Source organism: Hibiscus syriacus, unplaced genomic scaffold (assembly GCF_006381635.1).
Source record: "Hibiscus syriacus cultivar Baekdansim isolate YM2019G1 unplaced genomic scaffold, ASM638163v2 tig00110481_pilon, whole genome shotgun sequence".
Lineage (NCBI taxonomy): Eukaryota > Viridiplantae > Streptophyta > Magnoliopsida > Malvales > Malvaceae > Hibiscus > Hibiscus syriacus.
In genome coordinates, this window is record NW_024062757.1 from 795896 (window position 1) to 909660 (window position 113765).

At 34.8% G+C, this 113765-nt stretch overlaps 9 protein-coding genes and 6 pseudogenes across 16 annotated transcripts; 12 read left to right on the forward strand and 3 right to left on the reverse strand.

Moving 5' to 3' along the window:
• Nucleotides 1-15442: 15442 nt before the first annotated feature.
• On the forward strand, nt 15443-24068 carry LOC120128586 (annotated as a pseudogene).
• Nucleotides 24069-25496: 1428 nt separating this feature from the next.
• On the forward strand, nt 25497-32898 carry LOC120128587 (DNA (cytosine-5)-methyltransferase CMT2-like). The gene is given in 25 exon segments (XM_039146258.1): nt 25497-26173; nt 26581-26615; nt 26703-26776; nt 26779-26807; nt 27011-27127; nt 27212-27319; nt 27492-27585; nt 27754-27950; nt 28049-28114; nt 28216-28522; nt 28525-28580; nt 28755-28813; nt 28881-28947; nt 29049-29115; nt 29118-29348; nt 29351-29373; nt 29493-29561; nt 29654-29740; nt 29824-29911; nt 31386-31505; nt 31579-31682; nt 32056-32099; nt 32202-32271; nt 32353-32456; nt 32703-32898. Coding segments are annotated over 25 exon segments (2973 nt in total). The 5' UTR covers nt 25497-25594; the 3' UTR covers nt 32881-32898.
• Nucleotides 32899-34202: 1304 nt separating this feature from the next.
• On the forward strand, nt 34203-37153 carry LOC120128474 (annotated as a pseudogene).
• Nucleotides 37154-41824: 4671 nt separating this feature from the next.
• LOC120128538 lies at nt 41825-44120 on the forward strand (annotated as a pseudogene).
• Nucleotides 44121-44525: 405 nt separating this feature from the next.
• LOC120128497 lies at nt 44526-44927 on the forward strand (annotated as a pseudogene).
• A 2203-nt stretch (nt 44928-47130) lies between these two features.
• On the forward strand, nt 47131-49500 carry LOC120128498 (26S proteasome non-ATPase regulatory subunit 13 homolog A-like). Its single transcript, XM_039146177.1, has 8 exons — nt 47131-47223; nt 47375-47455; nt 48428-48624; nt 48721-48820; nt 48910-49008; nt 49128-49167; nt 49253-49374; nt 49444-49500. The coding sequence occupies exons 1-8, from the start codon at nt 47131-47133 to the stop codon at nt 49498-49500; spliced, it is 789 nt and encodes a 262-aa protein (XP_039002108.1).
• A 1421-nt stretch (nt 49501-50921) lies between these two features.
• LOC120128584 (26S proteasome non-ATPase regulatory subunit 13 homolog B) lies at nt 50922-55039 on the forward strand. Its single transcript, XM_039146255.1, has 7 exons — nt 50922-51225; nt 51307; nt 51970-52416; nt 53046-53126; nt 53898-54094; nt 54191-54290; nt 54575-55039. The coding sequence occupies exons 1-7, from the start codon at nt 51077-51079 to the stop codon at nt 54758-54760; spliced, it is 1161 nt and encodes a 386-aa protein (XP_039002186.1). The 5' UTR covers nt 50922-51076; the 3' UTR covers nt 54761-55039.
• An 847-nt stretch (nt 55040-55886) lies between these two features.
• LOC120128583 lies at nt 55887-60116 on the reverse strand (annotated as a pseudogene).
• A 1974-nt stretch (nt 60117-62090) lies between these two features.
• Nucleotides 62091-64305, forward strand: LOC120128575 (pentatricopeptide repeat-containing protein At1g31920-like). The gene has a single exon (XM_039146247.1). It carries the CDS (start codon nt 62393-62395, stop codon nt 64208-64210), a length of 1818 nt encoding a protein of 605 aa, XP_039002178.1. The 5' UTR covers nt 62091-62392; the 3' UTR covers nt 64211-64305.
• A 461-nt stretch (nt 64306-64766) lies between these two features.
• LOC120128580 (signal recognition particle receptor subunit beta-like) lies at nt 64767-66022 on the reverse strand. The gene is made up of 5 exons (XM_039146253.1): nt 66008-66022; nt 65753-65839; nt 65424-65572; nt 65180-65311; nt 64767-64973 (listed from the first exon to the last, which is right to left on the reverse strand). Exons 2-5 carry the CDS (start codon nt 65798-65800, stop codon nt 64784-64786), a joined length of 519 nt encoding a protein of 172 aa, XP_039002184.1. The 5' UTR covers nt 65801-65839; nt 66008-66022; the 3' UTR covers nt 64767-64783.
• Nucleotides 66023-72531: 6509 nt separating this feature from the next.
• On the forward strand, nt 72532-76854 carry LOC120128577 (bZIP transcription factor 16-like). Its single transcript, XM_039146248.1, is given in 14 exon segments — nt 72532-72784; nt 73270-73380; nt 73481-73537; nt 73634-73708; nt 73880-73969; nt 74065-74124; nt 74233-74293; nt 74296-74398; nt 74880-74934; nt 75688-75730; nt 75822-76084; nt 76346-76423; nt 76518-76643; nt 76738-76854. Coding segments are annotated over 13 exon segments (1182 nt in total). The 5' UTR covers nt 72532-72784; nt 73270-73314; the 3' UTR covers nt 76843-76854.
• A 2176-nt stretch (nt 76855-79030) lies between these two features.
• LOC120128499 (probable xyloglucan endotransglucosylase/hydrolase protein 30) lies at nt 79031-84442 on the forward strand. The gene is made up of 5 exons (XM_039146178.1): nt 79031-79048; nt 81218-81401; nt 81496-81596; nt 81729-81937; nt 83890-84442. The coding sequence occupies exons 1-5, from the start codon at nt 79031-79033 to the stop codon at nt 84413-84415; spliced, it is 1038 nt and encodes a 345-aa protein (XP_039002109.1). The 3' UTR covers nt 84416-84442.
• A 2813-nt stretch (nt 84443-87255) lies between these two features.
• Nucleotides 87256-93460, reverse strand: LOC120128576 (annotated as a pseudogene).
• A 2554-nt stretch (nt 93461-96014) lies between these two features.
• Nucleotides 96015-98950, forward strand: LOC120128579 (uncharacterized protein At1g32220, chloroplastic-like). 2 transcript variants are annotated; one of them, XM_039146252.1, is made up of 7 exons: nt 96015-96161; nt 96512-96614; nt 96707-96795; nt 96940-96995; nt 97408-97554; nt 97650-97775; nt 98629-98950. In XM_039146252.1, the coding sequence occupies exons 1-7, from the start codon at nt 96058-96060 to the stop codon at nt 98904-98906; spliced, it is 903 nt and encodes a 300-aa protein (XP_039002183.1). In that variant the 5' UTR covers nt 96015-96057; the 3' UTR covers nt 98907-98950. The 2 variants fall into 2 exon arrangements, with proteins under 2 accessions (XP_039002183.1, XP_039002182.1); XM_039146251.1 differs by having other exon boundaries at nt 96018-96161; nt 97477-97554.
• A 2742-nt stretch (nt 98951-101692) lies between these two features.
• LOC120128573 (inactive poly [ADP-ribose] polymerase RCD1-like) lies at nt 101693-107589 on the forward strand. 7 transcript variants are annotated; one of them, XM_039146242.1, is made up of 9 exons: nt 101693-102737; nt 103640-103787; nt 103929-103977; nt 104050-105199; nt 105893-106134; nt 106520-106584; nt 106693-106869; nt 106965-107032; nt 107178-107589. In XM_039146242.1, exons 3-9 carry the CDS (start codon nt 103953-103955, stop codon nt 107227-107229), a joined length of 1779 nt encoding a protein of 592 aa, XP_039002173.1. In that variant the 5' UTR covers nt 101693-102737; nt 103640-103787; nt 103929-103952; the 3' UTR covers nt 107230-107589. The 7 variants fall into 7 exon arrangements, with proteins under 7 accessions (XP_039002173.1, XP_039002170.1, XP_039002172.1 ...); XM_039146239.1 differs by having other exon boundaries at nt 101697-102737; nt 106481-106584; XM_039146241.1 differs by having other exon boundaries at nt 101698-102737; nt 104034-105199; nt 106481-106584.
• Nucleotides 107590-113765: the final 6176 nt, after the last annotated feature.

Below are 113765 nucleotides of genomic sequence, written 5' to 3' on the forward strand. Positions count from 1 at the left end.
TAAATTTTCTCTCTTAGTAAAAGATTTGCAGCAGTCCGGAGACGTAAGCACAATTGGTTGAACTCCATTATTAATTTCGGGTATTATTTTTCCGCTTTTATTTCGTATTCTCACTAATCTAACTATAGGGAAATTACTTGTACTTGGTTTATTTCCCAACAACTGGTATCAGAGCTTTTGGGTTGTGAATTTTGTCAATTTTTTACGAGGTTACTATTCGGGTTACTATTCACGTGAATAGTGAATTTCGGTCGGCGATACGAGTTTGTCAACGGAGGTGTTCTAATACACGGCGGTTCGCAAAAATTGTCAGAAACGTTCTAAACGAAGCCAGATTCGAGTGGGAGCGACGGCTGCAGACGAAGGGAATGTGAAAATTGAAAAGTTCGATGGTGCGGACTTTGGATTTTGGAATATGCAAATTGAAGATTTTCTATACCAGAAAAATCTATATCAACCCCTCCCAGGAAAACAACCAGAGGGCATAAAGAATGAAGACTGGGCTCTTCTCGACAGACAAGCCCTCGAGTTATCCGACTGACGTTATCCCGTAATGTTGCTTTCAACATAGCAAAAGAAAAGACCACGACGGGTCTTATGACGGCTCTCTCCAATATGTATGAGAAGCCATCGGCCTCAAACAAAGTTCATTTGATGAGGTGATTATTCAATTTGCGAATGACGGAAGGGGCATCGGTGGCACAACACCTAAATGAACTCAACACAATCACAACCCAGTTGAGTTCAGTGGAAATTGAATTTGATGATGAAGTTCGAGCTTTAATTCTCTTATCATCTTTGGCAGACAGTTGGAATGCTACTGTTACAGCAGTCAACAGTTCGTCGGGAAACAGCAAATTAAAATTCGACGATGTTCAGGATCTGGTACTGAGCGAAGAAATTCGACGGAGAGAATCGGGTGAAGCATCAACCTCCTCAGCCTTGCACACGGAGTCCAGAGGGAGAACTTCAGAAAGAAATTCAAATCGTGGCAGATCGAAATCCAGAAGGGGAAAATCAAGAACAGAAAATAAAGATTTTACCTGTTATAATTGTGGCAAGAAGGGCCACTTCAAAAGAGATTGTCGAGCACCGAAGAAGAAAAATACTGGCGCACAGGAATCTGTCAACATGACGGAAGAGACAGGTGATGCCATGATTTTAAGCGTCAACAGTCCGATTGAATTATGGATTTTGGATTCAGATGCATCTTTCCACTCCACGCCATGCCAAGAAATCATGGAGAACTATGTCAGTGGTGATTTGGGAAGGTTCATCTTGCTGATGATGAAACCTTGAAGATCGTCAGAAAAGGAGACATCCGACTAAAGCTGCCAAACCAGACCACCTGGAAGCTGACAGGAGTGAGACATATTCCTGGTCTCAAAAGAAATTTGATTTCTGTAGGACAGCTTGATGGAGAAGGATACAGTACAACCTTTTCAGGTTGTGAATTGAAGATTACCAAAGGAGCACTCGTCATTGCTCGTGGTAAGAAGACTGGTACTCTCTATGTAACCTCAAATTTAGAGAATATCATTGCAGTAGCAGATGTTGATGGAAAATCAAACCTATGGCACCAAAGGCTTGGCCATATGAGCGAGAAATGGATGAAGACACTTTTGTCAAAGGGGAAGCTGCCGGATCTAAAGAATGTAGATGTCGGACTATGCGAGGATTGCATCTTTGGCAAACAAAAGAAAGTCAGCTTTACAAAGATTGGTAAGACACCCAAGGCTGAAAAGTTGGAGTTAGTTCATACTGATGTATGGGGACCATCTCCAGTTCCATCTCTTGCAGGCTCATTATAATATGTCACCTTCATCGATGATTCTACAAGGAAGGTGTGGGTTTATTTTTGAAGAAAAAATAAGTCTTTGATACCTTCAGAAAATGGAAGGCCATGGTGGAAAATGAGAATGGTATGAAAGTCAAGCGGTTGAGGTCTGACAATGGAGGAGAGTACAGAAATAGGAGATTCAAAGATTTTTACGCAAACAATGGGATCAAGATGGAGACAACAGATCCCATGAAACCACAGCAGAATGACGTAACAGAGCGTATGAACAGAACTCTGAATGAACGTGCCAGAAGCATGAGGATACATGCCGGATTGCCCAAATTTCTATGGGCTGAAGCTATTAACACTGCAGCTTACCTGATCAACCGTGGGCCCTCAGTTCCTTTGGATGGCAGAATACCAGAGGAAGTTTGGAGCAAGAAAGAAATAAACCTTTCACACTTAAGAGTGTTTGGTTGTATTTCTTATGCACACATAGACTCTGCTGAAATAAGTAAACTTGATGCTAAGTCCAACAAATGTGCCTTTGTTGGTTACGGCGGTGATGAGTTTGGTTACCGGTTTTGGGACTATGAAAATCGGAAGATCATTAGAAGCAGAGATGTCATTTTCAATGAGAATATGATGTAAAAAGACAGGTCAACTGTAGAATCAAGCAGCTCCAATACCAAAGCTGAAACAAAGGAATTTGCTGAGTTTGAGGAGATTTCTGGAAATGATGTTCAGATCAGTTCTGAAGCAGTTCAAGAAGAACCAGGCACACCGGAACTAAGACGCTCCTCCAGAATTCCTAAACCAACCCAACGGTATTCTTCTTCTTTGCACTACTTGTTGCTGACTGACAATGGTGAACCAAAGTGCTATGATAAAGCAATGCAAGTGGAGGATTCAGTCAAGTGGGAGTCTTCCATGAAAGATGAGATGGACTCGCTTTTGTCAAATCAGACGTGAGAATTAGCTGAATTACCACCAGGCAAGAAAGCGCTTCACAACAAGTGGATTTATAGGATCAAAGAAGAGCACGATGGGAGCAAACGCTACAAAGCGAGATTGGTTGTCAAAGGTTTTCAACAAAAAGAATGTATTGACTACAATGAAATTTTCTCTCCAGTCGTGAAACTGTCTACAATCAGACTGGTGTTGAAAATTGTAGCTGCAGAGAATTTATATCTTGAGCAGTTAAATGTAAAGACAGCTTTCCTTCATGGTGATTTGGAGGAAGAAATCTATATGAGGCAGCCAAAAGGCTTCATAGAGGCAGACAAGAAAAACCTGGTATGCAGGTTGAAGAAGAGCTTGTATGGTTTAAAACAACTCCTAGACAGTGGTACAAGAAGTCGATAGTTTCATGAGTAGCGTGGTTTTACCAGATGCCAAGCAGATCATTGTTGCTACATCAAGAGGTTCGACAATAGCTTCATTATTTTATTGTTGTACGTTGATGACATGCTCGTTGCAGGCTCAGACATGCAAGAGATTATAAACTTGAAGCAAAAATTGTCAAAGCAGTTTGCTATGAAGGATCTGGGCGCTGCAAAGCAGATTCTTGGGATGAGGATCAAGAGAGACACAAAGTTAGGGACTTTGATATTATCACAGGCTGAGTACATCAACAAAGTACTCTCCAGGTTCAACATGCAAGATGCTAAACCAGTAAGTACACCTTTAGGTGTTCATTTCAGACGCTCCAAAGAACAGTCACCAAAGACGGAGGAAGAACGTGCACACATGGTGAAGGTGTCGTACGCCTCAGCGATTGGAAGTCTGATGTATGCCATGGTTTGTACCAGACCAAATATTGCTCAAGCAGTGGGAGCTGTTAGCAGGTACATGAATAATCCGGGCAAGGTACACTTAGAAGCAGTCAAATGGATCCTCAGATATCTACGGGGTACCACAAACAAAGCACTTTGTTTCAAAGGTGGAGATACGATACTGACAAGCTATGTAGATGCTGACTTAGCCGGAAATGTTGACATCAGAAGGAGCACTACAGGGTATGTCTATACTCTAAGAGGAACCGTAATGAGTTGGGTTTCTCAACTACAGAAGATAGTTGCTCTCTCCACAACTGAAGCAGAATATTACGCTGTTACGGAAGCTAGCAATGAGATGGTTTGGCTCCAAAGTTTCTTGGAAGAGTTAGGCAAGAAACAAGAAAACAATGTCTTGTATTACGACAGTCAAAGTGCTATATCTAGCAAAGAATCCGTCTTTTCATTCCAGGAAAAAGCACATACAATTGCGATATCATTTATCCGGTCTCTCCTGGAAGATGAGATTTTGAAACTTGAAAAGATCATGGAGCTCAAATCTGGCAGATATGCTGACAAAGACGGTGACTACAGACAAACTGAAGTTGTGTTCAACTTCAGTTGGCATGCTAGAGTAACAAGACTAGAAAAGCTGTTGCATTGATCGAGGTGTAAAGACAGATTAAAATCAGTCTTCAAGTGGTAGATTGTTGAAAGTATTAAAATGGTTTTCAAGTTTGGTAACCAACTTTGAAAAAATGGTTTTCAAAGTTTGGTAAATGTTTCTTTGAAAATGGTTTTTCAAAGTTTGGTAAATGTTCTTTGAAAAATATTTTTCAAAGTTGGTAGATGTTTGTTGAAAATGATAATGGGAATCACAATTAATCCCTAGGTTTTAGGGTATTACAAGATTAAGTCCTTAAGTTTCAACTATAAATACCTAGCTCATTTAGCTTCAAACCATCCCAAAAATCATTTCTTTCTCCATACTAGAGAGTTTTTTGTGAGTAGTGAGTGTTTGTAAACACCTGTAAATTTTCTCTCTTAGTAAAAGATCTGCAGCAGTCCGGAGACGTAAGCACAATTGGCTGAACTCCGTTATCAATTTCGGGTATTATTTTTCCGCTTTTTTCGTATTCTCACTATCTGACTATAGGGAAATTACTGTACTTGGTTTATTTCCCAACAGATGGCTCTATGCATGTTCCGTTTGGAGACGATCATGGAGTAGCTGATCAGACCAAACATCTTGTTGTCTAAAAGTGTTTTATAGTTCTTTAGATTTTGTTGCCATGTCTTTATGTTTTTCTGGTGTTAATCCTCGTTGGCCCTCACAGGAGTTGGGAGTTGGCTGCAATCCTAATATTTTACTGTTGTGCAAGGAATTTGATGTCTTGGTATGGATGGTTGGGTGTTCTAGTCTTTTAAGGGGGGGGTTTAATGGCTACTTCAGGTTCTAGGAGTTTGTTGTTTGTTTCTGTTGTGTTGTTTCCTTCTTATTAGATCGGATGTACTCTTTTTCTTCATTTAGGATTAGAGATGTTTTTAACGAGGTATTCTTCTTTAGTGTATTATCAATTATCAATCAAATCAAATATTGCTGAGAAAAAAAAATAACAAATAAGACATGATTTTTCAAAGAGATAGATCGAAGGGGCAGCATATGGGAATAGTCGTTCTTAAAAATTTCAAATTTTTATATTTAGTTATTTTTTTATAATTTTTATTTAAAATTTTTTTGTCATCTTCATGGAATGTATCATTTTGATGTGTCTAAATAGCTCAAGGCTTGCTGAGATAATCTTAGACAATTTAATTTGTACTGATCTCGATTTTTAACTCACCACCCATGAGAAATTTATTTATACTTTTTATTTTGGTTCTATAGTATATTAAGTTTATTGTTTTAAGAATTAAAAAAGAGGTTAAATTTATGATTGAAAAAAGAGGTTAAATCATGATAAACTAAAATAATTCCAACATTAACAGCAACATTCAACTTAAATATCACTTCAATTCAACTATTTTATTCACTTAAGTAGAGATTTTTATTTGATATATTATTAGTAAAAATAATCTCAAAATAATGATATATTATGTTTTTATTTTTCAATTTTTATTTAAATTTAAATCCATATATTATACTTAACATTGTTTGTAAATTTTCTTTAAACATATCAAATAATAGTTATTAATAATTCACACAAAATAAAATATAAATAGTAACTTTACATTGATTATTGAATAATTATTTAATACATCAACATTTATAGAATTCTTTTTTAGTTTAGGTTTATACATTATTATAAATAACGCGTTGTGTACTTGACTTCTGGATAAAGAGTGGAAGCTTCTTCCGCTCCATAGCCGATTTCAAAATTGGTAATACATCCCTCATAACCGTTAATTACTGTCTATATATATAATCCATGGTCCTTCGGCAAGGACCTTCATATAGTCGACCTCGTTTAGAAACGAGCAAGAAAGTACCCGTTCTCAAGATCCATAAGGGTAAAGGGTTTAGTAGGCTTCTGTTGACGAAAACGGGTAAAGAAAACGAAAGAACACGAGAATTTTACGAGGTTCGGCAAGGCTTACGTCCTCAGTGCCTAGCGACGCTAGAATTTTATTCAATAATTTTTTAGGTCTAGGTTACATCTCTATTTATAATAGAAAACCCTGGTACATAATTACAAAATCAACCCTGTACCGTACCGCGGGGGCTACGCCCCCGCACCCCCAACCCACATAATTTGTAACCCCACAACGAGACTTTCTTTGTAAGGACAATTGATGTTCGCTCACTCCGCTCCATCTCCTATCCTCTTTACTGGTATATTTATGAGCCATACCTAACAAATCTCCACCTTGGCGAATATCCTGCCCCTTGGAAACTTCAATGTGGGTTGGGTTACCTTGCTTCTTTAACAACTCGAAACATTCAACAAGTCCAAGCAATGCTTGAACTTATCTGTCGTAACTGGCTTGGTGAACATATCAGCGGCATTCTCATCAATATGTACCTTCTGAAACAAAACCTCTCCAGATGCAACCAACTCTCTGATCTTGTGGAACCTTACATCAATATGTTTAGTTCTAGCACGATACACCTGATTCTTAGCCAAGTGAATAGCACTTTGATTATCACAAAGCAACTGAACTCCACCTTGTTGAACACCCAACTCCTTCACTAAACCAGTAAGCCATAAAGCTTCTTTTGCAGCTTCAGCCGCTGCCATGTATTCAGCTTCAGTTGTAGATAGTGCCACGACAGATTGAACAGTAGACTTCCAGCAAATAGGCCATCCACCAAGAGTAAACACATACCCTTTCGTAGATCTTCTATTATCCAAGTCACCTGCATAATCTGAATCCACATATCCTACAATCAAAGGATTATCCCGCTGACTCCCAAAAAATTCCATGTCCCACAGTACCCTTTAAGTACCGAAAGATCCACTTGACTGCATCCCATGTTGCTTACCAGGTTTAGACATGTACTTACAAACTTGACTAACAGCATGAGCTAAATCAGACGAGTACATACCATCGCATACATCAAGCAGCCAACAGCATTAGAATACGGAACCTTTGCCATATTTTCAGCTTCCTTATCTGTCTTAGGGCACTGTTCTGATGAGAGCTTAAAGTGATTCGCCAATGGAGTGCTAACTGGTTTCGCGCTGCTCATCGCAAACCTTTCTAGCATTTTCTCAACATAACCCCGTTGAGATAGCCGCAGTTTCCTTGAGTCTCTGTCCCTGCAAATTTCCATTCCAAGAATTTTCTTTGCAGCACCTAAATCTTTCATATCAAATTCCTGACTCAATAAAGTTTTCAAACCGATAACATCATCCATGTTCTTCGCAGCAATCAACATATCATCAACATACAGTAATAGAAAAATAAAGAACCATCATCAAGGCTCTTAACATAGACACAACAATCATACTCACATCGGTTGTAGCCATCTTGATCATATAGGAGTCAAACCGTTTATACCACTGTCTCGGAGACTGTTTTAACCCGTACAAAGATTTCTTCAATCTACAAACTAAATGCTCGTTTCCAGGTTTAGTGAAACCTTCAGGTTGCCGCATGTAGATCTGCTCCTCTAAATCACCATGCAAAAAAGCAGTTTTAACATCCATCTGCTCTAAATGCAAATCCCAACTAGCCACCAATGCAAGTACTGCTCGGATTGAAGTGTGCCTGACCACAGGAGAAAAGATTTCATCATAATCAACTCCTTTCTGCTGTGAAAAACCCTTCGCTACCAAACGAGCCTTGAACTTCTCCCCCTCTTTTTCTGTTACTGGTTTCTTCTTATACACCCATTTGCAACCAATCGGCTTCTTACCCTCAGGAAGGGGAACTAACTCCCATGTGCGATTGTGATTCAAAGACTCCATCTCCTCAACCATGGCTGCCATCCACTTGTCGTTTTCCTGACTAGTAACGACATCATGAAAAGTAACTGGATCATCACTGCTAACAGTAAGTGCAAAAGATACCAAGTCTTCAAAACCCAATCTGTTCGGAGGCTTTATATTCGTCCGTCTCACCCTGTCTCTGGCGAGACTATAATCCTGCAAATCCGTAGTGGAACCACCAGAAGTCGTTGAGAAGTTTCTGGTTCCTCAACTGGAAACTGCTCGAAATCTACCACTGTCGTGTCTTGCTTCTGCTGCAACATAGACTGTTCATAAAAACGACATCTCTACTAATCACAACTTTCTTCGCAACTGGATCCCAGAACTTGAATCCTTTGACACCTTTCTTGTAACCCAGAAAAATGCACTCCTTCGATTTTGCATCAAGTTTGGATCTCTCATCAGCAGGTACATGCCATAAGCAGGACAACCAAAATCCGTAAGTTATCAAAACTAACATCATGACCAGTCCATACCTCTTCTGCAACTTTCCCAGCCAGCGATGCCCTTGGCGATCTGTTGATAAGGTAACACGCCATGTTAACAGCCTCAGCCCAGAAGTGTTTGGGAAGCCCCGCATTCAACCGCAAACATCTGGCTCTTCATTCAACGACCTGTTCATCGTTCCGCAACACCATTCTGTTGTGGTGTCTTGCGCACTAAAATGCCTCTGAATCCCATGCTCCTTACAGAATTGTAGGAACTGTGAATCTGTGTACTCCGTACCATTGTCAGACCACAAACACTTGATTTTTCGTCCTGTTTGGTTTTCTACCTCAGCTTTCCACAGCTTGAACTTCTCAAAAACTTCAGATTTCTGTTTCAAAAATACACCCAAACTTTCTGTGAAAATCATCAATAAAAGTAACATAGTACCTAGATCCACCCAAAGACGATGTCGTGGAAGGCCCCCATACATCAGAATGCACATATCAAGAATCCCTTGAGTTTGTGTGCTTCGCAGTCTTGAAACGGACTTTAGTCTGTTTACCAGAACACAATACTTGCAAAAATCGAGCTTACAGCTTTTGACACCATGCAACAAGTTTCTCTTGTGTAATTATGCCATACCACGTTCACTAAGATGAGCAAGGCGCATATGCCACAATTTTGTCGTATCATCACAGGACTCAACAGAGTGAACTCCACCTGCAACGGTACTCCCTAACATCTGTAGATATTCCCTGCAGTCATCTTGCTTTCATCACAGTCAATGCTCCTTTAACAATCCGAATGGTTTCCCTATCCTCGTCAGCCTTAGGATAAAACCATTCTTGTGCAAAGTGCCCAAGGAAATCAAATTCTTCTTCAAGTCTGGGATATGTCGAACACCACTCAACGTCCGAACGGAGCCATCGTGCATCTTAATTCTGACATCACCAATACCAACAATATTGCAACATCGATCATCACCCAAATAAACCGAACCAGAATTAACCGGCCTGTATGTCGAAAACCATTCCCTATTTGGCGTGATGTGATAAGAACATCCAGAATCAAGAATCCAAGCATCCGTCAATTGTGTCGTTGAATAGAAAGCATATCACCCTCACTGCAATCAGAAGTATCATCCTCGACCACGTTCACAGACTTGGATGAGCCATCACGCTTCTCATCAGTCTGCTTTTTCAACTTCGGACAGTCTCGCTTCATATGTCCCGCCTCCTTGCACTTGTAACAGTGAATCGTCTTCTTATCCCTGGATTTGGATCTGGAATTCCGCTTCCCGGACCCTGCCTTCTCTGGCTTCTGTCCACGATCTCGATTACCCTTAACATATAAGCTATCGGCTTTTTCCCCTGCATTCTGCTTCCGCTGGTTGTGAGCCACAAGGCTGCAGTAATCTCCTCAACGTTGATAGTCTCTTTCCCATATGTAAGAGTAGTCACCATGTGTTCGTAAGAGGAAGGCAACGAACACAACAGAATCATCGCTCTGTCTTCATCCTCAATTTTCACATCAAGCCGAGCCAGATCAGAAACGATTTGATTGAAGACATTCACGTGTTGCGCCAAATCGTGATCGTCCTGCATCTTCAGCCCATACAGCCGCTGCTTCAGATACAGTTTTGTCGTTAAGGATTTGGACATAAACTGACTTTCCAACTTCCTCTAAATTTCGTCTGGAGACGATAGATGCATGACGTGATACATGACCTCGTCCGCCAAGCATAATCGTATGGTTCCTGCCGCTCGCTGCTGCAATTCTTCCCAATCTTCCTCATCCATCGACGCCGGCTTTATAGGTCGCAAAGCCTTCAAGATCCCTTGCTGCGCCAATAGATCCTTCACCCTCGTTTGCCATAATCCGAAGTTACCCTGACCATCGAATTTCGCGACTTCGAATTTTGCTCCTGACATCTGATACCAATTGTTGACGAAAACGGGTAAAGAAAACGAAAGAACACGAGAATTTTACGAGGTTCGGCAATGTGCTTACGTCCTCGGGTGCCTAGGCGACGCTAGAATTTTATTCAATAATTTTTTAGGTCTAGGTTACATCTCTATTTATAATAGAAAACCCTGGTACATAATTACAAAATCAACCCTGTACCGTACCGCGGGGGCGTCGCCCCCGCACCCCCAACCCACATAATTTGTAACCCCACAACGAGACTTTCTTTGTAAGAACAGTTGATGTTCGCTTCGCTCACTCCGCTCCATCTCCTGTCCTCTTTACTGGTATATTTATGAGCCATACCTAACAGCTTACATAACGCGTAAGTTCTACTGGTAAAGCATTAAGGCCGAAGAAGCGGCCAAGCAATTTGAGAACCATCGTTCTTGCCATGGTAGCTTCCATCCGCTTATATGCCCGATCTGAAAACTAGGTTGAAGGCAGACCAAAACGAGTTCCTGGGATGATATCCTTGTCGTCAAGATCAAAGGATTCAGGCCCTTGCTGTTCCACGTTCGACCCGGAGGGGTTCCCATCAGTAGGACCAGAGAGAATGGCCGCATAAGAAGGATGAGGACTCTCCTGCTCATCAATGACCATTTGGGAAGGTTGGGAAGGATCTGGATCTTGATCCTTAAACCTGACTTTCTTAGTGACGTCGGACTTCGGCTGGAGAGGAGAAGGATCATTCATCGAGAGAATTTGACATGATATTTTAATTACTAATCAAGTTGCAATACGTGATGTCATATTAATATTTGATACTTAAATTTCACACGCATATAAAGGCTGTATAAGAAGACTGTTTAACTATGTATTTATTTATTCATGCATTGTATTTTATCTTTATTTTAAATTTTTTAATTGCCAGAAGTATTTTACGGAAGCTGCTCTCAACCTGAAGTTTAGGATAGTTTGCTACTCTACCTTCCCTTATCTCATTTCATATCAGAATAGGATTTTGTTGTTGTTGTATAAGTTTACCAAATTCATAGGAAAAGGACAAAAAGGTAGATGTTCAATTTTCAAATGTAATAAAAATAATTTTAGTTGGAATTCTTGAGCTAAAGTTTTGAACTTGAAGTTCCCGCCCATACTTTAAAATTATTAAATTCAATATTTAATTGTAATCTCTTTATTATATTTGAATTCAAATTTGTTTTTTATTTTAGTATAATTATTTACTGAAAATAATTAACACTATTAATTATTCCAAATTTCCAATTAGAGTATCACATACTTTATTTTACCAGGAAAAACATCTATTATTTTTTTATTAATATGAGTAAATACAAGATAATATATGTTTAAAGTCAATCTTTTGACATTGAACGCTCACACTCTTAATATTTTTTTGCTCAAACTCGAAACCTAAAAAAATAACAAAAATTCTTTGACCATGGAGGACACTTGGTTCGTGAAAAAAAGAAGAAAAATCTCCTTTACTTGTATATGATGCTTTTTAATGTTGTAATTGTATTATTTTAAATTTAATTCATATTTTTACTGATATGATTATAATATTAAATGAAATAATTATTTGATTATTGATAATAAAAAAAAAAAATTGATTTCTTTGAAGTAGTCATATACATTTTCTCGTTTATTTTATTATTTTCTTAATATTATAAATACACATGACAAAAACTTAAATTTATTTGTGATATTCTTTACTTTATCATCAATATGTTAATGATTATTGGAATAAAATATTTAAATTATAAATAATATATTAAACAAATAGATTAAATTAGGTTGAATAATATGAATTAAATATTTTATATGACTTTATAACATTTTTTTTAATAATAGAATAATTTTTTAAATTTTTTTTTATTAATCTAGGATAAGTACAAAATAATATCCGATAATTTTCAACCTTTCGACATTTAAAGCTCCTACCCCTGGATCTATGGTGCTTGAATTGGATCCTCAAAAATCACAATAATTCATTTTCTACATAGGCCACTTGGTTTCGTACTCCTTACACATAAATTTTAAACATATTGTTTTAAATAAATTTATAATATCTTCTAATAGCAATAACATTATCAACTCATCATTTATGATATTTGAACATATTGTTTTAAAGATTAAATTTTAAATGGAACATGTTCATGTTTTCAATGAAAAAAAAGTATCATAGTTTGTTTGATAGGAGTGAGTATTTGATAGAATTGAGTTGTGTTAAAAAATTTAAGTTTAGTCAAGTTGATAAATAATATTTTATAATTTAAATTTTATTTAATTTTTTTCAAATCGAGTTGTTTAAATTTATTTGTAAACATTTATAATATTGTGATACTATTTGATTTAAATTTTATACGGTTTTCTATAATCATAAAAGATATGCATCGATTTTTTTCATATACAATATACAAATATCAAGCAGAGTTGAGTAATTATTAAAACTTCAAGTTATTTGAGTTCTATTTTATAACTCGACTTCAATTTAATTTGTTTTGAATAAAATTTATAAAATTATAAATCGAGTCAAGTTGAGTTAATTTTTAACGTTCAATCGAACAAAAAGTTAACTTTTTTAATCCAGTTTAATTTAACTTATACGAAAATGTTTAAGAGACGACAATCCAATCTAAGACTAAGAAACGATAGAGAATGGATGCAATAAAAATTATTATAAAAAAAACATAACATTTTTTATCGGCCATCAACCGAAAATATTATAAAGAAAATATATAACTAAAAAATATTAAAAAATTAACATTTTAAATTATATCTAACTGAAAATAATATATCTTTTTATAAATTTTTTATTAGTCTATTTTTTTATCATTATTTAACATTAAATTACATTGTCGTACAACAGAATTTTGACTCACCTTATTCTCAACATCAAACCATCATGGTTGTACGCTCTTTGATAGGATAACTCATCTACCAAACGCACGCCCCCAAGGACATAATTATAAATGAGCATTTGATTAAGTTGAGTCGAGTAATAAATTTTTAAGTTATTCGAGTTGACGATTCTTATTTTATAACTCGGAGTGGATTTGAAATTTTTTCGAGTCGAATCAAATACAATTCTCCGGTTTCTATTTAAATTTAATTATAAATATTTACAATATTATGATATTATTTAATTTAAATTTAAATGGTGTTTTATAATTGTATACAATACATATATACCAACGATTGTTGGTACAAGAGATTTAGGAATTCAAGGTTATAAGGTTAAGTTCGAATCCTGTCATCATCACTCTCGGTGAGTAATCTAGACTAGGGAGCTACTTGACCTAATTTTTTTATTAAATTAAAATAATTATAAAATAATATATATTTTAAATATTCAATTTAATATTTACCACTCAAATCGAAAAGAGAAAATCGCCTCAGTGACCAAAAATACCTTAAAATATACGATTTTAACCAACTTTTTTTGGATTTGCCAAAATGACCAATAAAATCGCAACGCGATATCAAAATCGCAACGCGATTTAGAAAATCGCAACGTTAAAAAGAAAATCGCAACGGTCAAAAGAAAATCGCAACGCGAGCTTCCAAGTTCGCAACGCGATTTAGAAGAAAATCGCAATGCGATTGATAGAATCGCAATGCGATTGATAGAATCGCAATGCGATTGATAGAATCGCAATGCGATTTATATAATCGCAATGCGATTGAGAGAGTCGCAACGCGATTGACGTTGAAAATAAAAAAAACATTTGTTTGTCTAAAAAGATAGTATCCGCGCGGACGTGTCGAAGACACGTCTTACCACGACCACGACCACGACCACGACCACGACCCGACCCGAGACGAGACGACGGCGGCGGCGGCGCGCGAGAGTCCCCCTTGTTCTCTTTCACTCAACAAGGAATTGCAAAATACAAGCCTTAAATATAATTCCCAATAGTGTTTCCAATACTATGTGGGATTGAGCATTACCAACACTTGTTCCCAATATCATTATTCTTCATAAGTTATCATCCATTACAATATGAATTATCGATAATAAATTAATTCATTTTAATAAGTATTTAAAATTATAACTTGATAAATACATGAAATAATTCTATTATTAAATAAAAAATATATTTTTTATATTAAAATTATTGAGATAGATATTTACTATAAAAGTAAAAGATTTTTTTTTCACGTACAACCTCTATGTGAATTAGTTTCACAATAAGGTATCGGTTATGCATTGGATTCTTTCGTATTAGATGGTCTTTAATAAGATCATCATCATCATTCTTTTGTTCAACAATACCATATATTAATGAGGTATATTGGTTCATTAACACGACTAATTCATATTGTAATGGATGATAACTTATGAAGAATAATGATATTTGGAACAAGTGTTGGTAATGCTCAATCCCACATAGTATTGGAAATACTATTGGGAATGGTATTTAAGGCTTGTATTTTGCACTTCCTTGTTGAGTGAAATAGGACAAGGGAAACTCTCGCGCGCCGCCGCCGCCGCCGTCTCGTCTCGGGTCGGGTCGGGTCGTGGTCGTGGTCGTGGTCGTGGTCGTGGTCGTGGTCGTGGTAATACGTGTCTTCGACACGTCCGCGCGGATACTATCTTTTTAGAGAAAATTCTTAAGAAACAAATCGCGTTGCGATTCTCTCAGTCGCATCGCGATTTTCTTCTAAATCGCGTTGCGACTCTCTCAATCGCATTGCGATTATATAAATCGCATTGCGATTCTATCAATCGCATTGCGATTTTCTTCTAAATCGCGTTGCGAACTTGGAAGCTCGCGTTGCGATTTTCTTTTGACCGTTGCGATTTTCTTTTTAACGTTGCGATTTTCTAAATCGCGTTGCGATTTTGATATCGCGTTGCAATTTTATTGGTCATTTTGGCAAATCCAAAAAAAGTTGGTTAAAATCGTATATTTTAAGGTATTTTTTGTCACTGAGGCGATTTTCTCAATCGAAAAAATCAATTTTTTCAATTAATCAAATTTTACTCGTTCATACGTAACATATTCAAACGCAACACCGTCATTTTTATTTATGTCAATAAAAGAAAGATAAATAAGAAATACTCATGCAACGAACGTTTTTTATTTAACTGGTGGAGATCGAGTAGAGTGAGGTAGTGAAGTCTGATTATCTGCTTACCGATGCAGCGGCCTTCCACAGTTCCGCTAACGCGCCACCTCTATTCCAGCCACGTTTGAGATTTTTGATTTTCTGTTTGGTTTCAAATCTTCTTTTATCTTTGGAATCATCGAAATTACATCTGCTTTTGTTTCTACATGTATGGAGAAGCCAACAGGAAATTCCGAGGATGAATCCAGATCTCCGTCTCTTGCTTTGGTCAAAACAATCGGAGACGATAATGTTGAGCAGCCAGCGCCTCTGGATATTTGTCTCCCGGAAGAAATCGCCGCCGCTTCCTCAGCCGGTAACAGGCTTCTTCCGAGGAGATCCGCTAGGCTGTTTCACCTCTCACCGGGTCGGAATTTGTTTTCGAGGAAGTCCGAGATAGTAATGGCGCTCCGGAGCTTCCATATAAGGTCGCCGCGAAGTTCAGCGTTGGTCGTGCGGGAGACCGCAAACGAGGGGACCAATGTGAGTTACAAAACCAAAATTAAGGAAAATACAACTGTGGATTTTAAGAGCAATGGAAGGTCGCTCAGATTTCATCTCATTTCAGCTGCGTCTGAAAATGAAAAAGTTCTCTCTCCCCCCGCGAAGGTAGACCAGTGCCCTTTTTTCTCTCTTTTATTTAAAAATACTAATTTTCCATTCCGATTTTCGATTACCAATTTCATTAAGTTTTTTTTCTTCATTACGAATTTGTGAAATGAGAAAATTATTTATAAATTGATTGATGGTTTCTATTTTTGAACCGATATTAATAAAAAAAGAGGTTTTCTAAATTTATGGAAAAATTAAAAATTAAAAATATAAATTGATGTATATATTAATTTAATGTAATGCAAATTTAATAACACATTATTATTGTTACTCTATTATTACTATTATAGAAAATGTAAATACATAAAACATCATACAATATTTTCAAAACATACATTTTTTATTTTCCATTTTCACTCAAGTCTGTGTCTGTGGTGTTTAGTACCATTAATAACACAGAGATTTGTAAAAAGAAATTTGAAGTTCTTAAATTTGTATAACAAGAAAATTAATTATTCTCTACTTTGTTAGTAGTTTAGCCTAAAAATAACATTTTCTTCAATTCCGTTGACCATTTCCCGAGTAAAGCTGGGTTTTCAAAAAACTGTTAAAACATTGGTTGTCAATTAAGGTAAGTTTGGGGTTCTGCCAGCGTTGTTTGTCTATTGGGATTATGCCTTGCTTGGTTGAGTTTGGTAAACTGGCGCTAGACAAGTAGACATATTTTTTGAGAAGACTGCCTCAGCTTTCAATAAATTGAGGTTTTGATTGTAGTTGTTTTTGGGTCAACGGAATTGTTGAATGTGGGTCTAGTTCTATCCAAATTTTATGTCTTCTTAATTCTTTTAATAAATGGCTATGATTATCTGCTTCTATTTTCATCTGTTTTTTTTACAAGTGAAAGATGAAAGCCTTTTTAGTGGTATACTGGTATGTAACATATCTGTTTCATTTGTGTGGATTCGTGTTCTTGGGTTATGCAGAATCAAAGTTCCAAAAGTCGAAGCTTCAAGTTAAAGTGAGTAGGAATTGATATTTTCTTTCACTATTGCATTTTCATGACATTGCCGGCATGGTTAATCTTGCTCTACTTTTTGTGTTCCTAAGATCTTGTTTTTCCTGGCGTCATTGTTAATACAATCTTGCATGCTATTTCTTTTTTCTGCGGCAGTGGAAAGGAAGAGGCTAAAACCATGAATGTTGACAGAGTCAATGGAATGAGTTTGAGAAGATCTCCTAGATTAACTTCAGCCCCACCTGAAACCAAGGGTCGCTCTTCAAAAGCTATCTTTAAATCCTCTGAAAAAGGTTATTACTCTGAAACAAGATCTTCTGGAGCTGTTCTTTCAAAGCAAAATGACTCAAACTTTTCTGCTAAAAAGCAAATGAGAAAGTCTCCTAGATTTATGTCAGAGACTGAATATCACGGAGATAATAGGTCTTTGAGAAAATTTCAAGATCTTAACCCAAGACTTCCGATTGAAACACAATTAGGAAGAACTCTGAAAATTCGTCAGGCTACTAAAAATGGTTGCCGTGATAACTCTATTAGAAGATTGGATATGGATGAAATGGGCATTTCCGTAGAGAAACTCTTGGAAGTTTCTCCCAGTTTCGTGCAGCTTGCAGAAAATGATGGGAATGATGTATCTTTTGGAGAACATAGAAGGGAAATGTCTAATGAAAAGCAGAAGAAGACACCTTCCTCATGTTCTAAATTATTGGCCGGAGGTGATAGCGCTGAAGTGAACTCGTCTTCCAATAGATTATCCAATTCATGTGATGAACAGCCTTCTAAGAAATTTAAGATCTCATCAGCAGAATCAGATAGGGTAACCTCAAATGAAAAGTTCTCAAAGAAGGACAAGGGCTCGTCTCTTTCAGGAAAGAAGAAGAGTAAACCCAAACCTGATCCCATATTTATAGGCAATCCAATCCCTGATGATGAAGCTCAAGAAAGGTGGCGGTGGCGTTATGAAATGAAGGTGATTGATTTTCTTTGATTGGGCTGATTGAAGCAGGCAAGCAGCGACCACAAGTTTTTACTTTATTTTGTCTATCTGTGTTCTTTTTGTCCATTCTTTTCCGATTGCTTCTGATGTTGCTTGACACCCCTTTATCCCTTTATTTTGTTTGAATGTTAACCGGCTCGCATTATAACATCTTTTAGCATTCAGCATTGATACAATAGTAAGTTACTATTCATCTGGCTTTTACTCTATGGAGTTTAGACATTATTGTGTGTAGTTCAGTGCTATATTGTTCATATTTCATAAGCAGTTACTTTTACAGAGAATGGTCTGCGGGATGAGCTGGAAATAATAGTAAATCGAGCCCACATTGCATTTTAGTTATTTCAATGCTGATTACCAATATTTTGTACTTTGCAGAATAAAAAATCCTTTTATGGAGTAAGTAGCCTTTTTTGGTGGCTCCCTCTTTTGGTGGCTTTCGATATCCTGATTTAGGATTGACCTCAAATTTGCTATTAACCTTTTTGTTTTCATAGTTCTTTCTTGTCCTTCTAATCATTGTTCATATTGCGATAGTTATGAGGATGATGAAGACAGGATAATTTGGAACGTGGAATGCCATTACACTCAAGCTGAAATTGATGGATGTTCCATAAATCTTGGGGATTGTGTTTATGTTGAGGTAAATGCGATCAACCCATGGTGTGCTTTACAATCTGTGTATATACCTTTAGCTTCTCTTCTAATCATTTTTGCTGGTCTGCCTATGGCTCTTCTAAATATCAATAATCCTACAATTGAAACAAGCACATTCTCATGAGATAAGGAATTTTTTCAGGGTGAAGAAGCAAAACACCACATTGGCAGGATATTAGAATTTTTTAAAACAACAGATGGAGAAAATTATTTTAGAGTTAAATGGTTTTATAGAGCTGAAGATACAGTAAGTACAGACATTTAGATTTATTTTATGTCACGCAGTATTTGTTATCCTGACCTTTGATGCTTCTGTTTTGTGTTTGATGCAAAGGTTATGAAACAAGAGACTGCTTTTCATGATGAAAGATGTCTATTTTATTCGACTGTAATGAATGATAATCCCATAGATTGCATTATTTCAAAAGTTAGTGTTACACAAATCACCTAAGGTATGCTTCTTGTGTTCTAAAGACACTTTTGTCTTTTTCTCTTTTATGAATAGCTTTATGCTTCTTGTGTTAAGTCACAACTGTTTATGAATAGCTTTTAGAAATTTTCTTTAACAATTTTCTACTTCATTTTATCATTCTCACAAATATATTGTTGGAAATTTTGGATTTATTTATTTATTGTTCTTCTATAACTTGTTGCAGTTAGGTCTAAAATATAATCATCTTCCCCAATCTGACTTCTATTTTGACATGGAATATTGTGTGGATTATTCAACGTTCTGCACCTTGCCAACCGGTAAGCTTCTTCTTGTGCTTGTAATGGAGTTAACTGCTGTATTAGCTCTATATTTGTTCCCTGAGAGAGGTGAGGGATGGTGACCCTGGAAACATAACCTGGCAAGTGAAACTGGTGATAAATGATTATCACAGTGTTAATATATCCGCCTTTACATATACCCAGATAATACTTTCAAGAGCTTCAGTTCCTCAATCTGCGACAACGAAGTTTTCCCCACAACTCCTGCCTTTTCAGCAAATATTCCTAGTTTTGGAACTTACAAGGCAGAACTCACATTACTAGATCTTTACTCTGGCTGTGGTGGAATGTCAACTGGTTTATGCCTCGGTGCAAAATCGTCTTGCATTGATCTAGTGACGGTACTTTCATCCAATCAATGATAAACTGTTATTTCATGATTCATTCAACAATAAAATTATCACACTATGTATCTTCTTACATTCTGTACTTTAGAAATGGGCAATTGACAGTGATAAGTCGGCTTGCAAAAGCTTGAAGTTAAATCATCCAAGGACACATGTGTGTATCGCTACCCTATATTTTTTACTACTTCCATTTGGCATACCCCAAAACCTTAAAGAGATAGATAATACTATTTTTTTTTCATTTATATAGGTCAGGAATGAAGCTGCCGATGATTTTCTTCGACTATTGAAGGAATGGGAAAAGCTTTGCAAACGATATGTAGTTGACAATGTAGAAAAAACGTATCCTTCAAGATCCAGAACCTCTGAAGAAGTCGCAGATAATGACAGTCCTTCAAAAGATGCCGATTCTTCTGATGAACTCGAAGTATCTGGCCTCGTTGATATTTGTTATGGTGATCCCTGCAACACAGGAAACCGTGGTCTAAAGTTTAAGGTGGTCTATTTCATCTATACGATGTGATGCTAGTTCCTTTCATGCCTTTAGTGAGTTTTTTTTTGTGTGTCAATCTATTCTACTGTTATTCATAGTCATCTTTTTTTTTGTTTCATGTTATCGTTTGGTGAAGATGGTTTTTGATCATAGCTCTTTTGTTAGGTCCGCTGGAAGGGTTATGGTGAAAGTGATGATACCTGGGAACCAGTTAAAGGCTTAAGGTAAAATAATTGCTGCTGTTATCCTTTATTGAATTAGATTATTATTTTACTTACTCATTCAAATCTCTCAGCAATTGTCAAGAATGTATTCAGGAATTTGTGATAAAAGGATTCAGGTCCAAAATCTTACCCCTTTGTGTAAGTTTTCTTTAATCAAATGTGCTGGTGGATGTTTAAGCTGAGGTTTCTCGTGACATTTTTATGAATGGCTCCTCTTTAACGAGTTAATGTAATCAGGGGGATGTTGATGTTATTTGTGGTGGCCCTCCATGCCAAGGGATAAGCGGCTATAATCGCTATAGAAATGTTGATTCTCCACTGGATGATGAAAGAAATCGTCAAATAGTGGTCTTCATGGACATAGTGGAATACCTAAAACCTAAGTTTGTTTTAATGGAAAACGTGGTTGATATTCTGAGATTTGACAAGGCTTCTCTTGGAAGATATGCTTTAAGTCGGTTGGTACATATGAAATATCAAGCACGGCTTGGAATAATTGCAGCTGGTTGTTATGGTCTTCCTCAATTTCGATTGCGTGTTTTTTTGTGGGGTGCACATCCTAGTGAGGTTAGTTTTCTAATTTGTATGCATAAAATCGAAATTCAGCACTCCTCGACTGTCACTGATTGTGATGTAGTGCTATCACCATGTGAATTTGATGATTTTGGTCTTGCTGGGGGCCTAATTGCACGTGGTTTACTCTTTCCATTTTTTTTTTGTTTGGGGGGTGGGTGTTGTAATTGGTGTCTGCAGATGCTTCCACCGTTTCCACTACCTACTCATGATGTTATTATCAGATATTGGCCTCCTCCCGAGTTTGAGGTTGGTATTTTCTTTTTCTCTTCTCTCCTTAGAATGCTTTAACCGGCGGTGTTCCATCCTGATAATTCTGTTTATCTTACTTGTGCAGCGCAATACAGTTGCTTATTCTGAAGGCCAACCCCGTCAACTAGAAGACGCTCTTCTTCTCCGTGATGCCATTTCTGATCTCCCACCTGTAGTTATCATATATTTGTTTTACTGATTCATCCTCCTCCGAATCAGCTGTATCCTGCTCTTTTTAATTAGTTAACTGCTTTTCAGGTTGCAAACGATGAAGTTCGCGAAGAAATGAAATATGAAAAGCCTCCTGAAACTGACTTTCAAAGATATATACGATCAAGCAAATATGGTAAATTTTTTGTGGTGGATCCACAACTTCTATTTTATTCTGTTAGTTACTATTTTATTGATGGTGCTTACCCTGAAATTTTATTTTTGCCCATCCCATTCAAAAAATTTATGTTGTTAACATATGTGTGTCCACCAGCAAAATTATTTACGAATCTACCACTGGTCACAGAAGAGAGAGAGCATAGCATAGGCCCTTTGTATTTTTTTCCTCTAATTTTGTCTTCCATTTACATTTTATCCTTTTTCCTGCCTTTGCAGCGATGACTGGTTCTGCATTGGATATTGCCACAAGAACAAAGGACTGTCTGTATGACCATCGGCCTATTGAGTTATTTGAGGATGATTATACTAGAGTTTCTCTGATTCCAAAGAGAAAGGTTTTATAACTCCAATCGACATTGCCACCATTTGCCCTTCTGATATTTTTCTAATTTAGAAGTAATTATGTAGGGGGCAAATTTTCGAGACCTCCTGGTTTAATTGTTGGAGCAGACAATGTGGTTCGAAGGGATCCAACACAGGAAAAGCAGCTTTTACCATCTGGAAAACCATTGGTGAGTTTCTTCTTTTCCCACGAGAGCAACATTACACCCTCTTCTTATATCAGTGCATACTTGTTTGAGTTTGTGCCTTAATGGCTGTGCACTTGAGTGAAGCTGAAAACTGCTGCATACTGTGACTGCATCGTAACATTGAGGCATTTTCGTTTTTCATCTTTCATTATCTCTTTAATCGGAATGCACTGAAATGAATCTAGTGCAGAAAGGAAAACAATGACAATGCATTTTCTCTACACTGAAATTAATTGCTGATGTTAGTTCTCTTTCAATTTTAGGTACCTGAATACGTCTTTACCTATGAACAAGGAAAAGCTAAAAGGTTAGAATTTTTTTTTCAGCAGCCTTTCTGATTTCAACCACCTCCTCATCCTCTATGATAAAAAGAGGTAAAAATAAGGGAACTAATGGTATCAATATGAGCAGACCATTTGCAAGATTATGGTGGGATGAGACTGTGCCAACTCTTTTAACTTATCCTTACTGTCACAGCCAGGTTTGATTCTGCACTAGTTTTTTTTTTTTTTGGAAAATTACACATTTACTAGTCCTTTGGATTTGCTTGTGAGTTTTTGGACTTGTATAGGCAATATTACATCCGGAGCAAGACGGGTTCTCACAATCCGGGAATATGGAAGATTACAAGGTTTTCCTGATTATTATAAATTCTGCGGGACAATTAAAGAGAGGTATGATACTTTTGTTCTAAATATTATTTGTAGGTGCTGAAATCTGAATAGATTAGCTGTAATGATCTCCTTTTAAGAATCGGTAGATTATATAGTCACACAACTATCACTTTGGTTCTTTTTGGTCACTCAACTATTTATTTTTTAAAAATCATCACTAACATTATGTTCTGGTTTCATTTTGGTCACTCACCGTTACAAAATTAACAAGATATTTTTTCCAAAGATGACATGGCATTACCTTTTGGTGACACATGAGCATCACCGTTAATTTTTTAAGGGTGAGTGACCAAAATGAAATCAAAACGTAACGTTAGTGATGATTTGGAAAACAAATTGTTGGGTGACCAAAACAGAACTAAAGTGGTAGTTGAGTGACTAAATACATAGTTTACCCTTTAAGTCTATATCATCTGCATGTCCCTAAGCCTTATTGAACAGAGAAAAGATGTGCAGTGTATTTCCTTGATCTAGCATCCTAATTTTGCATGTTAGTGCTGTTCTCGGGGATTTGTGCTTTTTCGCTTGTCTTTAGATTTAGAGCAAATCACATAGCTTTGATATCTTTCTGGTTTCTGCATATTGAAAAATGCAGTCGCTCATTGTGTCGGAATATGACACATAAAAGCAATGAAATTACCTACATTGTGATTAAGCAAGTTGAGGGAATGCAATCTTATTTCTCTCTTTGTTTCTGAATTTTATAGGTACTGTCAAATTGGGAATGCAGTTGCCGTTCCGGTTGCTCGAGCATTGGGATATACAATGGGGATGGCGTTTCAGAAACTGAGCGGAAACGAAGCATTGATGATACTCCCTCCTAAGTTTTCCCTTTCCACCAATATGCAGTTAGCAAAATCATTGTCCCAGAAAAGTGATGAATGCGTCGAGTTGAACTAAATTAAAATCTTAAAATTTATGTGCATGTATCTCATCACATAAAACCATGCCAAATTGGGAAACAAAATCCCCCTTCCATTCGTTATTTGTATCTCTGACCTAAAATTATTGTCAAATTGGGAAACCCCTGGCATTAGTTATTTGTATTTCTGACATAAAATTGTCTTGCAGGCTCATATGCTTGCTTCTCAAACGTATTTAAGTGGGTTCATTAAACGGAGATTAGAGGGTATTTAAACATGCAATTTGGTTGCTTAAATATGTTGCTGTGTTGTTCATGGTGGCTTGGCTTGTTTTGTGATGCTTGTTAATGAAAAAAAGGTGCACATTTATGTGTGAAAGTAGTCTTTGTAGTAAATGAATTATTGTTAATTTTTAAGGTTTCATTCAAATACCATGAGGATGCGTTTGGTTCACGGAATGTAAGATTACCAGTGGGAATAAAAAAATTACTAGGGAATAAGATTACTGGAAATGTTGTATTTTGAGTTTGGTTGGTTTAGCAGGAATATAAGATTATTGTGTTTGGTTAAAGGAATAAAAGATTATTGGAATGTATATTTGACCAAATTATATTTATTATATATTTGTAATATTACAAAAAATTAAATTCATAATATTAAAATAAAAAATAAAAAATATAAAAAAAGGTTTAATGAAAGGGTAAATTTTTTTTAATCCCTGAACTTCATATAAAATTTTAATTATAGATTTTTTTTTGTAAATCTAAAATAATTTAAGGATAAATTTGTAATTTAACCTTCGTAGAATTTTTATTATTCAATGACAGAAAAATGATATTTTTGAAAAAAAAAAAATTAAGGGCATTTTAGTCCAAAACGCTGATAATGTTATAATACCTAAAGGAAGGGAGGTAATGACATTCCCGATAATATACTCCAAAAAATCTACTATTGATAATAAAACATTACCGGGAATGAGATTCACGGCCAACCAAACATGGGAATGTGGGATTCTCATGGGAATCCCACAATCCTTGAACCAAACACCCCCTGAATGTAGGATGAGAGCCCTTAATATTATAGAGTACGATTGATTATATTAATTGTATATTAAAATAAAAATGTTATATTATATTTATTTTAAAAATTGTTAATATATATATAAATATTTTATAATTCAATAATATTATTTTATGGAATTAATAAATAAAATTAATTTATTAATAATATTAAAAATAATAATATAATATCTTTTATTATTATAATATAATTAAATATATAATAATAATATATTATTATATTATTAAAATTATTAATCAATATATTTTTATTAAAATAGTGTCAAACTAATATATTAATATTAAATATATAAAATAATATTATTTTGAGTATTTATGCTTTGAAATAGAGAGTTAAAATAATGATTTATTACAAAAAAAAAATTAAATTGTATATCATTGTTCAAAAAATACGAAAAGATCATGTTGATCAAGAAATTGAATTAGATTAATTATTTATTTTTCATTCAAATATTAAAAAATAAAAAAAATGTTTTTAAAAAATCAATTACAATGAATGAATAGGCTTTAAATGTTAGTCCCAAATACTAAATTTATTGAACTTTATTAATTTAGTCGAGAGAATAACACGTCATTTAATGGTTCACAGTTGGTCTTGAGAGAATAAGCATTTCCCCATTTGGGCGGGAATTTCAAGTTCAAGAATTCAGATCTTGGTCTTTTTCCTTAGTCACAATTGGGGAGCAGCCAGTGCCTCTAGATATTTTCCTCCCAAAAGAATGGCTGCCGGCGCCGATGATAACAAGCTCCTACCGAGAAGATCATCCCCTAGGCTCCTTCAGCTCTCACCAGCTCCTAATGTGTCGTCGAGGAAATCCGATGGAAAAACGGTGCGTGGGAACTGCCTGAGAAGGTCCCCGAGAATTAAAGTGTTGGTCGTGCCGGAGAGCGAAGATGTGCGGCCCGTTGCGAGTTCAGAGACCGAAGGTTTTAGAAAGAAAATTAGGGGAAATGGTTCGAGTGATAAATCTTTCAGAGAACAGAGAAAGGAGATGTCTACCGAAAAGCATTTGAAAATACCTTCCTCGGGTACTAAATCATTGGCAGGAGATGATAGTGCTGAAGTGAACTCTTATTCCATTGGATTATCCAATTCATGTGATGAACAGCCTTCCAAGAAATTTAAGATCTCATCAGCAGAATCAGACGTGGGAACCTTAGATGAAAAGTTCTCAAAGAAAAACGTTTCGTTTCTTTCAGGAAATAAGAAGGGACACAACACTGATCCCATATTTATAGGCAACCCAATCCCTGATGACGAAGCTCAACAAAGGTGGCGGTGGCGTTATGAATTGAAGGTGATTGTTATGAACTAAATTTGCAAATGCTGTTTTCTAAATTCATGGGGATTGGAACACTGACCATAAACTTCCGCTTTACTGTGCCTATCTGTTTTCTTTCTCTCCATTTTTTATCTGTTGTTTCCAATGTCGCTTGATATCCCTTTTATTTTGCTGTTTTTGCAACCAATGTTCATGTCTTGAGAGTTGGATATTTTGGCATGTTTAACTAAATTTGGCTTTGCTTAAACACCATAAGGTCTTTTAGTGTTAATCATTGATGGGATATTTAGATTGCTGCTTTAGTGCTCGTAAGCAGTTAGTTTCAGAGAATGGTTCGGGGGTGAGCGGGAAATAATAGTAAATTGAGCCCACTTCGCATTTTAGTTTTTCAAGGCTGATTGGAAATATCTTGTACCCTGCAGAATAAAAAATCTAACAGGAAACGCGTTTCATTGAAGTAAGCAACCTTCTATGAGCTTTCTCAGTTTAGTTTTCCAATTTAGCATTGTTCTTAAATTTATTATCCCTGTTCCTATTGTGATAGCGATGATGATGATGAAGACAATATAGTTTGGAATGTGGAGTGTCATTACGCTCAAGCTGAAATTGATGGATGTACTATAATGTAGGAGATTGTGTTTATATTAAGGTAAATGCAATCAACCCATGGTGTGATTTAAAATTTGTGTATATAGCTTTAGCTTCTCTTAATTCATGTTAAGCAAATCCAGTTTATTTGGTCTCTCTTCTAATCCTTTTTCGCTTGTCTGCCTATGGGCTATGGCCCTTCTAAATTTCAATAACCTGGCAATTAAAGCAATCAAATTCTCATGGGACAACGAATTTTTGCAGGGTGAAGAAGCAAAACATCACATTGGCAGGATATTAGAATTTTTTAAAACAACAGATGGAGAAAATTATTTTAGAGTCCAGTGGTTTTATAGAGCTGAAGATACAGTAAGTACAGAGATTTAGATATATTTTAGATCATGCAGTATTGTTATCCTGACCCTTGATGCTTCTGTTTTGTGTTTGACGCAAAGGTTATGAAACAAGACTGCTTTTCATGACGAAAGACGTCTATTTTATTCGACTGTAATGAATGACAATCCCTTAGATTGCATTATTTCAAAAGTTAGTGTTACACTAATATCACCTAAGGTATGCTTCTTGTGTTCTAAAATCACTTGACCTTTTTTTTACTATTTCAACTGTTTATGAATAGCTTTTAGAAATTTTCTTTAACAATTTCTATTTCATTTGATCATTCTCACAACTATGTGGTTGGGAATTTTGGATTTATTTATTTTTGTTCTTCTATAACTTGTTGCAGATAGATTTTAAATCTAATTCTCTTTCCCAATCCGATTTCTATTTTGACATGGAATATTGTGTGGATTATTCAACATTCCGCACCTTGCCAACTGGTAAGCTTCTTGTTTTGCATGTAATGGAGTTTAACTGCTGTATTAATTCTATTTGTTCCCTGAGAGAGGTGAGGGATGGTGACCCTGGAATCATAACCTGGTAAGTAAACGGGGTGATAAATGATTATCATAGTGCTAATATATCTGCCTTTATACATATATATTCAGATGATTCTTTCAAGAGCTTCAGTTCCTCAAACTGCTACAAGGAAGTTTTCCCTACAAGTCCTTCCTTTTCGGCAAATATTCCTAGTTTTGGAACTTACAAGGCAGAACTCACATTACTAGATCTTTACTCTGGCTGTGGTGGAATGTCAACTGGTTTATGCCTCGGTGCAAAAGCATCTTGCATTGATCTAGTGACGGTACTTTCATCCAATCAATGATAAACTATTATTTCGTGATTCATTCAATAATAAAATTATCATACTATGTTACATGTATCTTACATTTTGTATTGTAGAAATGGTCAGTTGACAGTGACAAGTCAGCATGTGAAAGCTTGAAATTAAATCATCCAGGGACACATGTGAGTATTGCTACCTTATATTTTACAACTTACATTTGGCATGCCCCAAAACCTTTAAGAGGTATAATACTATTTATTATTATTATTTTTCATTTATATAGGTTAGGAATGAAGCTGCTGATGATTTTCTTCAACTACTAAAGGAATGGGAAAAGCTTTGCAAACTGTATGTAGTTGAAAATGTAGAAAAAACATATCCATCAAGATCTGAAACCTCCAAAGCAGTCGGGAATAATGCCAGTCCTGCAAAAGATGATGATACTTCTGATGAACTTGAAAATGATGATACTTCTGATGAACTTGAAAATGATGATACTTCTGATGAATTCGAAGATGATGATGATGAAACCTATGGTGAGGTTGAAGATAGCATTACTGATACTTCTGTTGAACTCGAAGTTTCCAGTCTTGTGATATTTGTTATGGCGATCCCTGCAACACAGGCAACCATGGCCTAAAGTTTAAGGTGGTCTATTTCATCTATACGATGTGATGGTAGCTCCTTTCGTGCCTTGAGTGATTTTTTGTTTGTAATATAGTTGATCTTTTTTGTGTCAATCTATTCTACTGTTATTCATAGTCATTTTTTGTTTTATGTCATAGTTTGGTGAAGATGGCTTATGATATAGCTCTTTGTTAGGTCCGCTGGAAGGGTTATGGTGAAAGTGATGATACCTGGGAACCAATTGAAGGCTTAAGGTAAAAATAATTGCTGCATTATTCCTTTATTGAATTAGGTTATTATTTACTTATTCAAATCTCTCAGCAATTGTCAAGAATGTATTCAGGAATTTGTGATAAAAGGATTCAAGTCCAAACTCTTACCCCTTTGTGTAAGTTTTCTTTCATCAAATGTGTTGGTGGGTGTTTAAGCTGAGGTTTCTTGGGATATTTTCTTATCAATGGCTCCTCTTTAATGAGATAATGTAATCAGGGAGATGTTGATGTTATTTGTGGTGGCCCTCCATGCCAAGGGATAAGCGGCTATAATCGCCATAGAAATGTTCTCCACTGGACGATGAAAGAAACCGTCAAATTGTGGTATTCATGGACATAGTGGAATACTTGAAACCTAGGTTTGTTTTAATGGAAAATGTGGTTGATATTCTGAGATTTGACAAGGGTTCTCTTGGAAGATATGCTTTAAGTCGGTTGGTACATATGAAATACCAAGCAAGGCTTGGAATAATTGCTGCTGGTTGTTATGGTCTTCCTCAATTTCGGTTGCGTGTTTTTTGTGGGGTGCACATCCTAGTGAGGTTAATTTTCCAGTTCTTTGCATAAAATTATGTTACTCTCTCTAACCTTGAAGTACTGGTATCAACTTTAGTCTCTAATTCTGGGTATTGTGTGTTGTGTGGTAATTTGATGTCTACAGAAGCTTCCACAATTTCCACTTCCTACTCATGATGTTATTCTCAGATATGGTGCTCCTCCAGAGTTTGAGGTTACTATTTCGTTTCTTTTTCTTCTTCTTCCTTCGAATGCTTTAACCAGAAATGTTCCATCCGTATAATTCTATTTGCCTCACTTGTGCAGCGCAATACAGTTGCTTATGTTGAAGGCCAACCCCGTCAACTAGAAGACGCTCTTGTTCTCCGCGATGCCATATCTGATCTCCCACCTGTAGTTATCATATTTTATTATACTGATTTAACCACTTGATTCAGCAGTGCTCTGTTTTCTTTAATTAGTTTACTGCTTTGCAGGTTGCAAATGATGAAGCCCGCGAAAAAATGACATATGAAAAGCCTTCTGAAACCGACTTTCAAAGATATATAAGATCAAGTAAATATGGTATTTTTTTCTTTCTTTTTTTCTTTTTAAATTAACCTGTGAATCATTTCAGATTTCGACAACTAATTGGTGTTCTAAAACCGGCTTCTCTTTTTTTTCCGTCTATATATCTTAGTATTTAGTGTCAGTTTTCTAACGTAAAAAAAAAACTGTCATGTATAGGGTTCTTAAATGATTTATGCCTTGTAATACCCCTCCTATGGAAGTTCCAGATCTATAAATGTATTTTTTTTTGTTCAAAGTGAAAAATGTCTTTGGATGGATTCTTTTTAGGGTTCAGGGTGTATGAAACCCTCCAACTTAAAAAAATCAATTAAGTTTTTGAATATTTTTGCACTTAATTAAACTCTAGAATTAGAAAATTGAATCAATTGAACTGAAAAGTTGAAGTCTCAACGTTTTTCTTCTTGTCTGATATATTATTGTCACAAGACATTTGCAAAATTTTTAAGAAAAAATCTAAAACAATTATTAAAATTCTAAAAAGTAAAAGGTAAAGTAAAAAAACGATCCTCTGAATATAGGTTAAACTTTTGTTAAGTCTTCCGACTATTAAAAGTTATAAAATGATCTCCCAACTATATGTCATTCTTTTGTTAAGTCCCCTAACTATTAAAAGTTATATAATAATCACCCGATTATTTATATATTTCAAATGTGTCCTTTTTAAAAAAAAAAATTGATTGTAGTTTGAGTTGGACGTGAATCTGTTGACTGGGATATGATAAAATATGATCCCAAAATTTCAAAAGACTATCATATCCCAATTAGTATGTTAATAATCAGTTTAGACTACAATCAATTTTTTAATGTAAAAAGACAAGTTTGAAACATATGAATAGTCGGGAGACTATTTTGTAACTTTTAATAGTCGAGGTACTTAACAAAATAACATCTTATAGTTGAGAGACTATTTTGTTATTTTTAATAGTCGGGATTCAACAAAGTAACACCTTATAATTGGGGACCATTTGTGTACCTTACCCAAAAATAAATAAAGTTTTGGGAATACCACACGGAAATAACGTGACACAAGTACTTAGTTGTTCCCTTTTATTTGGTCTGGGGAGATGTAAACTCCCGTCAACTTTTAGGCAAAGTAGTCCAATGTTGTACGATCAACAACTGCTGGTCAGTAAGTTTGCCGTCTCTGCTTGTTAAAGTTAAAAATAGCAGTTCAATTTTCGGTTGTGAAACAATGACCGTCAGTGGGCATTGAGTTGGTCAGCATATCAAATGCCGATTGAAGTAAGCATGGCCGTAGGGTTGAGCATATCTAGTAAACCAGCACTACTTCTGTTTAAAATGTTGCTCCTGTTTTTCCTCTGGGTGAACCTAAGAATATTAGTCACATCGGCTATTTGTTGTATGAGTTTCAAAGAAGAGAGGGAGCATAGAGCCAAGCATAGACCCTTTGTATTGTTTCCTCTAATTTTGTCTTATTTGTATTTCCCACTTTTTCCTGGCTTTGCAGAGATGACCGGTTCTGCATTAGATGGTGCTACAAGAATAATGAACCTGTTGTATGACCATCGGCCTTATCCGCTATCTGAGGATGATTATATTAGAGTCTGTCTTATTCCACAGAGAAAGGTTTTGATTTCCAATTGACATTGCCACTTTTGTCCTCTCTCGTATTTTTTCCTTCTAATTTTGGAAGTGTTTTAGGGGGCAATTTTCGAGACTCCCTGGTGTAATAGTTGGAACTGACAATGTGGCCCAGAGGGATCCAACTCAGGAAAAGCAGCTTTTACCATCGGGTAGACCATTGGTGAGTTTCTTATTTTTCCACCAGAAGAAAAGTGCTTGCACTTCTTATTTGTGTACGGGATATTCCTATGTAATTGCATGCTTGTTTGTGTTTGTGCCTGGATGGCATGTTTATCTTTGTTCTTTGTTAGCATCTCAACATGTGAGGATCTTTCTTTAACGGCGTTTCTTTTTCCTCTTTCATTTTCCTTTGAAACTTGATGAAACAACAGTTGTTTTCAGGTTATATCTCTTGAATAAGGAGGCACTGAAATGATTGTAGTGCAGAAAGGGAATGAAACGAGAATGCATTTTGTCTATACTGTGAGATGCCATGTCTAAATGGAAAAATTGAATAATTGATTGCTGATGTTAATTCTCTTTCATTTGTTTAGGTACCAGATTATGTCCTTACCTATAAACAAGGGAAGTCTAAAAGGTGAGTTTTTTGGCAGCCTTTCTGATTTCAACAGCTTCCTCTTCCTCCAAAATTAAAAAGAGGAAAAAAAAGAATGAACTAATCTTATCAACATATGTGCAGACCATTTGCAAGATTATGGTGGGATGAGACCGTGCCGACTGTTATAACTTCTTTTTACTGTCACAGCCAGGTTTTACTTTGCACTAGTTTGTGGTTAGATTCAACATTCACCAGTTCTTTGGATTTGTTTCTGAGTTTTGGATTTGTGTAGGCAACATTACATCCGGAGCAAGATCGGGTTCTCACAGTCCGGGAATGGGCAAGACTGCAAGGTTTTCCTGATTATTATAGATTCTGTGGGACAATTAGAGAGAGGTATGACTTATAAAAGCAAGTAACTTGCAAACCTTAAGCCAGTTTTACATTTTTTTTATTAATTTAGGATAAATACAAGGTAGTATCCGTTCTTATTCTCAATCATTTGACATAGAACGCTCACATCCTTAATATTTTTAATATTTGTATGTGTACCCGAAACTTCAAAGAATAATAATAATTTTTTTACCATTGAGATCGCTTGTTTTGTGCTTTACATATACAAATTTTTGGGTTTGTTTGTAGGTATTGTCAAATTGGGAATGCAGTTGCTGTTCCAGTTGCTCGAGCATTGGGATATACAATGGGTATGGCATTTCAGAAACTTAGCGGGAATGAACCATTGATGATCCTCCCTCCTAAGTTCCCTCTTTCCACCAATACCCAGCTAGCAAAATCATTTTCCCAAACTACTGATGATTGAATTGAATTGGAGTCTTACTTTATATGCATGCATTGCACCCCTTCCATTCATTATTAGTATCTCTTGCATAAAATCATTTCTAATGATCATATCATGGTTATAAATTATTTCTGATCTTTATGCAAGTGTAATACCTTTATGTGATTGAGCCTACGTGTCTAATAATTCTAATTTAGAAGTGACCTCTCTATATATTGTCTTTCTATTAAGTAGAGAGGTATTACATTTTAAAACAGATGTCGGGATTCAACTCTGCACAATGTAGGATAAGTATTTTGTTAAGTGTAATATTTTTATTCGTATCTTTGACATAAAATTATTTCTGATATCATATCATGACCTAACATAAATTATTTCTAATTTCTTGTAAGTGTAATATTTTTATGTGATCGAGTTTACACGTCCAATAATCCTAATCTAGAATTGACCTCTTTATATATTGTTTTTTATTAAATAAAGATATTATATTTCAAGTTAAATATCGGAATTTAAATTTGCACAAGATAAAATAAAATGAGTATTTTTGGTTACTCGGTTAATTAAATGATTTGGCTCAAAAACTAGTTTTCTCTCCACGTTATTATAAGGTGTTGTTTCTTTAAAGTTTGATGGAAACAGTTAAAAAAAATAAATTTAATCCTACTTTGATAACTTATCTTCACATTTAAAAGTTGAACGATATTATCACATAATAGAAAAATGAAATGAAGTTTTGAGGTTTATTTAAAAATAATTTAAGTTTTTTCTTAAAAATTATATTTTTATTTTAAATAAAAAGTTTTAAAATTACCAAAACGCGACAAGTGTTACGTAGCAGGGTTTTTAACGATAATTAATGTCCGGACACCTAAAATGGTAACAGAGAAAATATTTTTTAAGATATAATTTGAATACTTATTTTTGTATTAAGCCTAATAGGAAAAGGAAGGCTTTCTAAAGAAAATAAAATGACTAACCACATATTTTAACTAACGTTTTAACTAAATTCACATTTTATTTAAAGTTGAGGTCAGAATTAAAAATTATTTATTTTTATTAGCATTTTTTTTAACATGAGAATTAACGGTTCAGTGATCATAATATAACAAATCGATAATGTGAACAAAATATTACCTTTGAAACTTAAGTGATCAATGTAAGAAGAAACTCAAACAAAGTGACCTTCACGATAGTTTACCTAATAATTTTATAAAATTCACTGGGTAGAATTTGGTATCTGCATTTCCTTGGAAAAGAAATTGCTACATAAACGCCTCGAATTCAAAGTTAAAATCTTACTAGGGTTTTAGCATCTATCTTACTTCCCATTTTGTGCAGAGCTTTCGAGACGAAAAATGATGGCAGCTAGATTCTTGATTTCGAGGAATGCATCTAAACCCTCAGTCAAATTCTTCTACCATGTCTCCTTCAGTCTCACTTCCTCACCTCCATCACTCTGAAATCTCTTCCTCTAAATTCAAGAGGCTTTTCCTCGGAACCTCCCGCCTTTGCCTCCGATAACCGTGTCCCCGCTACCGTCATCACCGGTTTTCTCGGTTCTGGAAAGGTCTCTAATCTATTTTACAACTGATTGCTTAGCTTCATTTCCAGTTTCTATTTTTTCTTCTTTTTAATGATGTTATTTTTTCCTGATTTCAGACTACTCTCTTAAATCATATTTTAACTGCTCAACATGGCAAAAGAATCGCTGTTATCGAAAATGAGGTACTCGGGAGCTATTATTTTAGATTTGCATGCTGCTAGGTTATGTTTCATTTTTTTCGGTTGAATTTTGTAGAATTCGTTGTTGAGGAGTTTTTCTTTTTCAATATGCATCTGTCCTGAGAAAAGGAAATAAAGAGGAGAGAGGAGAATCATTGCTGCTGATTTTGTGAAGGCAATTTCAGTCATGAATTTGATTAATTGTAATGCAGTTTGGTGAAGTTGATATGATGGATCATTGGTTGCTAGTCATTCCTCTGCATCTGAAGAAGACATTGTCATGGTCAACAATGGTTGCATTTGTTGTACGGTGCGGGGAGATCTAGTTAAAATGCTATTGGAGCTGGTTCAGAAGAAAAAAGACAAATTTGACCATATTGTTATAGAAACTACAGGTAACACCAGCCGCGGGTTCTTAGTTAGGTTTTACAAGGTCGAGTTACTTAGTTTTTGACATATGTCTGCACAAGTTGTTGGCGTGGGCGACCTGATTCAATGCATCCAATAACCTGATCGAAGTTTTAAGTTGTGAAACTGTTATTGCAGGCCTTGCTAAGCCAGCTCCTGTTATCGAAACTTTTGTTCTGATGAACTGGTTCACGGTATGTGAAACTGGATGGGGTTGTTACTTTAGTTGACTCAAAGCATTCTATGAAGCACTTGAATGAAGTTAAACCAAGATTTGTTGTGAACGAGGCAGTTGAGCAGGTTGCTTATGCTGATCGCATAATTTTGAACAAGGTGAACTTTGATTTCTATGTTTTCAATTGATATGGCCTTCTATGTGAATCTTGATTTTCTGCTGTAGTCGTATTGAAAGTACGGGATGAAATATTTAAGATACTAATAGCTCTACTATTTATGTTGTTTACTTGTTTAAATTGTTATGCAGATAGATTTGGTCACTGAGGATGACTTGGAGAAACTGACTAATAAAATCAAGGTACCGATTTCCTATTTCCGTTACTATGAATTTCGTTCTTGGTTTGTAAATTAAGGAAAGTATTAGCACCACGTTTTTCTTTTCTCTGATGTGTTTTATGTTTTTATTAGCACTATGCTAAAATTGGGTTTGTTAAAACTTCTGATTTTATGATTTCCAGCATATTAATAGCATGGCACAAATCAAGAGAGCAAAATTTGGAGTTGTTGACATGGACTTTGTTTTGGGGGTTGGAGGATATGATCTTGACAGGTCACTTATGTTTTACTAGTTGACCATTTGAAAACAACTTTTTTTTTTTGCAATTATTTCTTCTGGCATATTCAAATATATCTTCACCATCTTACTTGCTTCACTTGTGTATCTAATACCTTTTTTGAAAGTTCAAAATCCTTCATTTTGCAGAATTGACACTGAAGTTAATGTAGATGATTCTCACTGTGGCAACCATCAACATGACACACATGGTGGTATGTTGCCTTTTTTTCTATTTCTTTCCTTTGTTCCTGTGTTTTTTACCGTTTGTACTTAATAAAAGATTAAGAACAATGGGCTGGAATATTGATGATATTGTGGAATTTCATTCTTGTGGTTAACTTTGTCCTATGTGCGAAATTATCTGTTCTTCTGCCGTGAAGTTGTGTCTATGGTATCTTGAAATTTATTCTTTAATTTTGTTTTAATCGTTTTTATTTTATTTTATTTTGGACATTATAGGACACAACAAGGAGCATCATCATGATCATGTGCATGATTCTGCTGTATCTAGTGTTAGCATTGTATATGAGGGAACCCTTGATCTTGATGAGGTAAGAAGTACTTTCTAAAGCTGTAGCTTTTCAGTTTTCCCAGCATGAAGTGGTGAAATTACTTCTAATGTCACAATTTGTAAGTGAATTAGGATTTGGAGGGAGGATGCAATATGCCTGGTAAAATCGGATGTGTTGTTCTGTAATGTTGCAAACTTAGGGCCTGCTGATTGATGTGGTCTATGCTCGTAGATTTTATAGCTGAAAAATTGAAATATTGAGGAAATACAAACAGATATAACCATCATTCTTATACCGGAAAATAAAATTGCATCAATCGATGAAATAAGTTCATCTGAACGTGGATGAAGCAGGTTGATGATTGGCTTGAAAGATTGATCGAAGAGAAAGGGGAGGACCTATATAGAATGAAAGGAGTATTGTGTGTGAGTGGTTTGGATCAGCGTTATGTTCTTCAGGTGCCTATCATTCACCGACGCTTCTAATTACCGTTTGTTCTTTTCATGTCCTCTGAAACTGTGGCTACGATTGTAGGGGGTGCACTCGATGTTGGATGGCTGCCCTGGGAAGACATGGGAACCTGATGAGAAGAGAACAAACAAGCTTGTATTCATAGGGAGAAATTTGGATGAAACTGCCCTTAGAAAAGGTTTCAGAGGCTGTCTTGTTTGATATAAAGCAAAAAATGACCAAACACCGGTTTCCTAGTATTAGTTTTGTTTTGATCGAAATGTAATTAATCTCCACTTTCTTTTATCGTTAGGGCGTGTGGTTCCCAGAAAATATCATTAGAAGGGAATTTTTTTTCCCGAAATTGTTTTTTCATATTTTGTTAGCAGGAAAGACCATTATTAGATAACTTATTACAGACTAACATTTTTTAAGTTAAAAAGGGAATGCCATTCCCTCTTAATTCTTAGGTATTATAGAATTTTTGCTATTTTGGATAATAATACATTTTGAAATAATTGAGAAAAGATCTTTCTCAATTCTTATTATTTATATTTTATTTAAAATTATAAATATATTAATAAATTTTCTTAAAAATTATAATTATCATAAGTTTTATTTATAAAATTACACATTAGATATAAAAAAATAAAAAAATTTAGGATAATTTAATAAAAATCAATTCTAATTTTAAGTTATAAAAGTAAAAGATAATTATTCTTATACATTGAAAATTATATATTTGTTTACTCAACACCACAACATTAAATTTTGGGTAAATTATGTAAATAATCCCTTTTGTTTTTATCTAACCGATTTTGGTTACTAATTTAAAAATAAAGATACATGATCCCTAACGTTATTGATCCTTTCGATTTTAGTCTTTAACATTATCAATCCGTTCGATTTTAGTCCTACAATCATTAACTCTCATTTGATTTCAGTCCCTCAGATATGTCACATATTTGTTAAGGGTTAACATCAGAGGGACTTAAACCATACGAACCGATATTAATGATCATTACTCTTAATTTAAATTGGTGACCAAATTCGGACATACCCTATGTAACACCCCCAACTCGAATCGAGTTGTCACATTGACTTTTCAAAACTTTTACTTTTTCCAAAAGAATAAAATTACTAACTTTTATTAATCCAAAATCCATAATTTACACAAATATTTAATTTAAAGAGTTTCAAAACTTATCAGAGCTTATACAATTCAAATCTTTTAACTACATGCCAACTAGATTTTATACAATAAATACATATTATTCATTTCTCTTCTGATCTGACATTCGGTAAGGAGAAACTAACTTGTCTTGCACCTCAACAATCATAAGCTTGTCAGAACCTGCGTGTCAAACCCTCACACGCTAAGTCATAGACTTAGTGAGACAGTAAATACATATAACTAAAAAATACATGTACACATCATAACATACAACATTACACGGGTATACATACTTAACCATCATTAACATGCTTATCATCACATAATTTATTATCCCTAATTCTTGTCTATCATATGAGCACATACTTGCCCTAAACATATAACATAAACTCTTATTAACCACAATACTTGAATCATTACTGTTATCAGATCATACATAATCACATATCATTTCATATCCAATACACATATGCACTTATTATTATCATTATGAACTTATTATTATATACATTATATAGCAAATATATCATTTCACCACGAAACACATATTATCATAACAAGTTATTTATTATCTTTAAAGCCTATGTATACTGTTGAGAACTTAAAGTATGTGAGTACATAGAGGTTGTGCACAATGCTGTCACCACAACTCGTATAAATCCCACTAGGGGTGCGTAGAAATTTATCCCGAATGACCACTATGTCCTGAAGGACCACATAGAACACATATGTCCTGAAGGACCACATAGAACACATATGTCCCGAAAGACCACATAGAACCCTCGACTCTTGGCATGCCAACTATACCCTAGCTCTCATAACACATAACATGGACATATTATTATGTTATCACACTTTCACATATTCATATCATATGCACATATAAGCTCATGGCTTCTTATCACATATATCGTGTAATACTCACTTGGAGTTTCATATCTCCTTATCTCATATATTATATCACAAGTTCTTGTATTTATATAACATGTCATCATGTAGCTCATGTCACATGTTCATATGATTTCATATTCACATATCACTTTGCTTGTTTCTTGTTCATATATCTTCTCATATACATATATATAACTATATTACATATGCATGTAATCTTATGACTTATTATCAAGTAGCTCAGGTAATATTCTTGTATTGTTTCATAGATCATTATCATATAACACATATCATATAAATGCATATCACATAATATGTAATGCAAGCAAAACACATTCACATAGTACATAATCCTAATCATGCTTTGATTCATACTATTATATATTCATATAAATCTCATACATGTAATACATACTCATGCAACCTAATATATGAATTAGACTTATCACAAGTCTTAATTCCGTATCATAACTTATTCTTATCATCATGCACTCACCTGTCTCAATGGACACTACCAAGCTCTTGTTCCATTTTGCGAATCTTACTTTGACGACTTATCATAATTTTGCTTCTGATCGATATCTACACAATCATGTATACACATCAGCATTCAAAATACTATGATTCGATCCTTAATTTCTTAAACTAAAAGAAAGATTTATTTCCATTTTCCTTTTTAAGTGTATCGGTACATCCCTTCACTGGTGTATCGGTACACAAATTACATTTGAAGTTTTCCTGTTCAAGGGGGTATCAGTACACTCCTTAATGTATCGATACACTTTGAATGTCTTCCCAGATTTTACTCTTGATGTATCGGTACCTATTGAATGTGTACCGATACACACCAGCCCAAAAAACAATTTTAAGCACGAAAATTCTTTCTTTTCAACTTCAACACTTCATGTTCCATCCCCTTTCATATACAAAACTCAAATATACATACTTAAGCCCATTTGTACTCATTTATCACATCTTAAATATAAAAATCCTATACTCTACATGGACTTAAAGAATCATACCAATTTTCCACTTGTTCAAAATTCAATTATAATACTTTAAACTTCTTAATCCCTTTTTATAACAAGTCAAATTCATAATTGAAACTTAAAAAACCTCTTCATTTAAACAATTCATCTCTTTATCCCTTTTCTAATTTCCTTTCTAAATATTTCTTCTTGATGTTTAAAGCTTATATAAACTTTCCTTAAGCTTATATAACACCCAAATATTAAAATCCAACTTAAAAATGAAAGAAAAACCAACTTGAAAGGTAATTTACCTTAGCATGGAGCTTCACGGGGAAGAGGGGAAGAGGGGAAGAGGGAAAGAAGAGAAGAGAAAGCTTATAAACTTTTCCTTTATTTCTTTCTTTCTCTTAATCCCATATGTAAAGTCTTATTAAAAGATATTTCAAGCTCCTTTATGCTAAAAGACCTTTATGCCCATTTATTTTTCTATCTTTGAAAATAAATCATACATAAAAATTTCTCTAAATAAGTCCTTAAACTTTTCAATTTATCAAAATTAAACTACTAAATTTTCAATCTTTATACTTTAGTCACTGACCTGAAGTTTGGGATGTTACACCCTAAAGAAAAGAGACCATTCACTTAGTTTACCCTTAATTTTTGTATTATATTATATTTTATATAAATAAATATCATATTTATAAAAATTATTTAAAAATATAAATTTCATATTTATATTCTAAATAATTTTTTTTATCAAAAATTAAATTTTACGGAGATTAAAATGTTACTATAAACTTTTATTTAAATATTTATGATTTAATATTAAAATTTAATATATTCAAATAAAAATACTATAAAAATAAATAAATAGCGTATTATTAGAAAGACAATATCATTGAAAAAAATAATTTAAATTATAGGTGAGATGAAGGAAGAAATTTAAAAGAAAATAACAATCTAAGACCGATAATGTTGTTAATGATAAAAAAAAATCAAGAGATGAGCACAGCAAAAAACAACTTTTAATTATTTGCAATTCAATCTATGGATCAAAAGGACAGGACCTAAAGGGTTAGATTCACTGGACAGCTTATTTCACGGGCACTTGTTAAAAAAATATATATATATTCTACACTCACCCCCAACTCCCAGTGTCCCGACACGTGTTCTATCCTCATGTGGGCCGACCAGCCACGCCTCATGAAATGACGTTTAAACCCTCTCCCGGGGCCCGCCACGTGACCCTTCCCGTATTCCATATCCATTCCTCTTGTTGGCCTCGGAATATTCCACGCTGGCACTTGCGTGTCACCTCAATAATGTATTTATCCATATCATTTTTACTATGGTGAATATTTATATATTTTCTACGTGTAAACGATGAGTAATTATTTAAAAGTTATTTTAAAATATGTGACTCTCATTCATTAAGATTACATATGATATTATGAGATGAGTCCATAAAATAATTTATCTCTTTCTCATAAAGAAGCGGAAAATTATTAGATGGGATTGGTCCGACTCATCAAATTATATGTGATTTTAATTAATAATATTTTTTCATCTCATTTTTTAAGGTGAATCTTCACATTTTTCTTATATGTTATTAAATAATTGATAATTATCTAAAACTAATTTTAAAATTGATGAATACGATTCATTAACACCATATTTAACGTGATAAGTCGAGACTATGAAATAATTTATCGAAAACGTCAGCATCTTCCTTTCTCTCTCCCTCACCGTTGGGTCACCAAAACCCAGAAGATCTAACGGTTCAATCCATGATGCAGACGTACACCGGAGAATTCAATATTATATATATATATATATATATATGTGTTTTGTTGTGATTGCAATCATGTTTGTTTGCTCTAAGATTCGTCGCCGAGCTTTCCTCTGCATGTTCTTCCTTTTTCAAAAATAGATATAAAATTCACCGCCCACTTCTCATTATTATATAAATGAAGTTAAAACAACAAAAAAGTTGACATTTTGGTGTTCATGTTCTTCTTATTATCCTTCTGTTGACATTTTTTGGCTTGGATATTCATCACAACTTCAGTTTAAGGAGAGAATTAATTGAAGTGGTTTTGTTTGGTTTGATGAAATGGAGAGATTAAGCTACGGTGGTGCTTGCGGCGGCGGCGGGAGCTATGGTTATGAAAACGGGGTGGTGATAACTCGAGACCCCAAGCCCAGGCTGAGATGGACGGCTGATCTTCACGACCGATTCGTCGATGCCGTAACCATACTCGGTGGTCCTAACAGTTAGTCTTTCTGTTTCTTCCTTTTTTTAAATGGTTAATTGTGTTTAAAAAAGCAATTAATCTTAATAATATAGCAATCAACAGGGTATAAAACTAGTCTTTAAACGAACCCAACATTCAGCAAATCATTCGTAAACCGTTCGACGGAAAGTTCGTTTATGGTCAGTTATTTATTAAACGAACGAATATGAATAATATTTGATGTTCGTTTAATTAAATGAATGAATATGAATAAGAGACTCCTTTGTTCATTTAAGTTTGTGAATGTTAGATAATTTGTTTGTTTATGTTCGTTTAAGTTTTCTAGACTCGTTTAAAATATAGAGACTTACTAATTTTAACCTTAAACTCATTAAATTTTTTAAACTCAAATAAAAAGTACTCAAACTAATTAAAGAAAATATAAATCCTAAAATTATTTGAAAAAATATTTCTCAAATATAAACCCAATTAATTTTATATTCGTTCGTTTATGTTTGTTTATATTCATTTTTGTTTGTATTCTTTACGTTGTTTATTGTATTCGTTTATTATTTAAACGAACGAACATAAACGAACATGAACAAACTAAATTTCTTAAAAAATGAACACAACAATAATTTTAGTTAGTTTAGTTGTTCGTGTTCGTTTGTTTAGTTAAAGTTAACAAACAAACATAAACATATATTCATTCGGCTCATTTGAACTATGTAAAACAATGTCATTCATAAATTAATTACCAGCATAATTTCAGGAAATTATCCCGGAAAGGTTGGAATCATTTATCGTAATCAAGTCTGGATAAAGAACAGTTGCATTTTGCTCTATCATCTTGCTTGCGTTAATAGTTGGTTTCTGAGCTTTAACACTATTTTCCTATTTCAACTTACGTATGTGGTTAGATATTATGTTATTACGAAGGTTTTAAATTCGAAGACGATATGTAGAGGTGTATATGTTTATTTTCAAATGGTTAAGAGTATTTCAACCATATATTATCTCGTATTCAACCTAGTTTAATAAAAAAATGTAAGCATAGTGCAATATCCCTTTGTCACACTTGAAGATTAATATTATTGAGAAATTCTGTTTACAGAAGCAACTCCAAAGTCTGTCCTAAGACTAATGGGCGTGAAAGGCTTGACACTATACCATTTGAAGAGCCATTTACAGGTATGCAAAGATGTAAACTTTAATTTTTTTTTTCCAATAACTATATGACCCTCATCCTATTTTTTGGATCAATGCGACCCTCCAACTCAAAAAAAAAACTCAATATGATCATTTGACCAAAGTTTCTGTCAATGATCAACGGTTTCGTTAATTCCTACTGTTATAAATCAAAATTTGCTTAGTTTTGTTTTTTGTCTACAGAAATACAGACTAGCACAACAGTCAAGGAAGCCAAATGAAGTGGGCCAAAACAAAGAGAATGGTGGTGTAGGAAGTTCATATGTACAATTTAGCAATCATTCTTCAGCTGACAATGAGAAAAGGTAAAATGCAAATTACATTTCCCGATTTACCATGTTACTTTGTGTCAAATGGTTCCATCTAATGAATATGCAGAAGCAGACAAATGCCAATGGCACAGGCACTGAACACTCATGGAAGTACAAAAGACATTGCAAGAGCAACTAGAGGTTCATTAATTCATCCCCTCGAACAAACGTATATAAGTTTCAAATTCGATCGTTTCTAAATCTTCCGATTCTCGATCGAATTAGGTACAGAAGAGACTGCAGATGAGGATAGAGGCTCAAGGGGAAGTACTTGCAGGCAATATTAGAGAAGCACAGAAGAGTCTTTCGTTTGATATCAACCGTGTAGATGAACAAGAGCACAATTAACAAATTTCAACTTGGCTCCATGGAGAATGTGAATGAAGCAGACAGTAAATCGAACACGGTTCATATGAATGATGTCTTGTCCATGAAACCCAGCTGTTCTGCTGATTTGCAAGAAAACAAGGACGTTAAGCTAGAGTTGGAGGGAATCCATCAGTTTTGACCTAAATACCAAAGATAGTTTTGAGTTGTTGCTGTAAATGGAAACGAGCTTCAGTCGCACTGTTTCTATAAGAGATGAAATTATAAAAAAAAAAAAAAGACAAGACAATGTAGTTGTGAATTTAATTGACAATTTCTTACCTAATTGCTTTATTGCCTAAGAATTGTTCAGCCCAGGCAACATGGGATGCATCATTAACGTCTATTTACAACCTAACATATTTAAACAACATGAAATAGTGTAATGTCGTCTTTGATTGGATTATGGGCAATATCTCATCTTACCTGCAACGCAAACCTCAAAACATATGTTAGCAATAAAACCAAGGCATTATATGGCTTGAAGCAAAGCATAAATGTGACTGTGAACCCAAAGCACAGTAAATTTAATTATATATAAAAAAAAGCTTTCACTACCGTATAAAAAACCCTGCAGGAGATCATCTGAAAAGCAAGAGATCAATTAGTGTGAAAGAGAAGAAAATATCATATTGATGGCCATGAAAAGCAAAGTGCTCATCGTTGGAGGAACCGGCTATTTGGGAAAGCGGCTTGTCAAGGCGAGCTTAGAACAAGGTCACCAAACTTACGTGCTACACAGGAAGGAGATTGGTGTTGACATTGACAAGGTGCAAACTGCTGTTATCGTTAAGCAGCGAGGAGCTCATCTCGTCACCGGTTCGTTTAGAGACAACCAAAGCCTGTGACTGCAGTGAAATTAGTGGACGTTGTTATTTGTGCAATCTCCCGTGTTCATATCCGAACCCACCAAATACTGCTTCAACTCAAGCTTATCGACGCCATCAAGGAGGCTGAAAATATTGTGACTTCCCACAACATGCATCAAGGAGGTCATTGTACATGCGTGCTCTGCATTAATCGCTAATTGCTTTGCCGGTTATTTCCAATACAAATATTGTGGTCTGTGTCAAGGAGATCATTGTACATGTGCGCTCTGCATTAACTCTTGTGACTTCCCACAACATCTTCTATTGTAGGATAATACTCGCATCCTCCATTACAGCCAACATAATGATGTATATACCTTACGAAATAAGTCTTTTGATTCGATTCCGCGACATAGAATTAAGATAAGCTTTGATGCAGTACTCCTTGATTGCTATTTGTGTCTCTTTTTTTGTTTCAAACTGAGACCCAATAGCTAACTCAGATGATCACTCGTCTGAAGAATCCCAGTGGAATCACTTAACTTTGACATATCAAATATTTCAGGATTTCGTATAGCATCGTAGTTAACGTCATGCATTGCAACTGTTTGATGATACCGAATCAAATCATGGTGAGACATTTCAGGTTGAGGGTTTGTCATTACCCAAATATTTGGAGCATCTGCAATCCTTGACTTTGTGAAGCAGCTGCCTCTCATACATCAGCCTCAACATCCAAACCTTGTCCCTCTGAAGCAACCTCAAAAAAATCGGACTCATCAACTAATGGTGTGTCGTCATCGTCTACCAACGGAACAATATCTTCATCATCCTCGCTAAATTCAACAAGGTTTTCACCAAATCATCCAATAAGGTTATCATCACCATAACTTGCATGTGGTTCAGGGGTCTTGCTTCTTATGTTCTTCGAGCTTGTACTAATGACGTTGGAATATCAGTTGCATTCATTGTTTTGACGTACATCTCCACCATATTATTATTTGATTATTGATGAAGTCCAACCATAACAGCAATATCGTCATCGTCATCAAGCTGAACTTTTCCATATGTCATTGGATTTGAGGAGATCATGTGCTGATAACTTGAACATGAAACAAAAGCTCCAAGTTTTCTCTTAATTTTTTGCTTCATTTGGCGATGAGATACATCTACAGGGAACATCATATTGATGGGCCTGTGTAACTTAAACACAACACCACATCAGTTGTAGAATTTCACCATTATAATGGATAACTGTGAAGAATTTGTTGCTCATTGTTTGAAATGTTTTTGGTTAGATAAAAGGAGTTGGTGTAAGAGTTTAAAGATGAAAGGAATGTGTTGTATAAGAGATGAAAGGAGTGTGTTGTGTAAGAGATGAAAAGAGTGTGTTATGTAAGAGATTGAAGATAATATTCACAACTTGGGAAGACATTTTTTTCCGTTGGAACTCGTCACACCGGCGTGACGAGCTCCATTGAAATTTTAAAAGAATTTCGACCGTTAAACAACGGTCAATCTAACGATAAAAAAATTTAAATTTACACCCGTTGAAACTCGTCACACCGGCGTGACGAGTTCCGTGAGCATTAAAATATTATTTTTTTTCTTTTACTTTTCTTTTAAAAATTTGAAAAAAAATATTTTTTTTGGGACTCGTCGCTGGGGTGTCGAGTCCCTCAGTATATATTAAATTTATTCTGACTACGGGACCCCACCTGACACGATCCATTAAAAAATTATATTCCATGAAACTCGTCACGCCCATTGGCACGGTTGCAATTGTCGTATATTCGGCCCTAATGGACTCACTTAATTTGATAATATTAAAAAGAATATTAAATTATAAATTTTTTAAATATAAACGATTAAATTTGTTAAGTTAATTTAAATTAAAATAAAATTAATATAGTGAATAAACTAAAAAAATTATAATATCGTATCATAGTAGACTATTAATTTAATTTTAAAAATAAAATAATTTATTCATAATAATATTTTAAAAATAAAATAATTTATTTATAATAAGTTATTCAATCATATTTTAATTCAGTTATTTATAAATAATATTTTAATTCACTGGTATACTTTTATTGGTTAATATGTTTTCTGCCTGTCCAATTTTACATTTGAGACTGCATATAGTAGAATCTAGTTATTTGAAGTTTAGCATTATACTAACATGCCCCACGGTTGGCCATTAATTTTTCTTATTATGAAGCTATGGTACACTTCCTATTGGTCAGACTTCAGAGTCCCCTGGGGTTATTATTTAATTATTTGATAGATAATCGTTTTATGAACCAATTCATGAAATAGCAGGGCCTTTGAAGTCTAAAGTCATGTCTTACTAGTTTTTTAAACTCTTTATTTAATGCAAAAACTTCTTCTCTGATCTCCAATGTCTAATTTTGTAATATCATGGTGAATCAAGTTGTCATGTTCATATTTGACGACAAAAAATGCACAAACGTGGCATACCACAGTTTGAAAGATAATGTTAATTGCAAGATGGTGCTTAAGTATTTGGTTTCCTGTCCCTTCCATCGTCATAAAATTGATGGAAATAATAAGCTAAGGAGCATTTGCACCTTTTATTTGGCTGCTGAATATGTTTATCCATCGGCTTTATTTCATTCTTTTGCTTTAAATTTTTTGGTTATAGGATTTGGCATTTGATCTGTCCCTTTCTGCTCTTTTGGGAGATAACATCTACAACTTTGGAGAACTCCTTGCTCATCCAATTGTGAGTACATCTTTTATCAAGTTTCTTAATTGCACTGTAGGTTGCATCTGATGGTTTTAATGGCAAAATAGCTTCATGTCGCCACATAAATATGTGCCATTATTTAGTTCAAATGATATTCCCGACCGTTTGTTCTTTTTAGTGGGTTTTTTTTAATTGTAAAAGTTAGCTTTTAATTGATGATCATACTCGTCTGCTTGTTTGCTCTTTATTAATATGTGAAGCATGTATTTATTCATGGTACTGCCATTTGCCTGATATAAAATAGCTTCATGTCGCCACATAATATGTGCCATTATTTAGTTCAAATGATATTCCCGACCGTTTGTTTTTAGTGGGTTTTTTTTAATTGTAAAAGTTAGCTTTTAATTGATGATCATACTCTGTCCTGCTTGTTATTTGCTCTTTTATTAATATGTGAAGTATGTATTTAATTCATGGTACTGCCATTTGCCTGATATAAATACCAGCAATGGTTAATTGAGGCATGTTTCTGTCATTCTGTGTCTGTTTTGTCTAAAATCTGATATAGTTCCAATGTAGGTTGGGGGTTTAGTTCAATTCTAGTTTGGGCTGTAAATCAAGCTTTGGTTAGAAGAAAATTTTGAAGCACTTTTGTCTGTAGAGAGATCCTCAAAAATGTTATAGAGATGATTGATTAGTGCTTGATTAAGAAAATTGCTTCTAATTGCACAAAGATAAGGTTCATAGATATTGTTTATGACACTAAGGTTAAATATATGTGGAGGTTCAAGGGAACTAAGTAGTGGCTGAAAGGTGCCAGCTGATAAGAACTTTTTGTTTTATTTTTTTTATGCTATTGCAATTACATGCATACATACTTATTTTTCAATGTGTGGGGCTGATTTGAAAGGCTGCTCGTGTTGTAGGTTTTTTCCTTCTGAATTTATTTGCTTTAAAGTTTTTTTAATTTGTTATGTTTGAGATGATGACATTTGGCATCTTTTACAGATAAAGAGTCTTCTGGGGACTAAGGTGGAGTGGCTTTATTATATCCTTCAAGCTTTCAACACAGGGAGTTTGGTTCGCTATGAAGAATTGTGTCGTGTGCACAATGCTGCATTGAGGGCTCAATCAGCCTTGGTTGAGAATGAGAAGCAGCTGTTGGAAAAAATTAATATTCTATGCTTGATGGAGATTATCTTCAGGTGTGTATGGTTGTAGTGTTCCCTAAGGGATGTGGTCAAAGTTGCTGTTAATTGAAAGCATGGTTAAAATCTAAACTACAATATGTTTCAATGCAGCCGCCCATCCGAGGATCGAACTATTCCATTAAAAGTTATTGCTGAGAGAACAAAACTGTCAATTGAGGATGTTGAGCATCTTCTCATGAAGAGCCTGTCTGTAAGTTAAAAACTTTCACAATTTTTCTGTCTTGTTTTTTCACTTCTTCCTTTTCCTTTATCTCAAGTTTTTTGATGACGCCTTCATAGGGAATGCAAATTATTAAAGGGGATCCAAGGACTGTAGCTTCCACCTTTGAGACCACCCCTTCTCCACCTCAGGCCAACATCAACGTTGGAGACTTACTGGTAATGTTTTCTTTGATGTTTCATAATGCATACTTTTCACTAACTCATTCTTTTGTTGATAGTATTTTAGTGGATCCAAGGATTGGATTATTGTCCTTGATGCCTTTGTATTTGAGTAGAGTAATGCTTTAGCCCTAGCCACAGTTCCAACTGATTCAGGTAAACTATGTTTTTTATTCTTTCTCGTTTCATCTTTTTCGATGTTGTCATAAATAGTCAAGGTTGTAATTTTTTTATTTTGTAGATACTGCATCGACGTTTAATTTTAATGTTGGTCAATCGAAGGATTTTGATTCGATTAGATGGGAACTTGCCCTTGTCACCGCACCGAGCACCAACATTTCTGCAGCTAGTGGAAGGCAATTGGTAGGCACATTTTTGTACTTTGAAGTCTTATTCCATTCTTGTTTTTGTACATTGCTCCCCTTACAACAGTGCAAATGGCAGGAATGCCACAATCGCAACAATCCTTTTGGCGCTTACCATCCATAGTAGCAGCATTTGATGTCTCCCAGCACATTGAATCCGTTTGGTGATGTAGGGCTCGGGGCATTCCCGATGAACCGAACGATCCCTCTTGATCAACCTTATGTCAGCAATAATCCTTTCGGGAGCATAGGCCTATTGTAGTGTTCAATTTCTAGGGTCGATGTGTTGTTTTGATCGATTGGAGATGAGCACGTGTGTAAGTTCTAGACATGGTAACAAGACTGGAGTTGGCCACTTGGAGATGGGTTGTAATGGCGTTGAATTGAAATTGAGGTTTTCATCGTAAATGGAGTTGGGAAGTAGTGGTGGGGACATAATTTTTTTTTTTAATTTTTAAATTGCCACATAATTCTTCTGTTAATAGATTAACGAAATTTAACGGGGAATGACTTAAATCAAACAGATCGATAATGTTAGGGATTATTTACCCTTAATTTTTAAATTGATGATCAAAATCGATCAAACCTAAAACAAAGGAGACTATTCATATAGTTTACCTTAATTTATATTCTTTGGTTTGCAATGTTTAATTAAGTTGCCACTTAAAGAATACAAGGCAGCCACATGTTTCTTTTCTACTTCAAGAATACCACAATGCTCCTACAACTTTCTTTATACAAGCAAATTCCGAATGCAGTCATTCTTGGCGTACAAACGGCGACGAACTAACGTCTGTGCTGTAAAACGAGTCCTATCCTCCATAGTTTTGGTCTTTCTCCTCTTCCCTTTCACGAACCTCTTATATATTTAAATGCTTCATCAATCGATACCCGTGGTCCCTTGCCCTAGATTGCGACACAGACAACTTCTGTCCGGTAAGGGAAGCGTAAAGATCCTCGAACTTCATTGCGGAGTAAAAGAAAGCTAAGCCTGTTGATTATAGCTACAAAATAGTCCTCCGATTATAGAGTGTTGCTTTGTTGACTCCCTCGACTATTAAAAGTTACAAAATGATCACCTTACTATTCATTATATTTCATATTTATCTTTTTCGTAAAAAAAAGTGGATGGTATTTTGTGTTGATGTTAACTTGTTGATTGTGATGTGATAAAATATGATCTTAGAATCTTAAACGACTATCATATCTCAGTTATCATGTTAACGTCCAGCTTAAACAACCGTCAATTTTTAACGGGAAAGGACGAGTCTGGAATATAATGAATAGTCAATGATCATTTTATAACTTTTAATAGTCGATGGACTAACAAAACAACACTCTATAATTATAGGACAATTTTATACTTTTTAATAATTAAAAGACTTAATAAAATAGTACTATATAATCAAGAGACCATTTGAGTATTTTACTCTATTAATTTTAGAGATAATATATGCTCCAACTACGATATGTAACCCGGAAAAGCCCATTATCCGCCCAGTTTAACTTGCACAACAAACCGACCCGAAATATAACAATCCTTTTCTTGGGTCCGGAAACCTTTTTTCTTTCGTCGATTTTCTTGTTTTCCTCTTCAGAACTCCTATTGAGACACAGAAAACCAAAGTTGAAATTTCTAAATCCTTAAGGCTTCAGCTTCTCTCTCTGTGTTTCGACTCTGTGGGGTGTGTTTGAGATCCATGGCGGCCTTGCAATACCTAGAATCCATTCAAAATGAACATCCAGAGCTAGCCGAATGGTACAATTCTCTTGCAGATCTGTATCAGAAGAAACTCTGGCATCAGCTCACTCTCAAGCTGGATCAGTTTGTTGCACTCTCCGCCTTTCAGTCTTTCATTCTATTCCATGTTGTTTGGTTTGGAGTTCGTAAATCTCTTCTGTATTTTGGAGTTTAGAATTGGGGAGTTAGGGTTCTTGGATGGAGTCAATTCTTCCTTTTCTTTCCCCTAGGGTTTTATAGTAGAATTGGGATTCATTTCGGGGTAATTAGGGTTTATATATTACTATTTTTAGTTTTAACTTTGGAACGAAATAAATAGGAAATGTTTATTGCTTTGTTGTTCAATAACTTGGAAATTGTTAAAGAAATTATACTCGGGTCTTTCTTTTTATTTTATATTGTAATGTTTTTGGGCATGTAATTGCTGTTAACTTGCAGTAAAAGGGAGAATAGTGGAAACTTTCGGGCTTGCACACAGGATTAAGCTCGATGAAGTATATAAAAAATGAAAATTAGCATCTGAAGCTTTTTCATGTTTATTTCAGGGCAAAATTCTTCTCTGAATTGTAGAACTGAAAGCATTAGAGGCGATTCTTTTACAACTCTTGGTTTTTAATTTTGCATCTGGAAAATTCAATGGCGGTTTCCTACTGCTTTCTTGTGTCAGTGTATAATGTATAGATAACTAATCTGAAGCGATGTTTACTTGATGATTTTCATTTGAAAGTTGGCTTTCTATTTGTTGTAGTGGTTCTTGCGTACATATTAGCAAATGAACTAATTGTACCCCATGTGCTAGATGTTGGCTAGGTCATCTAACTTCCTATAGCACTTGTTTCTCGTAAATTTCAGGCTGGAGATGCACTGATAAAGTTGTATAACAACTTTATCACCGACTTCGAGACCAAGATTAATCCCCTCAAGCTTGCACATTTTGCTGTTATAGTTTCTCAGCAGTACTCAGAGAAAGAGGCTGCTATCAGTTTTCTTGAAGGAGTGATTGAAAAGCTTCAGGCTACTAAAGAGCGGCGCATAGAAGAGCCAATACTTTATATTAAGATGCAAATTTCCAAATTCAAGCTTGAGCAAGGTGATCAAAAGGAATGCAAGAAACTTCTTGATGATGGAAAGAGTACCCTTGACAATATGACTGACATAGATCCATCTGTATATGCTACCTACTATTGGGTTTCATCTCAATACCATAAATTTCGTCAAGAATTTGCTGAGTTCTACAAATGTGCTCTCCTTTATCTTGCTTACACATCAGTGGAGTCTCTCACAGAATCTTTTAAGCTGGTATGCTTTATTGGTTAATATGTTTATGCCAGTCCAATTTTACTACCTTATATTCTTGGAGCTCGTTAATCTTACTTTAAAAAAAAAACTGTTATTTACATTTGAGACTGCATATAGTAGAATCTAGTTATTTGAAGTCTCACATTATACTAACAAGCCCCACGGTTGTTGGCCATTAATTTTGCTTATTTATGAAGCTTGTGTCACACTTCCTATTGGTCAGACTTCAGATCTCCTCTTAGGTTATTATTATTATTTAATAATCGATTTATCAACCAATTTAGGTAACAGCAGTGCCTCTGATGTCTAAAGTCCGTCTTACTAGTTTTTTAATCCTTTCTTTCATGCTAAAACTTCTCTTATCCCCAATGTCTATAATTTTATAATATCATGGATGAATCAAGTTGCCAGGTATACATTTGACGACAAAATTGCACAAAAATGGCACACCACAGTTTGGAAGATAATGTTGACTTCGTGGTGGTGCTTAAATATTTTTTTCCAGTCCAGTCATAAAATTGATGGAAATAAATAAGCAAAAGAGCATTTGCACCTTTTTATTTGGCTGCTGAATATATTTATCCATCGGCTTTATTTCATTCTATTTTATTTTAAATTCTTTTGTATAGGATTTGGCATTTGATCTGTCCCTTTCTGCTCTTTTGGGCGATAACATCTACAACTTTGGAGAACTCCTTGCTCATCCAATTGTGAGTACATCTTTTATCAAGTTTCTTAATTGCACTATATGTTGCATCTGATGGTTTTAATGGCAAAATAGTTTCATGTCGACACATAACTATGTGCCATTATTTAGTTCAAATGATATTCCCTACCGTTTGTTCTTTTTTAGTTAGTTTTTTTATATGTAAAAGTTAACTTTTAATTGATGATACCCTGACCTGCCTGTTATTTTCTCTTTTATTAATAAGTGAAGCATGTCTAAGTTAATTTTTAGTGCAGGATACTGCTATTTGCACGATAAATACCAGCGATGGTTCGTTGAGTCATATTTCTGTGTCTGTTTTTATCTAAAGTCTGATATAATTCCAACGTAGATGGGGGATTTAGTTCAATTCTAGTTTGGGCTGTTAATCAAGCTTTGATTTGATGAAAAATTTAAAGCAGTTTTCGTATGTAGAGAGCTCCTCAAAAATGTCATGGAGTGCTTGATTAAGAAAATTGCTTCTAATTGCACAAAGATAAGGTTCACAGGTATAATTTATGATGCTCGGGTTAAATATATGTGGAGGTTCAAGGGAGCTAAGTAGTGGCTGAAAGGTGCCATCTGATAAGAGCTTCATTTTGTTTTGTATTTTCTTTTATGCTATCGCAATTACATGCATACATGCTTATTTTTCATCATGTAGGGCTGATTTAAAAGGCTTCTCGTGTTTTAGGTTTTTTTCCTTCTGAATTTCTTTGCTTCAGTGTTTTAATTTTGTTATGTTTGAGATGATGATATTTGGCATCTTTTACAGATAAAGAGTCTTCTGGGGACCAAGGTGGAGTGGCTTTATTATATCCTCCAAGCTTTCAACACAGGGAATTTGGTTCGCTATGAAGAATTGTGTCGGGTGCACAATGCTGCATTGAGTGCTCAACCAGCCCTGGTTGAGAATGAGAAGAAGCTGTTGGAAAAAATTAATATTCTATGCTTGATGGAGATTATCTTCAGGTGTGTATGGCTATAGTGTTCCCTAAGGGATGTGGTCAAAGTTGCTGTTAATTGAAAGCATGGTTAAAATCTAAACTACAATATGTTTTGATGCAGCCGCTCATCCGATGATCGAACTATTCCATTAAAAGTTATTGCTGAGAGAACGAAACTGTCAATTGAGAATGTTGAGCATCTTCTCATGAAGAGTCTGTCTGTAAGTTTAAAACCTTCATCATGATTTTTAAGTTTTTGTTTTTTCACATTTTCCTTAAGTTTTTTAATGACAATTTAATAGGGAATACATATTATTAGGGGGAACAAATAAATTTAGATACAAAGGAAAAAAAACGAATTATCAAGTCTAGTGAACATGGGTAGAAGTCGAAGTCTCTATTTCTGTATGGGGGATGCTTCATCGTATTACATCAGTCTGGCTCCTTTGATGGTTCAAAATTTTAAAGATAACTTGTATAACCTTTTTGCGAATAACGACTGCAGGTTCATCTGATTGAGGGCATAATTGATCAAGTGGAGGGAGCAGTTCATGTCTCTTGGGTGCAGCCAAGAGTTTTGGGGATTCCACAGATCAAATCTTTGCGTGAGCGGTTGGATAGCTGGATGGAAAAAGTGCGTACTGCTTCATTATCGATTGAAGCTGAAACGCCTGATCTTGTTGCATCATGATTTTCCTGTCCGATTCCTTCTGCCCATTGTAACAATTTCGTTATTCAAAAAGAAAGAAAAGGAGATCGAGCGAGCGATGAGAGGTAAGTGTTAGTTATGTGTGCAGGTAGAGCCATCTTTGTACGATTCCTTTGAAGGGATCCTTAAATCATTGTTCTGAAAGGAGGGGCTCATGTTCTAGACTTTTCACGTTTTGGCATTTGTTGGATCTACAATGGCAGTTGCATGCCTGAGGGAGGATACAGTTAAAAACTGAAATACATCACCCTTCTCTTTCTTCAACTTTGTATTGGGATTTTCAGCAGATACAATCAAACCCACTTATTTTGCGTGGATGAAAGTGCTTTTTCATTTCCTTTTCTGCATAATTTATATTGTTTGGCTTGCAATTTCAAGTCGTACTTCAAGGCTATTTAACTACTAAGATGTAGATCTAAACTCACACACACGTGCAGACTATGCTGCTTGAATCCGAGTCACCATTGGAGAATAAACTGCTTGAATCCGGGATACCAGGGAGAATAAAATTTGCTTTTACAACTTAGACCACTTAAAAGGTTTTAATTTCAGATTCTTGAATGAGAGATACAAGGTGATTTTTTCCTCTTCAAAATAAGCCATAGTTTGGGATCTGAATCGCATGGGTCACTCTTACTTCAATAAGCTCTATGGAATCATGCATGACGAAGAGTCAAACCTGGAATTATATCTAAAAAATAGAATTACAACACACACGTGCAGACTATGCTGCTTGAATCCGAGTCACCATTGGAGAATAAACTGCTTGAATCCGGGATACCAGGGAGAATAAATTTGCTTTTACAACTTAGACCACTTAAAAGGTTCTAATTTCAGATTCTTGAATGAGAGATACAAGGTGATTTTTTTCCTCTTCAAAATAAGCCATAGTTTGGGATCTGAATCGCATGGGTCACTCTTACTTCAATAAGCTCTATGGAATCATGCATGACGAAGAGTCAAACCTGGAATTATATCTAAAAAATAGAATTACAAAAGCTATACTTATTCCATTCAGCAACCACACTGCTCCTACAACTTTCTTTCTACTTGGAGAATACCACAATGCTCCTACAACTTCCTTTATACAAGCAAATTCCGAATGTGGTCACTCTTGGCGTACAAACGGTGATGAACTAACGTCTGTGCTGTAAAATGGGTCCTCTCCTCCTCCATAGTTTTGGTCTTTCTCCTCTTCCCATTGAGAACCTCTCTTATATATTTAAATGCTTCATCAATTGATACCCGGTGGTCCCTTGCCTAGCTTGTGACACAAACAGCTTCTGTCCGGTAAGGGAAGCATAAGATCCTTGAACTTCATCGCCACATAAAAGTAAGCCTGTTGAGCCAGAGACTGGTGACTGTGTACTTGTCTCACTGACCTGAAATCGTTGAACCACTCACAAGTGTTTAAAGGCACCCGATTGACCTTGTCCTCAAACAGATCATACTGTTTAGTATCAACACAAAGGGGTATCCTTGAAGCAAGGGTGCCTTATCATCGTTTCAAATAGCTCTTTCGTCTGCATCATCTTGTTTTGTGGTAGCGATCCACTGCCACTGCTATCTGGTGCTATCAAAATCAGATCATAATCACTAAGGGCAACACAGAAGACTACTACTCGCACATCTTCAAACATTTCCACCCACTTGCATCCTTCATTAATCCCCTTCGTATTTACCCTTATGAGTTGATACCTATAAAAGAAAAAAGAAAGCCTAAGATTGCAAACATTGGTGCTGTAACCGCATGTGATGAGACCATTATTGAGGAAATCTTTCATTTAAGACAACAGCAGAATGTCAGGAAAGAATTACTTTAAGGGTTGGGAGGGAGCTTCCAAATTGTCTGTGTAGGTTTCGGACATTGGACTACGATCATCAAGCGAAAACTCCATGAAAGCCAAGCCATTCCCTTGGGTGACCCCTTCAGCATAAAGAATGTCACGATCAGTAGGTTCATATTCATTGCTCGACACCTCAACAGCCTGAAGGAAACAAAAGCATAACACTCGGTCAAGATTTGATGTGAATTTTGGCAAAGATTAAGCCAACATATGATACATAAAATGTAAAAGTAAGTTGACATACCCTGCTCAAGAAGTACTCTGCAACATCCGGAAGAAAGTGAAGCTCATCTTTTCTTCTATAAGTGTGCTGTACAGCAGGATCTTTCCACAACTCCTCAACTAGTGGAGCATACTCACGCGTTGCCGCAGGGAAAAATGCATCCAAATCTCCAGTGGCTATAATGTCCAGAAGCCAGTCAGCAAAATGCTTTAGCCTCGGGTTGATAGAATAAATGCATTGTTTAGTTTCACCAGAATCAACCTCCCTTCCTAAAACAAGATTAAAGTATTGTTTACATGTTGAAAGAGTTGCAATTATTTTGATTTATGTTTTTTTGACAGCTCTGGGTGATCTTAGAAGCATCATCACATGGATAGCTTTTATAAAACAAGCATATACACAATACACCTTCAGAGTTGTGATCGGCGGCAGCTAGTTCTCGTGTTCCAGACGTTGCTTCCTCCTCAAACCGCTCCCGTCCATCCAGTAATATGCTAAGGTAACTGTACATATTTCTCTGGATCATCAACTTCAGTTCCTGCAGTTCTTCAGCAGAAAACCCATTTCCATACAAAAATTTCGTCTGTTCAATAATGCATAGTGAACATTAGATAAAATGAAATCAACTGCAATTTAAAACTGTGCAGACTAGTCATCAACTACGCATCAATTTTTCCTAGACCAAGAAAACATAAAGGAAAACAAAATTTCAGATAATTTGATTCATATGATCCCAATTATACATTCAGCCCGCTCCATTGAAAGCATTGATGGAGTTGAACTAAATGCATATCCACAATTTAAAGCTTCCTAATCACCTTAATTATTCCTCGTCTACTAAAAAATTGGAATGACATACATTCTTCATGCTCAAGCAAGATATTCTTGCCAACTTCCGAAAAATTTAAAATTACCATATATTTTAGATTTTTTTTTCTATATATTTTCTATTGAAAATCTGTTTTCGGCCCTCTAGAATTTTAGTTCGCTCCCCAACATTAAATCCTACGTCCGTCCCTGTGTATAAATGTTTTTAGTGACCTTACTTTCATTCTAAGTGCATCTTAAAGCTATTGGTATGACAATGTAGAGGATAATTATTAGAAAAAACTAGTCTTAATAGCAACAAGAAAATGCCAAACCTGCTTGAAGATGGTGCTTGTTCCAGAGCCGTGAAGCCCGAGTAGAAGAAGCTTATGGGTTTGTTTTTGCTCTAGGTAATTTGGAACTGTAGCATAATTGCTAGCCTCCTCTCTCGCTCCTTGAGGTTGGCCATGGGGCACAGGCAAAGAAAACAAGGTACAGACAAAACGAGTCGATGCCTGTATTGTAGAAACCAAATCCGCATCACCGTATAATTATAATAACCATGGTACTATTGAGTCTGCTAGAAATTTACATACCTTTTCCCAGATGCTTCCTCTAATGTTATTCTGACCTTCTTCCTCATAACGACCATCATCATAGACCCAAAAATGAGTGTCACGAGGACACTGCACATTTGCCAACTGAACACATCAAAAGGATACATCATGATTAGTTTAATACAATATGATGACGTGCATTTGATATCATGTATCATTCCCATTCACGTTTTTATCAGATGCTAAAGTTAAACATACATTAAGATGTCTAAAGGAAAGCCATAATAAAGGAAACTAAAGTGTTAATGAGTTTTGTAAAAGGAATCTGTTACTTCTAACTGGTTATGCCTCACAAGAGCATAAGAATGAGAATCCTAAATGTATGCAATGAAACAGAGGAAAAAAATAGAAACAATGATCAATGGCCATTAATAATAGATCCTGTATTAACTTTTATATTTGCTACCTTTAGCACCCTCGATTCAAGTTTTGTAATTTCCCTTCCATTGATATAGACTTCAGTATTGCCATTGCTTGCATCAAGATTAAGCTTGCCTGTGAAGTTTAGGTTTGAACTGATGACCCGATCTGGTTTTTCTCCCTCCTGCCAATTCGATAAGAAGAGATGGTCAAATCAATCAAGTCACTATATTCTAGATGTTCCTCTGCTTGCTTGTTCGATTAGAATAGCCATTTGAAACATAAAATAGCATATTGTGAATACAAACTTACCTTTCCCCAGAGACCAGATTCCTTGTCATACCAGTATCTTCCAGGCTTCAACTTCATAGGAGGTAAAGAGCATCCAAGTAATTCAGCCATCTCTTCAGGCTTCAGTGGATATCCATTCACAATTAGCTGCTCCGGCCGGAGCTGGTTAGCAGAACATTCTTTCTCCGCTTTCATAATCTGCTTCACCTCCAAGGGACTGAGTAATCTAGACAAGAGCCTAGAATGTTTACCTAACCTTAACCGCTTTGATTCATCAATGGGCTGGCCAATGCATGTCACGCATTTTCGTCCTTCAGGCATCGAGCCCATAGCCCTTAGCACACAATTGTTGCAATACTTAGCATCACAAGCCAGACAAGATTCCTTCGTTTCCCATCTTCTCTTACCACAACGATAGCAAACTCTTTTCTTCTTCTTTCCTGTTGAAACACCAACATATCCAGGAAAAACTCTCTTATTCATATCCACATCTTTCCCTTCTGACTTATCAACAGTATTGAATGTAACAACTGGAACTCTCTTTCCTTCGTTAACAAGTCGTTTAGGATAATTACTTGGAGGGTTGCCAGCTGAGCCGAGAGAAGCTGAAGAAAAATCGAGATTTTGCAACACAGACACTACGGACTCGGAGCTTGACGAAAGCCTTGGACTCTGAGTACGCGGACTTGTGACACCAGCAATGTAAGACACTGACAAGGGGATTGGCTCAATCACCGGGGGAGCAGCATTAGCAACTGACCTTTTGGACTGTGATAGTGCTTCTGCAGTAGGCATGGCATGGGAATTTACATCAAGAGGCTGAACTCTAGGTACCTCATAAGCAACTGGAGGACCCATATACTCCATTGCTATCGAGTAATCAAGCTTGAATGAATCTTCAGGTAGTGAAGCACCAGGTGAAAACATCTTCCCGACCACTTTTTTCCAACTCTCACCCTGCTTTTGCTCCATTTATTCAGATGTAATGCCGAAAATCTATATGTCGGGCTAGAGGTTCAAAGTGCAACTTCTTAGGTATCACCCATGTCGAACACACCATACTCTGTAGCATCTAGAGAAATGCTTGAACAAGCTCAAAGTACCTGGAAAGCAATCATCAGAACAATGAATCATTTTAAGGTCCTTCGTAAAATAGTCAACAAGCAGCCAGAATTCAACATACAAGGAAGCCTTCAATTTTGAAAGGATAAATTGGAAAAGATCAATCATTTGACCCAAATTAAATGAAATAAAGCAAATTCAGTTGTTCAAGAACTGACCATGACATACAGACATAATTTGATTAAAAAAAGAGACCCATATATAGATTAAACAACCGACGCTTTATAAAAGATAAATAACTGAAACAATTGGCAGTCAGCCAAGAGAAAATAAAGGAAAAATCCATTTTTTAAAGTATGCCAAGAGAAGACTTTTACCAAGAATATCCTAAAGCCCTAGAAATTGATATAAATGATGGTCAAATGGTAAGATTTCAACTTTAAGAAAAATATGATTGAATTCAGTAGTGGTCAAACAGTAGACGTTTCAAGCTTCATGTGAACTTATTCAATAGCAAGACTTTCCAACTAAAAATAACAAAAATTGAACAAGTCTGCAATGAAGAACATTAGCAGGCAGCCAGTGATATGTTAGCCACTGAAGCTTCAAGAAACAGAAGGGTCAATCAAACAAACATACATCAAACATAGCTTGATTCAAACGGCACAGAAACAAAAGAGAAAATGATAGGAGAAGGAAGCAAAGGTGGGAAATACACTAGAAGAAAGTGAAGAGAGGAAAAGATACCTGAAATAAATCTCAGAGGGGGAGGAGGAAACCCTCGGAAATTGTTTCGTTTCTGTGCTTTGAATAACTCAAAAGAACAGATGAAATAAGTCCTTAAAAGCCTCTCTGAAAGAAAAAGGGACTGCACTACAACACATTCACCATTTGTAGAGTGAATGATGAAACACTGCAGACAAGGAGAGAAATGTGGGCCCAAGTTTCTTCTTTTCTGTTTATTTTTTGTTTTACAGTTGCAGCAGCTTGTAGGATTTTGTGTAGTAGTTGTTTCCTTCTGAATGTGTGTTGTATCTCTGCGTGGATTGTAAATGATGCGGAACCATACGAGTAAGAAATTTATGTTTTACGAACTATCGCTAAGGTGATAGATTGTTATTTTTAGAAGTCCTATGTTCAAACATATATTTATAAGTGTGTTTAAATGCTCATTATTAAAAACTTTTCAACAATAATATTCTGTAAATACTTAGGATTAATAAAAAAATAAATATTTATAATAGATCACGCGCCTTTTTAAAGAGTGCGATAGATTCTGTCCCCTATGTTTGTGTGGGCATGAAAAATGTGGATCCAGAGATCATAGTACAATGGGCCATGTTGGGACAGCGCTCAATCCAACAAGCCAATGATTTTATTATGGTTGGTGGAGTTCAGTTGTCCTTTATATCTTGGGTTTAGCCTTATTTTGATCATTAGGTTGTCGTAAAATTTGTTAAGTTTCAACTCCACGACTAAATTTTAAATAAAATATTAAATTAATTTTAAATTTTATATAAAACATTAACTTGATCTAAAAATTTAATTAAAATTCACTTCGTTGGTCGTCATTCGTCGCGGTTGCCAGTTACCGTAGAACTCGGTTGCAATAGTGTCTCATGGAGCCATAAAAAACTAGATATCGTTTAAATAAGGTATCGAGTACGAATCCGTGTGTACATAAAAAATCCTTGCTGGAAGACTCACCTATCAAGTCAGGTTTGCGACACGGGTCGGCTTGGATTAGTCAAATCAAAACCTTAGAACCGGGAGGACAATAAAAAAGTGTGTATATAAATGGGCTTGGGTTGGAGAAAGGTTTGATGGGTTCTTAGAACTCCAGCACATCAAGCCTTGGTGATATTTATTACCCTCTACTAATAAATGGGCTTACCTTTGTGCATTAAAGATCCAATCATCTACCTTCTGCAACTTGTTGATATTTCATAGGCCTTATAGGAACTTCATTTCTTTGGACTTGTGGTTTTTGTTTTACTTGGCTGAGATGGCCAGATATGATTCGCCCTCAAAAACTCCAACAAGGAACCTATTACCTATCTAATGAAGCCAAGCTCTCCCTCAACATTATCCTATCCAGAATCTACTCCTCCCATAATCTGACATTTGCTTTCCTGGCTGGGATTCTCTTCTCAATCCCATGGATCACATTCAATCTCATTACACCATCTCTTCTTCTCACACTGCTTCCAAACCTGCTGTTGCAATTCACTTCTCCTCTGGTTTTAGTCCAACTGCATACTATAATGTCAATTTCTTTTGACACTTCTTTTGCCAATCTACTTGCACACTCCAAAGGTCATAAATTTCACCCTTTTGTCGTATCATGGTCTTCATGTTATTCCCAAATGGCAGTTTAGATTGGTGAATCATGATGTAGATTAACAGTATGGCTGGGACTTCAATCCTTCAGCGAACCAACTTCTTTTCACCTTCTGTAGATCCATCACAAAGCTCAGACTTCAGTTTGAGGTTGAAGGAGCAACACTGCTTATCTCTCCTCAAGAGCTGCAAGAGCATGGAAGAATTCAAGCAAGCTCATGCCCATACTGTCAAGTGGGGTTTCTTTTGGAACTCCTTTTCTGCAAGCAATCTGGTGGTTGCATGTGCTCTCTCATATTGGGGTAGCATGGACTATGCTTGTTCGATTTTTCGACGAATCGATGATCCGGGTACTTTCGAATTCAATACCATGATTAGAGCTTATGTCAAAGATATGAACTTTGGGGAAGCTTTAGGTTATTATTGTGAGATGCTTGACAGAGGAGTTGAGCCTGATAATTTCACTTATCCTGCACTTTTCAAGGCTTGTGCCTGGTTGAAGGCAAAAGAGGAAGGGATGCAAATTCATGGGCATGCATTTAAGCTTGGGTTTGAAAATGATGTGTATGTGCAAAACAGCTTGATCAATATGTATGGCAAATGTGGGCACATAGAGGATGCTAGTGCAGTTTTTGAGCAAACAGATGAAAAGACTGTTGCTTCTTGGAGTGCTATTATTGCAGCAAATGCTTGTTTGGGGATGTGGAATGAGTGTTTGATGGTATTTGGGAAGATGAGTAGTGAGGGATGTTGGAGGCCTGAAGAAAGCACACTGGTCACTGTGATCTCTGCTTGTACTCACTTGAGTGCTCTGGATTCGGGGAAATGCGCCCATGGTGCCTTACTGAGGAACATTAGTGAACTCAATGTTACAGTTCAAACTTCCTTGATCGACATGTACGTCAAGTGCGGGTGTTTAGAGAATGGATTATCACTCTTTCATAGGATGGCCAAAAGGAACCAGATGTCCTATACTGTAATGATTTCAGGGCTTGCCATGCATGGGCATGGTGAAGAAGCTCTAAGGATATATTCAATGATGTTTGAAGAAGGTCTTGAACCGGACGATGTCGTCTATGTGGGCGTATTAAGTGCTTGCAGTCACGCTGGCCTTGTTGATGAGGGCTTCGAGTGCTTCGATAGAATGAAATCTGGGCATGGAATAGAACCAACTGTTCAACATTATGGTTGCATGGTAGACCTTATGGGAAAAGCTGGGATGATCAATGAAGCTCTTGAGTTCATCAACAGCATGTCTATCGAGCCCAATGATGTGGTCTGGAGAAGCCTTCTCAGTGCTTGTAGAGTTCATTGTAACCTGGAAATTGGAGAGATTGCAGCTAAGCATCTATTCCAGTTGAACTCGCAAAATCCCGGTGACTATGTGATACTGTCGAATATGTATGCACGAGCTGAAAAGTGGCCAGAGGTAGCTAAAGTTCGGATGGAAATGGCTAGAAAAGGTTTAAACCAGGTGCCGGGATTCAGCTTGGTCGAGGTCGGGAGAAGAATCCACAAGTTTGTCTCGCAAGATACGTCGCTTCCTCGATGCAAAAGCATCTACGAGATGATTCACCAGATGGAGTGGCAGCTGAAATTTGAAGGTTATACCCCAGACACATCTCAGGTATTGCTGGATGTAGATGAAGAAGAGAAGAGACAGAGATTGAAAGGCCATAGTCAGAAGCTAGCCATTGCATTTGCGCTCATCCGAACGACTCAGTGCATTCCTATAAGAATAGCTAGAAATCTAAGGATGTGCAACGACTGTCATACGTATACCAAACTAATATCGATCATTTACGAACGAGAAATTATCGTAAGAGATCGTAATCGGTTCCACCATTTTAAAGACGGAACTTGTTCTTGTAGAGATTACTGGTGAACCGATGAATTGCCATTATCATGATTTTGATTCTTCCATCTGCCATGCTATTTCCATTAAACTCTATACATGGATAATTGTTCTAATTTTATCTTTGCCAGCAATTGTATTTCTGAGAGAAAAAATGAAGGAAAGAAAGAACTGCATTAGCTAGATACATTTTCAGTTTTAACTCTTTAACAGACTCCGGTTCGGTTTTGGAAAAAGTCTCCGATGGAACCTGAATCCAAGAGAATCCTTGTCCGGCTCAGACAGGCTTAATACACCCGAAGTGCCTGATGTAACCATTTCTTTATGGAGCAAAGAACTGTGTATTGAAACCACAAAACTTGCATTGTGAGGAATGCAGTCATGAATCAAATCATTTTCTGGTTACATTCTCTGACTGACACAGATGAATAAGTAAGTTGCCAAACGATATAAAAGATCTAAAACAGTTCGAATTGAAGTTTTCCTCTCCCGTTTCTTACAGATTCAATGTTTTTCCAGGGTTCCTTCAGCCTTCAATATGAAATACTCAAACCAGGTTTAAAGAGAGTTCTACAGTAAAATAGATCAGAATGTTTCTAGCCTTTAGGGCTTTACATGTTCCCTGATAAACTGTTCTACTTGTGCTATTTCACCCTTCAAACCAGAAGCTTCGACAATGGTAACCGCGTTTCTACACTGAGAGAAAGCGAATACTTCTCCGGGTACTCCCAGAGTGAAGTCATTTGAAATATCAGCTGCCGATATTGCACTTCTTGATGCCTTCAGTTTCTCACTATAAAACGGTAAAAAAAACAGACAGATTAAGTATATAATAATAAATGAAATATGCAAAAGACTACAAGTTCTAGAGAGATGCATATTTTTGTGTCCATGCAAGTTGAATATCCCAAGTTTCTATCTATTGAAAGTATCGGCTAGGGTTTTGCGATAATTACAGTAACATAGAACGTGCAGAGAAAATTGAACTTGAGGCCAGACATTTCCTTTTCTAATTGCTTTCTGATGAACTCCTTGGTATGTGCAGTCACTTTATCAGATTTGTTGCAACAGATGAGGACTGGAATTTTCTTCTTGACCACACAGGCCCTGGTCAAAATATCATACAGATATCTGTTGCACAAAAGCGAATGTCGTGTTTAAAATTCTGCTTGGCAATCAGAAAGTGGAAGGAAGAGACTTGCAAGAGTAGTGTGTGCATTATCATAGTCATAGCTATTCTTACTCTGAAACTGAAGAGCAATTTGGTAAGAACTCCACAGCATCCACAACAAACACAATGCCAGCTGCTTGAGGCAAGAAGTCATCCAGTTTGGGCCGCAAACGAGAATGCCCAGGAACATCAACAAGATGGACGGGCTTGATTTTTCGCTTCTGTTAAAAATAGTTCTTTTTTTTTTATTAAAATAGGATGTGGTGTCGGATAAAATTCGGACAATGGTCAGAAAATTGCAATCGGTAACAATAGAGTGAAATAAGAGGCTTAACCCATATGCCTTGTAGAAAAACAGAAAGCATAGTCGAAACCCAGAAAAGCAGGTTAAGATGAATTACCTTGTTACTTTCAGAGTTCAGCACGAAAGTCCCCTCATTTGGTTCCATGGATGTAACAGTACCCTGATGCAAGGAACCATCACGAAGCTGACATGGAAATCATGTGAAGAAAGTTATGAGTTATGACAACACCGCACAACTAGGCATTTCAATTATTATTGTACATTCGGCAGCCATAACAGGACAATCTCTAGAAGAATTTAGTAACTCAGAAAGACTTTCAAAAGGAACAACGCAAATAATGGCACTGCATACCACATAGTAAAGGACAGTTTTCCACTCCCACTAAGGCCAGTGAGTACGATGGTATTTGATTTTGTGCATTTGAACAAGCGGACTGCAAGACGAAGAGGGAGAAAAAGTATATAAATATAAATCGAAGTTCAATTCAGAAACTGATTCTATCAGAAAACTGCCTCAAGAGAAAATCTCACAGACCGCTAAATTGTTACCTTCCTTAAGCCATTTCAACCAAATAGGGTTTAAACTGACGTCTTTTCTCGATGGGAATTCATAAAATTTAAAACATGGCAACCCACTTCAAGATATCATCTTGTATCTTTATACGAGTCTAAGTAGGATTTAATCAAAAATAATAACCTAAATGCTCATGCATTGAGCAACTAACCAAATCAAACAAGCATTTGTAGGTTAAACAATCAATTATTGACTTGAAAACATCAAAGAGATGGCATTTCAAATTTTAAATACAACTGACTAATTCTTGAAGAAACATTAATAAAAAAACATTTTTGTTCTATGATAATCATTTATAATGCAAAGCAGACTGTGCGGAGTGCAGTTGTTTATAAATCAATATATGCCTTTGAATCTTTTGTTTCGCTGGATTTTTCTGTAGTTACCATGCTGGTTTGCTCATTTGCTATTATCGATACGATATCAAGAGGAAAATGGGACTTACGAAAATTTGGATCGTAAAACAAATTTGTTTTATATAAGTCAACCTCGAAGTTTTCGATCAAAAACAATTTATTTATTTTATGCAATTATTTTTATTATGCTTTAGATAAAGTGTATTTTTCAAAGTATTGTTTTGATTATATATGTATATGATTATGTTTTATATAAGAATAATATATGTGCTAAGCGAATGTGATAGACGTGAAAGGGACCTATATATGTGAATGTACTCTATGAGAATAAGACACAATTTGAATAATGAAATGAGAAATAATTATGTGGTTAAAGCCCTAGGTATATGTATGAGAATTAGAGGTATAGTTTGTAATACCCCAAAAATTTAGACAATGACCAAAATGAAAATTTTGAAAGTATGATGGTCAAAGTAGAAAATTGGGAAAAAGTTTAGGGAATCAAGTGATAATTTCCTAAAAAGAATTTTATTCCATAAATAGATGGTTTACTCTTGAGAGTGGAGTTTTATAGAAATCATATTTTTGGATTTGGAATTTTAGTAAAAAAAACTAGAAAGGGTTAAAGCCGGTAAGGAAATTGGTATTTCAGATCGAATTGGAATTTTACAAAAATTTGAAGGATGTTATAAATTGGTTGGAAATATTATTTTAATATTTTGGATCAGAGAAATTTGGTTTGGAAATGTGCAGTTTTTCAGATTTAACCGAAACAGTGGAATTTAGTGACTAAAACGCAAGTTTTGAAAATTTCATGGCATTTTCGTAGGTCAAAGTCAAATTAATTTATATTTGACTTTGTAATATGATAAGGATCAGATGGCTTGGTTTTATGGTGATTATGGCGATTCATTAATGGCAAAAATGGAATTTCCTATGGTGTTGAATAAAAAAATTCTATGATATATTATTAAGCATGTGTTAGATCTATTATATCATAAAATATCAATCATTGATGAGCATTTTCAGCTTCTTCTTCATGCAAGACCGACACCCCAAGCTTGCAAGGTAGGTATTCTTGTTTTGAATTTTGAAGCAATCTTGTTGAGAATTAGACTTCAGTGTAATTAGAAAAAATATTCTACGTTCAATTCTCTACATTTTTGACATGAATATTACTAGGGTTCATGTTCAAGTTCATCTTGAGTTGATGAAGGGGATGTTGATTCTTGTGTTTTATGGGTTTTGAAGAGTTAAGTGATTTTAAAGAATTGGTTGTAAGAATTGATGAAGAACCTAAGGATGAGGTTAAAGAAAACAGTTTATATTTTGAAATTAGCAGTGGGTTCGAAAATTCACCAGAAATTATATAAAAATAATTTGGAGGTTATTTTTATATATTTGTGTTCATATATCGATCTAGTTTTTTTTTTTAAATAAACGGGGATCAATTTCAAAGTGTGTACATAAAGATATGAACTTTTAACCAATGAAAGGTCAGAAAAATCGGACAACAGATTCTGCAAAACATATTATGTTGGTCAACTTTGAAAATTCACCATAAATTGTACAAAATGAATTAGAAGGAGTTTTTTATATGGATAGATTTATATTCGAGTCTAGTTTTCAACGGAAGAAACAGAATTAAATTCCAGTGTGTATATCAATACATAATACTGATCCTTTAAAGGTAGTGTGAGTTGTCTGAATATGGAAAATTGATGGGTTATTGTATAAGTGTTGTATAATTGATGTACTATGCTAGAAATTGTTGATTGGGAATTTAAATGAGTGTTATATGTGAAAAATGACTATTTTGGAAGTTTGAAAAGATTTGTGATTTAAGTACACCATTTGTATAGTTGGGGTACTTAAATATAATTATGCTTTTGTAAAAGCATTTGAATGGAAATAAATTCAATGTTGGAATTATTGGTATTAAGAATGTAAGTGATAAAATGGTGAATGACCATTTTGTGTAAATTGGAAAAGTTGGTTCCAATGTTAAAAGGAATTATTAAGAGATAAGTATTTTGATAGATAATGAGTTTCAAATATATTATGGAGATATTTTGGGATATGTTTATGTTAGTACAAAACTAACATATGTATTGTTATGAATTTTTGAATTATACAGATCGTGATTGATTTGTGATCGAATCAAGTTAAATAGAAAAGGGTTTATTGTGGACAATAGTGAGGCACATATATTTTGAAAGATATAAAGTGTCAAGGTGAGTGCAATACATGCATGACGTTATACATGGATGTTTTATACATCATCAGGAAGACTTGCGATAAGTCGACCTTGTTTATGTTGACATGATATTTATGTCATTTATCATATATTTGATATATTCTAAATATGTCAAATGTTGAAAAATATAATGCATTGATTATGGAAATTGTGATATTTTACCATGATATTATTTCGGGTATGAACTGCCCAATGTTAAATTATGATAATATACTTTGCCATGGATGAATCAAATAAAATAGACTGTATGCCCAAGTTAGTTATTGAGGGACAGGGTATAGTTGGCATGCCATAGAGTCCAGCAGCAGGCTACATACGGGATACACTAAAGGATACCTAGTGTATATGGTGGGTACGACCTTATGTGCCATACGGGACTGTACTTAAGGATACCTAGTACAGATGGTGGACACGACCTTATGTGTCATACGGATTAGCACTACGGTGCTTATATTTGACTCGTGTACCCAGGGTCCTCAGGGTTGTATATTGGGCTATTGTCTATGGTATATGGTTATGGAATAATGACAAGTGTATTGGTAAAATAAGCTTACGAGCTTATGGACAAATGGTAAGTATATCGGTAAATAAGCTTACGAGCTTATGGGATAAATGGTAAAATATTTTATATTATTTTGATCATAGTAAAATATTGGATATGAAAATAACATGATTTTATGGCATTTTGAATTTGTCATTGAAATTCATGCATGAATTGTATTGCATTGTTTATTGTTTTAATTGTCTCACTAAGTTTATACTTAGCGTGTGATGATTTTCACGCGTAGGTAAAAAGTCAGTAGTGGAATAAAGAAATTAGAACGAGATCAAGCATCGAGGAGTATATTTCAATATCAGTAAGACATCCTATGATGGAATTTGACTTAGATAGTGGCATGTAATTTGATAATGTTCAATTTGTTTTTTTGAATTAATTTGGAAACAAATTGGTAAATTGATATTGATGAAAGGTTGATTTTTATGAGTTTTATATGTAATTTTTGAAAGTTACTGTAGCAGTTACTGTTCACTGCTACAGGGGAACTGGTTCCCTGTTACAGGGGAATTGATACCCCACTGTTCATTGGTCACTGTTACTGTTCAATATTCATAAAAAAATCTTTTGAATTAAATTTCTTATTACGAAATATAAATTATATGATATGATATTTTTAAAATATCATTTACCATTTTAAGAAAATAAATTTTAAATCACTTTTGAAATTGTAAATAGTTTTAGAAATTTGGGTGACATCTATAATCTGTATTGGAATAATTATACGGGTTATGGGCGTTACATAGTTGGCATGCCAAGAGTCAAGGGTTTTATGTGGTCCTTTGAGACAAATCTATGTGGTCCTTCGGGACAAACCTATGTGGTCCTTCGGGACAAACCTATGTGGTCATTCGAGACAAATATGTGGCACTTTGGTGCAAATTATGTGAGCAGTGGTGATTGCATTAGTAGGGGTGTTCAAAATTTGGGTTTAACTGAATTAACCGACCGAACCAAATTAGTTCGGTTAATTCGATCGGCCACCGAATTAGTACGGTCAGGGAACATTTAAGGATTTTTTGAATCCGGTTAACGGTTAATTCGGTTCGAAATTGGTTAATTAACCGAATTAACCTTAAATATAATTATATTAAGAGACTTAGCCGGCTCAATCCATTTAAAACCCAAATCAATATAATTAATTAAAATAATCTCAAAACTAAATGCAAAATGTTTGAATCAAATTAATTAGATATTATTTATAATTAGGCATTATATAATTAATTGTAAATTGTTTTTTAATTAAAAAATATTAAATTCTAAAATTCTAAAAAAAAATGGTTAATTCGAAAAATAACCGAATTAACCGAAATTTATTCAGTTCGGTTAATACTTTTAAAAAAAATTGGTTAATTCGGTTAAGGGTATTTCGGTTCGATCGGCCACCGTTTTAATCGAATGAACACCCATATGCATTATTGCACAACCTCAATGTACTCAAATACCTAGAGTTCTCAGTAGTATGCATTGGGCTATTAAAAATAAAGTGATATAAACCGAACAATGTGTAAAGTATACAATCTTGTAATGAAATGTAAATTGAATTCCTTATGAAATGTTTTACAATGTTTTATTATACTTGTATTTGCATCACTAAGTCAACAATTTAGCGCATTATTGTTTTACACGTATGTTCAAAGAAATCTGAGGACTAAAGCTAGGAGAGGACAATGTACTATGTAGAAGATCAGATCATAACAAATTTAAACTGTAGGCTTCTTGTTATTTTGTAAATTGTTGGCATGTATTAAAGAGTAAAAGTTTTGAAAAGTTAATGTGACACCTCAAATTAGTATCCGGGTCGGGTACGGGTTGGGGGTGTTACACGACTATTAATTATGTTTCAAACTAGTCTTTTTCCGTTAAAATGGACGGTATTTTGAGCTAAATGTTAATTTGTTGACTGTGATATGATAAAACTTGATCTCGAATATGAAACGACTATCATATCCTAGACATCATGTTAACGTTCAACTTAAACAACTGTTAATTTTTTAACAGAATAGGACAAGTTTGGAACATAATGAAAACCCAGGTGACCATTTTGTAACTGTTAATAGTCGGGGACTTAACAAAACAACATTCTATAGTCGAAGAATCATTTTATAACTTTTAATAGTCGAGGGTCTTAATAAAACAATATCATATAGTCGAGGGACCATTCATACACTTTACCCTAAATAATATTATTTAATAATTAAAATAGTTGATAATTTAATATTAATTTAAAATTTAATTTAGGTAAAAAGGCATCATAAGTCCTTGTACTTTTGGGAGAAAACCAATGTGACCCTCGTATTATTTTTTGTCTTAATGTGACCCTCCAACTCATAAAATAAACCCAATGTGGTCATTTGACCAACGTTTTTCATCATTGATCATTACAGTGCTAACATGGTAATTCATTATGCTGACGTGAAAGTCCACAGTGGTTGATATATGACAGATGCCATATAGGCTAAATTGATAACTCAAACTTGGCTAATAGACTACTAGATCAACATCGTGAACCGTTATGTTAGAATTGTGATCTACCACATTATAACGATCAACGACGGAAAACGTTCATCAAAGGGCCACATTGAGTTTATTTTCTGAGTTAGAGGGTCACATTAAGAGAGAAAATAATACGAGGGTCACATCGATTGTTTTCAAAAGTACATAAACCTTTGATGCCCTTTTGTCTTTAATTTAAGAACATTAAAAATAAACAAGGGTAAACTACGCATTTAGTACCTAAACTATTAGTTTTGATATATTTTTTCATTTTCTTCAAAATCATACCTAACGTTTAGTTTTATTTCATTTTAGTACCCTACTGTTAAAAACTTAACGCGTCAAGTACTTAAACTATCAGTTTTAGTACCTAACATTAATTTTTTATAACTTAATGTTAAATTTTGAATGTGTAACTAAAATGAAATAAAAACTAAATTTTTTTAACAGCGGATACTAAAATGAAACAAAAACTAAACTTTAGATGCGGTTTTAAAAAATTAAAAATTTATGTACTAAAACGAACTAAAACTGATAGTTTACCTACTAAATTTACCCGATAAACAATTGAAGGACAGCGTAGAGATTTCGCATGGTCAGGGAAAATAGAAAGGAGGAATCGACTAAAGTACGGCGAGTCACAGAATAACTCCATGAACCTTTCCCCGTCTTCCATTTCACCCCAAAATACAATTAACAAACCCTAAAATCAAACACCTGATCTTGATTTCGTATCTGGATAAAGAACAAAGGAAAGATACGCGGGCAAAATATACTTCTAATCTCCCAATCGTGCCCTAATTCAATTTCAAGCTCATAGCTTCCAAATTTTCGTTTCCATTCAGTGGATCAGGCTTGGGTTCATTGCAATTTGGTTTGCTCTTTCAGTGGTAATTCGAATTTCAAATTTATTAGCTTTTTTTGTTTGATAATCGATTTTGCAAATTAGTCAACACCATTAGTTGCTTCCCGTCGGATTTTTCAACTGTTTTTTAAGTTATTTGCTTCTGTTCATCCTACTGGATACTTGTTACCTCTTTCTCTTTTATGTTATGTGCCTGTTTACTGAGAAAAAAACCCAAAAAATGATAGAGAGATGATATTGGGACATTTATCGTTTTAGTTGTTTTAATATTTTAATTGTTTGTAATGCGAATGGGGAAATTTGTGATTGGGGCTAAAGCAACTCGGTATATATATCCTAAGGGTTTTTCAATGCGAAGCTACACTTTATTTCGTGTTAATATCCCTTTTTATCTTTTGTTGAAAATAGTATAGGGTTAGATCAATTGCATTCTTTTAGATGGATATACAATATAGTGAGGGAAAGGTGCATGGTGTCATATTGCGACTGAATTATGCATTCTATTTGTAGAATGGTTTGAGGGGCTTTCAGAATTTTCTTGGTGGATATAGAGTAATGGGCAGCAGTGAGATGGATAAAGCTGCAAAAGAAAAGGAGCCAAATACACCGCCTGCTACACAGGTATTCTTTTACTGTTGTTTGAAAATTTTGGTTTATGATGTTCTAATTGTTCTTTTTCACAAGTATGTTTGTTTGTTTCAATGATTTTCTTGTTTCTCAGGAGGTGTCTTCAACCACTAACTCGGGGGTGGTAAATGCAGACTGGTCTGGGTTTCAGGTTTGTTATATAAATATCTGTAGCTTCAATGTGTTATATTCAAGTTTTATATGTTATTCTAATCATTACATGTGGATTGTTGTTTGTTGCTAACAGGCATATTCTCCCATTCCTCCACATGGTTTCTTGGCTTCAAGTCCCCAAGCTCCCCCATATATGTGGGGTGTTCAGGTATTTATGGTTTTGCATTGGTATCTTAGGATGGTGCATTGTTAGGATTGTTAAACTTTTTCTCATTTAATTGTTAGAGCTTTAAGATTTGGTGGCATGATTAACTATCAAGATTTAATGATTTCTTTTGCTGGTTAATAAAGCTTTCATGTAGCTCTTTCTTTGTTGCAGCATATTATGCCTCCCTATGGTACCCCACCACATCCTTATGTTGCAATGTATCCTCATGGTGGAATATATGCACATCCATCCCTTCCTCCAGTATGTTCTTTTGAACCATTATTAGGTTTTATTTCCTATGTCACAATATCTCAAGACTTTGAGCCATTGTTTTGACATGGTGTAATCTGCGACAGGGATCTTATCCTTTTAGTCCTTTTGCTATGCCTTCTCCAAATGGTATTGCGGAGGCTTCTGTAAGCAGTTTACCATAATTTGTCTTATTATATATATATATATTTTTTTGACGAAATGAAATGTCTTTATGTCCATGCTTCCAAATGATTGACTCTAGATATTTTTAGGGAAATACTCCTGGAAGCACAGAAATTGACGGTAAGCCTCCTGAAGTGAAGGAAAAGTTGCCTATAAAAGATCAAAAGGGAGTTTAGGCAGTTTGAACATGATTACCGGAAAGAACAGTAATCTTGGTAAAACATCAGGAGCTTCTGCTAATGGAGGTTCTAAAAGGTATGGCAGAAAAGAAATGATCTTGCAGTTATTGCATAGATTTTGGTCATTAGTGTGTGTTGTTGTTAGTTACAAGGACTATATCTCATGTCAATTATTGGGGGAGGGGGTATTCTTGACCTTCATATGTAGTCTCATGGAGAAATTTTAATATGACTGAGTAATACAGAAAAGAGGCCATCAAACACAGCAGTTGCAATTGGGTTTCATTGAGAAATCAATAAAGTCCTTTATTGAAGAAGCTTGGGGAGTAGATCTCCTATGTTTCTCCCTTTATTTCTGGTATGCTAAGTGTTAAGAAGCTTTGAGAAGTGTTTTGTCATGGTCCTTGTTATCATACAAGGCTTGAATCAACTATTCAATATCTGGTTTCTCTAATACATTAATTCATCTGAGCATACATTATTTGCTTGTACTTGCTACCAAAATTATTGCCGTAGGTAATTTGGCTGACAGTTGAATATTTACCATGCATGTCTAGTGCTGACAGTGGAAGTGAAGGTACAAGCGAAGGCAGTGATGCAGACTCTCAGAATGTGAGTGCAAGGCCTCTTGCCTCTTTTTTGTTTATTATTTTGAATTGACCATCTTCATTTATTAGTTTATGATTTTAACCATGCTTGCTTATGTATTTTTTTCTGTCTTGGAGAGATTGAGAACCACCTGCCCAAACGTTAGGATTCCAGGGCAGGACTTAGCAATTTCATGAATTTTTGCCCCATCTCAACTAATATTTCAGTCTGGATATGAATACTTAGGTTTTGAAGTGGCTGCAAACACTGATGTTTCAGTTTATTTGACTTGGCTTGGATCACTATGTTGTTCTATTAAATAACAAATAGTTAACAGTGTTGATTGCCTGGGAATGGGACTAATCTCAAAATAAGTTGTTTTGGATGGAACTGCCTCCAGGGTCTTTTCTTTCTCTCTGGAAGTAGCAATACTCTTGTAGCTCCTCAATTATGTTGTTTATAGCTACTAGGAGTTAGCCTGCCAACCGATCGGATAAATTTTCTTTTATCTAATACTTGGGAACAAAGTTTAATGGGCCTTCTGTATGTCCTGGAAAAGCATTGTGGAGTGGGGTTATTGAAGAAAGGTAAAGCTGTCTCCAATAATCATCTCTATTACAACTCCCCATGTGTTGCAGCTTCTCTTGGAACTCTTCCAATGATGAGAAAACTTTAAATATTTCATTTTTATTCAAATTCAGGCATTCACCTATTTCGTCTTGTTATCATTTTTTCCCAGGTCAATTTTATGCAATAAAATGTTATTTTCTTTTTTAGGAATCACAATTGAAGTCTGGAGGTGGAAAAGATTCTGGAGAAGGTTAGATGGTGATAATATCATGATTTTTTTGCATTATATTATTGCCATTTGTGTATGTGCTCTGAGAATGTCTTGAATGGTTCTTATGTAGGTGAAGCATCTCAGAATGGAGGCTCTAATTCAGCCCATTCAATAGCGAATACAGCAATGGCCATTGTACCTATACCAACTCCTGGGGCAGCCACAGCTGTTCCTGGTCCAACAACTAATTTACATATTGGGATGGACTACTGGGGGACGCCAGCTTCATCTAATGTTCCTGCAATGCACGCGAAGGTTTCTTCGACCCCTATTGCAGGAGGAATTGTAACCCCTGCATCCCGGGACGGTGTTCAGCCTCAGCTTTGGTTACCGGTTCTCTCTCTGAACATACTCACATAGTGAAATTCAAGATCTCCTTTGAGTTGATATATTTTCTTTGGCTGTAGTACTGCTATGCTTTTGTCCATGAAATGTGAAATTTACACTAAATTTGCAGGATTTCAAATCAAGTTTTTTCTCCTCCAATGAACTGCTGCGTTCTTCCATTGCTTATATGCTTCTAAGAATGTGTTTTCCCATTGCTTTCCCTTTTGGTGTTGTATGTAATTGTCACTGTATGATTTATGGATATAGGATGAAAGGGAGCTTAAAAGACAGAGAAGGAAGCAATCAAACAGAGAGTCTGCTCGGCGGTCAAGGTTGCGTAAGCAGGTACTGAAGTATCCTTTAGAAATTGTAGATCCTATTATCTTCCATTAAAGGCCCAGATATGAGTTATATATCTAAATGCTTACTATTGAATCAGGCTGAATGCGATGAGCTGGCTCAACGTGCTGAAGCCTTGAAGGAAGAGAACACCAACCTTAGATCAGAAGTTAGTCGGCTCAAGAGCGAGTATGAGCAGCTTCATGCAGAGAATACCTCTCTCAAGGTCATATTTTCTTGCTTTGATTTACAAAATATTTGAACTTGTATGTAACCTATTTCCATAACTTTGCTTCCTAATATCAGTTGCATAATGGCAGGAGAGGCTAGGGGAAGTTCCGGGGCATGACGATCCGAAGTCCAGTAGGAATGACCAACTTAGAAATAATGATGATCAAACAGAGACTGTGCAGGCTAGTCGCTAGGTTTCATACACCCTGTTTTTCATGTCTCCAGGAGTAACAAAATTAGCTACAGAGTTTTTATTCTGCATGGCATGTCTAAATTTTATCAAAGCTGACCTTGGTAGCTTTTAGGATCCCTTTATCTCCCTAAAATCCTTCACCGGTGATTTGGCTTGGCTTTACAATCAAAGCAATAGGATTGTTGAATGTGTAACCCTGGGAAATCATGAACTCTGATTCATTAATACTTTGGTGGTGAATACAATATAATATTGTTTAAAGATAATTAAATCTATCTTAAAATAATATTTTTTATAATTTGGGGTGAATACAATATAATATTGTTTAAAGATAATTTTCAGTCATTTGATAATGAATACTTATACCCTCATGTACGATACTCGAACCTAAAATTTTAAAAATAACAACAAATCTTTTATAGATCACTTGATTTTTATGTGTTAATTTAAGATATTGCACAGCAAAATTGTCAAACTAAGAAGCAAGAGGTCATAGAACAACAGCGTGGCCAGTAGAACGGCGCCGCCAGCTTCGGTTTTCCCTTTACCTGCAGCACTGTATCCTCACCAAAATGACGACTCGAACTTTTCCCTATTTCTTTTATGGACCGTTATACCCACCAAATGCCAGCTGTTTTACCAAAACCTCTTTGTTTGACTCTCTATGGTTTACAAATTTCATTCAAACACCTATCTTCATATTATAATATTTCTTGAAGTTTTATTCTCATGTAATCAGTGGGTTTTTGGTTGGTCAAGTTCTAGAAACTGGGCAATAAATTAATTACTATGGTCTAGGTTGGTTTAAAATCAGAAGCACTGGCGGAACTTGACGAAAGAGTTGGATAGGTCAATTTAAAATTTATAAATTAGAGGTTTTTATTAAATTTTTTAAAAATTTTGAAGGGTTCAATTTACATATTTTTCAAAAAAAAAAATGGAATTTAACTAAAAATTTTGAAATTTTGAGAAGTTTAATGAGAACTTTTAAAAATTAGGGGAGAGGTTTAATTCATAACATTAAAAATTTTTAAAGTTTAATTTAATTTTTTTTTTTAAAATTCTGAGAAGTTAAGCTTTTTGAAAATTTTAAATGTTTAAATTATAATTTTTCAAAAATTTTAGGGGTCATACTCATAGCCTCCACATGCCCTATTACGTTTCACCATTTATCAGAAACCAACCTAAGATATTATATTAGAGAATAAACTTACAAAATTTTAAAAGGGACAAACTTATATAATTTTAAGAAAAATGAAAGTATATTATAAATAAAAAATACATTAAAAAATTCTAAAATACAAAAAAAAAAATCAGAAAGCGATTACCTCCACCCGTCCCTCTTGATCATCCCTGTTTGCAACTCTTTCCCAAACTATATTATAAATTGCATGTTTGCTATAGGGTCAGATAATTTACATTAACCATGTGATTACAAAATCCATCCTTTTATTTACTCCTTGCTTTTGCTGATTCTTCATATTTTTTTTCCAATTTTAACTTGAGGTAGATTCGCATAATTTAAGCTTTTTTATTTGAATTATTATCTTAATAATAAAGAATTCAATACACCGTCCTATTAACCAGCTAAAATTTAATATATTTAACAAACAATCTGGTTGTTCAGTGAGATCAACATATTCTTTAAGTAAAGTCAGGGTTCAAATCATGACGTTTGCAAATAGAATAAACTAAGTTGAGAATGTCGAATTTGTCTCTGCAATATCCAATCCGGATTAGCCGATTAATATGTCGGATTAAAATTCATATTATAATAATAATACACGTTTTCGAGATCCAAGGAATCAATAGGGAAAAAAACCAAACATATTCGTAGGGTGTAGCAAGAGAAAGGCAATGAGCAGTATAACACAGTTGTTTGTTTCTATATAGATTTGAAAAAAGGGTTAGGCCAAGAGTGATATATGTTTAGCATATATAATGCTGGGATTAAATAATAAGGGTAAACTACACATTTAGTACATAAACTATTAGTTTTGGTCTATTTTACTACTTAAACTTTCAACTTTTTTTCAAAATTATATCTAATGTTTAGTTTTTATTTCATTTTAGTACCATGTCATTGAAAACTTAACTTGATTAGTACCTAAACTATCATTTTTATATGTTTTAGTACCTAAGCTTTCATTTTTCAAAACTTAACGTTAAGTTTTGAACGTGGTACTAAAATGAAACAAAAACAGAAGGTTTTAATAGCGAGGTACTAAAATAAAATAGAAACAAAATTTTATGTAGGGGTGTTCAAAGTTCGGTCAAAACCGATTAAACGATCGAACCAAATTTGTACTTGGTTAATTAATCGGTTAATTTTAGGTTCGATCAGTTAACGGTTAATTTATTTTTTAAACTTCAATTATCGGTTAATTCTGTTTGAAATAGGTCGATTAACCCAATTAACCAAAATTATTAAAAATTTAATATATTATATATATTATTTAAATATTAGATTGCTTAAACTTTGATTTTAACTGAATTAGTTGAAATATAAAATTTAAAATATTTATAAATTTCAATCGATTAACTGAACTTTTTTCGGTTCGGTTAATTATTTTTAAAAACCAATGGTTTGGTTAACGGTTAAAGGAAAAAAAAATTGGTTAATAAAATTTTAGAGGTTCGGTTTGGCCATTTAACCGTATTGACCGATTGAATACCCTTAATTTTAGGTATGATCTTGAAAAAATTAAAAGTTTAAACGTCAAAACTGATAATCTAGGTACTAAAGACATAATTTACTCAAATAATAAATGGTGTACCCGCCTCTTTTGTTGCATTATAAATCTTTTTATTTATTTGCATGCATATTTTTATTCTTTGCGCCAACTCCACCGCATCATCTTAGTTGTCACTTTTCTCTTATCTTTCATTACAAGAAATCCTTGATAGGTTGATTGAAAGATTTAATACTGATATTAATTACAACGTTAATTTTGTATTAATTATCACAAATTTAATTAATTCTTCTCAAATACAGTTAGCATGCCCCTTGGCTTTTCTTATTTATTATAGTACCTTATCCGTTACGGCTAATAAAAAGAATTAGAGATCATAAATAAGGATTCCCAAAATTAACATAAAAATGTCTCTCAATATAGGGTAATATTTTATTAAGTCTTTCGACTATAAAAAGTTATAAAATGATAATTTGATTATAGAATGTTGCTTCGTTGAGTCCTTCGACTATCAAAAGTTATAAAATGGTCACCCGACTATTCATTATGTTCCAAGCTCCCCTTTTTCGTTGAAAAATTGATGGTTATCTAAGCTTGAAGTTAACAGGACAATTGAGATGTGATAGTCGTTTGAGATTATGTGATAAAGTTGTATCATATCACAATTAACAGATTAATAATTCAGTCAAAATATCGTCTAATTTTTAACAGAAAATGACGAGTTTAGAACATAATTAATAATCTGGTGACCATTTTCATAACTTTTAATAGTCGAGGTACTCAACAAAATAACTCTATATAATTATGGTATATTTTATAATTTTTAATAATCAATGAACTTATAAAATAATACCCTATAAACATGAGACCATTTATATACTATATCTTAAATTAAAATGACAGCATGTACTTAAATAAAATATATTTGATAATCTCGATGATGATCCCTTTCCAAGTTTTAATCAAATAACAAAAGCGAGCGTACATTGTGATATAAGTGCGATTGGGCGGTGTTGATTCTTAAATTTACTTTCTATTTAATTAATTGGGCAAAGTACACAAACGATCTCTCAACTATAGAATGTTACCTTTTTAAGTCATTAAACTATCAAAAGTTACAAAATAATCATCGATTATTTATATGTTCTAAACTCATCTTTTTCTGTTAAAAAATTAATGATCGCTTGAGTTTGATGTTAACTTTTTATTGAGATTTGATAAAATCTGTTTTTGAAACCGTTTAAATTGTATTTTATGAATCGAGTCTTCGTTTATATTATATCGTCAAGTCAGTCAATAGGTTTACATAATATAAAGGGAGACTCGAACCATAAAAATATAACTCAAATGGTTCTAAGATTATATTTTATCACATTACAACCATCGGATTAATATGCAGCTCAGACGACGTCAGACTTTTAACGGAAAATGACGGGTTTGAAATATATAAATATAAAATCCGACTAAACTAAGGGTATAATAGTCAGCACAATGAATAGAGAAGCCAAGTAGACCGTTCTCCTGTCGTCTCAATCCAAAAGAAACTCCCTTTCTTTATTTTCTGTTGGTGTGCGTATAAATATAGACACGTACACAGAAAGCAAAACGCTATGGTATATGAGTTTGAGAGAGACAACAAAGAAACGAAACAACAACTAATCAATCATATCACAAAACAAATAGAAATCATCAAGTTATGGCTCTCCTCCTCTTCTTCTGTTGTTGGTTCATCGCCGTCGCCGCCGCCGTTACTTTCAACGTCACACCCTCTCCTTCGACGAAGGATACAGCCCTCTCTTCGGCGACGGCAATCTCGTCCGCTCCCCCGACGGCCACACCGTCCGCCTCCTCCTCGACGTTTACACCGGTAATAATAATAATAATAATCAATTACTGTACATGAAATTTGATTTCTTTTTTGGGCGTCGATGAATGATCGATCCGGTGTTGATTAAATGCAGGGTCGGGTTTCATTTCGTCGAATATGTATAGCCATGGATTTTTCAGCGCCAAAATCAAATTGCCGTCGGACTATACCGCCGGAATAGTCGTTGCCTTCTATGTACGTTTTCTTTTTCCCCCTGTCGGATTTGAATTTGAATTAAATTTCAGATCAACAAACCCTTTTCATGGCGGCTGATGGTGGTGTTGAATTTTTCTTTTCCGTTTCTTTTTTTCCCGGCGGTTAATGCAGACGTCAAACGGTGACGTGTTCGAGAAAAGCCACGACGAATTGGACATCGAGTTTTTAGGAAATATTGAAGGGAAACCGTGGAGATTCCAGACAAATATGTATGGGAATGGGAGCACGAACCGAGGGCGAGAGGAACGCTATGGCCTTTGGTTTGATCCATCGAAAGAATTCCATAGATACAGCATTCTTTGGACAGCCAATAACATCATGTGAGTCGTCTTAATCCAAACCTTACGCTGATCCAAAATTATTTTTCGGGCTTTACACATATGTATTAATAGTTAGTGGCAGAGTCAAGGTTAGTTTGAAATTCGAGTTTTTTTATTAGTTATTTATTTTATCGATATAACTTCTCTTGAAAATTTTAGTATTCAATTCTGAATTCTGATTTTTTTATTAGTTATTTATTTTATCGATAGTGTCCACCCTAAAATTTTATTTATACTCATTTTATTTAAAAAGTTTTATACGGGTAAGTACTAATAAAATTTCAGGATAGACATCATAAATAAAATAAACGACAATATAAAAAAATTAATTTTAAAATAACCACATATATACTAAAATATACATGCATGATCACTTGTCTCCTGTTTAATTTTTAACGTAAAATTAACATACTGTCCTACACCCTATATACTGTGTCCTTGTTCCTGCATGTGTGTAAATATTCTTGCATTGGTAGTAAAGCCAAAAAGTGAGGGAGATATCAGCTTTTGCGTGTGGATCGGAACATTGCCTTAAAAATAACTATACTCGTATGAACTATGATTTTAGGCTGTTTTTTATGCTAATTATTAGGTTCTGAGTTTAAGATTTAACGTTTATTATTTTTCGTTATATTACTTCTTTTTATCTCTAATTTATTTAACTTTTGTATTAAAGTTTAGAATAAATTACATATTTAATCATCTATCTATTTCTGTGGTTTTATTTTGGTCATCTAATTTTTTTTGTCAAAATCATTTCTAATGTTATGTTTTGGTTATGCTTTGTTCACCTATCGTTGAAAAGTTATCACGTCAGTAGTTATGTTTATCTTTTAATGTCCGATGACAAACATAACTAAAACGTAACATTAAGAATGATTTAAGATAAAAACAATTGGGTGACCAAAATAGAATTGCAAAAATAAGTGGGTGGCTAACTACATAGTTTACCCTAAAATTTATTACGTGTATAAATTTAACCATTTTTTAATGTTATAATAATAGTAACATCAATCGAATTAAATTTAATCGATTGAAAATTATGGTTTTAGACAATAATAAAAATATTGAAAAGAAATTATACTTGAATAATCTATATTAGATAGGCTACCAAACTTAGATGCCTTTTAGATTCTTAAAAGCTAATCCCCAAATATAAATGCCATAATTCCACCTAACGAATCTTTATTCCCAACTTCTCAAGGATCTAACGGTGAATATTTTTCTATTTTTTTCTTCTAGTTTCTCCTACTTTTCTCTCTTTGATACGAGAAATTATTTTATGGTCCCTACTCATCACGTCATCTATGGTTCCAGTGAATCATATCCATTAATTTTAAAGTAATTTTAAGTAACTGTTCATTTTTTATTTATACATAAGAAATAGGTGAAGATTCACCTTGAAAAAAACGAGATGGAAAATTTTTAGGGTAAAGTACGCAAATGATCCCCTAACTATAGGATACTACTTCATCGAGTCACTTGGCTATTTAAAAGTTATAAAATGATTACTATACTATTCATTATGTTCCAAGCTCGTCCTTTTCTATTAATAAAGAAACGGTTGTCTGAGTTGGATGTTAACATGATGACTGAGATATGATGGTCGTTTGTGCTTATGAGATTAGATTTTATCACGTCTCAATCAGTAGGTTAATGTACAACTCATATTAGCGTCAAATTTTCAACGAAATGGAACATAATGAATAATCGGGTGATCATTTTGTAACTTTTAATAGCCAAGGGACTCGACAAAGCAACTCCCTGTAGTCGGAGGATCATTTTATAACTCTTAATAGTCGATGGACTTAATAAAGTAATATCTTATAGTGAGGGGACTATTTATGTACTTTACCCAAAATGTTATTGGTTAGAATCATCTAATAATTTTTCCTATGATATAATATACGGAAAATATGATATATTGATTTGGTGTTTGAATTTGTGAACAGTTTTTATGTAGATGAAGTTCCGATTAGGGAAGTGGTGCGTAATGATAAAATGGGTGGAGATTACCCATCAAAGCCGATGTCTTTATATGCCACTATTTGGGATGCCTCTAGCTGGGCCACCAACGGAGGTAAAAATAAAGTTAATTATGAGTATGCCCCATTCACCTCCGAGTTCAAAGACCTCGTCCTCGAAGGTTGCCCCACCGGACCTATCCAAAAGTTCCCCACCTGCACAGGGACGGATGCATGGCTCGAAAGCCGTGACTACGCCGTCATGACACCGAGAAGCAGATCCGCTATGCGAAGATTCAGACAGCGTTACATGTATTACTCGTATTGTTATGACACGGTTCGTTACCCCGTAACACCTCCTGAATGCGAAATCGATCCGATCGAAAAACAAAGGTTCCGAGACTCGGGAAGGTTGAGATTCGGCGGAAGTCATAGGAAGCAGATGAGGAATGCTCATCGGAAGAGAAGGTCACGGCCTACTTCCAATGTCTCCGCCGAACAAAACGATATGTGAAATTACTATATAGTTTGTAAATTAAAATTGTGTGTTTTTGGTCCTCAAAATCCTCTTATATTTATTTATTATGATATAAATAACCACACGATGATGAGTACAGAAAAAGACCCATATAGAATGTCGAAATAATGGAGTTTGGTATGTTTTTTCCTTTACCTACTATGGCTTGTATTTTAGTTGAATGATTCCCTTTACTTTATGAACCAAATTGCATGTGATGTAGTTGATTTCTTAGCCTTCTCTCTTAAAGTAGGTGCTGAGAATTCACTTATTGGTTAAAAATATTTGAAATATATGAAAAATGTATTGAAGGCAATTGACATTGTGCAAAAGCATGATGAAATTGCATCGAGTTTTTCTATTGTTGGCTTGTTGCTAAGGATGACGATGAAACAAAGAGGGGAAGTGTAATATAGGGTTTAATCCCAAAATTAGAGATTAAATTATTTTAAAATCACACAGGAAATTAGTTAAAAGGAATATATTATTTTATCAAGGTCAAAAAAAAGGAAAGTTAAAATCAAAGTGCCACATCATTTTTTTTAAAAGCAGTTAACTATGGTGACCATAATGAAAGTGAGTTAAAAGTTTGGTGATGGTATTACAAGTATTAAAAGTTTTAGGACCAAAATGTAAAACACCCTAAAAGTTCAAAGGACTGTTTGTATAGTTTATCCTTTTAGGCATTTCAAGTATCATATATATATATTTTTTATAACCATCGATATCCAATCTATTGATCAACTAATCCGAATTTAATATTTTCGAGTATCATATTTTTAATTTCAGGAGAAGATGTTTACTTGCGCTACGATATTTATATATAGTGACATACTTAATTTGCATTATCTTAAAGATAATGAAAATATTTCATTTATATTGAGTGAATGAGAAGGAAAACACATTGGATGGATCAAGACCACATTGTTTTATATATTGATTAATCTAGAAGCGAAAGTGACACCCAGCTTATCTTATACGTGTAATAATTAAGAATTTGACTTAGATAATCACTTATTATTATTATTATTAAAAAGACAATCAATTATTATGATGAAAATAATTTCAGTATCGTTACATCGATATTAATGTCCTACCTAACATAAACAAAACATCAATTTTTTAATAAGCACGCTTCGGATTTAAACAGTTTCAGTTCCGTTTGAGAGCATGAATTCACATCAACTGCTTTTAATCCATAGAAGTAAATCGTTAAACCAAGATAATTACCGACGGAGTTGGTTTAAGTAGTAATCAGCTTGACATCGCTTAAGCAAACCTCGACTTTCGAGTCCTTGTGTACCAAAAAAATATTCGCTGAAAGACTCATCCACCAAAATCAAGTGAATAACTCAGGTCGGTCCAGATTAACAAAAAAAATTAAGATAATTGAACTTTAAAACTAGTTTTGTTGTGATTGTTGAACATGGAAAGATATGAGTTATTTACTCATGTTCAACTGCATATTTAAGGCCCCATCTTCCTTCATGTTCAATACTTGCCTGCTTTTTGTCTGTTAAAACAGACATTAACTTCAATGTCCATAAATCTTATATATATATATGTGTGTATATGTATATAATCCTTATTTGAAGAGATTTGGGTTATAAAAGACGCTGTAAGCAACTAAATAAGCTTGCAATGTACAATGTATATGGTTGGATTTATCGTTTTGGCTAATTCGTTTAGGCATTGAGAATTTTGAAGTCTAGAGTGCTAACTACTACACAATAGAACCGATTCGATTTATAGGTTTATATGTTAACGATAAAATAAATGTGTCTGAATTTGCAAAAATAGAATTACTCGTCCTACGAATGAAAGTAAAATTTTGATGTTTGGGAATGAACTTGAACTCATAAAATTTCAAGAAGGGCGGAAACATATTTTTAATAGAAATACATAAAAAAATCTAAAATTTATGATAATTTTAAAATTTCAGGAAGACGACTGTTTCCACCTGCTCCTTCGGTCCATCTCTGACAGAGAGTAAAACCAATGTCATTGGAAACGGTAAAAGAGCTGGTGTGTTTGGCTAGTTGCTCAACTGTTAACAACTTCATTTACCTTCTTTTTTTTTTCCTTTTTCTTTTCCAAGTTGATCATTTTCAAATTCATTGCATTTTACTTGCTAAGATTAATGATGAATCGTGGAATATAGCTTTCTACCTACCCATAGATTGGTTTAAACATGAAAATTTTTCTTTCTGGTGAGAAATAGCATTGCAAGGTTTCCCATATTCTCAAATCTCAATATGGAGTAAACATACAGAAAAGATTTTAGAAACATCAGACTTTAAAGCGAATTGGTTTTATTGTATAGTGGTTAGCACTCTGGACTTTGAATCAAGCGATCTGGGTTCGACTCCCTTTATGGCAAATTTCCTCATTTTGTAAATTAAAAAAAAAATTGTTATAAATTTGTTTGGCCATAAGCAAAGTGGAAATGGATGCTTATAAGCTTATAAACCCACTGGGTTGGATTCAAGAGGTAAGCAGCTTGATACCTAAGGTCTCGAGCTTGAGTCATTGAATGCAGAAAATCCTTGGAGATTCACCCACCAAAACCAGGTGTACGATGTGGATCGGTCCGAATTAGCGAAGGCAATTAATAAATTAGGAATCTCTTCATAACAGTTGCAGAAACTAGGCATGCTTTGTCTTGAAGAAGTTAGAAAGCAATTAATTATTCTGAAAATAGTGAGTTAAATTATGTTCAGATTCCAAATTACAAGAGCCACTGAGCCAATCTGATGCCTTATTGCATTGCCTGCTTTCGTTTACAAGGTATACATGTTTGCTTCTAGATTATGACTTCTTCCTGGTGAATGTGATATGATACATTGAATTTCAATGGATCACATGCACATAAGAATTGCCTATGGACTATTGGTTTTGAGTCTTTCTAGGAAATAAGATCTGTACAGAACAAACCTGAAGCGGCACTTGTCGGGGATAGCATTGCTTCTGATGGATTTGGCTCCCATGAAAGCTAAATCTGCTGTTGATGTCATCAATAGGTATCGAGAAATAAATAGGGTTCCTTCTGCAGGGCAATCTTTCTATGAATCCGATGGTTTTCTCCTTAAAGAGTGCAAAAATTCCGCATCTGAAAGATTCAGCCTGCAGATAATTAAACCAAATCGGATATGATATTGGGAGGTAATCAGTAATCACTAACACAGCAGAAAGCATTAGTCGTTCAATTGATAACAGAAAAAAAAGCTTGCTGATTACCTACTTGCAGATGTTTGGACCATGGTACGGTTTCGATTACTTCCATGGCTGCGATAAAGAGACACCTGCAGTTTATGCCTCTAAACCCTGTTTTCCATGTATGGCAGATTCAAGGACATTGTATTGCTCATTCACAGACTTATACAGAGGTTGTGTGTATGCAACCTTGGCCTGCCCAACAGCAAAGCCAACTCATACTAAAGCAATAAACAAGCACATTTAGATGCAACAGTTCTTTAGAAAGTTATCCTCTAGTGTTCTAGACATAATAATAACGAACGGAAAAAAGATCATCCCCGATAAATTACTACGAGACAGGTTTCAAAGTCTTGACTAACTTTTTACATAAATAGCTGTTACGGCAAACATCCCCTTGGAAACACTTTGCATGGCTGAATATAATTATGCACGTCTTTTTGGTATAGTCATTTCATCAACACGTAGACCGTAGTTAGTTACGATGCTAGTATGCTGCAGTCAATATTACAAATATGGTTGAACATCCTCTAACATAGGTGATCAAGGTCGTGAAAACTATAGGTGATAAAGTTAAGTCTGCACCGATCAGATATAGTATGCAACAGGTTGGGTGCATTGTTTTTGTAATTCTACAGAACTGGATTAACTTTTCAGATACCTATTGAGGTCAAGTACCAGAAAATGCATGTAAATAAGAACACAATGCAACCAACCTCCTTAGACTTTTCACAAGCAGCAGCAATTTCTGGGAAGCTTATTTCTGGTGCTACTGATAATCCAACCCCATGAAAGGTGATTATTCTTTTTTCTCCAATTTCTTTTTCTACCTTAAAAAATGCCGATGAGTCAGACGAGGGCAAATTTTATATGACAACAAACTAAAAAACAAATACACACCTGCAGCGGAGGGGGTATGATGTCATAGCACAATAGAGCCAAGGGATATATAAGCCCTGGAACACCTGAATGTTCTATGTGCCTGACACCCAAGAGTATACATATGTCCAAAGGATCAGGTCTTTTAGGGGGGTCTTATTAAGACAATTAAAAAGAATTTCATGGTTCGTTGGATAGATATAAATCCCCTAATGCATGGTTTTCTTAGAAATCTACAGACCTTGAATATATCAATACATGCTATATTCAACATTTTGTTACCTGCGGCATCACATATCAATCATATCTGTGAATAAAACCTGAAGATCTGATCTCCTCAATATATCTTGAAGGATAACATAGAGAAAACAGCGTGGTAAGTGGTAAAAAAGATCTACCAAAAACTCCCAAGAGTATAACCTCATTCCGGGAACAAACCCTGCACATAATATGTCTGCAAGCCTATAAATCTAGATTATTTTTAATTCCCCCTCCTAACAAGAAATGTCTAGCTGTTAATCGTGAGGAAGAATAAAGCTTCACACTTAGCTTTGAACTAATCAGAAATAAGATAAGCCGCAAACTAAGACATGAATATGTCTCTTCCAGCTCTCTCTCTCTGAGTCATAGTAACTTTAAGTGAAATTATGTTCTGGATTGGATGAAAGATGCTAATGAAAGCAGCTCTAATCCATTTCAAACTTTATACCTATTTATTACCAGCTGAAATCGATATAATACAAACTGGAAAAAATTGAGAAACAATACAAATAAATAGATAGATAGTTAGATAATAAAGACAGGCTGCTCAAGCTTACAGGATACCATTCTTCTGTAAGGGGATCAGGACGGTCCCTGCCACCACTTGCTGCAATCCATACTACCTTAGCAGCAAAGCCATCTCTTTCAAACTTCTTGTGTTTGCTTTTCTTTTCATCTCAGCAAGTTCAGGAATATCATACATATGTTTTTTGGAGTATACACATAAAAGATTCCTAAGAGGATTGTAAAACAGTTTTAGAGGCTCTTTAGCATACTTTTGAATAATCAATCAAAATAGGTAGTAACTATTTGAGTACCTTCCCATGCTGAAAGGCTTGCAAAGAGGATCTGTTATGACTCTATCCCCAGCAACATAAATCTGTAGCATGGAATCCAAGTATGGTCAAGGGCATAAATAGATAATGGCAACTAGAGCAAAGTCAGACATTTAAGAGATAATCACCATGCTTTCAGCAAGCTGTGGGTTTGTTTTCTCAAGAAACAATGAGATGATGATTGGATCAGCTTCAGTCTGATGGTTTGATATAAGTACAACATTGTGACCCTGCAACCAATTGTCTGAGAATTACATCCATAAAAAGCCAGTGTAAATGTAAAAGATTTAGCCAGTACTACGCACTTCCTAAGTCCCAGTTGCATGTAAAAAAATCCTAAATGTTGAAAACTTAGTATGACCATTTTTAGCTTATGCCAACAAAGTTGAAAGTAAAACACCATAAAAGCTCCTTGTCAAGACTAAGATATAAGTTCAGCTTTGCTTGTATAATAAAAATGTAAAATTGACAAGACAAAAAGTTGATGAAAATTAAGGAATAAAAATAAGATGGATACTAGTTTAACGTAAAAAAAACTGTTATTTGTATTTGTTTCTAAGATGAATGTTCTTATTAGATAATCAAAGAACACATCTGGCAGAACAAGAATTTCATCAACTTACTACCAAGCAGCTTTTCATGTTCTTTAACAGTATATCTTTTCAAAATGTAAAACAAGAGAAGCACATGCTGCCGCATCATTGTGACTTGCTTGGTCATGTTTAGAAGAACCCAGTAAAACGAAAATAAAACTAAGCATTGTCACCTGCTTAAGCTTTTCTTCTATCTCATAGAAAAGAGAAAGATTGCCGATATATGAATTCCTGAAACGAAAATAAACACAAATGTTAAGAGAACTGACTTGAAGAGAGAGAGACCAAATATGTCCTTCAGTGATTATATATGAATGACAGATTTTATATGAAGCACGTGAACTACTTGCAGCATGAATGAGGTAGCTGATAAGAATTAAAACTTATGTGACCAGCAAAATACAATCAAAACAAGAAAGAGAGTGAATTAGTGAAATATACGTAATACATGCTCTAAGCAGTTATAAATACAGTTAATGATAAACTATCAAACATGAAGAAGAGATAAACTACTTGAGACCCTACGAATAATAAGGAATTTTCCATCCACCAACAGACCATCGTCCTTTGTATTTTTCACAATTCCTATGTAATATTACTTCCTTTTAATAGAATAATCACTTGCTGATCAAGATACACTCACTGAAAGAAACACAGAACAAGCTCAAACCTTAGATGGTCTCAAAAGGTAGCTAACAATCAAGCAAGAATTATAATCCCTACCGAACTGAGATATATATATATACTAACCTTAAAATTTAATACCTTGGTTTATAAAACAGAGATAAAATTGAAAAACTGCAAATCCCTCCGCAATGCGCATCCTGAATCTTAAGAAAGCTTCTATAAACTAAATCGGTATCAGTACAGAATACTCCAAATACCAGAATGGGACAGTACTGAAGTTGTCCGCTCACCTGAAATCAATCAAAGGCCGGATATAATTTTGACCAAACATATAGTAGTCAAATGGTTCCCGCAAAGCTTTTTGGTAGGGTTTAAAGACAAGGATCCTGAAAGACTACAGTCATATTTCATACAGAAGTTTATAAAAATTCATAATCTTCATGCAATACCTAAAAACGGAAGTACATATATTTTACAAACTGCAGATTCATGCTGAAACAGTACAATTACCACCACATCCAAAAACATATGGTCAAATGCAACTGTCATGTTTGACAATACGATCTCAACAGCTGCAGGATGTCCACTGTGGAAAACCTAAATGTTGCCACATCAAAGAAATTTCTCTTCAAGTTTTCAGAGGTACAAGCCAAAAGGTAAGCATTGAGTGATAAGGTTTACTAAGTACTGGAATATATAGGTGATAAAGTATTCAAACCATGCAATTCGACAGAACACTCTCCCACCAATTTTTAAGATCAGATACACCTTTTTTTCTTTCTTGTATAAATTTAGGTCCAAACAGACCTCAAACGATTAAGTTTCTTTTAAGAAAAAAAGACAAACTAGATTTTATGAAGAAGTTATAACCAATTATTTAGCATTATCTTGTTTACACACCTGGTTCTCATAAAACATAGTGTATCTTAAGCCAGGTTATATAATTCATTCAGTGTAAGAAAATTCAGATATTTTAAAACATATTGTCTATTAAATTATGAGCCTAATGCAGTAGACAGATAGCAATATCTAATTTCAATAAGCAAGAAAGGGAATGTTGGCTTGCAACCTAAAACAACATAGTTTATGTAGAGGAGAACCTATCATATCTAAAACATACAATACTATGCACTGAAGAAAGAGTTTAAACATAATAATTTACTGCATTTCTATAATTCTGATACACTTCTTCCATTCCCGCTGCAGCATTTGGAGGTAGCCTTCCCGCTTCTACTTCCTTCCTAATTCCAGATAGGAGTTCTGCAGACAAATAGGCAGCGTGAGACAATAAAACCAGTTCTCTAGTTCAGTTTTTGGAACTATAAAAGGCCGTGGATAAACTTAAACAACAGGATTATTCAATGTAGGGAAATATTCTCTTTTATTTGTCTAGGTCACTTATTCTTCAATCCACAAACCTTTCTACGCTCCTTATGTTCAAATTCCCTTTCCAATATATCTCCCTTCTCCATGCTCCTCAAATTGACCCGAGTCCATTTGTCTCTTTTTGGGACCATTAAAATGTATTCATCAAGTATTCTTTTGCTAAAGTCTTAAAAGTATGATTATCCTCATACTTGATCATTTTGCACCAGATATATCCTTTCTAATCAACAGATTGTCATTACTCATTACACCAGTTGCTCGAATGCTTGAACATGTTCTTGATCAATGTATGGAATGTTGGATGAACGGACAGAACAGCCCTTACCAGAAGCTGAGTCAGGTAAACTAAATTTCTATAGCAGAATCGTAAAGTTAAGCAAGGTAAATTTTCGCACGAACATTTTCAATTTTTCATTTCATTAACCAGCGAATATTTTCAGCACCGTGTTTAGTGAATTTGTTTTAATCCAAGCTTCTTGGGATTTTCCCTTTTAAATAGCGGTAAGCAATTAATCCATAAACGTTTTCATTAAATACTAAAGTGACCTTTTCTTAAAGGCTATTTTTACGATGTAATAAATTTAGTCTTCTCTTCTATATTGGAAAAATTCAGTTGACTAACACAGAAACATAAAAAAAGTTGTCCAATAGAAATTCCTCATGTTCGTAATTTGTACAACGAACTCCTCCTCCTCGGGAGGAAAGAGGAAGAAGAAGACATCATAACATTTATAATAACTGTACGGAAAATAAACGCATTAAAAACTTATTTTAGAGAATGTGAAAAGGAAAAGAAAAAGAGGAAAACGAACCTTGCTCGGAGCGAGCTTCGATAAAGGTACGGGAATGCTCAACCACCGGTTTCCCGCCTCCAGTGCTGCCGGTGGCAGCTACACCTGATTCCTTATCTTGAACGACCTCAGCCGTTGCTTTAGCTTTCAAGGAGTAAAACAAAGAAGAGCGAATCCTGGTTGTTGTTGTTGTTGTTGTTGCCGTTCTGGAAGTAGATCGAAAAAGCTCAAGTCGCTGAAACGGAACCAAAGGAGAAGAGGATTTGATTGAGAAGGACAATGCATCCTTAGTGCATGTTGCGCTGAAGAATGGGAGAGGCAAAGAAGACATATTTGAGAGAGTTTTGGATTTTGATTAAAAAAAAAAGAGGAAAAAAAGGAAAGAAAAACGATTGAAAGGAGGAGAAAACAAAAGGAAAAATGAAATACTCTGTTTTGAACGAGTCTGGGGGAAAATTGGAACTGTAGGATTGCATTCTTGTTTTTAATTTTTCATTTCTTTTATAGCTTTACTGCTTTGTTTGAAACGGCGGCGTTTTGGGAGCGAGCACGTGGTTTACAGCTATCCAGAGCGGGCAATTAGGGAAAATAGCTGCAGGTTGCTGACGTGTACGGGTATGGATTGGGAGAAGTTATCAAGATGCGTTGTTTCCAATTATTGCCACTTGTCACTGTTTTTGTAAGGATAAGTCATATAAATAGTTATTCTATTTTAGTATTTTTTGTCTGAAAATATAAATTAATATTATAATTTATAGGAAAAAATTAGATAAATCTCATGTTCGAGTCTTTATGTGTATAAAAAATCTCCATTAAAATATTTATCACCAAATTTAGGTGTGACACATATCGATCTAGATTAATACAAAATCTTAAAATCGAAATGGCAACAAAAAAAAATTAAACACATTTCCATTAAATCAGTAACAAAAGATAATATGAACTTTTTTAAGATTACGTAATTTGGAAATTTAATCTTACTTAAAAAATTGAATTCTTATTATGAGGTTTTTTATATATAAATGTTTAGGTAGGTGGTTCTTACAGTTCAAGGTATACTTAAAATTCAATTATGATTTACATAATAGTTTACAGACTGTACATTAAGAGTGACAGTAATAGAATTCGAACTTTTTCTTACAAATTTAAATTTTTGAATCTCAACTAATTGTATCAATACCCATCGACAATTCTTACTATGAGTTGAAAGAACCACTCCGCAGTAGATCTTTATAGTATTTTATCTGAATTATTCAATTAATAGATTAAAAATGAATGATTGTACTAAAAATAATAATTAAAAAAACCAATGTGAATTGATAGATTTTTAACATTGGTTTTCTTTTCGAAACTACTTCTAAAGACAATCAACTCAGGTGCTTTTGGGATAAATTAGAAATCGCATTGTCCCATTATCATAATAAAACCAAAATTATTAAGAACCGCTTTGAAACTTGAACAAGACAACAACAAAGGGACTAATTATCTAATTAGTACATATATTACATTGGATTCTTCAATGTCATACGAATCATTTTTCATCTCAATATCACACATATTATACGCCATTAACATTTTTACTCATTTCTATGATGGAATTTAAAGTGGACCTCTTGGATAAGTGATAAATTTACATGTAACATATTTTTTTTATATTTATTTAAGGTATAATAGTTTGATTAATCCCTCAATGTTTTTATCAATTTTTCAATTTCATCCTTCAAATTCTTTTATTCTCATGTAAAGATCATTTTCTTCACGAGTCTGTTCATCTACGTCAAATACAAATACATCCCATGAGCTTTCGTAATATTGTTGATAAATTTCATAATAACTACTTAATTCTTTTCATATAATCTGTTTTTTTCCCATGAGCTCGAATTAAGTAAGGTTCGTTTTCTTCTCTGCTCTTTTATTTTTCTTTTTCTTATATTCTTTTAAAAAAATTTAGTGCATTTATTTGTTTAAACAAATGCATTTTTCGAATAAAATATCACAAATATTACTAATAAGGGTATAATATAAATATTATCATATTTTGATTCCTTTTGCGATCAAACGGTCGCAAAATGAAAGGCTAATATCAAAATAAGTATTAAATTTGTATCATTTCTTTTAAGAGATGTATAAATTATTTTTTAACTCATTTAGATATTAATGTTACAAATGTTACCACTTTAAGTATTTCAACCGAAATGACCATTATAAAATTTCGTTAAGTAACATATGTCACAATCTTAAAATTTTAAAAAATAAAAATATTATTAAAAAAAAGAAACTCGAACCTTTCCCCTACTCGTGTGCCCCTTTTCCCTCCCATACTCCTCTCCCTCCTCTTGCTTTCTCCTTCCACGGTCAAAGACCAAGCGACCAGAGGTCAAACGACCGATCAAATGGTCAGCTGCCACAATCGATGAAACGATCAATTATCACGATCGAATTTGAAGGATTAAATATTTGAGATGTTAGGGATTAGAAATTTAAATTTAGGGATTTGAAATTTTTGGGTTTTGAGATGATGGTTGTGATCGGTTATTGAGTGGTTACCGGTGAATAGGTGGCTGGAGATGACCGACGGTTAGAGTAAATGAGATTAGAATAAGAGATTTTAAGAGTTTGAAGTTTTTTATATTTTATAAAAAAAATTCAAAAATAAATTATATTTAATTTAAAAAAAATAAATTTCTAAAATTATCAGATTATATCACATGTCATTTAACGAAGAAATTAACGACCTAAACACTTAAAATAATAACACATCTAACATTAGATACCAAAATAAATTAAAAAATAATTTAAACACTTATTTAAAAAAACGATATAGTTTCTACACTCATTTGGTACTAAGGCCAAAATGAACCATGAGGCTTGTGTGGGATAAAACAAACAAAGGGATTGGATGGTAATTTCCTTCTTTAAAATCTTTTAAAATGCCAAAAGCCGTGCCACACTGCCCACATGTATGCACATTGCGCAACGGCCCATTTTGCCTGTCTCTGGACGCTGGCCGCCAATTTTTTCCATATCGGAGATTGTCGTTCTCTAGCGGCAATATGACGTCGTTCCGGGCCTTCCTTGCCGTTTCAGCTCCTCCTCTATCTTCTCTCGGCACCACCGCTTTCTTTCCAACTCGCCCCGACTCACTTCCTCAACGCCGGTCCTTTCTCTTCCACTCGTATATTCATTTTCCCCATCAATATAAATTATATTCACTATTTATGTGTTCGTTTTTCAATATTTGTTTTTCAGTTTGAATTTATCATTTCTGCATGTCGAGAATTTGTATCTCTTTTGTTCTATAACTTCTTGATTTTTCTTTAAAAATTTAAGGATAATTTTTACTAGTATGTTACTGAAATTTGATAGGCTCTTTCATTTTTTTCTTTTTGGTAATTTGGCGAGTCGGATTTGTGAATTGAAGAACTTCTCTTCGTCTTGTGGAAAATTGAAAACTTTTGTCCCCTTTCTGAGCTTTTGATGTTTTTTTTTGTCTGTTATCAATTGCAGCTTCTGCAAGTTTGGTGTGAAATGTAGCTATGCGGAAGCAGGAATCAGTGATGACTCAAGATCAGCTACAATAGATGTTGTAGCTGATGTCAAGAACGAACGGGTATGTCTACGCTGGATAAGTCGATAAACCTGCTTCTTTTGTGTGCTATTAATGTTGGCTCATATTTCTTACCAGCATGTTTTTGTTGGTAGATTGTAGTCTTAGGAGGAAGTGGTTTTGTTGGTTCTGCAATATGCAAGGCTGCGGTATCCAAGGGCATAGATCTCCTAAGTCTAAGCAGGTCTCAAATATTATCTCAACTGGTTTAACTTGCTCATGTTGCCTTTTTCTGGGGCATTACGAGCTTATTGCTTTTATAAGCTTTTGAAGTATTTGTAATGATTTTTTTGAAAACTTAAGCTTTGAATTTTGATTGTTACATCAGGTCAGGGCGTCCTACTTACACTGGCTCGTGGGTGGATCAGGTTAACTGGATACCAGGCAAGTTTTATCTTCCCTTACAATTATATTGAGTATGTAACATTGAATGTTAGGGTCCTGAACTTGCTTTTGAAACTTATTTCCTTTTGGCATGGATAGCTGATAATATAGGAAGAATAACATGCTTGTAGATGACTAGTTATCTTTTAGAAGCTTGAGAATCAACAATCCTAGACTTGTTTCATCTCTCAAGTGCAACAAGAGAGCTACATACGTCTTTTGTTGTTGCATACATTTTGCATTGATCCTACCTTCCTATAACCCTTTGAGTAGACTGTTGCTTACCGACAAAATCTTACTTAGGTTTGGGTTTATGTAAATGTTTCTTGCTATTTGATTCATCTTATTCTTAGTTCACTTGTCCATATTTGTATAGGAATATGAGTTAACAATTTAGCTTGTTGTTTCACATGAGATGTTTTTTATGCTAACTGGGATGAAGTACTTGTTGGAGCTACAGCTGTGATTTCAACTCTTGTAGGTATTGGCAGTGAGGAGCAGATGAAAAGAATTAATGGCGAGGCTAATGTTGTGGCTGTAAATGCTGCCAAGGATTTTGGTAAGGATTGCTGGTGATAACTTATATCTTATTAAATTCACAAGTTAAATTCTTGGTCAGGAATATATCCTTAATGCCTTCTATTTTCCTTGTAGGGATTCCAATATTTATCTTAATTTCAGTTCATGATTACAACCTACCGCTATTTTTACTTCAATCTGCATACTTCACATCGAAGAGGAAAGCAGAATCAGAAGTACTATCCAAATATCCAAACTCAGGTAATTTTTAATGACTTAACCTTCTTTGTTCTTACGCACAGGTAACATAAGATTTGTATTTGCCTGACTAATTATTTAAAACCAATAGCAAGATAGAGATTTCTTACAAACAATTAGCTGGTAGGAGCAGTCATTTGGTAATAACCTGATTTGAAGCTATCTTTATGACTTTGAAGGAAAGGGAAAGGTGGTAGACTAGGTTATTTGGTAACATCTAAGTGAGAACTCTGAAAGAAGAGTTATCATCAGTACCTGGTTGTTATACATATCAACCAAACCTGGGGCACCTCACCGAGTTGAACAACTTGACCAAGAAAGGCTCATCCAACTATGTACGTCACATCAGGATCCACTGGAAGACTTCCCCAGCACATCCAAGTAGACATGCAATACAATCTTTCATACCTTTGCCACCGGGTACCTAAGTTATGGCCCAGTCACATTCTAGGAAAGCATTTCATGGTCCCACCACCAACCTTACACAATAGGTTCAGTTCCATTACCAATACAAGACCACCCTCTCCATCACCAGAAGAGCTGAGATTCTACTCATCCATTACCATAGAAACTCTACCAGGCTATCTCCAAAACTCTCCATCTTTGTCAGACTCAGATCCCTCCAAACCTCCACTAATGGCTCTCAACACCACCGCATGAACTGTCCCTAACCTTCACACGCAAACGTTGTATCAATAGTGGTAAACTTTATAAGATTGTATTCTTTTAGAACTTGTGTCCACCTGAATATCATGTATCCAACTGTCCCCAAGTTTAATTTACTTTTGAAACCTTTTTTTGTGCTCTAATCCTTCTGTAGTGAGTGTCCCAACTGTTTTTTGGTTTTGGATTTCAGGTGTTGTCCTAAGACCAGGTTTTATATATAGAAAGAGGCGAGTGGATGGTTTTGAGCTTCCACTTGATCTGGTCGGGGAACCACTGGAAAAAGTTCTTAGTGCTGTAGAGAACTTCACAAAGCCCTTTAAATCTCTTCCATCGTCTGATTTGATATTGGCTCCACCAGTTAGCGTAGATAATCTTGCATATGCAACCATCAATGCAGTAACAGATGATGACTTCGGCGTTTTCACCATCGAACAAATCAAAGAAGCAGCAGCAAAAGTGAAAGTTTGAATCACTTCCACACATTGAACTAGTTGTCATAATCTCTAGTGTTTCAACATCTGCAATACGGCTCTTGATCCGATCACGAATAATAACTAAATGCAAAGTTGAACTGTTGTAAAGTTAAAAAAGTTTTACCTATAAACAACATATATATATATATATATATATAGACAACAACAATAATAAAACCCTATTCTCATATGCAATGGGGTAAATAAATGTAGGGTAGTAGGTTGTTCTCAACACCAGGTTGAGAAAAGCTTCCGTGGGAGATCTCCGGCAGTCACAAAAATTACAAATAAAAATAAAATGCAATGCATGTATAAATAAATAAATAAATACATAGTTGATTATTATTTTTAATTAGCAGTCTTTTTATGCGTATTTGTAATGGGAAGTAATCCCTGCAAATAAATCTCTGCATAAAAATCTCTGCAATATAGACAGAAACGTAAGATCCGACTAAATTTAAAAAGAGGAAACATGAAGAGAAAGATACACAGAAGTCAACGATAGCAAGCTACGAGAAGGAGTAAAGTCAAATGTGTTAAAACCTAAACTAAGGCAACACTATTATGCTACCCTAGATCTAAGCCTTCATAAATTTCAATAACAGAAACGTGAAAAAAAGTAGAAGTCAGTGAAATTACTACAAATGCATTAAAAAGAAGACAGATGTTATAACATATGTCTGTGATCCGCACTACTCGACTACCCTGGTCTTAAGTCTCCATACTTTCCTATCAGAGGTCATATCCTCGGTAAGGGTTAAATCCTTCAAGTCAGATCTTAAGCAGTCTTCCCACTTTCGCCTTGGTCGTCCTCTCCTTCTTGCACCGTCGACTGTAATCAACTATACCCTCCTGACCGTATCCGACGATTGTCGCCTAAGGACATGCCCAAACCACCGTAGTCTTCCTTCCCTCAATTTTTTAGATACATACACCACCCCCAAAGACGTCCTAATAGCAGAGTTTAGTGTCATGTCCCACAAAGTCCTACCACATGCCCATCGAAGCCTTCTCATTTCTGCGGTCTCCATCCTCCTTACGTGATCCTTCTTGATTGCCCAACATTCCGATCCATACAGCAGTGCTGGTCTTATTACCATTCTATAAAATTTTCCCTTAAGTTTTAGAGGCACCTTCTTGTCACACAAAACTCCAGTAGCAACCCTCCACTTTAGCCATCCTGCCTTTATACGGTGTGTCACGTCATCATCAACACCCCCATTTTTATGTATCATAGACCCTAAGTACTTGAAACAGTCCTTTGAGGGGAGAACGTGTCCTTCTATGCAAACTTCTACATATTCATCGTTTTGTATCCCACTGAAGTTTGAACATAAATACTCCGTCTTTGCAATATTGATCCTTAGACCTTTTTCTTCCAAAGCAGTCTTCCAAGTAGTCAGTCTATTATTCAACTCAGTTTTTGTTTCAACAACTAGGACAATGTCATCTGCGAAAAGCATACACCATGGAAAACCGTCTGGTGTCGCACAGTAGATGTCGTCCATAATCAAGGCGAATATGTAAGGGCTAAGAGTCGACCCCTGGTGGAGTCCGATTTCCACCGGGAATGCCTGGGTGTCGTCAACTGTAGTCCTGACGTATGTAATATATCTACAGTACATATCACGAATCGCCCGGATATAAGCAGTTGAGATCCGTCTCGTTTCCAAGATCTTCCAGATCGTATTGTGGGGAACGCTATCATACGCCTTCTCAAGGTCAATGAACGCCATGTGAAGATCTATATTTTTTCCCTATATTTCTCCATAAGCCGTCGAAGTAGATGAATCGCCTCCGTAGTAGACCTGCCTGGCATAAAGCCAAATTAGTTTTCCGAAACCTTAGTAACTTGTCTCAACCTAGCCTCTATCACTCTTTCCCATAGCTTCGTGGTATGGCTGAGTAGTTTAATACCTCTGTAGTTGCCACAGCGTTAGGGATCTCCTTTATTCTTATAGATTGGTATCACAGTAGACTCTCTCCACTCCTCTGGTATCTTGGCAGTCTCTAAAATAATATTAAAGATGTTGGTCAACCACTGAACTCCATCTTCTCCTAGGGTCAACCACACAGTGATAGAAATTTGATATGGACCGACAACTTTGTCCCTCCCCATCTTTCTAAGAGCCATTTTGACTTCATCAAACCCAATCCTACTTGTAGGGCAGTCATTGGCCGTAGTATGATGGTCGGTTGACCCATCAACGGCACTCAATTTAAAATTTTCTTGAATTGAGTGTAAAATCACTTTAATCATGACAAAATTTAATTTTTTAAAGTAACTGTTATAATTGACCATGAAATACAATTATATAAAACTATCATGCTATATATTATTTTCATTACTTTTTTAGTCTTTTTGGAAGATACTTTTTAAATTTGAATATTTGTTTATATAATCAATATATTTTTAGAAAAAAATGTAATAAATATTTTATTTTTTAAAGCATAAATGATATCATGATTTGAATAAAAACTCTTTTTTGTTCCACACGAGAAAAAATAAAAGAAACTTCATTTTATTCATTAAACAGCAGAACACTTGTGTTTCTCATATTCCAGTCAATCACGAGTGTCTTCAATCGGGCCCCCACTCATTTTAGTATTAGGTCCATCTTTTTCCAATTCTATCCGGTCAAAATTCTTGTTTCCCCCAATTACCCTTCATAGGAACTGTCTTTTAGGTTTTAAATAATTGGGTAAATTACACCGTTCTTCACCAAAGTTTATTCTCTCTCCTATTTTATTAACTGTACTTTTAATTTTTTTAATTTGCTCACTAAATTTTATAGATTAAATTAGTTTGCTCCCTTTGCTGTTATCTCACTAACGTTGTGATGACGTGTCATTGAACTTTACTCTCCTATTTTGCTCACTTAATTATAAAATAAAAATAAAAGGTGGTCGGACGCCACTATCGACCGTCGTAGATGGTGGCCATTCAGTTTCAAATTTCTTGGGTCTCTTCGCTTCGACATCTTGAGTCTGAATTTGACCTATATTTTGTCAAAATTTGCTCCGAAGTCCACGAATTGGAGATTGAAAGTGAGGAAGTCGAAAAGTTTCAGTTGAGATTCACAGATTTTGAGATATTTTTCCTGTGAAATAACCAATAGATTCAAACTCAAAGGGTCGAGATGAACCGACTCATGAATTTTGAGATCGAATGGCCACCACCAATGATGGTAGACGGTGGCCATAATGAAAAAATGTTGTGGTGGTCAGCGGTGACAACCAATCATTTTATTTGCAAAGTAACGAGAAAATGGGAAGAAATAAGATGATTTGAAATGACGTCGTTTTGATATATATTTGAGTTTTTCAAAAGGACATCCTTTTGATGCTTGTGACATGTCATAACATTGTTAAAAAGTTAACGACAGAGTGAGCAAAATAATTCAATTTGTAAAGTTAAGTGAATAAATTAAAAAAATTGAAAGTAAAGTGAGTAAAATAAGAGAGAGTGTAAAGTTGAGTGAGGAACTATGTAATTTACCCTAAATAATTTTTTTAATCCCGAAATGACCCTTATCCACGTACACCAATTTCCTCTCCAGAGACTGAGCCGTGGATGACGGATCCAATAAAAGATCGACACGTTGATAGAACAATATGTCACGGTTGATTACTTTATCGTTTCCCCGTAAGTGAACTTCGATAGTTGGATTCTCCATTGCTTTTCGTCCAAGAATGCGACATGAAGTAAAAGGAAATTACTAATACTGACTTAGGGTTCTACAATTTCCGTTTTCTTTTTATATCCCCATCCCCCCTTCTTTCCAAAGAGAAGCGAAAGAATCACTCCAGTTTTTCTCATCTGCAGGTAATATTTTTCATTATTCTTTTAGTTTAGGCTTTATTTTCCTATATGTTTCTTGGCTTTAATTTCTAAGAGCGAATTATATAGATCGGTCCTGATATTGGCATCTGCGAGGCGTTGAATTCATTCTGTTGAATGATTAATTCTTTTGATGATCTCTGTGGTACTTGTTTTCTTAGAGGATCAAGAAAATATTGTAGTATTCTAATTTTGAGAAATTATGCTTTAAGATTTTCATTTTCTCCATTTTCCAGTTTTTGCGATAAATTGCAAGATCTTCTAATATATTTGTTATAATAAATTTTTGTTTGACTTAGTTTCGGTTCTAGAAAATTATTTATTTACGTTCTTTTTTTTAATAGAAACAGGAATGTATGTTCTAAGGTTGAAATTTTCTATTTTAAATTTGTCGATCTCATTGATTTCACGAGAAACACCAGATTTCTTGTTATTCTATTATTATTATTAATATTATTATTATCTTGAGTCTATCTATTTCTGAGAATTTGCTAGTTTTTCTGAATCTTTGTTTTGTTTGGTTTCACTATTTTTTGCTCAATTTTCTTGACAGAAATCAGTGCAGGATTAGAATTTTTGGAATACTTTCTGTTGTTTTTTTGTTGTCAATGCTGTTTCTGTTTCGAGATTTATGTAATTAGTGCTTACTATTGAGTGAATTTTGTGATTTTGTAGAAAGAAATATTATTATTTTTAAGGCCAGTTTGATATATGATACTTAAAATTGATTGCTTAAAAGCTCTAAATAAAGAAAAGTATAAAAACATTTCTTCTGTGGGTTTCTTTTATAAATTTGAACATATAAAAATGGAACCAAAGAATTGTTGAGTCATAAATTTTATAAAATATTTTGCTACAATATCTGTAGGTCTTTTATGTTGCATCAGGAGGCAGGGTACCAATTGCTGTAGAATAATAAAGAAGTTGCTATCTCTTCTCTGAAGTAATTGTAAAGAAAAAAAATGAAGAGGAACATGTGCAAAATGACGCGTGCGACATGGAAATGTACAGGATTGACACTAACTTCAGTTCTAGGTATGTGTTCCTCTTGCTGTGTGGTGATTCTGATGAGTTTGGTTTGATATGCTTTCAGTTGTTTCATGGTTGCTTATGTTCCAATTAGTATGGCTTCATATCCATGCCATTTAATGTCTTGACCCTTTTTCCTTTTTTCAGGATTTGCACACCGACTTTTAGGAGATGGTGTCTTTTAGTTTGGTAGAAGGTTAGACTTTGAATTCTTTTTTACTGTAGAAGTATTGGTTTTATACTTGTTGATAGGGATTCATCTAGGCAGAAATGGCAGCACCGAATGCCACAGTATTGGATAGTAAGCCTTCGGTTTTGCATGGCTCAAAGAGGAAGCTGGCAACACAGCTTACGACAGAGTTTCCTGGGGCTTCACATGTGATTTCACCTCGGTTGCCTGGCTTGTGTTTAGCTTCCCAGAAACATGGCAAGCGCAGGAGATTAGATGATTGCAAAGGCAGAGTTGTGAGTTGTGGTTTTACTTCAAAAAGATCTTTGTTACTTTGCTATTCAAATTTTAAGAAAACAGGCATTCCAAAGCGCATAATGTACTATGAGAAGGGTGAATGGACTGATATTCCCCACGATCTTATTGCCTCAATCAGGAAAGATCTTGATACAAAGAAGCCAGTTATTGAGGCTGAGATAGATGGTCAATCTTTTCTGCTAGATTTCTTGCATATGTTTCAACTGGAGCTGGAAACTGGCGTAATGCACCCGATTGCTTGGATTGATGAAGCTGATGGCTGTTTCTTTCCTGAGACTTTTACCAGTGGTGATGGAGAATGCCAGTGCTGTGAACATGAATATGTGAATGATCAAGAAGATATGTTTAGTGAATCTCATTTCCCCCATGAGATCAAGCTTCACCTTGAGATTGACATTAATGGTGTTGAGCAGCCAAAGTTGAAGGAATGTAGTGGGGAGTCGAGCTCTTTTGAGAGACATATTCAAATTGCTCAGAAACCTGCCTCTAGTTATTGTGCTATAGAAGTTGAGGATAATTGCAATAGGGATGCTGATGGAGAACCCAAGAAAGCTGTTGAGGATATTCAAGAGACAGAGATAAACTCGGTCCATGAAAACCAGTTTGTAGATGTACCGTTCAATGAGCAGTTGGACTCTTCTGCTGTTGAGAACATGTTTCTCATGAGTATGAACCCTTGTGGAGGTATGGATATGCTTGATATAAAACCCTGCTCCAGTACACAATATAGATTAGAAAGATTCCTTAAACAGGTTGAAATCATGAAAAAGTATAGGGGTATTGCAAATGTTCAATGTGCATGGCTTGCTTCCTCCAAAGCAGCATTGTCCACCATCATGATGCACGGGCTTGCGCACTGCGGTCTTTCTGCAATCCCACACTTATATGGCTCTGGTATTCATCTTGCTGCATCAGAATATATTAATGCCAGGTTGGAGGTTCCTCATTGTTTTTTCTCCTAGTACTGCTAAATATGAAAGTCTTTTATTGTTTTGCTTTCTCTCTTGGAAAATGTTGCAAGGGTAGTGATATTTTGTAAATTACAAAATGATCGGTTCTGCCTTGCTTTTTGGAATGCCCTACCTTTCCTGTTGCATCAGAATATATTAATGCCACACTTTGCGATTACAAAATGATTTGTTCTCTGTTGCTTTTTGAAACAAAGTATGAATGAAGTTAGTCATCCATTTTTACCTTATAACGAGCCTTGGCTGTTTAAGTGCTTAGAATATAATAAATGAAACTGTTTTTTCGCCTTTTTTTTTCTACTCTTTGTTTTAAGTTTCCCAAAAGTGGACATTATTTAGATTCCACAATAGGAGTTTTATGGATTCAACTATGGAAATGCATGTAGGATATTTTTTGTTCCACTTTCATGATTCATGTACATGTAAGATTCACTCTGAACACAGATTTGTTGCTTCTATAAAATTTACTTTTGATGCTCCTTGATATATCTTTCATTTGTTTTTAGTTACCACTGGCTAGTATCTGTTTTCTTCAGTTCTTTTCCTTTATCTGCCATTTGTTTTTAGAATCCAATCCGTTTTTTAAAACATCTTCAAGGTACTTTTTTCATACTATGTTGATGTTGAGGGCTGAATGTTATTTTTTATTTGTGCAGTGCAAAGTATTGTGATATTGACGAAAATGGCGTACAGTACATGATATTATGTCGTGTAATAGTGGGAAAGACAGAGCTTCTTTGCCCTGGAAGTGGACAATTTCTTCCTAGCAGTGAGGATGTTGATAGTGGAGTGGATGATCTTCAGCATCCAAAGTATTATATTACCTGGAACATGAATATCAATACACATATTTATCCTGAATTTATTGTTAGTTTCAAGCTCTCCTCCAATGCTAAAGGTGATATATGCATTCTTCCTTTCTGTCATCTAACATCACACTGGAAGCTATTCTCAACACATAGAATATTGCAATTAATTTTGATGATTGGCAATCAACTAAATGACTATCAATCATGTAATCTCCATTTCAGCCTTGATGGCCAAAGTTCTTTGTTAATTTAAGAAACAAAGCTTCATCCCTGTGTGTTGTTATCCACCTTTTGGTTGGGAATTTGTTTTTCCGCTTGAGATCACTGATAGCTCCCGCTGGTTCAATGGCTTGGTTGTGTTTTCTGCAAGTTCTGTAGGGCTATATATAAATATTTCAAGTTTTTTAGCTCTTGAAATTTATTTTGTACCAACAGGCCATTCGATTGGAAGTGAGGCTAATCATGCTGTTTCAGGTGTTACTGCCTCATCGAAAGGATTCCAAGGGCATTCGTCATGCAACAATATATTCAGGATAAATGTGCGTGTTGATATTATTTGCCTATTTGCAGGCTGAAATGGCAGTCTTGAAATACATATATATTTTGAGGTTTGCTTATTTTGATGCTGTTATGCTTTTGTCATTTAGGGGAGTATTAATCACCAAAATTCAGATTCAAGGGGATTCCAAGAAAATGATCCTACTCTAGGTTCAAGGACCCCTAAATCCCCTTGGATGCCTTTCCCTATGTTGTTTGCTGCTATCTCAAATAAGATTCCTCGTATAGATATGGACCAAGTTTCTAATCATTATGAACTATTCAGGGTATGTTTGATAACATGTTTAATTGTTAGTTTCTCCCTGGTTTTAAATAAAGTTTCTGATTCTTCTGTATTACTATATCGTTTTTGCCCCAAAAGGCAAAGAAGATAACTCGCAGTGATTTTGTCAAAAAGTTGAGATTGGTAGTTGGGGATGCTTTGTTAAGGTAAACAATTACATCTCTGCACCGCGAGGTATGATATTAGACTTGCATGTTTTAATTGCTCTTCAATGCGATGCCACTACAATATGTTACTTTGATTTATAGTTGATCTAATCTAATCTTCCGGCAATTTGTGGATACCATCTAGGCATGAATTGGAGGTTGCAAAACAGAACATGAAGGGTCCTGAAAGCCTCTGAGTTTACCATTTGTATATTTTGATTGCAGCTTATGGTAAGCTCCAAAGATATTGGTGCTGTCAGGTGACTCGTGGTTCTTGTTATCAAAATCCGTCGACATGATATGGACATGTTTGGAGGTACCTACGTGGACATATTTGAAGGTAAAGCTCTGACTTGGTTTTTAGTGGTGTAATTGCTATGTACTTCTCCCTAGTCTCCTGCAACAATGATTTGGTATTCTCTTAAACCCAAGACTTTGTTTTCAACCGGAACTGGCTTGCAAGCCCCTTATCATAGATTTCTTTTTTTTTTCCTGAAATTTGAACGTGCTGCATCGATGTTTTGTAGAAATAATAATTGTCACCCGACATTTTTCTACGGTTTTTCTTTTCGGAAGTTTACATTCAATGCCTAATGTGACGAGGGAGTTTCAAACTTGGAAAAAGCAAAAACTAGTGTACAAAAGATAAATCTTGGAAAAATTCGGAGCTGCTTACCCATGCCCCATAGCCATATGAGAGATTTGGATGAACTCGCATGAAAATTATTGTCAATTATCAAGAATAGAGTGCTCTCCCTTTCTCCGAGTTATTATAAGTAAAGAGTGCAAAGTACTGGCTCAATCGAGCAAAGTGAAATTGGGTTGAAACAATCTGTCTTAAATCTGGTATGGCTTTAGTTTTGACTCTTTTGTTAACAGATTAGCAGATTTCCATTTGTTGCTTTGTTGTAAATTGTAAAGAAGATTCTTCCCCTCCCTCAAAAAAAATCAATAGCTATTCCTGAATTCCTCATTGGAGAGCTTCTTTGGTTCTACCTTTTTGGGTCTGAAACAACTACGTAATCTTTGCATAAATTTCCAAGTTTACTCTTTCGACACTAGAAAAATTCTATAAAAACCATAGACCAAAAGAACCAATCAACTAGAGTGAAGTGGTCTAATACTACTGAAACAAAATACAAAAAATATATGAAAAGTGGGTGAGAGAGTGGTCCACTCTGAGTGGTGGGGAGAGTCGATGAGAGGGCTTAGTGGTTGTAGTAGTCCCCTCTGTAAGAACCACCAGAAGATAAAATGTTTCAGTATGTCACATCATGCCATCACCTTGCATTTAAAGCTCCTAATTATTAATGAATGATTCATTTCAGACTTCCAATAAAAATTAGCCAAAATAAAACCTTTCTGACATCTTAACATACCCCCCCCCCAAAAAAAAGTCTCTCTCCCACATCAAATTCATCCCTCTAGAAATTGAACTTTTCAACAAATATTCAAGACCGTACGTATAAATAAAAGGGATGTATATATATGGGATGGAAGTTTTAGGGTTTATATATATAATGTTAAGAAAAAAAAGGGAGTTGGTTAATGGTTTTTATCAATCACAAGTGATTGTGAAAGTTTGGTGTGGCTAATTTATGACATGATGGTGGAACATCATTAATGCAAGTTGGACTTCGAAAATAACCAACTAATTTCATCTACTCTTTTATTATGTTTGCCTTTTTGCTCTTCACTGCCTAAAGATCTTGCCCAATGTAATTTTTTTTAGTTTTATATAGATTTAGGATCGTTAGATAAATAAAAATAGATGACTGAGATTAATTACTCGAACTCATGATTTCTAGAGATAATAACTTTCTTTTTCATCGTTGAGACCACTTATGATTTCAATTCTATCATATTTATAATATTATTTTGTATTTCGTCAGCATGAAATTATATCTTGAGAGAGGCTTTTAATTGGTTTGGAACATTATAATTTTATATGTAAACGATCAAATATCAATATTTATAATATGAAAAGGACATTTATTAAATGACATTAATAATAAAAGAAAATAATATTCTTTGTAGAGAATCCAGATTTAAGCAGTTGCATTTGTAAGGTGTGTATGGTTTGTCAATAACTACGAATGATTATGAACGAATACCGAATTAATAAAAAATAGTATAAAAAGGGATTTTTGAATTAACTTTCTTAATGTATAAAATATTCATGTTTGCTCTTTCTTGTATATATACGTTAGGGCAATGTCAAAGTAGCATATGGTAGTGATAGCCCGTCTTGTGTGCCGGGCTGAGAAGGTATGGTCGCCAGCACATTGCCAAGGAAACGACCCAGCTTTTGGTGCTTCTGCTTTTGGTTCTTTTAGGGAGGAAAACAAAGTGCTCCATGAAATCGGATGGCTGGCAGTGGCACTCCACCACATCAAACAAACATGATGCCGACACGTGTGGAGCAAGAATGGATGAAGGAATGATAGTATAATGATGATAAAATAATTAAATTTGACATTTCCATGGATTGCATATTTGTGCAGTGGGGGTCAGTGCAGTGCAGTGCAGTTGTGATTTTTATTAATGAAATTTTTACTCGTCTGTCTGACCACAAAACCCCAAAAGCAAACCCTAAACATGAGTACGGCCTCTCTAGCTTCCCTACCTCGAGGCTTTTTCCCTTATTTATGCTTTTGGGTGGGCAGGTGAGTCACCCACTCTATTTCTCTTTTTTCAATCATTTAAACTTATATCACTTGACTTCTTGTTTAGGGCTTTGGAATGGGCACCACTAATGCTGTAAACAAGTCGAGTCAAGCTCGAATATTATGAAGCTTGGCTCAACTCAAAATTAAAGTTCGATTTGGTTTAAAAATTCGTCAGTCTAAAATTTTTAAATTTGATTTAAATTCGAAATCGTGAATTGAAGCAGACCTCGTCAAACGAATTTAATGCTGACCCGTGTGAAAAGAAGGTGATGGATGGGTAAATGATAGTGTAATGATGTTAAAATAATTAATTTGACATTCTGTGGACTGTATATTGTGAATATATGTGCATATGGAACAGTGGTGGTGAGTACATTGCAGTTATGATACAGTTAATGAACCAATGAATGAATTTACTTTAATGATCCTACTAGTTGACATTAAACGTTTATATATTTTTAATTTGATGAGAGATAATTTTTTATTATTTGATATTAAATGTTTATATATGTAATATTTCTAGTGTTCGAACCCATAATCATAAGAAATAATAATAATTCTTTTATCATTAAAGTCATTGAGTTCATGCACCACAAACACACTCCCCCTGCCTGTATACTTGATGAATTTGAGTAGCTCAAGGTTTTTTAGTCTTTTAGGCCTCTCTCAGTATCTGTCTGTTCTTTTCTTTTACTTGTTCCATTGTAACACTGCTTCTTTATTTTCCACCCATACCCCCTACCTTCTTTGAATTTCTAAAAATCACCATATTTATGCTTCTAGGTAGGCTGGTGTTTGTTTCTCCTTTTTTTTTTCTATTCGTCACTAATATTTCAATAATTTTTTATCGGTGTTTCAAAATAACAATATGATTATTGACAGGGCCGTGGCTGGGGCGACGCGAACTGCGCGACCCTGCAGGGCCCCCAAAAAATGGGGCCCTAAAAAAATATATATATAATGGCATTTTTCCAATAAACGCCACTATAGATGGATCTATTGCGACGTTTTTTAAAAAAATGCCACTATTATTGTGGCATTATTGATAAAACACCATTATAGATAGATCTATCGCGGTGTTTGTTAAAAAACGTCACTATTATTGCCCCAAAATCGAATATATCTAAAAAATAAGGACCCCTTTATAAGAATTTGTACAGGGCCCCCGAAAACCCAGCCACGGCCCTGATTATTGATATTATCGGTTTATAATAAATCGGTCACTTACCATTAAGAGCCGTTACTAAGATAATAAAATACTAAGCGACATTAAATCAACTGATCTGACATCGTTTGATCACTAGGACAACTCTTTTGACCATGAAGCATAGGTCCTACGTTTATCTTTGCAAAGAAGAAGCCAAAAGCATAGCCAAGCTCCGTGAACTAAATGCGGAGTCGATAGTATGAACATAGAGCACTAATGCAGTCGTCGAGGATATAGCACCGAGAAGAAGGTGTAGACAACCTCACATTGGCCCTAATCAGACACATACATAGCTGATGATAGGTTTAATGCTGATATCAAATAGAGAAGAGTCAAACGACTGATGAAAATGGATGTCCCGTGTGGTTAAATAATGTCAAGTAAGTTGGCTTAACGTACCACATCTAGTGGCAGAGTCACAACTTAGTGAGGGTGGGCACATGTTCACCCTAAAATCCGAATTTTATTCTATTATTTATTTATTTTATTGATGATACCAACCATAAATTTTTTTTGTGTCCACCTGAAATTTGAGTTTTCTTCGATTAGTTACTTATTTTACCGACGGTGACGGTACTTACCTAATATTTTATTTGTACTCATTCTATTTAAAAAATTTATTTTGTTAACATATATGTGTATACCCTTAAAAATATTTATGGAACCGTAACTGGTCACATCAACATTTTATTATCCAGTGATTGTTAGCTGCAAGTGATCAATTTGGCCATATCGTTACTTTTAAAACGTGAATGACCTTTTATATAGTATACCGTTTTTTATATGAGTCTTGTACATTTCATTGAATAGGCTCCGTGTTTAGGGCATTGGGATGGGCACTCCCCTACATTGCTAAAGCTATACGCAATAAATAGGGCGAATAGTGTGGTGAATGTCCTGGTGTCTCGGTCAAATTTGAAGCTTAACACTGTACTACTCTGCCTGTAGGGATAGTTGGGGGTTTAAGAATATGAAGGCTACGTACTTGTATATTTAAGGTTCCCTTCCTTCTTTTAAAAGGATTAGGTACATATGTACAACACATTTCCCTTCATGCTTTTATTTTAAATTAATTGTTGCATGTGCCGTATTGGGTTTGCCAAAATGCTAGTGTTCACGCATTCCGTTATTAAACTTGATCGACACGGTATAATTGTTACCAAAGACTTTGGTTTTTAGGAGACATTTAATTTAATAGGTAAGATCTAGGGTTTTCGTCCTCATCAAATTGAAATTAAACATATAAAGATAACCTAACTTGATTTAGTTAATTATGGTCACCATAAAATAATTAATTATATCCTTTTGACTATGGAAATTTGTAGTTTTATTAACTTAATTAAGAGAATATTATAATATGCTATCAATCGATTTCAATGATAAATTGGAATGTTATTTTTCATAGAGATTTCAAATTTGAACATTTGTATATGCAAGAGAGTATATATTATCAATGACTACTTTTTTTTAACAATAAGATTGTCCTTGTGATCAACCCCAAAGTATTACAAGAAAGAGTAAAGTATACAAATGGTCATTGACTATAGAACTTTGCTTTGTTAAGTCCATCGACTATTAAAAGTTACAAAATGATCATTTACTATAGATGCTTTGTTGAGTCCCACCTATTAAAAGTTACAAAATGATCACCTGACTATTCATATGATCCAAACTCGTCATTTTCTTTTGAAAAAGGATGATCCACTGAGCTAGAAGTTAACATGTTGACTAGTATATGATAAAATATGATCTCATAACTGTTTGGGTTGTATTGTATGGATCGCTCTTCGTTTACGTTATGTCATCGAGTCAGTGTTTGAAACATTATGTTGTGGGACCAGTGCTCGAAAGCAACGACAATGTCAATAAACATCATTAAAATATGTTTTTATCATATCTCAATAAGCATATTAACGTCCAGCTCAAATGACTGTCAATTTTTTAACAAAAAATGATGAGTTTAAACATATGAATAACATCATATAATCGAGAGACCATTTATAACTTTTAGTAGTTGGAGACTAAACAAAATAATACCTTGTAGACGAGATCATTTGTATACTTTACCCTAAAAGAAATTATAGAAGTGAGGAGAATGGTAAAATTGCAATGTGGAGGTCATCATCAACAATTAAGAAGCCTTAGGGGCTAGAAATTATTTTATGGACCTGGATAACCACATCATCTCCTAGTGAATCACATTTATTAATTTTAAAATTACATCCAAATAACATTCAACTCCTTATTTATACTTAGGAAATAAGAATATTCACCTTAAAAGAAATGAGATAAAAAAATATCATTAATTGGGATTACTGATAACGTGGTGAGTTGAATCATGTGATAATTTTTGACAAAGGTCACAGAGCAGGGCACACGTCTGCCGGGGACCATTTTTTTCTGGTATTTTTATTGTCCCATATGGCTTTGAAAAGCAAAGACTGATAAATTTCTTAGAGTTAAGTAATAAACTGGTTTCACCTTTTTCTACATGAAATATATAATAATATACTAATTATCATGTCAAGCAAGTGGGTATTCAGTCATTCCCCTGCCCATGCAAAAAGCAAAAGATAAATAAAGCCAAATACCATGCCATGAGGGACCTATTGGACTGCCCGAGAAATTTAAAGCTTTTGTTTGTACTTTTATCGAAATCAAATCAAATTTTTTTTACTCTCTATATAAAAATTCAAACCATTTTTTACTCATAAAATGCAAATTTACCCCTTCCTCAAGTTATTAATCTTAACTAGCATATCAGTAGTAATTGTATGAGAAAAGCTTCATAGGTATTTGTACTGTTTAAAAGAAAACAAATATACCCCTCGCATTATTTTTTTTCTCAATGTAGTTT

Bases quoted from the DNA above. Each gene is read 5' to 3' on its own strand.
- LOC120128498 (XM_039146177.1), top strand. From the start codon at position 47,131: ATGGTGAATCAAGTTGTCATGTTCATATTTGACGACAAAAAATGCACA. The intron at 47,224-47,374 runs GTGCTTAAGTAT...TTTTGGTTATAG, and splicing joins ATAATGTTAATTGCAAGATG to GATTTGGCATTTGATCTGTC. The intron at 47,456-48,427 runs GTGAGTACATCT...CATCTTTTACAG, and splicing joins AACTCCTTGCTCATCCAATT to ATAAAGAGTCTTCTGGGGAC.
- LOC120128584 (XM_039146255.1), top strand. From the start codon at position 51,077: ATGGCGGCCTTGCAATACCTAGAATCCATTCAAAATGAACATCCAGAG. The intron at 53,127-53,897 runs GTGAGTACATCT...CATCTTTTACAG, and splicing joins AACTCCTTGCTCATCCAATT to ATAAAGAGTCTTCTGGGGAC. The intron at 54,095-54,190 runs GTGTGTATGGCT...GTTTTGATGCAG, and splicing joins TTGATGGAGATTATCTTCAG to CCGCTCATCCGATGATCGAA.
- LOC120128575 (XM_039146247.1), top strand. From the start codon at position 62,393: ATGGCTGGGACTTCAATCCTTCAGCGAACCAACTTCTTTTCACCTTCT.
- LOC120128580 (XM_039146253.1), bottom strand. From the start codon at position 65,800: ATGGAACCAAATGAGGGGACTTTCGTGCTGAACTCTGAAAGTAACAAG. The intron at 65,573-65,752 runs GTAATTCATCTT...TATTTTTAACAG, and splicing joins TGAACTCTGAAAGTAACAAG to AAGCGAAAAATCAAGCCCGT. The intron at 65,312-65,423 runs GTAAGAATAGCT...TTTGTGCAACAG, and splicing joins AATTGCTCTTCAGTTTCAGA to ATATCTGTATGATATTTTGA.
- LOC120128499 (XM_039146178.1), top strand. The intron at 81,402-81,495 runs GTAATAATAATA...GATTAAATGCAG, and splicing joins CCTCCTCGACGTTTACACCG to GGTCGGGTTTCATTTCGTCG. The intron at 81,938-83,889 runs GTGAGTCGTCTT...ATTTGTGAACAG, and splicing joins TGGACAGCCAATAACATCAT to TTTTTATGTAGATGAAGTTC.
- LOC120128579 (XM_039146252.1), top strand. From the start codon at position 96,058: ATGACGTCGTTCCGGGCCTTCCTTGCCGTTTCAGCTCCTCCTCTATCT. The intron at 96,796-96,939 runs GTCTCAAATATT...TTGTTACATCAG, and splicing joins GATCTCCTAAGTCTAAGCAG to GTCAGGGCGTCCTACTTACA. The intron at 97,776-98,628 runs GTAATTTTTAAT...TTTGGATTTCAG, and splicing joins ATCCAAATATCCAAACTCAG to GTGTTGTCCTAAGACCAGGT.
- LOC120128573 (XM_039146239.1), top strand. From the start codon at position 103,953: ATGGTGTCTTTTAGTTTGGTAGAAG. The intron at 106,135-106,480 runs GTGATATATGCA...TTGTACCAACAG, and splicing joins GCTCTCCTCCAATGCTAAAG to GCCATTCGATTGGAAGTGAG. The intron at 106,585-106,692 runs GTGCGTGTTGAT...TTTGTCATTTAG, and splicing joins ACAATATATTCAGGATAAAT to GGGAGTATTAATCACCAAAA.